The sequence below is a fragment of the Lepidochelys kempii genome, chromosome 2, assembly GCF_965140265.1.
Source record: "Lepidochelys kempii isolate rLepKem1 chromosome 2, rLepKem1.hap2, whole genome shotgun sequence".
Lineage (NCBI taxonomy): Eukaryota > Metazoa > Chordata > Testudines > Cheloniidae > Lepidochelys > Lepidochelys kempii.
In genome coordinates, this window is record NC_133257.1 from 219,850,993 (window position 1) to 219,975,283 (window position 124,291).

The window sequence follows — 124,291 nt, forward strand, 5'->3', positions numbered from 1 at the left end:
AAATTTGGTAGGAGAATAAAATGTAATCCCAAACTAAAGTCATGTGTGCTAGGAGGGAACTTTTGTCACTAAGTTATAAGCCTCTAAAAACAGGGGTTTGTAGTGGAAAGGTTATAGAGCCTTACACTTACAGCATTCTACAGTTAGTCTAAACAGAATAGCCATTCAACTAACAGAGGAGATGACTGAATGTGTTCAGAAGTCACAAATGAACTAATACAAAGTCAAACAAATTATTATTTATTTTACATCAGTATTTAGAAGCCCCAACCAAGATTGGGGCCCCTGTGGGCTAGGCCCTGAAGTAACACACAGTATAAGAAAGTCTTTTCCCCAAAGAGTTTGCAATCTAAAGACAATATAGATAAAGGAAATAGCCACATTTTTCAGATGGGGTCCTGAGGCATGGCAAGATGAGACTAAGGGTGAGTTCCTCACCTCTACTTTGACCCCTTTAAACCAGATAAAAGGGCCAGAGTGACATAAAAGGACCTTAAAACCTCCAGGTTCCAGGTGATGAAGGATTGCCCTGGTGCTGACCCTGTGGAAGAAAGCCATAAATCTGCCTTCCAAGGATTTCTTCACAAGCCCTGGCATAAGGGGTATGCTGGGATGGGACTGAGGGCAGGAGGGACATGTTGGGGGTGGGTCTGCAGCACATATCACTGTGGAAATCCCAAGGCGGTGCCATGGACTGGAGTGCTGCCTGGAGAGGCTACCATAATATAGACAGGCTCCCCAGGTTGACCAAATAATTCCAGGGGCCTTTCCAACTGCCATAGCAGCCCAAGATTGGAAATGAAAAACTTCATCATCCAGGCAGATTTCAGATGCAGCTCCAGTTAGTCCTCGGCTGGAATACGGGGTTTAGTTGTGGTATTCGCATGTTCCAAAGGGGTGTTGGAAAAGCTTCAAGGATGGTTCAGGGTCTGAAAGCCACCCTAGCCCCTCCCACCTGGGCTCCCCGTTCTTGCTTCTAAAGACGAAACATAGAATTTCACCCGAAGTGATTTGCTCAAGATTGGCTGTGCCAGATCTGACTTCCAATCTCCTGAATCCCCAGCTCAGTGCCGTAGACAACAAGAGTTCACTTCCTTCTCTACATAATAGCTTGATTGCTTTTATATGGGTACTAACTGAAAGATATTGACACCTCTAAGAATTTGGCAATTGGACTGACTGCTTCAAAGTGTATGTTTTTCTTACAGGATTGAGGGAATACAGAATACGCTGATTCTGAGATGCACTTTTAATAAAACCTGAACCATTCTAGGATGTGAATGTAGTTTAAAACGATTTCTCATAAACTGCTAGTGAAGTGTGCAGTGCTGGACCCTGGTACTTCAGCTCTCGGAGAAGAGTAAGGGTATGTCTTCGCTACCCGCCGGATAGGGAAGTCGACTGGAGAGCATCTCCCATAGATGCAGCGTAGTGAAGACACCAGGATAAGTCAACCTAAACTACATCGACTCCAGCTACGTTATTCACATAGCTGGAGTAGTATAACTTACATCAACTTACCCCTGAAGTGAAGAAAAGCCATAATTGGTCTAGCTGAGTCTCAAGGCCTTTGAGTGGAATAAGGTCTGCTGAATCTTGGAACTAGAGAACTCCCATAGGCTTTTGTATTTCTTTGTGTAGCAGAAATAGCACAACGTTGCCTAATGACCCTTTGGTTCTATGTGTAGTTAATGTGTACTTTCCCTCTCTTGAAATAGCTCTGGAGAGACAACACCCTGTGTGTGGAGACAGTAGGTGTGGAATTCTCAAAGGCATCTGAAGGATTTTAATGACGAATTTTCAATAGAAATTAATGGAATTTTGTGCATCCTAATTCCGTGGCTTTGGAAATCCCACACTCAGTATTTATTCTCTCCCATTTATGGGCCATTGGAGTGAGAGGTGTGATCTCAGTGACATCACCCTGTACCAACATACTACACCACCACCTGTAACAACATCTGTACCAGTGTTCTTCAGCATAGTCACCTCCATCCAACATCTCTCCATAAAGCACCACTGCCAGGAACACAAGGCCTCTAGGCCTCCAGACTTCATCAAGTAGGGCACAACGCCACATCCCCAGGAGGCTTTAACCCATGTGTAGAAGATGCAATTGTGAAGTGCTGTAGGAACTTCAGGTACTGAGACAGGAGTATCATGCACAGGCCAAAGAGGAGCTGGCATTCACCAGAGAATTGATCAACTAGATCAAATGAGAGCAGACCACTAGAATGGGCTGGCTATTTCCCTGCATGCTCCAAAAGAGACCCTGAGTAGCATGGCCGATTCCCTGAGGGATTTGGAAGTTTCCTTAGTGGAGTCAGGTAACTGATTGCCCAGCACCTGGATATAGGTAAATGCATATGGCAAGGTACCTACATTTAAGTTCACCTTTCTCCTATCTCTTTTTGCCTCCGTCTGCCCACCATCACACCAAGATCCAGGGCCCTTCTTCCTTCTGTTAGCCAATTTATATGTTATACATATTGCATATTATATCAATATGTATTGCACCTCACATTAACATTATATACATTCTATTTTATGTGAATGTTATAACTTACCATAGCTTTGTGCTATTAGGTTCACTCTTGCTCACTTACATCAAGAGATATATATCCTGCAAGGCCAAACATATCATTTGGCACTAATGAATATAAATCCCAATAAAATCAAGATACATATGTGTTCTACCCAGGTACATGGTAGGGGCTGCCTTCATGGCCCAGCTAATTTGGAATGTTGTGTTCAAAACAAGAGCTAAGAGGGGTACGCCATGGCACCACAAAAATAAGGAAATCGGGGAGTTTTAGTCTTGGGTGATGGATAGCGTGCTCTTAACTTGTAAATTGGTTTTGCTATAAATAGATCTAGTTTGGGGGTCATACTTTGGGAGTACACCTTCTCTGTAAGGTAAACTGAACAGTGGTGCGAGAAACTGCTTCCCAGAAGGATTGGTGTCATATTGACTCTTTCCTGTACTGTACTGTTACTGATCTTTATCAAATAAATGGCTGTTTGGTTATTTGTCTCAAACATATTTCATAATGAGCCACAAGTGTGACCAATCAATTGGCTTTACTATTAATCAACAATTCTCACCTGATGCCTCCATATCCCCTACCTGTGCCGGTGCTGCTCCACCTTCTTTGACCACCCTCAGTGATCACTGAAAGGCCACCTCTTGGCACCCAAGTAAAAAACTCCAGAGTGAGCCACAGAGTTCATTTTTAAGAAACACGTCCAATCCTCCATAGTGTCCCCTCCCCAAAAAGCACTCTCCCCACTCCACCCTTGCTTCATATTCCCCCCCAGAATGGCACATATACAACCTACCCTAGCACTGGAGCTCCCATATCCAAGAAGGGATGGGGTCCATGATCATTTGTTTCCTAGCCCCACCCTCCCCCAAGACTAGGACCTAGGAATCTCATAGGGAATTTGAAAAAAGGAGTAAAAGAAGGAACCAATCATGCCCCCAGTCAAGGGTCTCCCTCACATCCAGATTGAAGAGCCTCTCTCTTCTTACAGCTGTGCTAGGTACTAAAAGATGAGGGGGGAGGCCAGGGACTCTTATCTCATGTTCACACCTCCAAGGGGTTCTCAATCCTCTCCCCCAACCCACTAGCTATTTGAATACCTACAGTACAAATAACCCCTAACTACATTCTGTGCTTCACCTCCAGATTTGGCATATTTTTTTAAAAAAAGCCAAATGAGCTTTCATAGGTGCAAATGAAACTAGAGGGTAACACAGACACAAGGGTTTAGCTTTGAAATTGGAAGTCTCATACTGCATTTAAGCATTTTGCCAAGAAGGCACAGGTGCCTACAACATGTTCAGCTGAAAATGTGATTGCAGTGCGTGTGATGACAATTCTGCATTTGCCCCTAAGGATGAGTAAGTGCACTTGGTAAAATATTACCAGTGTCTTTAGAGACATTTATGTAGTTGAGCAACAGACCCATGCATAAAGTATCCTCAAGGACTACATTAAAATAATGATGTGGTGGTGATTCAATAAGGGGCTGTGAGGCATGATTGCTCTGACCCATATTTTCAAAGCCTTGGACTTGGATAACTCCGATTTCTTTTATGTCCATTTTTTAGATCCAGTAGGTGTTATCTGTGTTTATCTCTAACTCAGAAAAGCAAGGAACAGGTCTTCTTGCTATAGGGTTTTCTTGGATGTCTGTACTGCTCTCTCAGCCTCTTCATTTGGGTAATGTGGGCTGCTAGTAATATGATCAAAATCACATCTCATTTGGAATTACTTTGAATTCCATTGCAGTGAATTGTGGCTGTTGTCTTGTCACTAGTTGTCCTGGCACACTGAAATAAGCAAAAAAACCCACTTCAATTTCTCTATAACACAGCAACAAGTTATATCTTTCAAGTACACTATTTCTGTATACCTGGAAAAATAGTCCACCATGACCAGGTACTGATGCTGGCCTCTGAATTTACATAATCTGTAACTAGTCTCTTCCAAGTCCGTCTGGTAGATTTGATATTAAAGGTTCGTTGTTGATCCATTAGTTATGCAATGTCCATATGCAGATACTTTCTTTATGTCCTTGCTAATGCCTAGTGACTAGATGACTGGTGCCTGCTGACAGTGGGGGGGCTCAACCTCTGAACAGCTCAAGTTACGCCCCACAACTCTCCCGTCAGCCTCCCCATTCCGAAAAACAGCATGCCCCACCCCCAAGGAAGGCAGCAGCCACTCCATGCAGCTCCCAGCTGTTCCTCCGCTCCTGCCTCTGCCTCTCCCTGCCTGCTGCAGCTCACTGGCTCAGCTGCTCCCTAGGGAGGGGGCCCGGCCACACCATGTGACCCCGCATTTCCTCCCACATGACACCTCAGACACCACACTGATTGGTTGGCCTGTTCACAGCATTTAGTCCTTGATGTCCTTCATGGGTGAGGTTTAGGATTTTTCTCATTTCAGTGGGAATTACAATGCAATTGCCTATAATCACGAGTCTGTTTGACTCACTTATTTGTCCATGTACTGCAAAATAGTCTCTTGTCACTTCCTTAGTGTCCTTTGGATATTAGGGCCAGCTGGCCATAGTGTAACTTACACAACTCCTTGAAGTTGTGTATCTGTCAAGGTTACTTTATGTAGCTGGTGTAGTCAGTTTTCTGACACTGGTTTGTATGCATCCACATACAACTTTATGCCATCTTTGAGCTCATGGGTAGTTTGCGTGAGATGCTGGGCTCCATGACAGAGTGTCTGCTACGGCCAGATTTTTCCCAGGAACATATTGAGCAATTGGGTTAAATCACATTAACCTTATCAGTAGACACTGGCATCTCAGCAGTACTTGATCCAGGTGTTCTCTGTTTTCAATGTAAAAGAATCCAATATACCACAGATATCTGTAAAACTTTTCATATATCCATGTGCTTTCCAGGCACTCCTTTTCAATCTGTGCATATCATTTTTCTGCTTCTGTGAGTGTGAGAGCACAAAATGCAACTAGCTTCTACTCAGAGCCATGTTTGTTGCAATAATACACAACTTAGGCCATAGCCACTTGCATCTGCAGTGATCATTGTGGGTTTGTTCGGATCATAAGACATGAGAACTGGAGCTGTTGAGATAATTTATTTTACCTTTTTGAAGGTAATTTCTTGATTTGGCCCCCAGAGCCAAGGTATGGTGGACTTTACCAGTTCATTCACTAGTTTGGTCACTGTAGAAAGGTATCAACCAAAGTAATCTACTGTCCCCCAGTGTGCATCTCAGTTCTGGTACATTCAATTCTCAAACTGCTTTTACTTTCTCAAGGGCAAGACTGATTCCAGCTCTGGTTATTGTCTGTCCCATAAACTTTTCCTTGTTTAGCTTCAGTTTAGATTGACTGATTAAGCTTCTTTGCAGTGTTGTTGTAGCTGTGTTGGTCCCAGGACAAGGTGGGTGAGGTAATATTTTTTAATTGGACCAACTTATGTTGATGAGAGAAGCAAGCTTTTAAGCTTGCACAGAGCTCTTCTTCATCTTAGAATGTTGTTGAGGGTTTTGCTGTGGTCTTCCATTGAAGACTTATATCAAAATACCATCCTTGAAGACTACAACTCCATTTGTGTTTGTTAACAGTTCTGCCATCTTTCTTTGGAAAATTTCAGATGCACTATTTATCCCAAAAGGTAATCTTCTAAAGCAAAGGTGGGCAAACTACAGCCTGCCCGCGGGACCGTCCTGCCCGGCCCTTGAGCTCCCGGCTGGGGAGGCTAGCCATGCCACCAGTGCTCTGGAACCGGGGGGTTTGGATAGGGTGTGGGAGTCCCAGGGGCCTGTCAGGGGATGGGGGTGTGAATAGGGGTTGGGTCAGTCAGTGGACAGGAAGCGGGGGGTTTGGATAGGGGGTGGGATCCTGGGGGCTCAGTTAGAGGTTGGAGGTCCTGGGAAGGGGTGGTCAGGGGACAAGGAGCAGGGGGGTTGGATGAGTCAGGAGTTCTGAGGGGGGCAATCAGGGGGCAGGAAGTGGGAGGGGGCGGATAGGGAGCGGGGGCCAGGCTGTTTGGGGCAGCACAACCTTCCCTACCTGGCCCTCAATACAGTTTTGGAACACCGATGTGGCCCTCTGGCCAAAAAGTTTGCCCACCCCTGTTCTAAAGCAAAAATCTCCCAAAGCGATAAATGTAGGTTGTTTAGAACTTTCTTGGGCTAAAGGAATCTACCAGAATCCACTTAAGGTAACCAGATTGGAGAATACTGTAATTCCTTTCAAACTGGGGAGGAAGTCATCCAGTGTTGGGAGGATATATTTTTGTCTCACAAGAAAGAGAGTCATTAAGTCTTTTAAGATTCACACGTTGGTAGTTTTCCATTTTTCTTTTTAATTGATACCATTGGGGCACACCATGTTGTTGGCTCAGATTTTCTTGATTATGCCAATCCATTGTTTCCATTTTATGACGTAACAGGAAAATAATCTTGCAAGGTATATGTACATTATATGGTTCAGCATTGTTTCTAACAGTTATTCATACTGGTTCTTCTCTCAAAAGGCCAATATCACCTAATCCTCCATCAAGTTCTTCCACCTTTCTCACTAGGTCAGTCATGGCTGCCACACTTCAGCTGAGAAGGTTGTTCGGCTTTGATCACCTATACTCTGAATGCAGAGCTTTTGTCTTTGTAAGTTGTTTCAGTGGTGATCTAGCCCATGCAGTTCAGAATACCTCCAGGGAAGTCAGGACTATGGGTCAGGTGACTTCAGCTCTGGAAGGGGTTGAAGGTGGTTGTAAGTCCCCTTCAGAAATGATGGTCACATCTGCTCCTGAGTCTATTTTAAAGGTAATAGTCTTTCAATGAATATTCAGTTTCACTGTCCAGGCAGGCTCTGTGTCATTACACATGATAAATCCCAGAAAGAATGTCTCTTGATTGTCTGTCTATAATATTAGTCAATTCCCTGACCCGCTTGGTACAGCAAACAGCTGCAAACTGTCCATATTTTGTACATTTATACACCTTGCACTGTTAGCAGGACATACAACTATTGGGCTATACATTTTTCCATCTTGTATACTTAGTTTGAAAGGCTATTTAGTCTGCCTGAAATTTCCTCATTAGCCTCAGGGCTTTTATGGTAATGACTTTTAGAATTCATGCTGTATCTGTTTACCACTTCTAAACTAGCTTCAGGTTTTTCAAGTTTTTCCTGCCTTTTGTTCTGCTGTTTGTCTAATTCAGATTGCTTTGCTACCTGTATAGCTCTGGGTAGATTTAAGTCGGTCTTTGATTGTAGTTGCTGTGACAGGTTCTTGTCTGTTAACCCAGTAACCAGCCTGTCTCTGATATTTTCATGTTTTGCAGTTCCAAAAATCAATTTTCAGCCAAGCTCTTATAAAAGATTCAACATATTTTTTCTTGGTTCCTGAATTCTCTGAAAATATGCTCTCCCATAAACCACATTTCCTGAGTTTTCATCAAATATAGCCAAAACTCTTTCATAGACATCTTTGTCGGCCTTCAGTAAGGTAAAAGATTTACAGATACGCTATGCCTGCTTACCCATAGCATAAAATAAAGATGATACCTGAATATCTCCAGGTTTCAGAGTAACAGCCGTGTTAGTCTGTATTCGCAAAAAGAAAAGGAGTACTTGTGGCACCTTAGAGACTAACCAATTTATTAGAGCATAAGCTTTCGTGAGCTACAGCTCACTTCATCAGATGCATATCGTGGAAACTGCAGCAGACTTAATATATACACAGAGAATATGAAACAATACCTCCTCCCACCCCACTGTCCTGCTGGTAATAGCTTATCTAAAGTGATCATCAGGTGGGCCATTTCCAGCACAAATCCAGGTTTTCTCACCCTCCACCCCCCCCCCACAAATTCACTCTCCTGCTGGTGATAGCCCATCCAAAGTGACAACTCTTTACACAATGTGCATGACAATCAAGTTGGGCTATTTCCTGCACAAATCCAGGTTTTCTCACATCCCCCCCACTCCCATACACACACAAACTCACTCTCCTGCTGGTAATAGCTCATCCAAACTGACCACTCTTCAAGTTTAAATCCAAGTTAAACCAGAACATCTGGGGGGGGTAGGAAAAAACAAGAGGAAACAGGCTACCTTGCATAATGACTTAGCCACTCCCAGTCTCTATTTAAGCCTAAATTAATAGTATCCAATTTGCAAATGAATTCCAATTCAGCAGTTTCTCGCTGGAGTCTGGATTTGAAGTTTTTTTGTTTTAAGATAGCGACCTTCATGTCTGTGATTGCGTGACCAGAGAGATTGAAGTGTTCTCCGACTGGTTTATGAATGTTATAATTCTTGACATCTGATTTGTGTCCATTTATTCTTTTACGTATCTTAAAACAAAAAAACTTCAAATCCAGACTCCAGCGAGAAACTGCTGAATTGGAATTCATTTGCAAATTGGATACTATTAATTTAGGCTTAAATAGAGACTGGGAGTGGCTAAGTCATTATGCAAGGTAGCCTGTTTCCTCTTGTTTTTTCCTACCCCCCCCCCCCAGATGTTCTGGTTTAACTTGGATTTAAACTTGAAGAGTGGTCAGTTTGGATGAGCTATTACCAGCAGGAGAGTGAGTTTGTGTGTGTATGGGGGTGGGGGGGGATGTGAGAAAACCTGGATTTGTGCAGGAAATAGCCCAACTTGATTGTCATGCACATTGTGTAAAGAGTTGTCACTTTGGATGGGCTATCACCAGCAGGAGAGTGAATTTGTGGGGGGGGGGGGGGTGGAGGGTGAGAAAACCTGGATTTGTGCTGGAAATGGCCCACCTGATGATCACTTTAGATAAGCTATTACCAGCAGGACAGTGGGGTGGGAGGAGGTATTGTTTCATATTCTCTGTGTATATATTAAGTCTGCTGCAGTTTCCACGATATGCATCTGATGAAGTGAGCTGTAGCTCACGAAAGCTTATGCTCTAATAAATTGGTTAGTCTCTAAGGTGCCACAAGTACTCCTTTTCTTTTTGTGAATATCTCCAGTTTCCTGATGGAGTCTTGTAGAAATGAAAAATGTTGCTTCCAGTCCAACCATTCTGAAGGACCATTAAAGCTGAAGTGCTCTGGGGCATTGAAGAGTGGCATGTTGATGAGCTCAATCCTGCACTGTTTATCTTCATTTCTATTCTCCTCTGGCACTAGTTTGCTTCTGACACCACATCATGTACACCTTGTACATGGTGGGGTACCCCCCTCGCCCACCTCGCATCTGTCTTGTCTGTTTAAATTGAAGCTTCTTCTGGGATTGTCTGCTACTCTGTTTGTGCAGTGCCTAGTAGAATGGGGCTCCAACTCTTGGTTGGTCCTTGGGTACTACCATAATAAACATGGTTGATAACTAAGGCTATGATTTAGTCACAGAGGTCATGGAAGTCATGGAATCCGTGACTTCCAAAGCTCTCCGTGACTTCAGCCCTCACAGCTGGGAGCTGCAGGGTCCTGCAGCCTCCCACAAAAGCAGGGAGCTGTGAGGTACCCCTGCCACCTGAGGCAGTGGGCCCCCAAGCTCCCAGCATTGCCCAGCCCCTTCCCATTTTATCATGGATATTTTTAGTAAAAGTCAGGGACAGGTCACCAGCTTCTGTGAATTTTTCTTTATTGCCCATGACCTGTCCCTGACTTTCACTAAAAATATCCAAGACAAAACCTTAGCCTTATTGATAACACACAGTTGCTTGTATAAAACCCACATTTGCACCCACATCAGGTAGTCCATTTGGCATGCACAGTTATCCAACAAATAGATGTGTTCTTGATGCGCAAGTTTGTGAATACGAGATTTGGGGAGGAGGGGGGGATAACTGAAGGTCTGAGTTTTGACCTCTTGTTCCTAAGGATCTTTGTATGATATATGGAAATGAACTGTGATCCCTTCAAAAGAGCCTTGTATACACATAAGAGAGAGAAAAGAAACAGAAGACAATGCTAGAAAAGTAAAATTCCCTTGCAGTGTTTAGGACAAATTTAAAAGGCCATATCTTAAAGAATGAAATTCAATTTATACTCCATATATAGAGTTGTGATTAACAAAATAGCCACCAGATGCCACTATTGCTTTATACAAATAGCATTTCTCTGGTTTTGAGACAAGTTCCTTGAAAATGTGTATGATCTGGTTATTAATATTGGCAATCATTTTCTTACAAGGAACTTGTGGAAGTATTGTTAACTGCTACAAAAGCAGGTTATATATAGAAGTATTAATTCAGGTTTCAATGTTTAAATATCTGTTACCATAGCAACTGCCACATGAAACAGACCATAACTAGCTGAATGAGGAGCTTGGAAGAAATTATTGATCAGAAAATTCAATTACAGTGTCAGTACTTATAGGCAACAACTGAACCTCAGCCTGGACCAATCCACACAAGTGGTCCATTTCCTGGACACTACTGTGCTAATAAGTGATGGTCACACAAACACCACCCTATACCGAAAACCTACTGACCACTATACTTACCTACATGCCTCCAGCTTCCATCCAGGACACACCACACGATCTATTGTCTACAGCCAAGCTCTAAGATACAATCACATTTGCTCCAATCCCTCAGATAGAGACAGACACCTACAAGATCTCTATCAAGCGTTCTTAGTACTACAATACCCACCTGCTGAAGTGAAAAAAACAGATTGACAAAGCCAGGAGAGTACCCAGAAGTCACCTACTACAGGACAGGTCCAACAAAAAAATAACAGAACGCCACTAGCCATCACCTTCAGCCCCCAACTAAAACCTCTCCAGCGCATCATCAAAGATCTACAACCTATCCTGAAAGACGATCCCTTACTCTCACAGGCCTTGGGAGACAGACCAGTCCTCGCTTATGGACAGCCCCCCAACCTGAAGCAAATACTCACCAGCAACCACACACCACACAACAAAAACACTAACCCAGGAACCTATCCTTGCAACAAAGCCCATTGCCAACTCTGTCCACATGTCTATTCAAGGGACACCATCATAGGACCTAATCACATCAGCCATGCCATCAGGGGCTCGTTCGCCTGCACATCCACCAATGTGATATATGCCATCATGTGCCAGCAATGCCCCTCTGCCATGTACATTGGCCAAACTGGACAGTCTCTATGCAAAAGAATAAATGGACACAAATCTGACATCAGGCATCATAACATTCAAAAACCAGTAGGAGAACACTTCAACCTCTCTGGTCACTCAGTAACAGACTTAAAGGTGGCAATTTTGCAACAGAAAAACTTGAAAAACAGACTCCAAGGAGAAACTGCTGAAACTTGAATTGATTTGCAAACTAGATACCATTAACTCAGGATTGAATAGAGACTGGGAGTGGCTGGGTCATTACACTAATTGAATCTATTTCCCCATGTTAAGCATCCTCACACGTTGTGTCAACTGTCTGAAATGGGCCATCTTGATTATCACTACAAAAGTTTTTTTCTCCTGCTGATAATAGCTCATCTTAATTAATTAGCCTCTTAGAGTTGGTCTGGCAACTTCTACCTTTTCATATTTTCTGTATGTATATATATCCTCTTACATGTGTGTATATATATCTTTATATCCTTCATCTATTCTATGCATCTGATGAAGTGGACTGTAGCCCACGAAAGCTTGTGCTCAAATAAATTTGTTAGTCTCTAAGGTGCCACTCCTGTTCTTTTTGCGGATACAGACTAACATGGCTGCTACTCTGAAACTGAACAGCAATTCCTATGAGTTGGGGGGGTCACTTATTAAGAGGTCTATATTACTTAATATGGGAAGCACTTCCCTATGATAATCATTACGGTTTCATCAGTGTTTCTATTATGAACTTCTACTGTCAGGGAGTTCACTTGGAAACCAGTTTTCTTCCCCCTATTCCATCAGATTCCCACTTGGGAACAGAGTAGATAGTTAGTTCTTTATACTCAAATGGTAGAACATGCCCAAAAGAAATAATTTAAAAGATATTACAGCAAACAAAACAAATGTTTACTGGATTAAGCAAAACTTGCTGATGGCAGACCATGTGGGAAGGGGCATGTAAGGTAATGTGTCCCCACAGATGTGCTACTTGGCTTGTATTGAGTATGCTCACATGGACTGAGCATGCTTCAGCAGTGTTACTGAGCTGGCTGCTCTCACTCTCCCTCCCCCCCCACCAGCCACCCACACCCAGCAGGCATAGGTCATATCTGCAACAATCAGTCCATAATATGATCTATGACCATTCGTAGGCAACTAAGAATCACATTTTCAATAATGTCTCAGATTGGCCACCACTTTTGCCTACACAAAATGCTCCACACAAAGGGCCAGATTTTATTTTCCTGTACACCTGAATAAACCCTGAATAAAACCACAGATATCCGTGGAGTTACTCTGGATTTTCACCAGTGAAACTGACTGCAGAATCTAGCCCAAATGATATTCTGCAGACACAAAAGAGGCAGCAACACACCTAACTGAAAGAGTGCCTACACAAACACACTAATTGCACATGCAATGTTGTGAAGTCAAAACAGAATGGAATCTTTTGAAAATGTAACCCGACATTTTGAAAAGGGTCTAATACTCTTCACATGAATATTTAGTGTTACACAGTTGCATCAGGGGTGTGGTGAAATCATTTTTTCTGCATGTATGAGATCTCAGATCTCCACAGTAGTAACCTGGATTATTAAATACAGAACATAACCCTGCTCTATCTCAATATTCACAGAGTATTTTTTAATGTTTTTATTTATTTTGCTAAATGATACATTAAATATACCTTCTGAAAATACTTATTTGTAAATACAAAACAATATTTATATTAAAGATTCAGTTTTAGTAAGTCACTGAACCATACTTTTGTTGCTATTGGACTGACTCCACTGATCTATCCAGACACACTGAATTGCTCCAAAATACCCAATCTAAACTTCTCTAATACATCACAAGTCACTTGACCACAACACTCAAGGCTATAAGCTTTTTTAGACTCTCTGACCATAATGAACAAAGGATCCTAGCTAGATAAAACTGTAATGCACTATTCATGTCAAAGGTGTAATATAATCTTTCTGCATCCAGCTTAGAGTGTGTCTACACAGCAAAGAAAACCCCACGGCTGGCCTGCCAGCCGACTCAGGCTCATGGAGTCCTAGAGCCTGGGCTCCAGCCTAAGCCTGGAAGTATACACTGCAATGAAACAGCCCCACAGCCCGAGCCCTGTGAGCCCAAGTCATCTGGCACAGACCAGTTATGGGTTTTTCTTTGCTGTGCAGACATACCCTAAGATGTTTCTCTTAGAGCTGCCACAACTCCTATACACTCTCAACATAGTCTTCTGTATCATGTGATACTTCCAGAGAGGGCAGAAACAATGCACTCCCAGGACAGGGCAGTAGGAGGCTGCAACTAGGGAGTTTTGTTGCCTCATTGCTGTACAAGGTTCTGGGGGGTTATCTTGCCACTGGTCTGCTTGTCAGTAAGATATTACATCTTTTATCTACTGATCGGATATAACTTCCTCCTTGTGGGACTGAATCTGCTCCCCCTGAAGTCAATGAGAGTTTTCCATTTACTTCAATGGGAACAGGAGCAGACACTATGAGCTCTGTGGCTTTAAGCCCCTTTTTGGTTGTTTGCATCCCGAAAAGTGCTTCTAGGGAACAGTCCATGAATACAGGGATGTGACTGTGGATGGCTCCTGAGTCGCTATGCACAAAGGAAAGGGAAGAGTCCTCGCAGCCTCTCCATTAGCGGACCTGTGCAAAGGCCAGACATAAGTTTTCAACCTTCTTCATCTGAGACCCCACAAATCACCTATTTTTCTTGTGAAAACTGCATATCCCAGAATCCTTTGTATTCTATATCTCAGAATCCTTTACTCTGCTTCAACCAAAAAACTAAAATGTCATTTCTTTAATACTATTGCCCATTGGCCTAAGTGGCTAGCCAATATTCAGGGCCTTGCCAGGTTGCCTTCATTGGGAGGAGAAATTGGTTATAGGAGTCAGGTGTTTCTTTGGTACAATCCTATTTATTTACAAAGGATGAACATAAAGTCCTAGTTCTCTGAACACAGTAGGCACAAACAGTAGCTGGGACTTTCCCTGCTCACAGGTTTTAAGTCTGTCTTTCTATCCAGCACTCTGAGCAAAAGAAGCTCTCTTGGCTTATTCCCAGGGCCACACTCTCATTGCTGGTCTTGCTGTATGCTCCCTTTCTCATTCATTTCACGTGCACTCACAGACAGCTGTAACCAACTCCTACATATTCACACCAGCTCCAGGGAAACCCCTTGGGCCATATGGCTCAGTTAGGTTTGCCAGACTGGTCCATGCCTTCAGCTATGGCTTTGGTGGCTTCAACTATCTTAATACAGGGGCATTTAATTACTCCTTCCTTAATAAAGGGGCATTTAATTACTCAGACTTTCACATTGTGCATGTCAGTCTGATAGTTTCACACTTAAATATATATCAGTGTTTTTTTCATTTCTGTGTTCCCAGTGAAAAATGCACTTTCATCAGTGGCTTATCCTCGTGCTACCTAATTATTGCAGTTCTTTGCATTTGGAAGATTTTCTGTGAAACTAAGGCTAAAAACTTCTTTAAAATTGAAAACAGCTGAATTCTGTTCTTATTTACTCTGATGCAGAGTCAGGAGACTCCAAATTTAAAGAACCAAGGCCTTACCATGTGAGAGACAACGTGGTCTCTAGAGAAAAGACCACTGCACTGGAACTCAGGAGACCTATCTTCAGTGTGACCTCGTAAGTCACTTAATCTCTCTGTACCTCTTTTCTCCCTCACATCCTTTGTCTGTCTTGTCTATTTAGATTGTAAGGAGTTTGGATCAGTGACTGTCTTATCTGTTTGTACATTGTGCCTAGCACAATGGGGACCCAGTATTGGTTGGGGCTTCTAGGTACTATAATTAATACTAATTATTAATACACAGTCTGTAGTAAATGTCATGACTTGCTGCAAATAGATTTACAATCCAACCACTGCTCTATACTATATTGATCTCTTAAATTTAGTTCTTTGGTAATACTGCTTCAGATCTTTGATGAAGTACTGGTAAACTTTGTCCATGATTTCTTTTTCATTTCACTCTAATGATGGAAGGAATAACATGGAACCAATTTATAATTTTTTCACAAAACTGCCTCATTTTTAAGGGGATAATCCATATAAAGAGAATTATAACTTGCACATTCCACTGAAGCAGTTAAATATTTCCATTCTAATTTACTATAAACAGAGTTTACACCAAATCCAGTGCTGCTGAAGTCAAAGGAAGCTGGCTTCAAGGGCACTAACATTTAACCATATAAACAGGTTCCATTTTCTATAGTAAATTCTGAGCATGATATAAGAACCAACAGAATAGAACAGGAGTGTGAGGGGGCTCAGGGCCCCGCACCCCGGCGGTGGCTCACATGCCCAGGAGCCGCAGAGCCCGAGCCTGGCGAGGTTAGCCGGGAGGTGCACGGGGGCCGGCACATAAATGCATATTTAGCGTTCTTCAATAACTTGATATCCCATCACATTGCATTTTTGGCTTTTTGTGTTTTGTGTTTGAAAAGCAGATTTGTGTTCACCATTGAACATCCTGGTTACATTCCAGAACAATGGCACAGAATTCAGAAGAAGCCCTGCCTAGATTATAGCTTATCATGCAAGATGGGAATAGTCTTCAGATTTCAGATTAAAAAAAGACCAATTACATGGCTGAGGAGTAAATATAAAGTATTTTAATGTGTTTATACAAAGTGAGTTTGTTTATACTTGGACCATCACATCTCTTAAAAAGTCTTGTTTTACTAACTTTAATATTGTTAAAAATTCACAAAGAAAGAAAATGATTTTGAAAGTTGAGTATGGAAAAACAACCATGTTTTGTTTTGCCCTTTTCTGCCTTTTGAGGTACAGTTACTCAAATATTTGCACAGCATATTTTGAAAGTCAAATGAAAAACAATGAACTCATATCAACTAAGCCACCAAGTAGTTAGGTTTCCAGAGGATGGGGAGAGAGAAATACATTTTTTTATCTAAGAGATAAAGAGCCTAGATTTTCATGAAAGTTGCTGGAAGTTAGATGAGCAATTAACTGAGTGGGATTTGTCAACTGCAAAGTTGATTCTTGGTAGGCTATGCCAAGTGACTTTATTAATTAATTTGGATTTCATTCTAAAAGAAACATCCCACAGCCATATGCACCACTGACAACCTGCCCAGTTGTTTGCCTATGTACCTGTTATATCTTGTCTTTAGACTGTAAACACCTGGGGACTATCATTTACTATGTATCAGTTTAGTTCCTAGCACAATGGGGCCCCAACTTGGTTGATGCCTCTGGCAATATAAATCTTTAATATTCATATTTTTAAAACACAAGTGCCATAGGAATTGTAATACATAACTCCATCCAGAGTGGCAGCATTACTCCAGCCCCCATGCTCCAGGCACTGAAGCGTGTGAGTAACTTTAAATGTAGCAGGACTACTCACACGATTGAAGTTATGCAAGTGCTTCAGTGCTGTATTGTCTAATCATCAGTTAGTAGATGCAATGGCATTTGAAGTGCTCTTGAACCATAAACTGACAGATTCGTGTTGTCCTGCACCGTAGGACACATAGGACATGATTGCAAGTAGTCCTGCTTAAGGGACTCACTCTGGGTACCCTGGGTGCACAAATTCCCTCAAAAGGTGCTGGTCATGTTCCCCTTACACCTGTCTCCGCATTGGTTGCAAATATGGTAGATTAGAATGAGACCTTCAGGAGAGGCATATTATCCTATACCTGGATACTGCGGGTTTCTTCCACCTTCCTCTGAATCAGCTGGTTTCAGCCACTTTTGGATACAGGTTATTGGACTAGACTAGACCAGTGTTTCCCACACTGCAGCGTGTGCCTGCCTAAGAGGGTGTGGAGAAACATTTGGGGGGGGCACACAGTGGGGTTGGGGCCAATCCCCATGTCGGGGGGTGGGGACGGGAAGGAAATGCCACACTTCCAGCTGTGCTCTGCCCCCAGACCAGCTCCGCTCCCAGCCTCGCTCCTCCCCCAACCCTGTTCAGCTCTCAGTCCTGCTCTGCCTGCAGGCCCTGCTCTGCCCTCAGTCCCTCTCCACCCCTACACTGTCTCTGCCTCTAGCCCCAGTTCCTCCCCTATCTCCTGCTCTACCTTCAGCCTCAAGCTCCACTGCTGAGGAAGTCTTGACAGTAATGGAGGTGGGTCGTGGACAGATTCCATTAACAGTAAGCAGGGTAAGACTGGAAAAGTTTGAGCCTCACTGGATTAGACTGAGCTTGGGTTTGATCCTACATGGCAATTCCTATACCAGAGACACAGCTGCTATGGAAACAAGCAGCAATCCAACCCCCGTAAAACTGATTAGTTAGTTACAACATGATTCCAGTCTCAATAACATTCACTTCTCACAAACAGAATTTAAAAATCATTTCACTGTGTTCTCCTTCCATGTTCGGTGTAGTCATTCATTCCAGCTCCTTATCTCTAAGGTGCCTTTAATGGATCTTTCAGACACTAAAAATAACAACATTAGCTCATTGGCATATTTCTGGTCAATGAGTTGAATAATGCAAACCTTATAAAAATGTATATTTGCATCCCTTTCAGATCAGCTGCATAATACAACCCAATGGACATAAGGGTGTTGACCTAATTTAATTATTTTCAGTAGAATGGAGTTGGAAATTATCAGGTCTTATAATGAATACCATCCAGGGGAGAAAAATGGCTATACATTTATTGTCTTAATTGAAAACACCTAAAATGATGAGATGCTTGTACTCATAGATAATGTTGTGTTCTGTGTTAATGCAGAATAAGGCTAGCCAGATATGTTTTCAAAGAGGCCGTATACAATGAGTGTTAATCATTCCTTTAAGCATATTACAACATCCTTCCCAGGGAAAGGGTTAGAGTATGATATCTTTATGGTCGTATCAGAATGGCCTAACTGTTTCTTGCAAAGCTAATATAGAATGGAAGGGTAGATGAGAAAGTAACATATAACTGCTACAAGAATAGGCCCATAATAATATGCTGGCATTGAAACAGTATTCAGAGAACTACAACAACTTGCAGTTAAATAATCCAGCATTGGGGATTATTTATCAGCATTGGGGAACAAGGATTATTCATGCATGGCAGCAAATTCCCTCCCATATAACAGTCCAAAGAGGGCCAGGAGGACTTCTTTCAGAGCCTATCAATTCTGTCCCTAGCTCAGAATCAGGGGTTAATGTGAAGTTCTCCTTTCCCACCCCAATCACCCCCATAGATTCATAAATTTTTAAGGTTTCAGAGTAACAGCCATGTTAGTCTGTATTCTCAAAAAGAAAAGGAGTACTTGTGGGACCTTAGAGACTAACCAATTTATTAGAGCATAAGCTTTCGTGAGCCACAGCTCACTTCGTCGGATGCATCCTGAAGTGAGCTGTGGCTCACGAAAGCTTATGCTCAAATAAATTGGTTAGTCTGTAAGGTGCCACAAGTACTCCTTTTCTTTTTATAAATTTTTAAGGGCAGCATGGATGATTGTGATCATGTAGTCTGACCTTCTATATAACACAGGCCACAGGACTTTCCCACATTAATTCCTGCTTGAACTAGAGCAGGGATCAGCAACTTTTGGCACGTGGCCCATCAGGGAAATCCGCTGGCAGGCCAGGCCGGTTTGTTTACCTGCAGCATCCGCAGGTTTGGCCGATTGCAGCTCCCACTGGCCACGGTTCGCCGTTCCAGGCCACTGGGGGCTGCAGGAAGCAGCGGCCAGCACATCCCTCGGCCTGCACCATTTCCTGCAACCCCCATTGGTCTGATGGGCCATGTGCCAAATCCCTGAACTAGAGCATATCTAGAACTAGATATGAACTAGAACTCTGAACTAGAGCATATCTCTTAGAAAAGCAAAACGTATTTTCCTTTTTCACTAGTCTCCACATAGGAAACCCAGAAACTAAAGATATGCCTCTCTTTCTCTGGTATCCTTGGAAAAAATTTGGCCTCAGTTATACCTGAGTCTGAGAAAATCCATTCACTTCAGTGGTGTTACTCCACTGTATTGCTGTAAGGAAAGGCAGAATTTGGCTCAAAATGTACATGGAGTTACCGGCACAGATCCCTTGAGGACTGAGTTGAGTATACTTTGTGTGGCACCAGATTGTCCCTGAATTCTGACTTAGGCACCCTGGGACAGGGTGAATCTGCAGTGTCCTCTACCGGGGCTGATATACTGAATAATCTACTATTTAGGGTGAAATCTTGGCCCAACTGAAGTCAAGGGCAAAACTCCCATTTTCTGCAGTGGGGCCAGGATTTCACCTTTGCTGTGCCTTTTGGGGAGCCCTTCTGTATTAAGTCTGACAACATCCAAATGCAACAGCCATTTTGGGATTAAGTCAAGGGTTGGTGTTCCTGTTCATCTCTGTCATGCCATGCAGTCCCAGGTAATGTCCAGAGGTTTTCATCACTTCACTGAGTGACAGCTCTCGCTCTCTGTCTCTCTCTCTCTCTCTCTCTCTCTCCTACTGAAGCACGTTTTTCTAATGAAATCTTGTTCTAGAATAGAAAAAATAACATTTCCTGTGTAATTTCAGCCCTGCAGGGGTATCAATGTATGTACCTTTTATATACTGCATCTGAGGGCCTTGTATATTATGCAGTATATCAGCCCTCAATTCTGTGACCAAGGACCCATAGTGTATGTGGCAGAGCTGCACTAAATTCTATGTCAAGGGAGGAATAATTTGGCAATTTAATTGATTGAAAACTCATTTGGTAACCCTCAGGTTTGTTGAAATAATTCTAAATATGCACCACAAGGTGAAAATCTAATAATGCATATTATTTGTGTTCATTATAGTGCAAGACTGTGCTGCTGTCCTCTGTAAGTCCTTGTTCGGGATCACAGATTATGAGGCAGTGTACAATGATGCTTTGTTCTGCATTGGCAGAGGACAGAAGTCTATTCTTCTTCAAGCCATCTTTGGTATTTGTCCACAAGTAATTTTTAAAAATAGTCATATTTAGTGCTTATGTGCATTTTTCGTCTAGAGATCTCAAAAATGCTTTACAAAGATAAGTAAAGAACTTATTAAAGGGGATAGTGATGTCTTTGAGCCACCCTATTGTTTATGACCATATAACTTCATACAAAGAATTTTATCTAGAGAAAACTCTCCTATCCTGCCCAGTATACCACCTGAATGTTTGGTTCCATGTAGCCCTTCCTGCTCAGTGAGAGAAATGCAATTTTTGTGGTTTCACACAGGCCTGAAAAAAGCCTGCCTCTGAACATCTTGCTTGGTTAGTTTAAGCTTCTTTTTCATACTTTTTAGAGTTTAATTACTTTTGGTTTCAAAGAGTTCATCAGGAAAGCAACATTACATTGACCCTACCAAGACAATTTCACCCCTGGTGCAATTCCATTGAAATTCAAGGATTGAATTTAGTCTATTGGACTTGTAGTACTACTGGACAGATATAAATGAAGTGAGTAAAGGGTTCAGCAAAAGCCCATTGAAGTCAATGGGTGTCTTTCCATTGACCATGTGACCTTGTATATCAGTCTCTTAAAATTCTTAAAAGTGACAATTTAATGGCTCAACACCTTTTGTTCAGCATCTTTACATAGTAACAAGCTACAGGAATCCAGTTGGCAGGATTCTACATGGTGAAGAATAATACTAATCATGAATCCTACAATCTGTCATACTGAATATGAATCAAGATGTGTAGTAAAAAGGAGTTCTGAAACAACACTAGCTGATTTCTGATCAGTAAATTGTAGCTTTAGTTGTTTGTTTATACCAACAGCTAACATAATTTTACTTTGGAGAGTAGCTGTTACCGAAGGCTCTAAATTGTGACTTGAGACTACACTCCTGTCATAACCATAAGGGTAGCCTAAAATTCCTCCTACTTAAGAAGCTCAAATAACCTGATTGGCACCTGACCAAAGAAACCAATGGGGACAAAAGATACTTTCAAATCTGCGGGGGGGGGAGGGCGCGCTTTGTTTTGGGTTCTTTATTTCTGTGTTCGTTCGCTCTTGGGACTAAGAGGGACCGGACATCAATCCATGTCCTCCAAACCATTCTGAACCAGTCTCTCATATTACAGAAATTGTAAGTACAGCCGGGTAAGGCGTATTAGTTTATCTTTGTTTTCTCAACTTGTGAATTTTCCCTTTGCTGGAGGGAGGTTTATCCCTGTTTTGTTGTAACTTTGAAACTAAGGCTAGAGGGGATTCCTCTTTGTTTTGTGCATCTTTTGTTACCCTTCCAACCTGATTTTACAAAGGGGATTTTTACCTTTTCTTTTTTTTTAAATAAAACTCTTCTTTTAAGAACTGATTGATTTGTTTTCAGAAGTCCAAAGATCCAAGGATTTGGGTCTGTGTTCACTTTGTAACCAATTGGTTAGGATATTATTCTCAAGCCTCCTCAGGAAAGGGGGTGTAAGGGCTTGGGGGGGATATTTTGGGAGAACAGGAACTCCAAGTGTTCCTTTCCCTGATTCTTTGTGTAAATCACTTGGTGGTGGCAGTGTTCTGTTCAAGGACAAGGTGGAGTTTGTGCCTTGGGAAAGTTTTTAACCTAAGTTGATAAAAATAAGCTTAGGGGGTCTTTCATGTGGGTCCCCACATCTGTACCCCAGAGTTCAGAGTGGGAGTGAGGGGGGGAGAATAAGAATCCCCCTTGGACCACAAGGGTCCAGGCATGTAGGAGTACGTGTGCTCTCACTTATTCCCTGCTCAGAGCAAGTGGGCAGGGAGTCGACAAGATGGAGAATGAAATGGGGGAGCCTTGGACACATTCCCCCAGTGCAGCGAGAGTCATAATTTGCTGCTGGTTTAGGCTAGAAGGAATCAGGCAGGTAAGTTATGCCTCAGAAGGGTGTCTTAAAAGCACAGTGCCTTCCAGGTCTGTTTTTGGGGTGGTGCAGATTACACATCATCCTTTGCTCAAGGCTGTGCTGAAAGGCATAATCTGTCCCCAAATATTTTATTTTCTGCCATTCAGTTGGATTATTTCTACAGCTGTGCAAGAAATAAATTAAACTTGTGGGAGTATGATATAGTTCACATCTGCAAATTCAAAACAATTTAAATCAAATTCTACAAAATAGCTCTAGCTATATCTATATATACTGCAAGCTTATTTTTATTTTGATGGGGATTTAATGAAGGAATTAGAAATGTCTCCAAACAGGAAGTGATAGTGGAAATGTTGACAGACCTTTCACTGCAGTAGCCTATTGTGATATACTAAAATGATACATATCACTGAGAAGATCATGAGAAACCAACAAAAGTTAGCAGGCTACATCTGTAAAAGGATAGGTTGATCCTACATATTTGGAAAACAAAACAACAAAAAATAAACCAACAAAAAGGCAAACTAGTATACTTCCAAAAACTGATGTGGATATTTAGAATCAGCTTTACAAAAGTGTGTGTGAGGGTTGAGAAAGTTAGTTATTTTCAGACAGTGAATTAAGAGGCTGAATCTGAAGGTAAAAAGTTTTAATGCCTATGTCATAGTTCAGGGCATCTGCACCTGTATTTCCCCTCCATGGTCCAGCAAGGGCATCTACTCTAGGCTCCTAGCTCCCCAGCCATCACCTCTCTTGGGCAAAGACCTGCATCTCTCTTCTTCCTAGCCAAGGTTTTTCCAGACTTCAGAGTCCCATGCACACACTATGAGCACCCCAGCAAGACAGACTGCTCAAGCAGGCCTGCTTTGCTTTCTCCTCAAAGGCTATAAACAGCGTAATTGTCCACAGCGATAAGTTACCACACAGCTTTTGGTGGTCGTACTTCTTTGGAGGTGTTACAACCTGAGTGGATTTGCTTCATTCCCTCCCACTGGTCTTAGTTCCTAAAGGCCTGTGGTCACCTTCTCCCATGAACTGCATACAATCCCTGGCCCACAATGATACAGAAATTTAATACAGTAAGATCTCCCAAAGATATTGTGGAAATTGCCATATCTGTCACAGCATAATCTTAATTAATTTTGAGCTCTCTTCAGCAGGAGTGATTTGAAACACATTAGGCCAAGAGAACTGAACTGGAATAAAGAATAAAGATATAATTTTAGATGAATGTGCAGGAAACACAAGTCTCATGTAACTATGTGCACTAAATCCATATGTAAGAGAAGAAAAGATCAGCATGAATAGGGAATAATGAATCTGTGTTAGAGTACAGCATGTCTTCTGTGCCAAATGATCCATGTTGTATCTAAAAGAGAAGAACAAAAGAAAAAAAAAACACTGTTGAACGGGAGATGGAAAATTATTCTGAAGAACAAGTACTTTCTCTGCTTAAAAGAAAACTCCAACCATTTTTCTCAGTACAGCTCAATAATGTTCCCAGGGTAAGAAGCAAAGCTTTCCAGGAACAAACTGTGAAATGGATTTGAAAATAAAATTTTCAACACAATTAATATTAAAGCTTACTATGAAAAAAAACTCCCTCTCACCTAAATCAACAAGTGCTGTTACTCCAGCATATAAGGGTATGGCAGCTCAACAGAATATCAATTCCAGTGTTGCAATTCAATACCCCCCTAATTCTTTCTCATGACTAGTAAGAAGAGAAAGAAGGAAAAAGAATTCTCTACAAGTGGAGAATTAATAGCACATATACACTATTTTTTTAACACCCTCAGGTCACTGTCCTATTGAAGGTCCTATGGAAAACAATGATCCTAAGCATGCAGTCATTGGGTCATATCCTCAGCTCCAGTCATGCTATGCTTGGTACCTGAACTGATCCATTGGACCTGGTGTAATTTAAAGCAATCTCAGATCTGTTCTCAAGTCTGCCAGTTTCATCATGCTCCTGTTGTATCCTCCAGAAATTGCTGAAATGCAGCAGAATTGTTCATGCCCAAATTCTGATCTTAACATGCTCCCTATGTTGCAGAGGACTGGGGAGGCATGACATACAAAAGGCAGCTGCCACCAACAGTAGGTTCAAGAGATTTTAAAAGTAGTTGTCATTTATTTTCAAGTATGTCTTACCCATTTTGTCATGGTCTTTTTACTTTAGAAGTTCTTCATTGAACAAAATAGATGGACATTTCTGGAAAATAAAATGACCACCTCTTGTTCTGCTAACAACAGAGCAATAGCTTACAGCTAGAAAATACAGCTGAAAAATATTTGCTTGGTGTCATTTGAAGAAATAAACCAAAAATGGTTAAGACCAATCTAAGGTGAAGAATCACCTCAGGAATCACACAACTGGTGCAAATTATGGAGATGGTACATAGATGAAATACCTTTATATTAAGACTTGGACATTAAACTGGCAATGGACCGGTCATGAGTAAAGAGCGAATCTACCTGGTAAGTTATTACTTTACTTTGGTTGAAATTACTGCCTCCGTGAGTTAGGTGAGCTAGATTTATCCCTTGATCTATTTAATGTAAGTCTAACACACAATATTATTCAGTGGATACAAGTATTTATAAATACAAACAGAGGGTTAGCTCCTGAGGTGTGGTTGAACCTCCCACAGTGCAGGTCAGGGAAGGTTGCTCTTTTTATTCTGTTGCAGCCTCTGTTCAACTCTGGTTCTACTGTGCCAAGTTAGAGAAGCCCAAACAAATGGCCCCAAAGAGCTGAAACCATAGCTAAGTACTGGTACACCATAACTGCATTTCAGCCACACTCCCTTTCCTCAAGCCATTCCCACTTTTTCCGGCTACATCAGCAACAAGAATGAGGAGTAGAATAAAAGCCCCTATGGAAGCTCTGTGCCACTGGAGATCAGATTTACTTCAGTGTGATCCTCCTTGGGCCAGATAAGACAGTTTTAGGGTCAGTTTGCCCCAGCAATATAGTACAATATAGCTGCCCAGCACTGGAGAATCTGATTTAAAATATTCAGCTCCTCCAGATTACTCAATGGGACCTATCAGCTACCATGTTCAGTAAAGATCCCTAATATTATCAGAAAGAATCCTTTTGTCACACATGGTGATATTTTGCCATGTTTTGTGCTGGCCTGCTTTCACTCTATATGCAAGTAGGTGCTACACTACTTTATAAAATGGAGATACTAACATATTTTGGACCAACAATTATTTTAAATGCTGCTGAACCAGGAGTTTTAGGCTGTTCAGAAATGGAAACCTGGGATGTCAAGCCATGGCATTGCCTGATAAATAAAAATGTCCATCTATTACGACAAATACCTTCAACTGATGGACATGAAGTGTCTTTTATTATACAAGAATCTTTTATGGTAGATGAGTAAAATATCAATCTTATGTTATTGCTTGCAATAGTTAGTGTTTGTCAAGATTTAAAATGTTTGCTTTCTGACATGTTAAAATTATTCCAACACTTTAGAGAATGTGCTGTTGCTTACCCTTCACCAACACAACAGCTGCTAGAAATTGTACAAAATACATTTTTCATCTTATTATCATATGAAATGTCTCCAGGAATCTTTAAAAAATGAGATGATTCATATTCTTAATGGGTGAAGTTCTTTTAATAATTAATACATTTGTTTCAAGTTTGCAGTTTTTGAACAGAATAATTCTCATGAACATATTAAAGAAAACACCCAGAAGCTTCAGCCTTTACTCTTAATTCTTTACTACTGACTTCCAGGGTGCTGTATTTATTTTTAACATTTTCAGTGTAATAATACAATACAAACCGAACCAATAAGATACAATTAGTTGATACTTCCCGTCACTAAAAAGGTTTAGGAGTGTTGTTTATTGACTACATTTTATAATACTTCTGTAAACTGTTATCATTTTATGACTCCCATTCTCATCTCACAGTGTCAAGTGTAGCTCAAGAAAGCTTATGCTCAAATAAATTTGTTAGTCTCTAAGGTGCCACAAGTACTTCTTTTCTTTTTAGTGTCAAGTGTGTCTCTTATTTTAATAATTAAACAAGAGCTAGCACCTATAGCCAACTCAAGCAGGTGAGTATAAAGAAAAGATGGTCTTATGGTTAAGACACTGGTATGGGACTCAGGAAATCTTGGTTCACTTCCTGACTCTACCACAGACTGCTTGCATGACCTTAGACCAGTGGTTCCCAAACTTGTTCCGCTGCTTGTGCAGGGAAAGCCCCTGCTGGGCCGGGCTGGGCCGGTGTGTTTACCTGTCGCATCCGCAGGTTCGGCCGATCGCGGTTCCTGCTGGCCGCAGTTCGCTGCTCCAGGCCAGTGGGACCTGCTGGAAGCAGTGTGGGCTGAGGGATGTTCATATACCATTTCACATACCATTGATACTAAGTGCACAAGTGAATAATTATAATATATTATATGATACTATCATTGGAAAGTTAAATTAAAATGAAAACTGTTAATAATTTCTTTGAATTATTTGCAACTAGATGCCCTAGGCCTGCAGTCAGAAGCCCACAGATGGACCCTTGTGCTCACACATGTTTCATAAGCTACAGAACTTATTGAAATTCAGAATTTCCAGTTTGACATGTAGAAATTTTCCGTGAACCAAAAAGTTCCATTTCAGAAATACTAGCACATTATTTCCAAAATTAAATATGCTCCCTGGAATGGGGGAGGGAGCAGATAAGTGAAATTGATGTGTTTCTTGTCAGTTTCAGAACAGCTATTGAACAATGGACTGTGAAACTGACAAGAATCTTGTCAATTTCATTTAGCAGCTCCTAAGACTTCCAGGGTCTCTGGCTCTGGGGTAGCCCCAGCATGCAAACTGCCCTCAGCTAGGGACCGCAGTACTTCCAGACTCCCATGCCAGCTGACTCCCTCAGTTTCCCAACTCTTAGGGCAGTTGGCTCACTAGGGAAGGCTGGGGAGTCTGGAAGTCCTGGGGATCCCAATCCTGAGACAGCATTCATGATGGGAATGCCCTGGAGCCACAGACACTGAAAGCATTGGGGTCCTGGTCCCAGGGCAGTCCACATGGTGGGGCTGTTCCAGAGCCATGGAAGCTCAGATTCACCAGCAGCCTGCCTGGCTGGTTGGCCTGAAACCTACCTGTGGTTTATCAGAAGTTCATCTAAACAGACATGCTTCCACAAAACATATTGGGTTCAATAGATTGGCATTCTTGGCTGAAACAGGGTTTCATTTGAAAATTCCCAGCCAGCTCCATTTCACAATGGGTGATGCAACAGGCGGAAAGAGTTGTAAGACAGATGTTTATTAAGCATGGGTGAGTGGCCACTGAGGCTTTGCTGTTTGAGCAACTGCAGCCTGATCCTGCCTTGAATGCCTGAGGCCTTGGTGTCACACCAAATTAAGCCCTACCTGAAACCTGATGCTCTTTCTCCAATTCCACTCATTATCCTATTACTTTCCCATTTTATAAACACTTTTAACAACAAATAATTAACTAACCTGCACTCTCACAAAAAACCCATAGGTTACTAGCATTTAGCTGAGCTGGAGACATGTCTTTACCATGAAGAGAAAAGGAGTACCTGTGGCACCTTAGAGACTCACAAATTTATTTGAGCATAAGCTTTCGTGAGCTAGAGCTCACTTCATCAGCTGCATTCAGTGGAAAATATAGTGGGGAGACTTATATACATTCATGTTCTCTATGTATATAGATCTCCCCACTGTATTTTCCACTGAATGCATCCGATGAAGTGAGCTGTAGCTCACGAAAGCTTATGCTCAAATAAATTTTTTAGTCTCTAAGGTGCCACAAGTACTCCTTTTCTTTTTTGCGAATACAGACTAACACAGCTGCTACTCTGAAACCTGTCTTTACCATGGACTCAAGTAGGCACATAGTCCCTGAAATAATGTGGTTTCTTCAACAGGTGACCAGACTTGGACTGCACCACATCCTCCTCTCTCTATTTCCAAATCTGGCAACCTGTCTATCTCTAGAGTCTCTTCCAACCCTGCAGGGTTGGCCTTTAGTGTCCATAATGCTGTTACACAGAGATCTATTCCACACTGAGTCCCACTGGTTGAATAGGGCCGTTGCACAAACTATCTATAAACCACTTTACACAGCTAAATAATTCAATTAGAGTGCAAATTACTGAATAACAGCAGAGGGAAATAGAAATTAAGCCTTACAAGCTGCAGGTAAAAGAAATTTTTGATGAGAGATTTGAAAATAGATGGAGAGTTGATAAGATATTTAGATACAGCAAAGCTGTTCCAAACAGCTGAAGTTGCTCTCACACCAAGAGACAAGTCTACACTACAAAATTAAGTCAACCTAAATCACATCAACATACAGCCACCTGAGTAATTGAAATGGTCTTACACATCCACACTATGCTCCTTGTGTCGGTGGTGCACGTCCTCACCAGGAGCGCTTGCATTTATTTAACTGCTGGTGTGGGGCATTGTGGGAAGGTTTCTGAAAGGCAGCAACAGTCAATATAAGCAACACAGCATCTACACTGACACTCTGTCAACCTAACTACATCAGCTTAAGCACTACATCTCTCGCTGAGGTGGAGTTATTAAATCAGTAGTGGGCAAGTTACATTGGTGGGAGCTACATTTTAGTGTAGAGGCTTACAGAGGTAGGGCGATGTAAGCTATCTTACATCAACCTAACTCCGTAGTGTAGACCAGGCACAAGAATGGTGTGAAGGGACAAACAGGAGTCCAGCAGGGAAGGCAGAAAAGAGTGACAGCATCCATAAGGTTGGCTGGAGCAAGTCTAAGCAGAGTCACCCCAAAAAGCCAACCAAACAAAAAAAAATCAAACAAAAACACACTGTGACATTGGTAGACCAGGTGCTAGCTCTTGCCAAGGCTGTAGGCATCAGCTGGGCACTGACAAACTCATGGCTGGAACCCAGACCAGCTCAATTATATGTTAAGTATTGTTCAAGATAGCTGTTAGACTTGTAAAGATGTGTTTAGTGTTTAGACTCTATAAAATACTTGTAAGTTGCTGCATGCATTAATCTTACTTTTAATGTCTGTATCCCTTGTTATAAGGTAATATGTAAGTTTTGCTTTATAACTGTAAAAATGGCTGCTCTGAATTTGTGAACTCAGGCAGGAGGAGCAGTTCACCCACACATCAAAAACTATCAAAACTAAGTGGGCCATTTGAAACATCACAATACAAAGACTGGGTTAATGGCCCTCTCTCACCCATGAAGCTGCTACATACAAGGAAGCTCGTCCCATCAGCTTGAATCCTGGAAGGAGGAAATAAAGATCACTGAAATAAAATTCTTCATCTCTTTGCTGTTTGGACTCTCACAGGGCTGGAGCTAGGAAACAAAAGCAAAGATCCCCATGGTCAACCTGGTTTAGCTCTAAAAAACATTCAGTGTTAATACATTACTACAACTCCATCACCGTTTGGAACCATAGACGTAACTCATTTGTGTAAATATGTTGCCTGCTTTAACCTGTAAGTAACTCTCTCATTTCTTTTTCCTAGTTAATAAATCCTTAGTTAGTTTATTATAGGATTGGCCTCAACTGTTGTCTTTGGTGTGAGATCTTAGGTACAAACTGACCCTGGGGTAAGTCTCTTGGGACTGGAAGCAACCTGCATCTTTTGTGATCTTAGGTGTATAGCAACTAGGTATCACTCAGTCCAGCTTGCCTGGGTGGAAAGATAGACTGGAGTGCCCAAGGGGACTTCTGTGACTCCATGGTAAGACTGTTATAGTGCTCCAAGGGTTCACATTTGTTACTGGGTTGGTGAAATCTAATTATAGAACATACCACCAGTTTGGGGTGTCTGCCTTGCTTTTTGATAGTTTGCCCTGTAGTTGGCACTCACAGTTCTGACAGTGACATACCCATCCACACCAAACCCAAGAATTGGAGTGTTAAGCAGGAACTGAAATAGTTACTGGGGTGATCTGGGAAGCAATGTTCTGTACTTGCTGGAATCAGGAGAACTGAAGCTTGTGGAAGCCATGGACAAGGGAGTTACAAAGGTCAAGGTGAGAGGAAATTAAAGGCATGTATGGGGATGTGCAGTGGGAGTTCCAACAACATGAGACATTTTCAGTGTGCTGGTGGACAGATTTACAAACACTCTAAATGGAAAAGGAGAAGGAAAGATCAGCTTCAAGAATGATACCACAATTGCAGGCAGTGGGGGATGGGAGAACTTTGGTTTAATTTCCATGATATCTGAATGCTATGAATCTCGTAAATGGTTATTTCACAAAGCAAACCACTTAAAAAGAAAGAAAAAAAATCTAAATATGCACAAAGGTCTGAGTCAAATAATGTATAAAAGGAAAAGTGTTCATTCTTCTTGCTTGCTCTGACAAACATTGCCGGGGGCTTCAAAGATAATTGGGCTTAAACTAAACTGTGCCACATTCCTGAGGGGATTGCCTTTTCCTGCTTGAATTTCCATTTTGTTATTAAAGATAAATGTAACATCCTTTAGTAGGGAGACTAAATAAGGATCTGTTTAAATAATACACAAATGATACATTGGGATATAATATACAGTTTGAGAAAATATTGAAACAGTGACAGAGAAAGTGTCTCCCTTTGTGGATTTTTCTCTTATATATAGTAAAAAAAATACTTGAATGTGACCTAATTGTGTCAATATGCGATCTGTGTTCTCTCCATCCTTTAACAGACAGTGAGCTAAGGTAGGGTATGGCACCAAGCTCACTTGCAGGACAGATCTTGAGGGAGGGAAGAGAATGTTACGAGTCCACCCCTTCTGAAAACTTCAGGTTTGTAGAAAGGAGGGCTTTGAAAGCCCTGTTGCTCCCCACCCTGCACCTCAAAGACAGAAGTGCGATGAGGAGGGAGGCCACTGGTTCTGATGTCGTTGATTAAGAAATCAGTTACACTACAACCACACTTCATATTTATTGAAACTTTGAGGTACCGCAGTTGTTATACCATCTAGGACATTTCAGTTTGCATTGAGGTATTGAGTTCCGGAAGAAAGTAAATGTGGTGAATTTAGATGTTTTAAAGAAAATCCGTAAACCAATTGATTGGAAACATCCAAACTTGGTAGTAAAAACCCCAAGTCCATGAGAATATGCCTAGAACAAACAGATCTTTGTAAAACTATAAAGGAACAGTACTTTCAGTGCCCAATTGTGAAGGAAATTAGGAACTGAGCTGCTGGAACTAAATACTTCAGTGTTTTCCATACATCTGGCAGACTTTGGTAGACAGTCTTGGGTGAGCACAGTACTAGGTACATTATATATGACACACCATTTGGCAGATACTGTTTCCTGTGGCTACATTTTTTATCTCTGCTACACTAAAAATATTCCAGAGGAGATCGGAGAGATGCTATAATGGACCGATAGTACTTTATTAATAATATCCTCATCTGGAGATACTATACATGAAACATGATTTTAGACTAAGAAACAGTAAGAAAAAAGGGGTTAAAATTTAATTTTAAAAGTGTCATATAACAATATTAAAGGGAAAATAACTGAGAAAGACATTATGTTAAAGCTACCAAAGAAGATGCTGTAACCCACATACTTTATGCTGTAGCATTTGATTTTTAAGTCCAAAAATAAGTAGAGAAGCAGGTGAAGAAGAAACATGTATTTGTGTCTCTGCACAAGTGTGGTCACTTGGCATGAATCTAGGAGACTCAACCTTAATTTTTACAGTAACACCTCCATTATTTGTCGGACCATTTTAGGCCCTGAACCTGCTTGACTCATATTGCAGGATTTGGGCTTTAGCATCTTGGAAATGGTTGTGGGACCAACTACCTGTTATCACCCCATGGCACTCCTAACTAAAAGTGATAGGTTGGGGTTTTGTTGTTGCTGCTGTTTGTTTGTTTGTGGGCTTTATCCCACAATGCCTCCCACACCCAGGCCTTGGCAGGATCAGAGCAGACAAGCCAGCTCTCACAAATTTATTGCGAGAGATGTGATTTCCAAGTAAAATTAAGCCTCACTCATGATCTCGTGATAGATCTCTCAAAGCTCAGGATTATTTTTATCAGCTCCGGCTGTCAGCCACAGGCAGCTGCTTCCCTGCCAGCCTGGGAACTGGAGTGTTACCCCAGAATTTGACAGTCCTGCGTGTACCCCAGAATGTGACAGTACTGCAGTCAGCAATTTTGTGTGTTGAGCCACTGCCAGCTGAAAACCAAAATCACATAGCTAGGAAAATCTTTAGGCCCTGAGAGGCAAGGCCAAATAATGGCATATTTCCAGTTTTGCTATCAGAATGGGAGGATGGAATAAGAAGTGACTGTATTGTGAGAGGTTTCAGAGTAGCAGCCGTGTTCGTCTGTATCCGCAAAAAGAAAAGGAGTACTTGTGGCACCTTAGAGACTAACAAATTTATTTGAGCACAAGCTTTCGTGCCACGAGTCTCTAAGGTGCCACGAGTACTCCTTTTCTTTTTGTATTGTGAGAATAGAAGGAGTGTTTGGATGGCCGACCTTGGTCTTGAGCGCCTCTGAAACATTTGATCTGTAAGTTTTATTATTGTTATGACTAGAAATGTTTTGATGATAAGAGATAACGAGTAGTTTTGCTGGAAGTAGGAGAATTACTGACCCATCAGGGATTACTATGGTGACCCTCTAGGAGTCACTATAGGTTATGTGCTTTGAAGTTAGCTATAAAAGAGTAGGTGAAATAATTTGCTTTGGAGCAGTCTGAGGAAGTTTTCTTTGGGCATGGATCTGGCATCTAAGGTCTCCAGCAGTCAGAGGGGAGGGGGGTCTTCCCCCCCCCCAAAAAAAATCTGGCCACTGATCCCTTTAAACCATTTCTTAACTCTCTATAAATATAAATGTTTTGAAATGCTCTAAACCTACAAAAGACTCTAGCTTGTGCCAATGATATGTCAGATGGATAAGCTGTGCCCCCATTAATTTATTCCTGGCACTGCCTGGAGAGAAACAGTTAAGTTACCACTGTTTTGGGTTCTGAAAACCCTGGGTAACAGGAGAGGGGACCCCACAGCAGCCCCCCCCCCAAGCCCAAGGAGGGTGAAGAACCCTAAGAGGAACAGAGATGAGGCTAGGAGGCCTGGACTATGGCCTGGGGCGGCAGGGGAGCTGAAGTGAAGAGGGTGGGGGCTGAAGTGAGGGGGGGGGGCTGGTGGGATGCAGGGGCTGTATTGATGGTGAGTTCTGAGCAGATGGGGTGAGTGCTGAGAGGATGAACTGAGGATGGTGGGGGTCAATGGGGTAGAGAGGCTGAACTGAGGGGGGCTGAATTGAGGGTGATTGAGTGGGGACACAACTGATGAGGATCTGGAGGACAGGATTAATTACTGAGTGGAGCAGATGTGGAGGTGAGAGCTCCTGGAGCAGGGGCCAAAATGACCTTATCCAGTACCTGTGGGAGAACGGGAAACACTAATTGTCACATGTACACACCCTGAGGATGGGCAGAGGGAGTTCAAAACCCCAGAGACTGACCTAAAAAACACAATATAATCTTTGTAAAAAATCTCATGATTTTTGAGGCTAGTTTTATGATTTTGGGGCGTCCGACTCATGATATTTGATCTGACACTGGCAATATTGCCAGAGGCATGAAGACTCCTGGGGGCTGCTCCAACGCTCCGGCTGGAAGTCAATGGCCGGGCTCTCACTTGGCTTTCATGGGAGCTGGATCCAGCCCCTGCTGCCCATTCCTGCCTCCCCGCCCTGTACCCACTAAAGGTCGCCCTGCCCCCCCAGCACCCAGAGGCTTCCTGATTCCGTTTCTGTGGCGTGCGGGAGGAGGCGCCGGGGGGGGGGGGACGACTGGAGGGAGGAGAGAATTTCACGGGTTGCCTCCAGCACGGGGCAGACAAAGGGGCGGGGGTGAGGGGCGAGTCTCAGCCTGGCGCGGACAATCCAAGGAAGCTGCCAGGCACGGGACTGGGGACAATCGGGCCCGCGCGCCCCGGGTTCGCGCCCGGGTGCCGGAGCCGGGGGGCGGGGAGCAGGATGTAGGTGACGGAGGCTCCGCCCCGCTCGGGGCCGGGCTCCCCGGCGGAGGAGCCTGCGTTCGGCATTGTGACGCTGGCGGGGCTGGAACACCTGGGGCGGCGGCAGCTCAGCAGGCCCCGGCGCGGGCTGTGGGGGGCGCCCCGGCGAGGAGGGGCCGCGCGGGGAGCGGGGCGCGCAGAGCCCTCTGCATCCCCGGGCAAGGTGAGCGCCTCCGGGGAGGCCCGGCACGGGGGAACAGCGGCTTGCCGGTGCTGGGCCTGGCTGGAAGAGCAGGTTTCTCCTCTGGCAGCTGGGGCCGGGGCCGAGGCACCTAAGGGCCGGGCAGGGCAGGGCAGGGCAGGGCTGCGGGGTGGGCATGCCGGGCAGGTGCCACGTCTCCCTCGGGTGGGAGCCCTCGCTTGCTGGGGGACGTGGGGCGCTGATGCTCCGCAGGTGCGGGGGTTGTAGAGCCAGATGTGGCTGAGGCTGGATTGTGACTCCTAATGGGCTTTGCCTGTGCAAAATTTCCAGGTTACAAAATGGCACCTGCCCCCTCCATTCCCCCCGCCTCATGCCATTCGGGTACATCACTGGGTTCATATACAGTTTATCCATGTCTAGCTGGCTCCATGCCCTCCAGCCACTGGCCTGGTGGAAAATGGGCAGACATGGCAACAGGGGGAAATGTCCAGGTAAAACTATTAAAAATCCTTCTCTGCGTTGCCACCGACCCCACAGATTAAAAAGGAAAGACATTTAAAGATCAAACGAACTTTTTACTGTTTTTTTCCGTTTGTTCACTGTTTGCATTTTTCTGAGCTTGGATGAAAAAAATGAAAATGCAGTGGCTGTTTTTCCCTGGGTTGTTAGTGGGTTTCTCTTTTTTTTTTCTATTGTGCATATTACTCTGGGGTGCAGACCAGGTAGTGAAATAGCTACAGCCCAACAAAACTGGTTCCACTGGGATTTTAAAAAGCATGAAAATATTTCTAATGAACCGTTAGTATTGTAAAAAGCTTAGTTTTACAAATCATAGATTTGTCTGCTGTGTCCTTTAAATTAGCATGTGAACAGCATGCATATAGTACGTTGGTGTGGTTTTTTTAAAGCCCAAGATTTAGGTTTATTGTAAATTGATAGGGTCCCTTCAATGAGCATGTGGGCTGCATGCTATTGAACTCATTGATATACTGACACAATATACATTTACATAAATACCTGTAAGTGTATTTATATATGTAAATGAAATGTTTTCTGTTCTGAACTATCTCATTTAGTGCTAAAAGTCTCAGTCTCTCATTCTGATTCAGCAGAGATTATGGTTCTGTTTGGCTTCAATGGATTATGACCTGATTTATGTCTGTGAAACTGAAATCAGGATCTGGCCTTTAGTTTCCATAATATTTTTATCTCCTACGGTTCTCTGGATATATTGGAAAGGGGAAGGCTGAAACTTTAGTAGCTGAAATGCCTTGTTGATATGTCATCTTTGGTAGTCATGTGCAGCCCCTGTTGTTCTGTTTCCCCTTGTTTTCCTCTGTTGTCTTCTCCCATGTCTTGGTTTCTTGGTGGGTGTGTTAAAAGTGTGAAGCTGTATGTACATATATTATGGGCTGAAAAGGCCCAGGTACCAAGTTTTTTTTCCTCCAGGGCAGGCTTCTCTGAAATGAGCTTAGTTCCCCTGTTCTGCCTTCAGGGGCAGTCAGCTGTTGGTATCAGGTGAAAGCTACGTCTCCCACAGCTGTTTGGTCACTTTCTCACAACATCAGGCCAAGCAAACTGTTTGTTGGATTCTTGTATCCTTAACTCAGAACTTGTGTAATGCCAGCCTTTCCCCCAGTGTTTCCTATTGGTAGCATGGTGAGGGCTCTTGTATAGGCAAGGCACTGGCAACTCCACTGTTTTTTACCACTTTGTTGTCTAGACTATGGCCTTGTATACTGAATTTCCCTGTGTAGGCATTAATATGTGAATTTTAACAGATATAGTTACACCATCATAACCCATCGTGTGGACACTTGTATCCTAGTATGATTGCCTTTTTTCAATTTTAACTAATGGCATTGAGGAAAAGGTTTAAACTAAACCAAAGAAAGCCACTGTTAACTGTATTGGCATAGCAAGTACAAATTTTCCAGGTAGAGAAGCCATACGTGAAAGCAATATGATGGTTAAAATGCTGCCAATGCCGTGTCTACGTTAGAGCTGCACAAGTTTTCTATTACTGCACTATTGGGTGATGGCTTTTCATGAAACTTATATACTGCACTGGTGCTCAACATGGGGACTGCACCCTCCACTGGGGATGGTCTAGGGAGGTCATTTATGGCTAGATGGGAGGAAGACTGGGTCCAGAAACTATTTTGAAATAGGGTCATGTTATGGAAAAGAGTACAAACTATTGGTCTCGTGTAGACTCTGAACCCAATGTAGACTCCAGTCTGCTGAAGTCAATGGGAGTTTTGCTTGAGTAAAGACTGTGGGGTGAGGATCGATATTTTAAAGCTAACTATATTGCACTGCCATCTATCTATACATTACATGTGCTTCACAGTCCCCACCCTGAACTGTTCTGTTGAATTCCCAAGTAAACTTCCAAAAAAGTTTGAATAATAGCACATACTTTTTACCCTCTAACCTAGTGTTGAAAGCTGTTGTTTAAGTTGGCAGAAAAACTTATTAATCTGTCAGTCAGTCTTCAAAACAAAAAGTCAGGAAATGGCATCAAAGTGTCATTTATATTTTCTTAAATGCCTCGTCCTCCAACAACAGAGCAGTAAAGCAGCTGGTTATTCAAAATGTTTTGCCACTGTTTAATCTGTGTAGTATTTTCAAGGTTACACTGTGCAGAATTATGCAAAAGTATTATAAATAAGGAAAAACTGGAAGCCAAGAACATTGGAAACCTTCTTACTTTTTGTACACTGTCGAGTAATTGTGATTTCACAATTGTTTTGTGGCTGTTACTAGCTGTGGTAAAGTGAGTCTTTTATGCAATTAGTTACTGTAGATCTTGGGAATTATCCGTTACAGGTCATTATAAGAACATTCAAGTCACTCTTGCCCATACCTTCAGTAGAGATGACTCCTGCAGTGGAGTTAATTACAGTGGTGTTTAATTGAAAACTATAGTACAAAGGTTGACTCTCAAGCACAACCAGTCTGTGTTGGTCAGGGGTGTTGACTCCAAGGTGTAACAGGATAACTGTATATTGCTATTGCTGTGCAAGGTAAAATCATATGGTTAATCAAATCTCATGGATCAGAGTGCAAGCTGACCAGCTGAAGGGGTTCTGAGAGGAGTATTCCCCCCCCCCCCCCGCCGCCCCATTTACAGCAATAGCATTATGCATCTTTCTTCATGGACGAGTGGGGGTAGGGATTTAATTTCGATATGTTGAGTAGTAAGCACTGCTGGAAATAGGATATCTGATCAGTTGAGCCTTGATCTGATCTATTCTAGCAACATCTATCTTTTTTTTTTTTTTTTTTGACATACCAGATAATGGAAGAGACTTGCCAATTCAGTTTGTGTATCAGCTCACTTTCTAATAGACGATGTTCTAGAAAAGTAAAAACTTCATTATATAAAATATTATTCTAGTATGGTTAAAGCTGAGATATGTTTGCCAAAACTATTTTGATGGTCTAAACAAAGGCAGGTGCTCTGCACAAAGAAAATCCCACAATAATATTTGATTAATTTCTAATTTATTCTAGTTGGCATAGATTTTGTGTTGTTTAATTTTAGAGTGCTAAAATGTATTACTAAAGAATGTTACATAGCCATTTCAGAGAAATTAAAGAGGTTCTTAAATATACTTAATTGAAGGACTGAGCTTTGTTCCCAGTTCTGCCATAGACGTGCAGAATGAAGTTGGACAAGCCACAGAATTTTTTGTTCTCAGTATACCTACCCATCTCTAAAATGGCTACTTACCTACCTCCATCCCAGGGTCATGTTAGGCTTTCATGTATATTTTAGAAGTGTTTTGAGCTCTTCAGATGAAAGGTGCTGTAAAAGGGCAAAGGGATATTATGAACTGGGTTTTTGTGCAGGGACTATTTCACTTGCAGTGATGGCAATGTTAATATCATTTTAGACAGAAATATCAATTTAATGTGTTGTATTAACCTATTTGTATGGTGTACATTATGTTCTGTGAAAGTTAATTATTACCTAGAAAGGACAATTGTTTAAACATGATTCTGTTGCCAATGGAATATGCCTGCACTTACGTTTGAAATACTTTGTTACACTAGAGAGTGTGGTGCCTACATTAACACCCTTATCAGCGTTACTGAGATAAACCACTGTTTTCAGGGGTGTGTAATTCTGCTGTAAAAATGTTCCATGCCTTGGAACATGGAATTTTAGGTTTGGGGGGAAAAAAAGACAATACTTTAAAATGTTTAAATTGAAACTTGTGAGTAAAAAAAAGACTTAAGAATTCTGAAGCACTCTTTTTCAATCTTATAATTGTTATTGTAACACAATTTATCAGGCATGCAGCACATGGTAAAGCATAATCAGATTTGGCATTTGTGGGGAGAACACTGGAGTACCCGAGAGATTGCATCAGTACAACCTTGGTTACAATCATTTGTATTTAAAGAAGAATTCTGACACTTGAAGTGGACCTTGCAGTTGTGCAGGGACCAAAAATGTCTGTATGAAAACTGAAAAATAGAGATCACTTTGACTTCTTCTTCCAGACGTAATGTAGTAGTAATATGCAGTTGGGCTGACATTTACCACAGAGAAACACATAGCGTTAAGTGTGAATTAAAATTTATTGGGATAGGAAGGGGGAGGGTGGCACCAAGCAGTAGCAATGGTAGATGGTATATCCTAAAGGATAGAGGGTCCACAGAGGAAATAGGCTCCTGGTTACTACATTCATAAGTGCTTGTTTACACAAGGAAATTGATTAGAATAAGCTGTTCTTCAGTAAGTATTCTGGACTAGTTCCCTGTGTGCGCGCACTATCCTGGATTAAAAGGCACATCATTCCTCAGTAAATAGTGCACTTTCAATTATTCAAACAGGAATTAATTCAAAGAAGTTCTATGGCCTGTGTAATGCAGGAAGTCAGATTAGGAATCACAGGGATTCCTTCTAGCTTTATGAGCTATACATCTATGAATTCTGGAATGAGGTGACTTTTATAGCTTATTCGACAATAGCAATTACAATCAATTTCCCTGTGTATACAAGCCTTTACTGAGGATTTAAAACTTAATGAAAGAGGGACTGATGCTTTTAGTAAAACAAAAGATAGTCCTCAAGCACTTACATTGTTAATGTTGTAAGTCATGTTAGTGAATACTAAACCCAATAGTAAGAATATGCAGATCAGGCTTGTAGACAGTGCCATAAAATGCCAGTGAGTAAACTAAAATGATCCTTATTTCTTCAAATTCCCTAGAGTCCAAGTTTTGAATTACATGTTCTCACCAATCTAATGTATGTTTGGTCATTTGCACTTATCACTGTGATATTTGTCCTTCCCACAACTCAAGTATCCCAGGAAAAGAAGACAGGAGCACAGTATTAGAGCTTCTCTAAAATTGCTTAGTCACAAAATGGATGAGATCAGCCTTTTACTACTTCAGAGACAAAAGGGGAAAACTTTAATAACAAAACTAGATGTGACAGATAATCAATTCAAAGTTGTAGAAAATCAACCAGAAAAATTTGGGAGGGTGGGGTGGAGGGGAATTTGAGATATATGAAATTTTGCCACTTGTGCATCAAAAGCCTGAGGTGGGGGGGAACTAGAAATGGTGGGAAATTTATATGCAAAATAATAAATATATATCCCAATAATACCTAGCGTGGAAGAGGGAAGTGGTCCCAGTGGGCTTCCTGGGGAGGTTCTTGTCCCCAGTACTGGGTATGGATGGGGAGAAAATTCCCATAATGTATAGAGCAGTTCTACAGAATCTCCATGAGACCCCTCTATTCGGAGATTGTGGTATTTCTAAGACATAACAGAATAAGATGTATTTGTAAAAACAGCCAGGGGAGAAAAAGGGGTTCTGTTTTGGAGAGGAGAGACTGTTCTTTCCAGATCCTAGCTCCTGAGCTCATTTCCCTCCTGTAGCTTTTCTTGTAATGAAGCAACATTTTTTTTTTTTTTAAGGAAGCAGTTGTACTCTCGTTTCCTGCAAAGCTGAGGGTAAACTGTAAGAATATGGAGTTTAGTTACGCGTCTCTGTTTTATGATTAAGCATAGACCGAAGGTGGTCATAAGAGAAAGAAAAGGAGCCAATTTCAGCAGTTAGGCACTAATCCTTTATACGCTTGCACGCTTAAAGATAAGCACATGGATGAGTTGTCTCATTAACTTGAACTTTTTGCTTGCTTAAAGCTGAGCATGGGTGTGTATGCAAGGTCAGGGCCTTAGGTACTACTATGATAGGTACTGTAGGAAAGCCCAAGAGAGAACACTGAAATGCTCGTTTGCATATACATATAACAGCTAAGCATTCTAGATCAGTCCTAGCTGATTTTTTTTATAATGGTGTTATTCGTATATTGTTTATGAGGAATAATTTCTCTTGTATAGAATCTTTCCTTAAATTAAATTCTGTATGAAGTATATATGGAAAATGTTGTGCTGCCTTGAACATTTGGTAAACCTTTTAAGACGACATTATTCCATTTTTTTTTTATAGCAGTAACAACGCTATCTGCTGTTGTGGCTATTCTTTAGATGTTATTGCCTGCAAAATATAGTCTCTCCCTTAGTAGTCTCCCTCTGAGAGATGATATAATACAGTATCCCTCATGAAAGTTAAAGTTGGCAGGCTAAACAATTCAAGACTATCCTGACATGTCGGATATCCAAAGTAAATTGAATGGGTTATTTATTTATTGTTTTCCTTTCCCAATAATGAACAAAATGTGTAATGCTAAAGGGAAAAATACTTTGCATGACAATAGAAGTCTTACAGCAATGTTTTTATATAGGGTGTAAAAGTATTGTTTAAGATCCCAAATCATTAGGAGGTGTGGAGATTTAAAAATTTAGTTTTCAGTCCTCCAAGATGATCCACACTGGCTTCAGTGGGCTCTGCATGGGCTTATGGTTCTTCCCACAGGGATCAGATTGCAGGATTGGGACGTTGTATTTTGAAACAGTCATTCATTCTGTACGTACAGTGCAAGTTGAGCTCATGGTTCTGTTTTTCCTCTTACAGTGGTGGATTTACATCACTAATACAAGCCAAACAGGCAGCTCTGTGTTCCTTACACTGCTTGGGGAAAATAACAAAATATAACCAACAAGACATGTCAGTTATCCCCTGACCATGCAAGTTCATGGGCAGACTTGACGGGAATGCACTCTGTCCTTTCTACATCCCCACCACCCCCACTTGCAGTGAGGATCCTCTTGACTGCAGAAGCCATGGTTACTTGATTTTTATGGAAACATGCTTTCAGGGAATTGTGGAGGGGAATGCCAGGGGCACAGAGCTGGTGCAGAGGCACAGGACCTCCACGTAGACAGCCCTGGTTTCCCAATGGAACAATCAGGGACAAATCTCCATGAGAGGAACCTTCAGAGATTTCCTCCCCTTTAGCTCTTCCTGCAGGAGAGGAGTCCATAATTCTTATGTTTCTTAAAAATAGAACTTGCTTAAAGCTAGCATTTTATTACTCGTACTACAGTGCTTCTTGTTTTGTTACAAAATACTGTACTTGCAAGATTCTCACTGTTTCTACTTAGAACAGGTACAATTAATTTCCCTTTGCTGTGCAGCTGGCTAAAAATTTGACTAGATAATTGTTTATTTAAAATGCAGATAAGGAAGGACTAAAGTGATATGATAATTGGTTTAAAGTGCTAATGAGGAAGGAGTTTAGTGGGAGTGGAAGATCCTTAGTGCTTGCAGGGTCGTATCAGATCAGGAACCATGAGTGTATGATAAACCAAGAGGCTGGTGCCAGAAGTCAGGTATTACCAGGCGTGTGAATTCATCTTCTGTTTTCACACAATACCTTAAGATAAAGGTAGGGTTTGCTGGATTGTTCTCCACGTTTCATGCTGTCCACATATGTTGTTTCTAGAGACTTCCCAAGAGAATATGTCATTTGATCTATTAATCTTAGTTCTTTTTATATCACTGTAATGTGTCCCCTTTGAATAACTAAATGTATGTGCAAGTTGACATCCATAGTGGCTTCATAGGATTTTCTTCCCATTACCATTTCCTGATTCTAGGAATGTCTGCCTGTGTGGATTGTGTATTTTAAAACACTTCGATTGCAGATGGGCCTTGCAGTGAATTGTAAAAGTATAGTGAGACTTTCTTAATCAGATTCCCTCTAGTAATTCATTATGCAGATGAGCCCTTCAACCAAGAACTCTTTATCTCCAGCTCCCATGCACTCTTGGTTTTGTTAGCTGCATTGTACCAAAGGAGGATAACTGACTTGGTGGGTCGTGGATGAAGACGTAGCCTCTGCTGTAGCTGGGTCCTGAACTCTTGCTCGCTTTGAAGACCATGACCAAGGTCTTTAATTGGCATTAGAAGTGAAATGGGACCAAGTGAAGGGTGTATAATGCAGGAGTGATGGGTTCGTGGTGGTTCATTCCTCCATGAAGTTGGGCTGCCCTGTTCTGCAGAAGCTGGAGCCTCTTTGCTACTTCCACTGGGTAGTACAAATGCAGTGAATTGTGACCTCTCCAGGAGATGATTAATTCATGGATCATTTTTCCCAGTTCCTTAGAATCATAGAATATCAGGGTTGGAAGGGACCTCAAGAGGTCATCTAGTCCAGCCCCCTGCTCAAAGCAGGACCGATCCCCAATTAAATCATCCCAGCCAGGGCTTTGTTAAGCCTGACCTGAAAAGGAGGAGGGAATTCTGATGATCTGAAAGGAACAAAATAACTCCATTCACAAGGATCCATCTTTCACTCCGAAACTTTATTTATTTGTTTTTAAACCCTGCAGCACGTGTTTCCGATCAGTTTTATTCTGAACTCCTTCCTGGGGACCCACTGCCCTAAGGGCCAAACACAGCCCCACCCTCCTCAGTTGTGGAGGCCTCCTGTGTTGCAGCACTGCGGGTGCTGGTGAATGCTGGAAGCAGAAGATCTACTTGTGCGGGATAGGTGGGCTGGTGAGGTACACCTTTGCTTGGATCCTCCTGTACAACCCCTGCAGAACCGGGCTGTGTAAAGGCCCCCCTGTAGGTTACTTGCAGCCATTGATTGGAATAATTTCTGCAGAATAGCTCCATACCTACAACACAAATGGGGATAGGAATTAGAATGGGGGGTGGACGTTTCATTTTTTCCTAGGTACATATCCACTTTACTTAGCCAGATGCTGGGGTCTGGATTTTCCCCTTACTGCACACAAATAACTTCTTAAATATGCACTTTGCTTAATTTGTAAAGCAGAATTATGTCCTGCTTGATGTCACAATGCAGGATTGTTGGATGTCAACAATCAGTTGACATCAGTTGATGTCAACAATGCAGGATAGTTGGATGATGCAGAGAAGCCAGCAATATTTTTTTTCTTATTAATGATGTTCAGATATTAACATACTTTTCTGAAAGTTGAGATGAACTTGATTTATTTGGTGTAGCATAATATAATTAATGAGGCTAGAAAAGAAGTGTGTCTAGGGATTGTAGTGTAAATAGTTCTCTGAAAACATCCACTCAATGTGCAGCAGAAGTCAAAAAAGCGAACAGAATGTTGGGAATCATTAAGAAAGGGATAGATAATAAGACAGAAAAATATCATATTGGCTCTATATAAATCCGTGGTATACTCACATATTGAACACTGTGTGCAGATGTGGACTCCCCATCTCATAAAAGATATATTGGAAAAGTTTCAGAACAGGGCAACAAAATTATTAGGGGTATGGACAGCTTCTTTATGAGGTGAGATTAATAAAATTGGGACTTTTCAGTTTGGACAAGAGATGATTAAGGGGGGATATGATAGAGGTCTATAAAATCATGACTGGTGTGAAGAAAGTAAGTAAGGAAGTGTTATTTACTCCTCATAATACAAGAACTAGGGGGTACCAAATGAAATTAATAGGCAGCAGGTTTAAAACAAACAAAAGGAAGTATTTCTTCACACAACGCACAGTCAACCTGTGGAACTCTTTGCCTGAGGATGTTGTGAAGGCCAAGACTATAACAGGGTTCAAAAAAGAACTAGATAAATTCATGGAGGATAGGTCCATCAGTGGCTGTTAGCCAGGATGGGCAGGAATGGCGTCCCTAGCCTCTGTTTGCCAGAAGCTGAGAATGAGTGACAGGGGATGGATCACTCGATGATTACCTGTTCTATTAATTCCCTCTGAAGCACCTGGTATTGGCCACTGTTGGAAGACAGGGTACTGGGCTAGATGGAACATTGTTCTGACTCAGTATGGCCATTTCTATGTTCTTATGTTATGTCTCAATATAATTGTAAATGGGGAATCATCATTGAATGGGTTCGCTTCTTGTGCGTCCTGCAGGAATCTGTTCTGGTCCTATCTATGCTATCTAACATTTTTATCAATGACCTGGAAGAAAACAAAGCCACCCCTGCAAAGTTTGCAGATGACTCAAAATTGGGTAAGTGGTAAATAATGAAGAGGACAGGTCCCTGATGCAAAGCAATCTGAGTTGGTTGGTAAACTGGATGGAATCAAACAATGTGTTTCAGTATGGCCAAATGAAAAGTCAGAGATCTAGAACAAACAATCCAGACCATCCTTACAGGATGGGGAACTCTCTCCAGGGAAGCAGTGACTTGGAAAAAGACTTCGCTGATTATCCACCATAACCCCCAAGTCTGAGCTCCCAGCACGGTGGTGTGGCTAAAAGGGCTAATGCGCCCTCTTGGACACTCAAATTGATACTCGTGGGGTTTCATCAACAGGGTTGGAACCTTTTGATCCACCACACAGACCTCTGCCACTTGAGCTAACACAATAACTGATAGCAGTAGTAGGTTGCCATCCTTTATTTGGATGAGCATTCAAGGGGGATGAGAGACACTTTGCAAGTGGGTTTCACAGATATTTGCTGATAGCAGAAGTATGGTGCGACTCCAGAAACTTGGGCTCCATTTCAACCTTTGGAGGAGTTTGTGTTCTAGTGGGCACCAACTCTTTTTGCCCAGTCCCCACCAACCTGTCCTTGTCCCAGTCCTGTCTCTTTCTCACCCTTGGCTCTTTGTCCCCGTCCCAATAGCCACTCCTCAAGCTACTGATTCCAGTCTCCTTGACCAGCAAGTCCTAGTCTTCCCCACCGGGCTTGCTGTCAGAGCCTCAATCTCCCCACAACCAGGCCCAGTCTCTTTGACCAGCCAGTTCTGTTTTCCTCCTCCCAGCTCCTTGTCTAATCTCTCTCTCTCTCCCTCCCCACTAGCTCCAAGTCTTAGTCTCCTTTCCTGGGCTCCTCATCCAATCTGTCTGCCCTCACCGACTCCTTGTCTCAGTCTCTTCACCCAGCCAGTCCCAGTCTCCCCCTTTCCTCCAGCTCCTTGTCCAATCTGTGTCTCCCTCCCCCACTGCCCCGCTAGTCAACTGGTTCCCATTCCCAGGCTTTCAGCCCTTCCCAGGCAGTTTCTCTCTCTTCCCTTCCCCTTCGGTTCCCAGTTTCGCAAAACTCCTGTTGTCAGCCTACTCCTTGACCTCAGAACCAGTTTTTGTCCCCTCTATATTTGGATCAAATGGCTTTTTCTTCAACACTGCCTGGTTCCTAGCAAGGGGGTCACTGAGAGCACAGAGGAGATAGACTCTCTACTCTTGCTTCTGGTGCCTAATCCCAACCCAACCCAACCCAGAGCAGTCATTACAGAGGAAGTCTGGCTTCACTCTTGTATAACTGAGCTGGAGGGAGCATGCTCAGTCACTCTATGGGGATCGTGTGTGCATAGTCTAGTTACACATAGGAGTTATGAGAGGCTTGACAATGCTCAGTGGGGATGGAATCTCAGATTTTAGCTGCTAAATCCAAGTAGACTCTATTCAGCATGTGCCTGTTTTTTCAAAGGCTCATAACTTGGCCAAATTTGGGCAGATTTTAACAGGGATGGCAAAAGGCACATGACCCACACATGCCACCTCCTGCAATATTTCAAATCCCTGCTCTAAAATATAGAGGTGCTAGAGTATTTAAAAAAAAATCACCAGAATTCTTTAACGTGGGTAAAACAGTGTGTTTTTCACTACCCACTTTCTGGGAAACTGAACTAGCTGAACTGTTTTGACTGAAATTTTTCAGAAATGTTCAGCCTGAGGCAGACCCTGGTACGTAAAACTTCAGCCTGAATGGTAAAAGCTTGGCAAATTACAGGCCCACTGAAAACAGTGTCTTTTAATGGGAAGAGTCAGGTATTCAGATGAATAGGTTGTGCTACTAGCATGGTCTATAACATATACATAGGACGGATTACAAGGATTTTAGAGGACAAGATTAGAATTCCAAAATGACCTGGACAAATTAAAGAATTTGGTCTGAAATCAACAAGATGAAATTCAATAAAGACTCATGCAAAGTAATTCAGATAGGAAGGAAAAATCAAATGTACAACTACAAAATTAGGTGGTCGTACTGGACTAGGTGATAGTGCTGCTGAAAAGGATCCGGGTATTACAGTGGATTGACAACAATGTGATGCCGTTGCAAAAAAGACTAATGTCATTCTGATGTGTATTAACAGGAGCGTGGTATATAAGGCACAAGAGTTAATTGTTCCACTTTACTCAGCACTGTGAGGCCTCAGATGGAGTACGGGGTCCAATTCTGGCACCATGATTTAGGAAAGATGTGGAGAAATTGGAAAGAGTCCAAAGAGAAAAGGGACAAAAAATGCTAAAAAGCTTTAAAAAAAAAATAACCCTGAACTACGAGGAAAGGATTAAAAAAACTGAGCATCTCTAGTCTTGAGAAAAGAAGACTGGGCAGAACCTGATAAGTCTGGAAATGTGTTAAGTAGGATGTAAAAAGTTAACCGGTAAGCATTAGTCTTACCAGTTAACCTGCCTTAACCATCACCACCGGGCCCGCCGGCCGGTCAGAGCAGCCCGAGTGGCCCTGCGCTGGCCAGAGCAGCCCCAGCCCCAGCCGTGCTGGCCAGCGGGCTCAGCCCCAGCCACTTAATCGGTTAACCGTTTAAACAGCATACTGTATTTTTAATCATTTAAATAGATAACTTTTTAAACGGTATTTACATCCCTAGTGTTAAGCGCTATTATAAAGAGGGTAATGATCGATTGTTCTGCATGGCCATTGAAGGAAGGACAAGAAGTAATGGGTTGACTCTGCATCAATGGAAATTTAGGTTAGATATTAGGAAAAACTTTCTAACTATAGGGGTAGCTAAGCTCTGGAATAGGCTTCCAAGGGAGGTTGTGGAATCCCCATCACTGGAGGTTTTTAAGAACAAGTTAGACAAGCACCTGTCACGGATGGTCTAGGTTTTCTTGGTCCTGCCTCCAGTGCAGGAGTCTGGACTTGGTGACTTCTCAAGGTTCCTTTCATTTTACATTTTTATCATTCTATGTGATCCCCATTGATTTGAATGAGAGTTCCATGTGTGTATGAGTGCAGCATTTGGTCAGTAACTTGTGAAATATTTTGGGATAATATGGAAAGAGGGGTGCTGTGCTAAACATAATACTTAACATGTATATATGGCTGGATATCTACTTTAAGATCTTATTTCAGTTTTATTTTAAATTCAATTTAAGTGGTCATATTTATTTTTTTTAGTTCTAAGTGTCTGAAGAAAATAAAGAAACATGGATAGCCATAAATAGTAAGTAATTTTATATTTTTAACCTGTCTCACTAATAAAATTAGAAGACACATGCTGAAGTGTTGCTGTCAATAATTACCATGCTTTTTATATGTTGTCATTCAATCTTTGACATAAAATCCCCAGTAAGGACAGATTGGGGGAAAAAAACTGACTGTCAGGTGATCAAGGAATGGAAAAACAAATGAGTGGACTAGATGAAAAACAAATATGTTAGTTATTAATCTTCTGTTTTATAAACAGAGTTGGATTTATCCACATCATTTAACTTTATAACTAAAGTAGATACTTCTTTAGTTATAATTTTTGTTAGGTTTTGTTAAATGATTGTAAAATTTAAACATATGTTCATGATTATTCACTGTATAATAACCCAGGTTGACAATTTACAGTACTGAATAAAGTTGTTCGCAAAAACTGTGTCTTGTAGTACAGAGGCTTTTTCTGTTCAGCTATCCTATCTTCAGAATATACGGGCAACACCTAATTCCTCATAAGGTACACTTTAAAAATTATGTTCAAATCTCATGTATAAACGGGAGTAATTTTTTTTTCTCAAAGTTCAATTTAAAAATGTAGTTTTTCCATTGTATTTAAGAAATTGATAAAGGGTTATATTCCCCTGATTTCTTCAAAATTTGGCTATTATCTAAGAATTCTCTAAAACCATAACTCTTATTAAATCAATTTTCCTTTTTGTTATATGACATTTGTAGCCCAACTGTGCACCCATTGAATTCCCTTTGACCTCAAAGGAAGTAGGAATGTAAGCTGAAACACTGGGGTCTTGATCCTATGTTGTGATCTGCTCAGGTACTGCCTCACTGATTTTAGTGAGGCACAATGGTCTGCCTGTTCTGACCACAGTGCTGGTCTGAGACTTGAGGTATCGCAAAACATGAATTATAAACTTTCATTTCCCATTTAGTCCTTTTAATAAAATATATGTTTTGAAAATGTTTGTTTTTATGAATGTGTGGGTGTGTTTTATTTAATTTTACATTTTTCCTTGAAGTGATTTTGAAATCATTTCTATTTTGAATAATTTTAAGGGACATTGTCATTTTTGTTACAAATAAAACCTGACTTACTTTGAGAATTAAGACCCTGGTTCTCCAAAGAGATCTGTTTGGCAAATTCTTATCTTCATGTAGATCTGCATGATGGGGATTTTTTGGATCCTCAGTTTAAAAATACTTTAATTGATATTTGCTGCATCATAAAATATACTACACCTTTTGCCTGACTTAATGTGCTATCCCTTGTCAATACGTATGCAATTAGTTTACAAAGAGTTGCACATGAAATTGGATTTGGCATGTTTTTGCATATATTGGGTAATTTGTGTTGCAGCAAAAAAGTAATTGATAACCTTATTTTTACTTTGGGATCTGCAATCAAATCGTACAAGTCAGTGTTTAGGTTGAATAAGATGTTTGAATTTCTCGATTGTAAATATTTTTGTGACAGACAAAAAAAGTGCTCTGTGTTGTATACGTTTTAAAAATGATTAAATCAAATAATATAGTGATGTCATACAATTAAATTTCCTAGTGAATATAAACCCTATGTAACTATGAATCGTGTAGGGGCATAACTGAGCCTACATATTTTATTTTTTTTCACAAGGATTCAATCTCTTTAAATTCTTCTAGAATAACAATTTGACATCATTTTAATATTAGCAAACTCATTGCTTTAAAACATTTGCAAAATTAATGCAGTTTTTCAGTTATTTATGGATTAGGGATTCCATTTTCACAGAAGTTAATAATTAACTGTTCATCAGACATATCAGTGTTATATTGAGATGCTAAATTTTCTGTGCTTCCTATTGGTTAAAGGAATTGTAGGAGGATGCAATTGCTCTTTCAGCTACAACTTCAGTAAGTTTACAAAAGAGATGCAGAATCATCCCCCGAAGGAAAATAATCTGGGAAAAGTGTACATGTTGCACACAATCAAGCATCATCCATTTTTCCTGCTTCTAGACTTTGTACTGTATAGAATTGGAGTGTCAGACTTTGTTTTGTTCTTGGCAGATTGAGCAGGATGGGGTGCTATTACTTGTTCTTCTACAGATTGCCCCATCCCTCTCTGCAACTCACTCTGTTTAGATACAAGATTGACCTACAGGGTGAAATCCTGGACCTATTGAAGACAATGGCAGTTTTCTACTGCAGCCCTTGAGTGGGGCCAGGATTTCACCTTAAATATCTCCCGATATATGAATCAAAAAACCATTACAGAACAAGTAAATAAAAACACAAACTGAGACATTATCATACAGTAAATCCTCACTTAAAGTTGTCCCGGTTAACATTGTTTTGTTATTAGGTTGCTGATCTATTAGAGAACATACTTGTTTAAAGTCGCGCAAAGGTCCTTTATAAAGTTGTTTGGCTTGCTCCGCCTGCCCGGTGCTCCTGCCGGGGAGTGGGGTCGGGGCTCAGGGTTTGTCCTGTTCTGCCCACCTGGTGCTCCTGCCGGGGAGCAGGCAAGCCCCCGATCCCGCTCCCCAGCAGGAGCACTGGGTGGGTGGAAAGGGGGCAAGCCCCCACACCTTGACCCCGGTAAACCCCTCTCAACCAAGCTTCACAATCATCATTGGTGAGTACCGTATTACATTGTTTGTTTAAAATTATTTAAAACTTACATTGTATATGTATATGTCTTTTGTCTGGTGAAAAAAATTTCCCTGAAACCTAAACCCCCGCTATTTACATTAATTGTTATGGGGAAATTGGATTCACTTAACATCGTTTCACTTAAAGTTGCATTTTTCGGGAACATAACTACAGTGTTAATTGGGGAGTTACTGTATCTGCGATAAATCACTCTATAATATTGGAAGATTCTTCACTACTAAATGTTGATGATTGGCAACACTACCAATTTACCGCATTCAAATTGGAAGTGGTTTAAATGCTTCCAGAATAAGACTGGAAATATTCATGATTATATTGTCATGCTAATATTTCTTTCAGCTAAAAGGGATTAGAGAATTTGCTGCATATTTGGTAGTGATGAGCATTAATGGTAACTTCAGGTAGGATTTGAACATTGCAAAGTGCAGGAATGTTCAAGTCCTAGGGTTTTTATTCAAACCCACCTTTATTTCATAACCACAAGTATTTGTTCATAATTAGTAGTTTTATATAGTTTCACAGATAAAGAACATATATATCGTTTTTCCTCTTGATACTCCTTAAAAATCTAATAAAATGTTTGAAATTTTTTTTAAAAGCCTCATTCTTTTTATTTAATCAAGCATTGTAATTTTGTTTCTTAAATGTTTCAGCAGTTATTCCAGGGAATTTTATGACCAGTATGCTCAAAGCCAGGAAAAATCTGTGGTCAATAAAATGCAGCAGAAATACTGGAAAACAAAACAAACCCTTATTAAAGTCACAGGAAAGAAGGAAGATGAACATGTTGTGGCTTCAGATGCAGACCTGGATGCAAAACTAGAGGTTTGTAATGAATTTACAATAGACATTAATGATTTAAATCTCTTTGAAAATCTGATAATGTGATTGAGCCTATGTGTTTGTATGTACATATGTATGTGTACCATACTTTGTATAATCTCATGTGCAGGGTGTGTGGGAGACGGCGGTGGGAGTACTGCACTCTTGGATATCCACTACAGTTAAATATGTGGTGTGTTGTTTGGTTGTTTTTTTTTTTAAAAAAACTCAACAAACCAGCCAACCTCACCTCAGCAGTATTTTGCTTACCAATTAACATTTTATAGTTCTCACGATGCAAAACAGCAGAGCATTGGAAAAGTGTTCAAATGTTGCTGCTGAATTAGCAGAATATTAAAAGAAAAGCTGTTTGAGGGCCCTATAAAATATCATCATTATGGTGGTGGTAAAAATTCTCAGCAATGGAATGGTGAAGTTAAACAAATAACTTTTTGCCTGCTCTCAAAATATTGGGATGAAATTCTGGTCCCCACTGAAGTCAATGGGAGTTTTTCTGTTGGTTTAGTGGGGCCAGGTTTTACTCTAAGGTTGCTAAAACTTGGAAAATTATTTTAATTTGGATAAATTCTTTATTCAAGCTGTTGTGTAGTGCTTATGCCACAGAATGCCTGTACGTAGAATGATCATAGTCTGCCAAGTCTTTTGAATGCTGGTTGAAAATTACTATATAAATATAAGATATTTACTGGCTTTTCACAATTCATTTTTTCCCCTCTAAAACTATATTTATTTTAAGACAGGACAAATATTAGGCCCGAAACCCTTGATAATGTGTCTTTCTACTGTAACATATCAGGATACAAATTGCCCTCCAAATTGGACTGTCCTTTACAATTACTCCTGGAGGAATTCTGCACCACTGTGCTCATGCAGAATTCATGTCCCATGCAGATTTCTTTGCTTCCCTGCAGAAAAATGACTTTCTGATGGGGAAGCAAAGGGAAGCCACAAAAGCGGTCATTCGCCCCTCCCCAGCAGCACTGGCACATCATTTTGGGCATTCAGAGCAGCTGGCAGAGAGGTAAATCATTGCGGGACAGGGGCGAGGCTGAGGACACCCTGGCTGGTGGTTCCTACCCTGTGCTGGGCTCAGCTGCTAGTCCTTGTTGGACTGGGGGTGTGGGAGGACAATACTTCCTCTTCCCCTGCAAGGAGCAACCAGGTCATGGTCAGACCCACCCCCTGAAACCCCTCCAGCTGCAGAATGCTCAACACCTCCCCCCTTTGCTCCAGTTGCTCCTCAGCCGTGGGGAGAGGGGTCACTGTGTGGGGAGCTGCTCCCCCTTCTGCCCAACCCCCATGCATCCAGACCCTACCCCCACCCCGCCAAGCCTCAGCCCCTGCATCCAGAGACCCCCTGCACCCAGACCCTACCCCCACCCCGCCAAGCCTCAGCCCCTGCATCCAGAGACCCCCTGCACCCAGACCCCACCCCCTCTCCAAGCCCCACCCCTGCTGCATTTGTACCCCCACCCCTGGACCCAGACCACCTCCTGCTGAGTCCCCTGCACTTGAACCCCAGCCCCAACCAGACCCCCTCCTCACCAAGCCCCACTTCTCCAGGACCTGGACCCCACAACTGAGCCCCCACACCCAGACCCCCCTGCTGAGCCCCAGCCATCTTCACCTGGACCCCCCTGCAAAGTCCCATTGCCTTGGCACTTGGTACTCCCACAAGGAGCCCCTGTGTACCCAGATACCCCATTAAGCCACCCATTCCCACATTGCCCCAAACAGAACCCTCTCACCCCTCACTAAGCCCCTGCCAGGCTGAGCCTGCCTGTGTACACCTGTTGCACCTGGCACAGAGGGGAAGGGCGCTCAGGTGTTTCTGCGGCAGGCCCGGCCCTTGCACTGTGTCAGGGTCAGGCGCCTCACTCTGAGTCTATGTCCTGAGGGAGGTAGGGGCTGCAGGGTGATCTCCCACTGCCATACTGAAGCCTACACATTTATTTATTGACAAATAAAATTTGCAGGCTTTTTATTTTTTGGCTCAGAATTCCCTGTCCAGTATACTATGCCTTGCTGCTATAGCCTCCAGTCTGGACTGCTCACCTACGCTCTCCAGCATGTACGTCACTGCCAGCTATTTTCTCTGTGTGTGCTGTAACCAACCAGTCACACGCACCGTGGCTCCTACCAGTCTTGATTATACTGCAGGATGGCACCAACACACTCCCAGTCTTAGATTTTCCCCCAGCGATGTATGTCTTGTACTACCCAGCCTTCTCCTGGACAATACGAATTTATATAAAGCCTGTTATTTCTTTAATAGAAATAACATGCACACAACTTGCCATTCCAAATGGATTTTCCCAGACACTTCAGTTTAAACACACTGGATTAGGTAAAACAATAAAGCAAGTTTATTAACTACAAAGAGAGGGATTTTAAGTGTGTGGAAGTAATGAGGCATAAAAGTCTAAAGTGATTACCAGACAATAAAGTTAAAACGCTACTGGTGCCTAACTTAAACTATATCGGATTCAAGGAAATTTTCTCACCATATGCTTTCAGCAGTCTTATTGACCAAACCCTCTAGGTCAGCACCCCTACTCCCAGAATCTAAGGAAGGCTTCCTTTGTTGCTTCAGGTGTAGAGAATTCCATGGACAGGGGGAGAGAGAGAGAGACTGGGCCCATTCTGGTGTTTCTCTCCTTTTTATAGTTTCAGTCCCTCTCTTGAAAAACATTTCCAACTGAGATTCAGGAGACGCAGAGCCTTGTGGAAGGATATTCCTTGCTGTTTTTTTTTTCCATCTGCTTGAACTTCTTTTGTCTCCCCTTCCTGCTTGATGACTCTGTTTACTGCTTAAATGTATAGTAGGCCACACTGAAGTTTTGATTAAGTATGATGAATTGTGTGCTGAGTGTCTCTTACAATATATTTATATAGTGCCTAGCATAGTGGGGCCCAGATCTCAGTTGGGTCTGAAGGTGCTCTCATAATAGAAATAATAATAATAATAATTGAAGCTAGGAAATTTTATGTCTCTAATGTGTGATTACACTGGAACAGTAACAAAACTGATCAGGTTGAACATCCTTTGCAAAGGGATCTGCAGGGATAGATCCTTATGCCAGTAGAGAGTCCCACTGAAGTCCATAAGTTTCCACCACCCATGGACTACTTTGCAAGACAGGGGCCTTATACTGAAAAGCTAGTAGGCATTGTGTTATCTCATATACTCCAATTAAGATACTTTATGTGTCTGTGTGTACATATACTTTTTTCTTCCAAAATAGAGTTTTATACAACTTCATGGCTAGTGCATAGATTTAAAAATGTCAATAGAGAAACATAAGAAATAAACATGTTCTTGGTGAACTGTCACTTTATTTTGCAAAAACAAAGAATTGTTTTGTTCTGTTTTTTTCTTATATTTCCTTTGTATGTTGTTGATCTGTTTATAGTTTCCGTAAACAATTCGAACCTACGACAAGGTTATCGAAGGAAAATCTTACACTCAAGCATGAGAGGGTATTAGAAGCAACACATTTAAAAAGGAAATAATGATTTTTTTAAATTTAAAAGTAATGCAGATTTGTTTTAGAACAAATACTTTTTTTTGTTTAGAATGTTTCTTGTATGTTTTATAATTAGCTTGTTTTATGTTTAATTTCAGCTGTTCCACTCGATTCAGAGAACATGTATGGAGTTGCTTAAAGCAATTGAACTCTATCAAAAAAGAATTTGTTGTAAGTATAACTAACTACAGTAAAGCAGGGAGGTGAGTCTGCAATATGGAAGTAACTAATGTGTGACAAAATGAAGATAATGATAAATGAAAATTATGTGTGACAAAACTAATGTGTGACAAAATGAAGATGGGATAAATGCTACTCTCTTCATCCTAGTTAAATCTGAAGCTAACCTTCCATTATAAACCCTGTTTTGATACTAACCTCCTAATTTGGCCAAACTTCCTCAATTCTCCTGAAATTGTACATGTGTGATACTAGGCCAGGATAGACAGGAGTACCTACGGCAGACAGGAGAGCGTTCAAGAATCAAGCCCTAACTACTTGACTTACCCAAATTCAGAAGTGGCTTATTTTAGAAACTCCAAATTGCTTTTAATCTGATTTTCTTGGTGAGGATTGTGTCTTTTGAGGGATGGATGTGAATTTAGTATGCATTAGGAGCAATGGAGGTCTTAACACAACACAGCCATGACACAGAATTGATAGTCAAACTGACCCTGACATGTGGATAGCCACGATGAGTGGCAGATCAGAGAACCACATGTTGGGGAGGCTGCGTTATGGTCTGAGGTAGAAAATAAAGTAATGGGGCACTAGTCAGTGAGAGATCCACGCTGATGGGGGTGGCTGGTTCTATTCTGTTGAGTGTTGTAGGTACTTTCCCACCCCCCAAGAAAAGAGTCTCTGAAAAGTCTCAAGATGTAGAGGAAAAATGCAGTTACACAATAGTTTAATATATCTGAGTTAGTGTTCCATGGTAGCAGTGATGACCCAAGTAAAGTCTTTTGTGTGAAGATTATATAGGGAGAAACATACTCGATTAGATGCAGTGTGGGCATAGAGTGGATTTGGCTAACAAGGGGCCCTTGCTGTAGGGTGACCAGATAGCAAGCGTAAAAAATCGGGACGGGGGTGGGAGGTAATAGGTGCCTATATAAGAAAATGCCCCCAAAATCGGGACTGTCCCTGTAAAATCAGGACATCTGGTCACCCTACCTTGCTGACATCTAGAAATATAACTTGTAGAACAATATTTCAATTACAATAATGACTATGTCTCTCTTCCTTCACATGTCACTTGTTTTAGTCTGCATGACCTGACATGCAGATGGCCAAGAGAATGGCAGATAGGGAGCTATGTGTGGAGAGTTCTAATCTGGGGGGGGGGCAGGCAAAAGTGATTGCTGCAGGGGACAGCTGATCTGGAGGAGGTCCATGAGGTGAAAGTGGCTGTGAACTTCTGGCATGGTTTAAGGCCACAACCAAATTCAGTTTACTTACTTCCACTCCATAAGTATCCGGTATTCTACCATGTAACATTCCCACTTCCAATCCCCCAGAAAATACACCAGAAAAGTCTTTTAAACTATGCAGCTTTTGAAATACTAGTAGAATCATACAGTAAGCAGACCATCCAGCAATTAACTTAAAAAGAAAATCACATTTTTTCTAAGAATTAAATCCCCAACTAAATAATACAATAATAGAAAAGGGGAGAGAGATTTTAAGGGACCAGATCATCAGCTGGTGTAAATCAACATTGGCTTCAATAGAGCTATGCTGTTTTATATCAACTTAAGATCTGGCTCCATGAACTTAAAAAAAAAAAAAAAAAAAAAAAAACACCTACCAAGGGAAATAATATTGTCAGGCCACAGTAGGCTCCTTCATATGATCTGACCAAGATAATATCTTTATTCAAGCAATAAATAGCACATTCGCTTGTTGCCTTTCAGCCAGAGATCATTTTGCGGTTCTTATTACGGTACACCAAACTCACTGACAAGTGTGTTCAAGTAAATCTGAGCTTTCGTTTCATAAATGCAGGAACTGCATGAAGGTTAATTAGAAAAACCATTTTTTGTGCTGTGCTGCTTGGATCGGAAGTGACTTGTTACCCTATTTTTGCTGTTGACATTTTTAAACAGTTTAAAATTCTGTTACATTGCATATATATGACTGATCATTCCTTTTTCATTAGTTTTGTCTCAGGAAGAAAATGAATTGGGGAAATTTCTTCGATCACAGGGTTCTCAGGATAAAACCAGAGCAGGAAAAATGATGCAGGCCACAGGAAAGGCCCTCTGTTTTTCTTCTCAGCAAAGGTATGTCAGCTTCAGTAATTGTTACTCCACGGCTTCGTTCATGTTGGACCAAATTTTGTGCTCTGACATTTTTTCAGTGTCCTCAATGACTGGCTTGAAATACTCCATTTTGAGCTGAACAGTGTGGCTGCTTGGCTCAAAATGAAGCATCACATGCTGAACATTGGGAGCTTGATATGTTCATCTTAGATTTGAATTTGACTGTTGGCACAGCTAGTAACAGCCACAGGTGGGATCTTCAAAAGCATATAAGTCTCTTAGGAACACAAATCCTACTGACTGTGCTCCTGAGTAGTCTAGATGTTTTTGAAAATCCCTCTCTTTAGCTAATTATCTGACACACATCCAATTATGCAAACTCTTGCATGTGGCAAACTATGTTCTTTTAGAATGCCAGTAAATGTGCCTTAACCCCTCACCAAAGCCCCAGTTCCCCATAAGTAATCCTGTATCATATGAAAACTTTTTTATATTTATAAATATTCAGAGCCAGAATCAACATTTTTATCTTTTTTTAAGCCAACATAAAGAGAGAGCCACATATGTCCTTCCCTTGCTCAGTCTGCCAGTTCTCCCCTCCACCTCTGTGACCCACCCTCCTCCTAACAAGTCAGTACTGCAAGTTATTGTGTCATCAGCCTCTGGCCACCTCAGTAACGGAAGATCAACCAGACGTAGCAGCTCCCTGGATGTGCCAGCCCTACACTAACTAGACATTCCCCTATGCTAAGAAAATCCGCAGGTAGCTACTTAAAGCAGATTTTAAAGCTGGTTTACGCCACTAATAGGCTGTTGAATGTATCTCCGTGAGGCTGCTGCTGGCTACAGGCAGGGGAAAGCAGCAGCTAGAGGTCGGAAGGGCAAGTTAGTAGTGGGTAGGATTTTTTGAGAGCCTGTTTAAGGGGAGGATGTGGGAATGAGTGGAGGAGCTGTTATCCCCAACTGCCTCTCCATAATGCTGGGTCTGAGAGTATGGCAGAACATGCCTTAAAACTTCATAAAAATAAACAGAATTATTCAAATTCCTTTGAAAATTCAGATAAATTATCTGCTTGACTGATGACTTCAGTGTTACCTGCTCATATCAAGGTTACATTCTTAACTCTACCATTAACCTAAAATGCAGTTTAACGTTACAGTCCTGGTACATCTGTGGTATGTGGCTAGTAACAGGTGCTTTATCACAGGTTTTGTGACTGTTAAATGTAGTTCCCATTTGCTAATTTCACTCGTCTGAACCTTTTAATTGACACACATACACTAATAAATTTTGCAGTTAATCAAAAATACACTGAAAAAGGTTTCTCTGTTACTGATTTGAGAAGCTGAAAGTAATTGTGAAAATCATGACACCTGTGCAGAAAACATGCACAACATAGACGTAAAGAGATCCTCTTCACTTATGACCCCAAATGAGTCTTTAGACCCTCTCACATGTTGTAGTCATTTCAGTGAATTTCTTTTAGACTGACATGTCCATTGCGTACTTTTTAGAAATGGCTCCAGGATGTGTATATTTGTTTGATTGCTATTTTAAAAAAAGCAACAACTATTATCTTTATGGATCAGTCCAAAATATATGTTTTGGGTTTTTTTGTTTTTTTTTTAAAAAAAGGTTGGCATTACGTACTCCTTTGTGCAGACTATACCAAGAAGTGGAGACTTTTAGATATAGGGCTATATCAGATACATGGCTGACCGTAAACCGAATGGAACAGTATCGGACTGAATACCGAGGAGCGCTACTGTGGATGAAAGATATCTCTCAAGAATTGGATCCAGATCTTTACAAGCAGATGGAGAAGTTTAGGAAGGTATGATGTTTTTTGTGGTTTGCTGGAGGGGGAAGCATGATAAATGGTAGTGAAGCATGATTTTGATTCCTGTGAGGAAGACATTCAACAGCACTGAGGATGCAATTAATCATAACTGATCTTTTCCGTGTGACACAATACCCATTAATTTGATATGGAATATTATATCTTTCACAGATGATAAGGCTAAGGGGGAGAGAAAGTGGCAAGAAATCACAGTTCTTAACTCCCTGGTTCTGATTAGAATACATTTTTGTATTTTATATAATATATATTTTTAAATGCTTTACTGAGGGAAACAACTGAATGATTAAGAGAAGGAGATATGTCTGCGCTCAACAGTGGTAGAGAAGATTGATGATGCTACTAGAAAGTATGAAAATTCTGTATAGACTAATAGAAATGCCATAATATTTGTTGCTGAGTTGAACTGTTTGGGCTTGGTTAAAGGCCAAGATTTTCAAAAGTGACTAGTGATGTTCTTTAGGTGTCTTATTTTTTTTCAGTACTCAATTCGGGACACCTTAAAGAGGGTTGCTTTTTCAGAAAGGGCTCAGCACTCAACCTTCAAAAATCAGGCCCTTTCAAGGTATTTTAAGTTTGGCACTCGAAAACTAAGGTACTCAATCACTATTCACTCTCGAAAAGCTTAGCCCAAAGCTATCACACCTCAAGGTAGCAATGTAGGAGTTACTTAGACTATGTCTGTGCTACAGAGCTTATGTCAGCATTGCTGAACCTAGTGTAGGCTCAGGCCCAGATTTTTAAAGGTATTTAGACATTGATTGCTCTGCTCAGCGTTTCAAAAGGGATTCAGGCCCTGAGGAGCTTAAATCCCATTAACAGCACTGTGTGCAGCAGCAGCTAAATACCTTTAAAAATCTGGGCCTTAGTGTATGCAGATAGAAGTTCTTCTGCCAGTGTAGAAACACTACCTTTCAGAACGATGTTAGCTATGCCAACAAAAGCACTCTTCTGTTGGCATAGCCGCATCTACAATGGAGGTTTTGTTGACATAATTATGTCAGTCAGGGATTTTTTTTCTTTTTCACACCGCTGACCAACATAGCTATGACAATATAAGTTTTAAGTGTAGACCATACTGATCTCCTTTGGGTCAATTCATTCTTAGGAGGCCTTTACAGTCGTAGCTATAGGACTGGTGGCTGTTCTCCCTATAGAATGTAGAGCTAGTAGTTTTCTTGCTGTTATGAATCTGGATTTGAGTGAGGGGGCAGAATTCTGGATCGCAGGCAAAGACCTACACTCTGAATAAATTCATTTATAATGTAAACAGAAATGGCATAATAACAGAAATGGCAAAATATTGTAGGTCATTGGCTTGAGATCTAGAAGTTACTTTGGTACATATCTGCTCCAAAGAAAGTTGTGTGAAAGAGAACTTGCTCTCCTTGAAGCCTTAAACTAATTGTCTGTCTCTTTTAACTGGAAATATTTTGAGATGAAGTAAATGTTTTCATATGATCATAACACACAATATATTGTTTATTTTCCAGGGAAGGGGTTAAAACTTGAATCAAACACTGATAGGAAAGAATTAGCAGGTTTAGTTCATATTAATATTGTGAATGCAAGCTGTGACAATAGCAGTGAGGATGGGAGGGATAAAATTTCCAAATCTTGACATAATTTTTCTTTAATGCGGATATGCCTGCAAATCTCAGGGCACCCGACTTGTATTTTATTATGTCTGGTGCAGGGGTGAAAGTAACTTAAAGGACTTACCAGTACACCGGAGTCCTTAGCAGGGGGGTAGGGCCTGAACCAGAAGGGGCAGGACCTCACTCTAAGAGGTGGGGCCTTTAAATCCCCGGGCCCTTTAAATCAAGATTTAAAGGGCCCAGGGCTGCGGTAGCGGTGGCTGGAAGCCCCGGGCCCTTTAAATCACTGCCGGAGCTACCAGCTGCGGAGGTGGCCGGGAGCCGCGGGGTGCAGGGGCAATTTAAAGTGCCCGGGGCTCCCAGCCGCTGTGGCTACCCCGGGGCTCTGATGGTGATTTAAAAGGCCCGGGGCTCCGGCTACCACAGCAGAGCCCCAGGACCTTTAAATCGCTGATGGAGCTCCGGGGGCTCATGGCTGCCACCACTACCCCTGGACTCTGGGGCAGATTTAAAGAACCCGGGGCTCCGCTGTGGTACCGGCGGCTTGGAGCCCTTGGCCCTTCGGCTGCTGCTACCGCAGCGGAGCCCTGGACCCTTTAAATCATCTCCGGAGCCCTGGGCCTCCAGCAGCTCAGCTCCAGCGGCGATTTAAAAGGCCTGTGGCTCCCCGCAGCAGCCAGAGCCCCAGGCCCTTTAAATCGCCACCGGAGCCCCTGGGCTCCGGCAACAGGGCTCTAGCGGCAATTTAAAGGGCCCGGGGCTCCGGCCGCTGTTGGGAGCCCCAGGCCCTTTCAATCGCCGGCCTGGGGAAGCCGGTCTGGTACGGCGCACTGGCTCTTGCCAGTACGCCATACTGGACCGTACTGGTTTACTTTCACCTCCACCCTAGTGGGAAACTTTTATAATGGCAGGTTCTTGCAGGCTAAATGATCAGTCTGGTTCCGGCCTTGGCTAATTTCTTATGTGTAACGTTTGATGGAGTGGAAATGCACTATAAAAGGATTGTTTGAATAAAGAACTGAAAAGTAGTATTGATAATGGTCATTCAAACTGATTTATGCTTTTCTTGGGAAACAAGCGATGTGGAAGATCTACACTGTAAAATAGAGAGAGTAGTTAAGATAATGAGGGTTTTTATAGGAAGCTTGTTAAAATCTTGTCCATGAAATGTAAGTGTTCTCGGGATGCTATGCCTCAAAGTTGGCAATGAAGACTTCTAAAAGTTGCAATGAATGTTTTATCTTAGATCTTTTAGGAGCTTTTGCTTCTTGTTTACAATAATGCCTCTGGGAGCCATGTATTTTGAAATGTGTAATTCTGTAAGCAGTTTTGTCTGTTACAGTTACATCAAGTTGGTTTATTTCTTTAACTGTTTACCAAAGTACTGTTGCTTTGCTGCAGAGGAGAAGGTTAAAAACTTTATTAGGCTGAAATCTTTAATTTCTCCCTGTCGCTCCCATCCCCAGCTATTATTTAATATTAAACTTTTCAGACCACATTGGAATGCCAAGTACAAAAATCTCTACATTTGACAGCCAACAAAATATATGTATCCTATTTTTGAATAAAGTGTTTGATATTGACTACCCCTATAGTTCCTTCTCACACTGAACAACTGCTGTGTCAGACTGGTCATTGTGTATTCAAAGGTTGTTGTCTCCTCTAACATTGGGGGACACTTTGGATTGCTTTATGCCTAAAGATTTTTGTAGACCGGTTTTATCTAACAAGTTATGGTGGTGCTCATGCTACTCCATGGACAGTTTAAGTAGGGTTCAGATACTGTAGTTCTCAACAGTAGAAATAGCTGAGTTGTTTGTTCTCCTCTTGCTTGCAAATCTAAATTGTGCCATAATGTGGCAGTGTTCGACTGTGTTTTTTTAGATGAAGTTGGGATTTATATAATTACAACTGAGAAATCGTGGTAGTTTTGTGTTCAGTAAAAGACCTTGTGCACTTCGGAAAAACAAAATCTGTAAATATAATGCCGACTTAGAGGAAAAATAAAGTATTTGCTTTGGGTGCTGCATATTCAATGTTGCAAGTAGTTAGTGAGGTTGAGTCCAAATCCCTGGAGGGTTATTTTAAAAATGTTTTTAAAAGTGCTATTCAGACTTTTGATTGCAAAGAGACTACAGTATTTATTTTAATAGTAGTCTTTTTTTTTAAGCTTTTTAAGTAAACATTTGTGATTTTAATTTCTCATAGTTAATGTGTGAAGAAATCCACCTTTGGCAGTATTTATATCACTTGGTCATATGAATGTTTGTTGGAATATATATCCTTTCCTAATGATATTCTAAATATAATACATATACCATTGTAAATCTGGTGGCTTTTTTTTTCAGAGACTAAAGTAAATTCATATAGACGAGTTTCTGATTTCCTTCCTCAAAAAAAGCAGGATTTACCCACTAAAAGACCAGCAGTCCAAACGGTATTGTTAGAGTTGATAACATGGGAGTTAAACCACTAGCATTTTTTGTAGCTCTCTTTCAAAACAGCAGAGGTACTTGGGGCACACGTTTACCGTTGCTGTAGGCAGGGGCACCATGGTGCGTGAGCATGCTGAACCCTACAAAGTCTCCGCACTCGTGTGGTTGAGTGTGGCTTTCCATTGGTAACATGAAATATGACCTTTTTTATTGTTTGTTTGTAAGGCAATTGCATTCCTTATTGTGTAAAACCAGAGAAGGAGTAAGTCATTCTCTTCTTCCCTGCACACTTCAACAAATCTTTGACCTTTTTTCAATTAATAGATTACATGGGCACACTAAGGTGGCTCTACGTGTAATGTAACCAGCTACCTGGTGTTCCATCTTACACTAAGAAGACTCAAAGTTATCTGCTCTTGGCTTTGTTACTTCATGCTGACCTTTATGTGATTATAAGGGAAATCTTATGTGTCACAGGGCTGGATGTACATTGTGCATCTATTTACATACCAAATTACTCTTTTCTGTATCTCTTTTCTTCCTCTTCCATTGTTATTCTCCACCCCACCTCCCCTCATTCCTGGGATTTGGACTGCACCATTCCAGAGTAGTGGGCTTTTCAAAGTTGCCAGATTGGGACCTCTCAGTGAAGCTGAGCGACCATCAACTAGAGTTGTAAGGTTCAAGGGGGTTGGCCCATTATCTCATCTTTCCCCTTCAGCTTGAGGCACATGCTTTCCCTAGCAGCTTGAGGCCCAATTAAACAAGCATGAGAAAAGATAAATTTAAGGTGGAAGAAGTGGTGCAGGGACTCAGTCAGCAGTGCAGCTTTGTAGTCTTCCCTTATGGGATTCTTCTGCCTGGAGTGCATTGCAAGTCCTGCACTTGTGTGGTGCTCAGATGCTATGGGGATAGGTACCATTATAAGAGCCTAGAACCCTAGATAGCTCTATCCAACCGGAGGGAGAAGAAGCTGGGTTGTGAAGGTGAGGATGCATATAGGCTTGGGTTTTGGGCCCAGTGGAAACTGATGTCTTGTCTATGAATGGGTCAGAATCTCCTCAAACAGGAACCAGAAAACAGTAGGAGACACACCCTTCCTATATATCCTAGATCTTAGGCCTCTAAGATCTCCAGAGTTGTCATGGAGTCACCTGGGCGATGCTCTGGAACTACTCCGAATGAAGCCAGCCAGGACTCTGGGGGAGCATGCCTTCTCCCTTTGAGCATACTGTCTCCAGGGCAAGAAGCTCACACACTGAAGCAGCCCCCGCAAAAGTCACACACCCTTATTCCCACCACCTAGACATTGGTGCAATACACAGGGAAACTGGGACACAAACAGCCTTTGTGCAAAACAGTAAGCCTCACATCCGCTTACATACAACATAACAACGGGAAATCCCCACTACATCACACATGTTTTTGTATTTGATTAGGATACTCATTCTTACATGCAAGGAGGCCCTGGAGTGTATTGGACATTAAGCCATGAATACCAGATTCTCTAATTGATAAAGGAGAAAGATACTTTATTGACCTAAAAATAAAAATGTGAGTCCTAGGGGGGGCCCCCAGGAATATTTTGAATACCAGGTACAGTTTCACTCATTTTAGAACATTGCAGATCAAAGAATTCATGCTAAGATAACAAAACCATGCTGCTGCTTATGTGGACTTCTGCAGTAGCATAACTGGCCAGGGACAAGTTCTGTATTGTGTTTCAAAATGGAACCCAGACACACCTCCAAAGCCACTTCCCCACAAACCCAGTCATAAATTTCCATTGGTCAGAGACACAAACAGGTAAGCAAGAAACATTCATAAAAACAACCATGTACTTTTTGAGTTTTCCACTTTAAAAAAATGTATTGTTTATCATGTTGGTCCTCATTTCACTGTTTCATTCCTTCTACAGGTACCTTCATCTTGTCTCTCTGCTTTCTTTTTCCTGTATCCCTCAGTTTCTTATATTCTTTCCTTCTTTCCTCCTCCCTTCAAGTCCTCCTTTTCACATTCCCAAACATCAGATCCCACTTACCCCTCCATTCTCTTGGTGCTCCCTCTCAAACTCTTCCTTCCTCTGTTTCCCTCTCCACCTGATCCTTAATGCTCTCTGAGTGAGGGGGACAGCATCACCTTTTCCCCAACACCTTTGCTATCTTTTCTTGTCCTGTTGGGTTCTGGGAAGTGGATGAGCACAAGACCGCCCACAGCCAAAGTCCCTGCCCACAGCCTAAGAGGAGGAGCCACTGAACCTGGGACTCGCTGTCTTGTGGCTTGTTTCCTCTTTCTCATGGGTAAGGGTTTCTCAGCATTTGAAGGGGTGTGGAGGAGCCTGCAGTAACCACACCACAGGGTCTTTTATGTAGAGGGATCTGAGCTTCTACTGTCAGCTTCCATATGATGCCACTTTATGACTTGAGGAAAGCAGAGGTGCTCGGTCCAGTGTATCTGTGGTCTGATTGTATCATGCAGAACTGGGGAAGTACCAAAGGACCAGGATGGGAAGAAAACCAAATATGATACCAATCTTTGAAATAAGAGCAGTCTTTGAAATTGCTGTATTGTAAACCTAATTTTGTTCCCTGATAAAAATGAGAAGAAAATCTGTAAGCATTTAGAGGATAACAGAATGAAGAATACTAAACAATAAAGGTTTATAAATAACATATCTTGGAAGAGCAATATTTATAATCAAATTACTAAATTAGTAGAAAAAGGAATTGCATTAAATGTAATAAATCTGGGCTTTAGTAAAGTATTGGCTTGATACAGTGCCTTGTGAAGTCTTACTGAAAAAAGATGAATTCAAATTGGCTAGGATAGCAAGCACTCTCAGGAGTTTTGAAAACTGACTGAAGGACCATAAACAAAGTTATAAGTAATCATGGAAAATAAAGATAGAAGATACCTATTAGATCAAATAAACTATTTCTGCCAAGGCAAGATTGTGCTTTTATAACGAATTTTCCTAGTATTTTGTCCAGTGTGATAAAAAGAATTAAATTGAGGATGATGCTCACTGAGGTGCTACACGGGTGGATATTTCCCTTGTTTTATTCACAGCTTTGAGGGATCCAGAAAAGGGAGCACTAATGTTAATTACATTTGCAAATCATGTTCGATTGGGAGGTGTTTTGACTTTCTGTGCAGCAAAGTGTGCTGAATCTGTTAAAGAAAACTGTGCCGGCATAGGCCTGTTGAATGGGCAATACACTTTCAGCTGCCATAATTGCTAACAATGCTGTGTGTGGATGTTAACCATGATATTAATTGGTTACCAGCCCTGGTAAAAGCTGCAATGTAGACAGCATCTAGCTGCGTTTGGTATTAGTTGAAGTTTCCAAGTGGTCTTCCAGTCTTAGGCTGTGTCTACCCTTAAAATGCTACAGCACAAGCACCACACACTGCGGCTTGCTCAACTCTCTGATTTAGCAAGGCCCATCAGGACGTGCCAGGGCGAGTATCTCCCAGGGACATGGATTAAGAGTATAAAATAAGGGCCAGTGGCATCATGAGGCCACCTCTGTCTTCCCCAACTTATGCTGAAGGCAACAAGAACTCTGTGAAGACAAAGACTTAAATGAGATCGGTCCCAAGCTGAGAAAGAAATTCAGCCTGTGTATTAGGCTTCCTTGTTTTGGTTTTCACCAAGAAGGTTGGTGGAGATTGGATGTCTAACATAGTGAATGCCAGTGAAAATGAGGTAGGATCAGAGTCTAAAATAGGGAAAGAACAAGTTAAAAATTACTTAGACAAGTTAGATGACTTCAAATCACCAGGGCCTGATGAAATGCATCCTAGAATACTCCAGGAGTTGACTGAGGAAATATCTGAACCATTAGCAATTATCTTTGAAAAGTCATGGCAGAGAGAGACATTCCAGAAGACTGGAAAAGGGCAAATATAGTGCCCATCTGTAAAAAGGGAAATAAATACAACTTGGGGAATTACAGACGAGTCAGCTTAACTTCTGTACCCAGAAAGATTAATGGAGCAAATAATCAGTCAATTTGCAAACACCTAAAAGATAAAAAAGTGATAAATAACAGTCATCATGGATTTGTCAAGAACAAATTGTGTCAAACCAACCTGATAGCTTTCTTTGACAGGGTAACAAGCCTTGTGGATGGGGGGGAAGCAGTAAGTATGGTATATCTTGACTTTAGTAAGGCTTTGGATACTGTCTCACATGACCTTCTCACAAACAAACTAGGGAAATACAACCTAGATGGAGCTACTGTAAGGTGGGTATATAACTGGTTGGAAAGTTGTTCCCAGAGAGAAGTTATCAGTCGTTCACAGTCATGCTGGAAGGGCATAATGAGTGGGGTGCAAGCTGGGAGGGGTTGCAAGTGCTTTGGAGGATAGGATTAAAATTCAAAATGATCTGGGCAAACTGGAGAAATGGTCTGACCCCAGAGCCCGCACCCCCAGCCACAGTTCTCCCCGTCCCTCCATGCACCCCAACCCCCTGCCCCAGCTCAGAGCCCTCTCCCTCACCCTGAACTCCTCATTTCTGGCCCCACCCCAGAGCCTGCACCCCCAGCCAGAGCCCTCACCCTTAGCCCCAATTTTGTGAGCATTCATGGCTCACCATACAATTTCCATACCCCCTATGTGGCCCTCAGGCCAAAAGGTTTGCCCACCCCTGGCTTAATCCAATATAGAGGAACTAGAGGCTTGTCTGCACAGTGTGGCAAAGCCTGCCAGAGGGGTGTGGTTTGTAAAGCACGCTAACTGCCCCATGTAGACCCTGCTGGTGTGCTCTAAAAGGTACCTGGTTTGCTTTAACATAGTTCTGTTAGACACTAAGTGCCTTTTAGAGTGCATCAGCGGGTCTACATGAGGAAATTAGCATGCAGCATGTTAGAGCACTTTCAGATCACACCCTTCAAGTACACTTTGCCAACATTCTGTAGACAATCTGTTAGAGTATTGTAGTTTGGAGGTGACAAAGGTATGGGAGTTCACGAATGAGAAGCCAGCCAAAGATTGAAAGAAGATGAGTGCTACCTGGGAACACTGAAATAGAGCAGGCTGTGGTCGTGGTAGATCGCAGAGATAGGAGTTCTCAAAGTGATATAATGTCAAACAGTGCTATTTTTGTTATTGTTTGATTGCATGTGTAACAGACATCATATGACAGACTATGGAGATAATTCACCTGTCTCTACCACTCCTCGTTCAAAAAGCTCTTTAAAAGAATAAGCAGGCTGTTTGCAAACTTGGATTACAATAAGATTAACATTGGGTACTGACACGGATGTGGCCAAGCATATGTCAGGTTTCATGCTGGTAGGATGTGATGCTAAGAATAATATCTCTTTTTGATGTGGGATTTGAAATCCTACAATATACATTGTTGCAGTTGGAGTTGTTTAATGTATGAGCCTGTTTATGTGAAATGTTTGTCTGGCGATCAGCGTTGGAACGTGCACCAGGTTTTTTGTTGTTGTTTTTGAAGTCATTTTGTCAACACTCATCTTCATTCTCCATTGTGGTGGTGGGTTTTTCTACTGGCAGATGGAGTTTCAGTACAGACAGGGTCTTCTATGGTCAGCGTATATTGTAAAAAGAAAAGGAGTACTTGTGGCACCTTAGAGACTAACCAATTTATTTGAGCATAAGCTTTCGTGAGCTACAGCTCACTTCATCCTCACGAAAGCTTATGCTCAAATAAATTGGTTAGTCTCTAAGGTGCCACAAGTACTCCTTTTCTTTTTGCGAATACAGACTAACACTGCTGTTACTCTGAAAAGTGTATATTGTGACATTTTTCCAAGTCTTCCTCCGAAGTCCAATCCAGTGTCATTAAATGGACAGACCCAGACATGACTGAATTTTAGAAGATATGCTCATCTTGACAGTATGACTTTAAATGTTCCTAGTGACACGCACATTTATATTCTGTAGAAATTTAAATTACTGTAGCCGGACTATTGCAACATGTATTTGTAAAACCATTCCAGATAGCATGATAAAATCAATAGATACCTGCAGCCATTTAATATATATTAAATGGCATGAAGGACTACATCATTGCTGTTAGTAGGTTAAAAGCAAAATAACAATATATGATAGAGATGCCCTTTGAAAGCATAATAAAAGGGTGCTATTAAAAATAGAAGCAAGCTTCTTGGAAGATTACATCAGTTTTAAGATGTATTGCTTGCAAACTATAGTAGCTTCCACAGATTGAAGCATGCCCTTGAGAGATTCCTTGTCGTCTGTTCAATTATTTTTAAGAAGTTAAAGTCTGAAATGAGATTGGGGAAATGGCTGTAAAATTAAATAAAAGGCTTCGAAATTGCTACAGATATGAAATATTTTTGAATGACCTCGAATTACTAGCTGAGACATGAAAAAGTAGATTAAGTTTAGCTGTTTACTTAACATTAATATAAATTTGAGATCATATAAGGGCATGCGGACAAAAGATTTTAATGATGGCCATCCATTAAATAGCTTCAGATAACTATGCACAACTTTTTCTGTTTCACCATGACACAGCAAAGGAATCTAAAAACACATTAGAAATTGCCTTAAACCAACAGAATATATAGAGTCCCATTTTAATTTACTTTTTTGTTTTGATTATGCTTTGCTTTATTTTAAAGCCACAATATCAAGTAATTTAGATGCCAAATTTACATTTTTATGCTTTTTCTCATGTAAATCTAGTAATCTTAGAAATGTCATCACGAGATTTTTAAAAGTGCAATGAAAACACTTGGGGGGGGGAGGGGGAATTACCTGGCTGTATTTGCATCCCAAAGGGAAAACCAGAAGGTGAAACCAGGAAAAAAATGCCTTGTTTATTTCCATTGTCCACACCAAGGCTTGGATCCTGCAAATCGATCTCGGTGGGTGAACACCGAGACCTGTGTGGATCATCCTGCAAGATCAGGGCCAAAGTGAGGCACAAAAAGTAAACAAAGAAGAGAAGTTATGGAAGTAAATTAGATTTGAAAACTCCTTCAGTTTTAATAATCTGAGGAGGTTAGTAGTACAGCCAAAATATCTTTTAAAAATATAATGGATTTTTGTAAATGAATTACAGATGGGTCTGAACTGTGAAAATTCTGCAGGAGAGAAGAGTAAGCAGGAAGGGGAGTACAGCTGCTGGGAGAATGTTGTTTACATAAGAGGACCGAGATTTTCTGTGGCAACCACTGCCCCGAAATTTTCTCTTATCCCTTCCTACAGTGCCTGGGCACATCCATAATGTGGTCCATCTGCTTCACTTTGTAAATGCTTTGCTGTACAGTCATATAATATAGCTTTGGTATAATTTAATTACAAAAATATGGTATACTTTGATCTGTCTTCCTCATTGCGTGAGACTGTTAAAACCTAAACTGAATTAACATTGAAATATATACTGTACTGACGAGAGAAATGATAATGTGATCTAACATGCCATTTTCCATGTTTGAATCTTATGTTTTCCCTTGGCTCTGATGTACCTGTGCAGATTCCAGTTGTCACTTACAGATTTTTCTTCTGGGGTGGAAGAGAAAAGAGTTTTTACAGCTCTGCAGTAAGATGTATAAAGAACCTTCCTGAGACTGCACATATCCTGAAAACTGTTTTATAATTAAGTTATTTTGAAGGAAATGGAAATATAATTATTGGTTCATTAAACAATAACCAGGAAACTCTAAGCCATCATTTTTTTTTACTATTAAATATCAGCATTGGTCAGGGTTAAATTATATATTTCAGATCTTTATCACTGAGATGGGTTATGGGGAGGTACAGTGGTAAGGCTGACATGCAAGAGACATAACATTACATGTGAATTTTGATTATTAATGAATAACCTCTCATATTTTTTTCTAAAAAGATTGCAGTCAACAGCTGAATTGTAGGTGCTTCTTTTTGAAGCTTACCTGTGTCCAAACTCTCTTCTGCATAAATATTGTAGCTAATGTGGCTTTCTGCTAGGGAGCCTCTGGATCCTGGGAGACTTATCACCTCACGATATGCAATATTCAATCACAACTTGGTCATCGTGGTGACCTTTGTAAAAGTTGTTCCAGTGGAGTGCAGGGGTCAGAAACCAAGCTGCTGGAAGCATATCTAATTTATGGCAGCTCCTGGGCTGCTTTGTGGGCAACAGCGCTACCCAGAATCTCTGCAGTACTATGTGCTGTAGCCTTAACTGATACATCCCTTTTGCCCCCAGCCCTGGAATGTCTCCTACATCAGGGCTTTCAGGGGGTCTTTGGAAAACAGGTTTATGGTATTGTGCCTTGTAGAGGTTGTCCTCCCTTAGCGGGAACCAGGGCTTCCAGAGCACTTTTATACCATTCCTGCCCCTTTACTCATCTTAAGGATTGTCCCATAGCCTGTAAAAATTTAATTTGAGTGTAAAGGTATTTAAAATTATTATTCTTTTCCCTAGACTTCAAATGTAAGATTGCATTTTGAAAGTTTAAATTTTTTAAAAAAAAAATCAAGACACTGATTTTTGTATGGTCCAGGTGCTTACCCTTAAAATAGAATTTATACAACAGGATCAATAAGAGGTCCCCATATATCAAAGCACTTATCAATATCATTGTATTATATTTTGTTATCATGCATACATAGACATACATATTCAGTTTTAAATTTTCTTAGAGACTGTCAATTTGGATTAACAAAATTCAGAGTGGTCGATTTTTCTTAAGCATAGCATGTGTATTTTGCAAAAACATACATCTTTTGCAAAATCACTAAATAAAAAGAGCAGAATATACTGCAAGTTATTTTTGTTCGTAAAATTTGACATTGTTTTCTCTGTCGATTTTTTTCAAATCAGTGATAACTCTGTGTGGTGTTTTGAATCATCCAGGCCAGATTTTTAAATAAAAAGGTCAGACAAGGTTTGAGTACAAAAATGTGCCCACGTATGGGGTTTAGATGACTACCGATCCAAGCATGCAGTTGTGGTAATCGCTGCACCAATATAGACCTGCAGATGTGTGCTCATTTTTGTGCTCTGATCTTGAGCTCTTCATATAAAATCTTGCTCACAACATTCAGATAATGCTAGTTGAGTATTTTCCTCTTATTTGCAAGGTAATGGTCTCATCTTGCTGAGAACAGTAGAAGAATGACTTGCTGAAAGTTTTGCTTCCTATGACAGTGGTCGAAGTTCATCGCTATTGTGTCAACGTTTTTTGCATGCTACAATAGCACATATGTGGAACTTGACTAATACTGAAACTTGTTTTTACCAGAAGAGTTTTCTGAGGTGTACATCTAGGGTTCTTAGAGCGGAAAGATTTGACATTCTGGTAACAAAGATAGAAACAAAATATATTAGTTGACTTTTCTTCATCTAGATAATCATTTAATGATTGCTTGCTTGGCATATTAATCCAATCTATAAAAAAGTGAATAAATTCCTGATGGAAACCTTTAAATTAAAACTGCTTGAGGAAAATATTGCTCGTGTTCTTTGATAACCAACCAAGAGAACACACAATTACACTGTATTGTATTTTAACCTTTCAATGACAAAACTAATTACATGCAAAGTTTTATCAGCGGAATGTAGGGTGACCAGATGTCCCGATTTTATAGGGACAGTCTGATCTTGGGGTCTTTCTTATATAGGCTCCTGTTACCCCCACCCCATCCCAATTTTTCACATTTGCTGTCTGGTCACCCTAGCGGAATGATATACATCCTTAAAGCATTGCCTGTGACATGGTTAACAAGAACTCAGTGTGGCTAATAACTGTTAAATATATTTGAATGTCTGAGTGCTAAAAGAATTAGAACAAAAATGTTTAAGAGGATGTGTGTGTGCGATATACTGTTATGTGCTGGGTGCAACCGTGTTATGGTTGAATAAAACCCCCACGGAGATTAGTAGGTGCAAACTCATTTCTAAGTTAACATAACTGTAAACATAAACCCTCACCTAAGACAAAAGGAATATGTGAATCCATTCAGGAGCTTTGGCTGACTATTTTAGATAGGTCTGGGTGGGAAGAGAGGCAGCTGTGAAACCCTGGCAGCTGACCCTAGAGGAAACCTGGGAAGATATTTTTTCGTCATTGGTGCGGACTGAAAAGGGTGGTCTTGGTATCGTGAGCAAAATAATCAGTTTCCTGCTATTTGATTCCTTCTGTATTCAGAGACAGAGAACTTTATGCATTCTTTGTAAATAAACACGACTGCATTAAAGAAATACCTGACTACCATTAATTTCTACTCCCAACTGGAACACTTACAGGGCCCCAAACTTTGACTAGCCACTTGGATCAAAAATACAATACCCACATTCAATTGTGGGTATGAACAAGCTATCCAAGGGTTGCCACATTGTAAAAGAGACGGACTCTTTAGGTGTCTTGTGAGAGGTAGGCACAGTCTAGAATAGGGCTGCATACTGTTTGGGGCTGATTGTTGACTGAGTGGTAGGGAGGAGGGGGGCAAGGAGTTGGTAGCTGTTATGTAAAGAGCACAAGAATAGATATGAGACCTGGAGCAGGACTGTGCCAAGAAGTCTCTGGATATTTTCAGCCAAAGCAGTGTGTAGTCCTTTTTTACTAGCCTTATATATAGCTATGCAAAAACTTCCTGTGAAGATGAGTTTTTAAACTGATTAAGTTAAACTATTGCAAAACCCTGTGTGAACGCTCTTATTTTGGTTTAAGAATGGCTTATCAATTTATCTTAAGTATATCCCTTATCAGCTTATGCTTAAACCCACATAAGCCATTCTTAAGCTTAACTAAGAGTCTCTACATAGGTTTTTGCATCAATTAATTTAAAATCAGACTTAAAAACTGATTTAAACTGCTGCAGTTTGTTTTTTTATAGATCAGCCTTATGAGTCCACCAAATATCTTCCACGGTTCCATTTCTTTAGAGTGTAACTTGCAATTCCTTGTGGCTATGTGGACAATGTGTACCTTTTGCTTCACCAAGTCTCATACATATGGTTTTATGGTATGAGATCTTTGCCTTTATTCAGAATGATTTTTGATTTTGTTTCCAAAGGCTAAAGAGTAATAACCCATGTAAGTTCCAACTTCTTAAAAGATGTCATGTTCACTATATTATAAACAGTGAATTGTGGCTGGAATTATGAAAAGTGTCCAGAATATGTATTTGAGAGTTTTTGCTACATATTCTTAATTGTTGGTGGAGTGATTGGGGTCATGCCTTGGAATTACGATCTAGTGTTCTTTCTGTAGGTGGTATGAAATGTGTGATTGAAGGCTTCTGTTGTCCAGTTCTGGGCTGGATAATTCATTGAAACTCAGTCCAGAAATACATCTTCCATTCGCCTATAGAGCATTTTTATTCCTGTTCAGCTGTACCTTACTAATAGGCGTATGTGAGTATGCATCATACTAGGAGCAGCAGTGACCTCTAGATTTGAGGTTGCATAACCGTTTCCTTTCTAAATCCCTACCCTCCATTGCACAGACCTTTCTGAAACTTTCACCTTTGAAGGTCAAATTTTCAGTGTTAGTCTGTGCATGGGGATGATATTTATTAGCTTGAGAAAATGGTTCATCCTTTTTTATGTTTGTGGAGAGTGAATAATTATTATTTTTCTATTTATAAAAAAAAGTGTCTCTCTCTTCTTGGATCAGCACAAGGTAGAACACTGAAATTTAGAATGGAGAAGACCATCATTTTCAATAATTGCTTTTAACTGTTGCAGTGAAGTTTCATTTGAATTTGACAGATGTGTGCTCTTGGGAAATTTGTTTGCTGTGCACTTGCCATACATTCTGCACAGCATTTTGGCTAAGCTCATAAAGGGTGTACTTAAGGAAGACTGCATTGCACATATTAGTATGTGGCTAACTTATTTGCATAGCGGAAAGCGTACTGAAAGTGCAAAGGACTAGTAAGAAGAGGACTGCTGTACAATTTGTAGGTTCATTTGAGCCAAACCAGAGATCGAAGGGAACCCAGGTCTTTAACTCGAGTGAGTTATTTGGAATCTGAAAGTTATGGGAAATTGAAACCAAGAGTTAGAATGACTATAATAGGGCACAATCAGCTTGCCCTAGAATACAGCTGTGACAAATAAGATTGTTCTTTACACACATCCGTACTGAACAATAGCAAGGTTATAAGCTATTGCTTTTTGACAAGGAATTTTGCCACTTCTGAGGATTTTATACTTATGCAAAATACATTTACAGATACATTTCATTTTCTTCTGAATAGTAGGTCAAGTTAACTGTTTAAGGTATTGGGAAACTTTAAGGATCATTATGAAACACTTTGTTTTGTAAATGTATATAAAAGAAATCTATTCAACAAAAGTGCTGGAATCTCCAAAGACCTGGTATGCTTGTAGCTCCTGTCTTGTAACTGGATCTACATGGGTGTACTGCACCCATGGAGAGGCCCCTTGAATTCAGTGGGGCTGTGTGTTTGTGTGGGTGGGCGCGCGCACGCGCAGAGTTCTGTTATCTGTGTCTTGCAAGTCATTTTTGTAAAAAATTACAAAAAATTGAAGACATAAGCAATAATTAGGACTCTAATGGGAACTATTGCAAGAATGATGTAGTATTGATAATCAGGATGGGTAGATAACTTGGGCAAGGATTTAATTTGCTGAGGAATTAAATTGGCAAGGAGGAAAGTGTTGGTTTTTGTGAATAGAAAATTCTTAAGAGGGCTCCAGTGAGAAACCTCATTCGCTGAACACCATAAAATGTTTTAGCCTGTGTTCTAACACCTTAAAGTTGATGGACCTGCTCTGATTTAAAATGCCCGCACTAGCAGCTGGTCTACTCTTGCAGACCCACTTTTTAAGCAGGGTACCTCTTTCCTTTTTAAAAACTAGCTGTAAGTATTGTTTGACATGTAAGTATCTTTCCAGTACAGCTATGTAGCCAATGAACCTGTTCATCTGGCTTTTGAGCATCCTAGGTAAAAGTTTCATTCTTCAATCTACCTTGTTGGGACTTCTACAATAAGAGAGAAAGTACACCTCCTCTGTAAGGGGACAGGAAAGGAAAAGGTGTGCAACACGGCAGAAAGTGGAGGCAGGTGAGGGAGCATAAGAAAGGCCGTACTGGCTCAGACCAAAGGTCCATCTAGCCCAGTATCCTGTCTTCTGACTGTGGCCAATATCAGGTGCCCCAGAAGGAATGAACAGAACAGGTAATTATCAAGTGAGCTTCTGGCAAGAATGCGACATGGAAGGGGGGGACAATAACTAAGTGGAGAGAGAGAGAGAAAGAGATGTTGTATTAATTTTTCAGAGATTGAGAAGATACAGGAAAAAGAGAATAAAAATAAAAATGGAGGGGGAAAATAAAAGTATAGAGCAAGAGAAGACAAAAGCAGCTTTTAGGTTACTGAACTTTATTCCTCCCTATACTTCACTGTGTTCTTCAAGAAGATGTTCCCCATTAATATGAGAGTGACAGATGGTTCTAGTCAGACAGTTCAATTTGTTGCTTTGAGTTGGGTATGTAATTCGATTAACAGGACTCATTTTTTAAAAATGTGCAGCAGGTAACTTTTCTCCCTCTTCCATTTCAAGCCCTGAATACTTAAACCTTACAGATTAGTATTAGTGCAGTGCTCTTCTGTGTGAACCTGATCCTCTTTCATAAAACTGAGGAAGTCTGTGAATACTGCAGAAAATAGTTTGATCTCCAAGGGCAGGAACTCTCTAGTTGTATAGCAACATGTGTGGTCATCCCATGCCTTTGGAGGGATGTTTGCAGCACTGCCTCTTTGAAGAATTAGATGTGGACATGGATTCTCTGTAAGGTTTTGACAGCCCTTTTTCCTATACCTCAACCACTGTACTCAATAGACTTGCATTTGGGAGTAAGAAATGTTGTGCACAATCATCTCTGTGTGGGTTTTTCAAATTCATGATAACTCTGAGATAGGCGTTTCTGAAAAATTCTTTTTTAAATAGAGAGGTCAGATATCCATGCACAGAACTTTGCCCACATTGTCACTTTAGATATCTATCCATCCAAGCACACAAGTGTGGTCATCACATGCTCCAATGTAGATCTGCAGATGTGTGCTCATCTTTGTTCTGAAACCTTGGACTCTTAATGAATAAATTTGATCCACAACATTCAAATAAAGCTTTCATTGAGTTCAATATTTTCCTATTATTTGCAATGTATATGTTCTGCTTAAAAATTACAGGTTTAATCCATGGAAGCTTTGACGCTTCCCAATATGACTGTTTTCAGTTGCTTATAACTTTACCAAATGTTAACTGTCTGAGCTGAAATTTGCCATTCTGGGTGTCTGCCTCAGGTGGATTGTTTTTATTTTATTTTATTATATTTTTGAAACAGAAGATGATTGCACAGAATTTCAGAAACACAAATAATTTACAATGTATATTCAGTGATTTTGCAAAAGTTCATTTTTTATAGAATAAATACACCAAACTTAAGAAAAATTCACCATTTTGTATTTTGTTTATGCATGCTGAAAGTCTAGGAAAATTTAAAATTGTATATATGTCAGTGTATGCATGATGTGTGTGTCAGATATAACCTAATACAGTAATATTTCTAAATGTTTTGATATATAAGGATCTCTTGTTCCTTGTTTGCACTTGAATGAGTTTGTATAAATGCAGTTATATAAATCCTATTTGTAAGGGTAAGTAGCTGAACCGTACAAAATCTCAACTTTGCAACAATTTTTTTTTTTGAGCTTTCAGAACAAAACTATCAAAATTTTAAATATCTGTTCACAGTCAGCTCTACCACTTGATTTAATGCAGGAACTGGTAACAATAATAGGCTGTTGTCTTCTGGGGCTGTGGTCAAGACCCTTACCCCTGCTGCAATATTTTTGTTTGTTTTTTGATTTGAAGGTTTATGAATTTGGGCAGATCAGCAAAGGCACATCCCTGACGCCTTGGCCCCAAGCCAAATTTCAAGTCCATGCTTAAACCATGGTGTGCTACAGATTGTCGATGAAACAGTTGTAAGGATTTTTTTTTAACGTGAGCAGTGCAACATATTTTCCCTTAATCTCATTTATGAATTAGGGTGGTGCAGTGAAGGAGGCTGTTGTATGTACGATCCCTGCCTCATTTGTTGCTGAATTTGGAAGGTGTGCGGTGATTGAGGCTGGGGATTGCAGGAAGAAGAATGGTGATTACTTGGTTAAGGGAGTTTAATGCCATCCCAGAGAACTGGATTCTATTGCCATCTCTGGTATGACATTCCTATGTGATGCTGGGCAAGTCACCTAAGTCAAACTTTCCAGAGATGATCACTAATTGTATGTTCCTCGTTTTCTGGGTGCCAGCTGACACATACCTGGAACCAGATTTGCAGACGTTTTGAATGCTCACAACTGCAACTGAAGTTGGTTGGAGTTGTGCTTTGAACATACAAAGTGCTACAAAAATGCGAAGTACTTTTGAAAATAAGGGCCCTATCTGTTTCAAGTTGGGCACCCCAAATTAGTGGGCACTTCTGACAATTTTGGCTATAATTTTTCTGTGCCTTAGACCTCCTGTGGTAAAATGGGGTTATAAAACCCTTCCTCTCACATGAGTGCTGTGGAGATAAATTTGTTAATATTTATGAAGTGCGCAAATGTTATGGTGAGAGCACCCTAGAAATGCCCATGAGGAAATCAATAATTTTGTATGCAATGCAGAATTTGGATGGTGTCCATTAAATAAGGCGTAGGGCATTGTGTTGAATGAGGAGGATAAAGAGAAATATTGAATAACTAAATACCCATTCACTGAATTAGGCAAGAGTCCTGTGGGGGGGGGGGGGGAAGTGATCATTTAATTAATGACAGTATCATAATTCATACACAGAAGGGTGCGGAGAGGTGAATTAAAGTTCCATGGGCAACGTTAATGGCATTTCTTAACTTTTGAGTTATGGATTTTGCAGCCATAAAATTACATTGATTTTTTTTTTTAAAACAAAAACCACGGTGTTAAAAGAATGTAAAAGAGATGACGCTAACTTGTACCTGGAGCGTTAGATCCAGAACTGCAGCTTCTGAAATTCTGTTAATGGTTATGTGCCACAGCCACCACGCCAACATGCAGGGCGTGTATAGAGGAAGGGACAATCCCTCATTCCCCTCCAGGCTTGCGTGTCTTCTCTTCTCATGGCCAAAAAGACCCGATTGGTGGTGTATTTTATGCTGCTCTTTGTTCCTTCCCAGGGTTTTACAACCCGTCTTCACCTGGGTCCTACAGAGAGATACACAGTAGAACTTGTCTTTTTAAATTCCTTTATTTGCAGATCACACTGCAGCTGCTTCCTACATTCACTGCTCCATAGTTTGGCTAGCCAGTTAGAACTGCTTGTGCTGGACCATGAGGATCAGTTCCTTCTTCCAGGGAAAGGAGCCTCTACAGGGCAAGGTCCATAGCTGTTCCCTTGTACACAGAAGACCCATAGAAGTAAGCAGACCAACTAATTGGCTAAAATCTTGTAGTTTACCAATGGTTTTCTCCAAGATCTGCTTCCTCCTCGGCAGATCTTAAGAGTGAAATAGGCCATTGAGCTCTCCATGCTTCCCTCTTTAAAGAACAAATAATAAGAGAGTGCTCCCCAATCAATCACCTTTAAAGATCCTGCCACCTCTACCATAAAAGAACCCGGTTAGTAGCTTTGGAGGTTTTGTGGAGCAATGAAACTAGGACAAAGAGCTGTGGTCATTGGAGAAAGGACAGTAGACTTGAAAAGATAGGCGTGCCTGAGCAAGCGACAAGGGTAAACTATTTTCAGCTGCCCTCAGCATAGTAGTCAAACTCCTGAATGTTTATATGAATTGAATCCTGTAACCTCCTGAGTTTTGTCTAATGCTAACTTGTATATGTTATATAATGTTAAATAGCCCTCTTTATTAATACAAGCAAACTTCAAATTCAGTAGTCTGTTTAAAAAAAAAAATCAGTGGAAAAATGTATTTTGCCTCTTCTACTTCAGCACTAATTAAATGACTGATAAGTAATTAATTTCTTATTGCTAACAGCAACAGACTATATTCCTGAGCATAGGGAGGTCCAGTAGAATGAATTTTATATATATTATATATCTGTTCTGTTAATACAGAGGAATATGTTAATCCTTCCATTGCTACTTTGATAGGTTCATTAAAAATCTTTTCAAAGCGATAAAATATGAAATGTGTGAAAGGGAATTTGAAGGGAAACCAAAAATGTTAGAGTAGTGGAGGTATATCACAGACAAGCCATTCCTTTTCTGATTTCACGGTGTGATGTATGTCTGGCAGATCTAGGCTAATTGCCTTTTACTACTCAATTTTTGTGCAACCCATCATTGAAAATAGGTTTGAGCAATTGTATGTTGGATGAGAAGGAGAACAGGCGGGCTACCACTAATGCTGTATCCTTGCTGGAGTCAGAGAATTGCTCACATCTGCAGATAGTCTGTGGTTATGAAATAAACTGTTATGATCACCACTTAATCATAATTATACTGAAGTTACATCTCTTCTGAGCCAAGAATCTCAAGCTAGTAAAATTTTACAAGCAGAATGTTGAAAAGCTTAGCACAAGATTCTATATAAACTTGACATGAGGAGCAAATTTATTTTTCCCTGTAAACAAAATCCACAAAGATGTTGACACAACATGGCATGTGTCCATGATGTTAAGAGTTTCGTACTGGCAGGTCTGTACAAAGTCTAAAAAAAATATGTAATCATCTTCTCCCAGGACTTAAAAAATAAGCAGCATCTGAACTCAAAAAACACTCAATGACATCTTTGCTTCCAATATTCTATTACCATTTTAAAAATGCTAGCACAGCACTTTGTAATTTAACATAAAGTTCCTTCCTTGCCCCAAATATCTTAACAATATAATTAAACAAGATATAGGAGGAGGGATTGCTAGAAGAGGTGGGTTTGAAGGAGGAACTTGAAGGAGGGAAGACACAAGAAGGTACCTAGCCAAGAGGACAGGAAGCCTGTTCCAGGTGTTGGTACAATGTGGTACAAGGCAAAAGCTTTTTGGATGAAAGGATTAGGAAGGCTGTTAGGAAAGGAGAAGACTGAAGGAGAAAATGAGAACAAATGGGGGGGGGGGGAGGGGAGTTCTGTAGGGCATTATAAGTGAAGATGAGGCACCTGTCTGAATTAGAAAAAGATAGTAAGATGGTGGAGGTATCAAGCAGGAGGAGGATGTGATTGGAGTTGTATGAGAGGAAGATGGCTTTGGTGACTGGCAGTATTTTGAATAGCCTGGAGGAAAGAGTGAGAGGCCAGAAGGAAGAGGTTACAGTAATTAATGGGGGAGAGAATTCAGGAGCGGACAGAATTTTAGTAGTGGGGACAGTGAAGAAAGGGCAAAGTTTGGAGAGATTAGTGTCATGGTCCGGTATGTTGAGAGTGCTGAAGAAAGCGGAGGAAATTCACCATTTTCCCCTCCAGATAATGGATGCTAGATACAGCTCTGAGATAGGAGATGTGGGGTTGCTATCCCAATTTTTGGGAAGGAACATAGAGCTCATATCATACTGCTCAGCAGAGAGCGTGCCTCAGTTGTAGGCAGCTGGAAGGGAGCCTGCAACACCAAGCTAATACAATTAAGGCGATCCAGACAACATCCCACTTCTCATGTTGTTGTCCTTGGAGAGAGTGCAAGAAACAACCGCAAAAATTATTTGAGGGCTACGGAAAATGACTTCTAGTGAGAGACTTATAAAGCTCAGTCTACTTAAATGAAAGCTGAGATAATCTTGCTCTTTATCAGTTTCCCAGTAGTTGCTAGTAGGGGTGGGAAGGGAATGTCTTTACGCTTCATGGACCCCAAAGACTCATGTCATCACAAGTCCATTCTTCTCATCTCCTTTAATATCTTTACCTATTGTACACTGTGAAGTATTTCAGGCACACTTTGGAGGGACGTGTTCTATTAAAAAATACCAGAGTTGTGTACTACTGATTAAAAATAAAACAAGCAGATCTACAAATACTTGTGTGAAGTTCTTCAAGATTATGGTGGTTCTATCTACATTTTAATAAGAGCCTAATTGAAAGTCCATTGAAGTCTATGGGAGTCTTTCCATTGGCTTGAATGGGCTTTGAATCAGGCACTAAGTGACCAAAAAAAATATTCTGTGGTGGTACAAATTGTCATAGCTCATTTAATGTGAATGAAGTTACAACAATTTAAACTAGCGTAAAATCTGCCCCAATAGGCTTAATCTGCCATTGATTTTTAGGCAGAACTCAAAAGTGGTGATTCCTGGATTTCAGAAGTCTGTTACCTATAAACACTTGGATCTTTTTAGTAAAGTATTTTTTAAAACAGACAAATATACAAATAAAGTATGTAATAACTTTATTTATTTCACTTCGCATAGTATCCTTAAACTAAATACTATTTTAAAAGATGAATAAGAAATATTAATGCATTAATTTAAAAAAAAAGAAATGTGTGTATTTTAAAACTTAACCCAACACAAACACATTCATGTTTCTCTACTGGTTTTTCTACTTTGCTATCCAGGTGGATAGGGTTTTTAAAGACCTACGTACTAATGGATTTCAAGTACAGAGCTCTTTCACCCACCCTTAAAAGCATTTCAAGTTGTTCTGTTCCATTTTGGTAAATTACACTATAATTATAAAAATACATGTTTTAGATTCTGAGATATGTACCCTTAAAAAGAGATCAAGTTCCTTTATATATTGCTTCCTAACAAGTCAGGGCTCTTCATTTTAATTTTAATTTATCATTTATGTATTGCCAAAGGACAACATGGCTTTTACTTCTGTCTGTAAAGCTCTAGTAACATATGATCAGTTTTCAAGTGAAAAAATAATTTGAAACCCTCTTATTCTCTAGCACCTTATGTACTGTAGAAGAGAGAGAGATTGATGGAACAAAAACAAGAAGCTTTCTTTTGTTGCTGGTAATATGGTCCTCAGAAACTGTATTATACTATCTTTTATGTGCTAGTTCAGGACTATTCATTCTCATGTCAGAACGTAATGTCCACATGAAATTTAATCCACACATCCCTTCCTGGCATGGTGCGCACACACACATTCTTATGTTTTTGGCTTCTCTATTACCATTCAGATGGGGGAAGAAGATGTTATGACCTTTCCCATGAAAACTAGTGCGCACAATGTGCAAAAAAACTGGAGTGTTAAGTAGATTTAGGGCCCGAGTTGTGCCTGCATTGAAGTTGGGGTGAGTTTTACAATAGTAAATTCTTTATTAAGATGTATTATACCTTACTAAAAAACTACTAGCTACCATTTTGCATACACAGTAACACTGCCGTGGTTTGAAGTTCCTCGGCATTTATATTAGACAGGTAATTAAGGGGGTTATGTCTATGGTGTTTCAGTTTGATGTAGGCCCAATCCTTCAAATGTTTATGCATAAATTTAAATTACTAATCCTTGGGGCAGAACTGTAATTTAGTAATGTTTAGTGCCTAGGACATAGGGACCCAACCTGGTTGAGGCCTTCAGTAACTACCATAATATAAATGTTAAATAGTAGTAATACCAAGTATTACTGTTGAAATTCAATGGGAATAGTCAAATATTAAAATTAAAAATGTGAATTACTGTCACAGGCTATTGTTTTTACACATGAATTAGAATTAAGTTTCATTTATGCCTCTCATTTTGATGATAAAGGTGGATGGAAAATCTTTTTCTTGAATAAATAATGTCATTTGTGCGAAGGAAACGAACTACAAGACTGAATTTAACCTCATACCAGCTGAAATACAATGAGATAGTGGTAACATCTAAAATTGGAGCCAGTGCAAATGACAGAGTTCAGAACATATAGTTGTTGGGGAGTAGGGGGGTTAAAATGATAGCATAACTTTTTACAGGTTTGTTTTCTTTAAAACTACTCAGTCACAGTATACGGTATAAGCATAGTTAGGTATATATCAAAAGCATGGGAATTTAATTTATGAACACAGTAGGCAATCAGTTGAAAAAATTCTTGATTTCAATTATGTTAAGAGAAATACAGCACTCAGGCCAGCAAGGAGAGAAACTTTTCCCAATCATTGGTTCAGGAGCAGTTAAGATTTCAGACCTGGTTGTCTGACAGGTAAGTGTGATTGTTCCAATTTCCAAGGTCTCATCTGGTTCTCCAGTAAATCAAACTGAAATGCTGTTGCTGCTCTAATGATTAAAATTAAATAGCCCTTCTTTACATTCTGCTCATTCTGTTACGGATCGTGTGACATTGTTTCTCAGTTTTCTATAATTTATTGTGTGTCTGACACCCTTGCTTTATCTGGTAGTTTTAGTTTTATCGCTGCTTTAATACAAATTAAAATGCTACCACCTCCCACAAGAACGTGGATTGATTGAGTAGGGAAATGTGTTAATTCAAATTCAAATAAAAAAATCTAATATTTAAGACCGATGATCATATCAGTATAAAGTAGTGCATTCCAAATCTGTATTTTCTAGGTTTAAGTGCAAGACTGTTAGAAGTAATACGTACATTCACTGCAGTAATATATCTGAATGTTGGGACTAGAAAATGATTTTTTGTTCAATGCTTGGCACGTTAGTAACTAAAAGACAAGGCAGTCAGAAGCCTTACAGGTGGTGGTGGTGGTGACATTGCAGGATTTGCTTGTATAGCAACCAGTTCTAATCTATGCTATGAAACTAAGCAACTACTGAGCACCGCATGCTAGGTAGTTACCTCTTTCACTGGGAAATGTTCAAGGCATATTTGGATTAGTGTAATTCACTTACGTAGTCAATAGAATCCTTTGACCCCTGTCAGAAATCTTAAAAATCTCATCATGGCCACAATCTTCAATACATTCATGTGCTGAACTTTCAAGACATGACCAATGTTAAACATATGTGTAAGAGTTTGCAGGTTCAGGGCCATGATGAGCTGCTGTCATCAAAGACATGGTGTATAGAGTAATCACAGGAGAGGGAGATGATTAGTGTGTATTACATGAGCCCTTTGTTTGAGAAGAGAACGCACCGTTCTGTCAGTGCCTAATAAATTATGAGGTATTAAGTAGATTAGGGTTGTCAAACTTCATTGCACTGAGACCCCCTTCTGACAACAAAAATTACTACATGACCCCAGGAGGAGTGGCCAAAGCCTGAACCTATCTGAGCACCACTGCCCCGGGCGTGGGGCGGCCCAAAACCGAAGCCCAAGTTCTGCTGCCCTGCGTGGGGGGCCTGAGCTACGCAGCCCAGGGCTGAAGCCGAAGTCCAAGCCCCACCGCCCAGGGCTGATGCCCTTGGGCTTCAGTCCCACGCAGTGGGGCTCAGGCTTCGGCTTCAGATGGTGGGGCTCAGGCTTTGGCCCCGGGCCCCAGCAAGTCTAATGCCAGCCATGGTGACCCCATTGAAACAGGGTCGCGACCCACTTTGGGGTCCCAATCCACAGTTTGAGAACCGCTGAAGTAGATTATTATTATTAAGTGTTACTTTTAATATTAATTCCTAAAGCCACAAATATTCTTAAAAGATGTTTAATGTAATTTGGATTGTAAATGCATGTATAGACATACAAAAATAGGCAAAGACTCAAGCTGTTGTACTAGTCTGCATTCTCTCCTGAATATCCTATACTGCTGTTGCAGAAAAAGAAGTCCTATTACTGACCAAACCTCCGGTAACTCAAAATACTAGATGAAATCAACTATTTAATAATTCTCGGTGGTGTCTTGTCTTCCTTGTTTGGCAGGAAAAGTGTATGGCATTTGGTAACACAGCAGTACATTAAGTATTTTAATAATCAGTATTGACACACAAAACATATGGTCTTGAATTACACATTGGGTCAAGTGGATCAAGTATTAGTCATCTCTGTTTTCTCTTTTGGAAGCTAAAAGATTTATAATCATAGATTCAGTTAGGATATAGGTATATAGTTTGACATGTACTGTGTTACATAGAATCTTTAGAGGATGTATCCTGAGACAGGCTCCCAGGTTACAGAGAACATACATATACCACTAAAAGGAAAAAAGCACATTTTCTGTGGTAATTTTCTAACCAGTTGGAAAGTATTATTTTTAATAAATTGGAAACCTCACATACGTCCTAATTCCAGTCTGTTATATAAAACCCTTGTGCAGATTTACAATTTTGGAAGTTAATAATTATGCATGCTGTCAGCAGGAATTATTCCTGTGATCTGCCTTGTGTGTGACAGAATATTAAGAAATGAACATTCTTTGCACACTTGGGATATCACTATGCAAGGTAATAGTGGCATTCATTGTTTTCTTGCAAAACACTGCGTCACAGCATATGGACTAGAGACCAGATTCTGATCTCAGTTGCACCAGTGTAAATCTAGAGTAACTCCATACTCGTGTAACCCCATTGACATCAATGGAGCTGTTCTGGATATACAAGAGCGTAACTGAAACCAGAATTTGGTCCTAAGTCTCCAGTATATTTCCCAGAACCCCAGCACCTTTCCCATTCAAGTACCTTCGTATAGCATTTCTTGGTAGCAAAAGCTATAGATAATCTGTTTAGACTTCCTTCTTTCACAAACTTAACAACTTTTTCCAAAATTCTTCTTTTAAGGTTGCATTTTTAAGTGCTTGTTCTCAGTTGCGCGCGCGCGCTCTCTCTCTCTCTCTGTGGTGGGGGAGGGAAAGTGGGAGAGTGAGTTTCAAATTTTTTGTATTAAGTTATGTGATGGTAGGGGAAAATGTATTTGTGTTATATTTAAGATTTTTTAAAAGAAATTTTTGCACACACAAGCTTCAGTAGCCGAGCCTTAAAACTGGCCTTTTGAAGTAGCTTATCTTCACTGTTCATGAGTTTCGAGACTAATTCGGAATAAAATAATGTACATTGGAACAAGTGGTATGAAGTTTCCTCCAAATACAGGGCTGTAATACTATTTGTGGTAATATGGAATAAGTTAATACATAATATCAATGTTCATTATGTGGGTGTGATTTTGTTTTTTAATTAATTTATTTCATTTTTTTTTTTTTTTGCTTGCCATTTCACTGTGGAGTTCTTTTGTTGGGTAAACTTTTTGATTTGTAACTATGGTGGTATACAGGCAAATCAACAGAGAGGTACGTGTGTGCGATATTTCTCCATTTTCTTAAAAAAAATCCAAGGAATTGCATACAAAGATTTCCATCGATGTAATACTAAGGCAGTCTTGCAGAACTGTCATGAAAATGAAACTCCCTGGTCAGAGGCGCAGTTCTTCCGGCAGCCATGGGCACCAGCGACTGCCCAGCCCCTGGGCACCGGGAACCCCCAGTCTCCAGGAGGGTACAAGGTTTGAGCCAGGCTTTTAGCACTTCCTGGGGGAGCAGAGATGCAGGAGGGTGGGATCTGGGGCTCCTAGAACTACCTGGCCCCTGCTGGGTATGGTGCTCTTCAGCCTGATCACCTCTCTGCATGAGAGCTCAGGGCTGGGTATGAAGCAGGGAGAGTTTGGAGTTGTGTGCAGGGCAATGTAGGGGAAAGAGCAGGGTGTGGGCAGGGATAGCTTGTTGCTGGGTGCAGGACGATGTCGGAGGAAGAACTCAGGGCTTGTGTGGGGCAGCGGGAAGAGACTGTAGAGCTGGCTGCAGGATGGAGATAATGGGTCTGTGTGTAGAGGTAGTGGGGGAGGAGAGGAAGAGTATGTGGGAGGGAGAGCTTGGGGCTGGGTGCAGGGCAGAGGAGGGAAAACTCTGGGCTCCCCTCCTCAGGGAAAATTCTGGTTGCGCCCCAACCCTATTCACAAAACATCCGCATCAGCCTTTTACTCTGTTAGCTGCTGCTACTGCTAAGAGAACCAGTATTTTACTGGCCTTCAAAACAAAAAAGTACTTGTTTAATAGACAACATTGTGTGCTAATTCTGGAGAATGGGTAAGCAAAGGTTAATGTGAGCAGAAAACACAGTCCTGTGAAATTCTATATGCCTGTTTACCTAGGATCAGAAGGTTCTGACGTGTTTATTAAAAGTATAAAAAGAACCTACCTACCTATTATAAAGAAAGCTTTGAATAGAGAACTTTTTAAATAGAATTAAACTGTTAAATTGTAACTTCTACCATAGTCAGATGTGACCAACAGTAGCCAGATGACTGTATATAGTTTCATTCACATTGATCATAAAGAGCTTTATGCATATTACAGCACATTTTTGACTGTGTCTGAAAGAGATGCATACACATATAACTACATATATGTTTAACTGCTAGACACACAATAAATATTCTGGTTATCATGCATAATAGGGTGCATTCAGTTCCATATAAGTTGATCATCGTTAAAGCTTTTGAATTGTATTCCTACAAGTTGTTGTAAAAATAAGGACACTGTATATTGAACACATAAATAATAAATATTTCACATGCATTTTATGTAGTGTGTGTCAATATTAAAACATAACATCTTCAGTGAATGAATAGTAACTAAAAAGGACAAGAGAAAAATAAGACCATATGCTATCATGAATCAATCTACTTAATTCTCATTTCACTGGGAGTTTTGTGCAACATTCGATAGCATGATGAGGGCCTTATATAGGTTTTTAACTAGTCCTGTTATGTTTACCTAATTTTCTGAAAAGATTATATAAGTTTGCTGCACTGTTTTTCAGGGTTTTTTGTTTTTTTTTATATAAGCTACGAGGCTGGGTAGATGGAGGCAGAAAAAGTTTAAATCATTAAAAACCAGCTGCTCCAAACTCCCTCATCTCCTGTTTGTGATACGTGACTCTTTGTATTTGAAGGTTCAAGCACAAGTACGTCATGCAAAACTAAATTTTGACAAATTGAAGACTGATGTGTGTCAGAAAGTGGATCTTCTTGGAGCGAGTAGATGTAACCTCCTGTCTCATGTTTTAACAACATATCAGGTATTCAAAGAACACTTTGACCTCAAAGGAAAGATTCCCTGTAAGCTGTAAAACCATGTTTTTCATATAGCGGTAATGTGACAATATGCTGATAAGTATAAGAATATCTAAATCGCTTGAGGGAATGAAAGTTTGCACTAAATACTGATTGTTAGACTAATATTGTATTGAAATATTACTTTCTTTATAGACAACGCTGCTTCATTTCTGGGAAAAAACCTCACACACCATGGCAGCTATCCATGAAAGTTTCAAAGGTTATCAGCCATATGAATTCACTATGTTAAAGGTAAGGACCATACAAGTGTATTCTTTTATGTATCCATTGTTCAGCCAGGAGAGTGATTTGGTAATAAATGAAAGAAAAGCAGTACACCTTTTTATTTGCATATTCATCTCTAGGGGTTTGTCATGGATTGCCAAGCAGTAGTCATGGTGTGCTTAAACACAAATACATGGTGTTCATCAAATATCCTGGCATTTCCTTTTGATAAATGCATATTGGCCAGCATATGGCCCCATATCAACAAAACATCCCTATTCAGGATGGCATTTAAGCACTTGTTTAAAGTTTAAGCACGTGCTCAAGCATTGTCTTAAATAGTGATGTGCCCCAAGTGCTGAATCAGGGCCAAAAAGAATAGTAGACAAACAGGACAAACTGTAGGTTTTACTTTGTCCTCCACAATCCCACAAATTTTATGGCCACCATTTTTCTTTTTGCACTTATTTTTTAAGAACGGTTTTTAAAAACATCTTCTCATGTTAAAAAGAACTGCATCTAAGTACATCTAAGAACCGTCTGCATCTAAGTACCCACAAGGTGATTTTGGATGCTCAAGCTCTTTTTTTCCCTTCTCCTTTACTTTGTTACAAATTCTGTGGTGAAATTTCAGGAGTGCAGTAGAACCTCTGAATCTGCCACACTTGGAACGTAGGGCTGGACTCCATTCTCAATGCCTATCTTCATGATCTCTTCTGTGCCACCGTAAAAATCACTGATCGCTTTAGTGAATTTGAGGATTCACTAAAGAAATAGAATTTTTTTTTAAAAATGTCAACTGTTCAGTTAAAATTAGAGTAGCCTCTTGCCCAGTAGTCATTACACAGCAAAGAAGGCATGTAACTGCCTGATCCCATTTGCACCAAATAAATAGGGATGGGAAGAAGATGGAAGTATTTTAATCCAGGAGGGATTTGGGGAAGTGATAGGAGAGCTGCAACAAACAGGAAAGTCAAGAATGAATGACTTGTGACAATATGATATTGATTGAGACAACTTAGCTCTAAAACAATTTCAGGTCAGGTCCTCAATCATTTGTGTGAATGCGTGTCTGTGTCACACGCAGAATAACCAGTTGGTCCACATTTCACTAGTCAGTCCTTGCAGCTGCACTATAGGCCTCAGAGGGGGGAGAGTCTTGAGGTTAGAACTTTTATGGAGAGTTACCTCACAACCCCGAAGAGCCTATAGGGATTTGTGGTTGCCAATCCTCCAGGATTGTCCTGGAGTCTCCAGGAATTAAAGATTAATCTTTAAATAAAATTATGTCACGTGATGAAGCCTCCTGGAACACGTCCAACCAAAATTGGCAACTCTAGGTCTGATGGTGCAACGGGTCAAAAAAATCTGATTTGCTAACCTACACTGACTAACAAACAGCAAAAATAAATCAAGGGCCCATTCCTGAGCCTGATTAAAGCATCATAATGCTATCTTAATTAGCCAGAGGAGGAATCCATCTTCTAGGAGCAGTCCTCAGATACCATAAAGCTACTACAGTGACTCCACCCCACCTCTTTCAGCTCCCAGTGCAGAAGACTGGGATCATGGTCAGGATAGCCCTATGTGATAAAACAATAAGCAGCTAGTCATATATAATAGCCTTGAGGCTGCTACAAGTTGCATACAGGATCAAGTTGATCCCCAGTTAGTCCCAGGATCGGGCAGGGCATAAAGCCACTGTTTCCCCCTCACTCAACTGCCTCAAGTGCAACTCAGGCATATCCCAGATTTGGGGGCAAAGTCTCAAATTTGGATCCCCTATTTGGTAGCATGATCACTAGAGTACTAGGGCAGGCTGTGCCTGACCACACTGCCCTGAAGGTAGTTTACTAGCTGTCTTTTTTTATGCTTTGAAGCAAACAAATATATTTGTGTTGAATACTGTGACATTTTTTTCTGTTGGTATTGTAGTATTTGCACTTCTAACGTAGTCTAAGGAGGTGAGATTCCTCTGCACGTATTATAAATAACTAGCCAAATATTGTTCAGATCTCAATATATGGGACACGTTTTAGATGTCGTGCTGAGAGAGAACTTGGGCAGCCAACATGCTTATTTCCATGCATAAAAGATCCATGTGGTGGAAGATGGTAGATAGGCAACGCTATTCTGATTTTACTCCTCTTGTGTGATAGATTTGATTATAATCTAAATTAAAATTGGATTTGGTCTCAGTAATTTAAAGAAGTGTGAACTAGATTGTGTGTGTGTGTGTGAGAGATGAAGTCTCGTAAAACAAACTACAGCCATAAAAATGAATGTGAATATTCTACAGTACAGCATATATAGCTCTTCCCTCATAATGAGAATCCTTATAATTTGTAATGCTGGCATCCCATGTTGAGGAAATATGGCTCCTTGTTTTTTGCCATGACATTTTACCATGCTGAGAACATCATGCTGATCGCTGTTCTGGGATTTTCAGCATAGAACTACATGAAGGGTTAGTGGAAATGTTTAAGAAAATAACTAAATATTTGGGATAGAAGATTAGGCTAGTTGTCTTTTAATATCCGCAATTTCTTCCTTTTGGTAGTTATTACAATGACCACATTCCATGGTACACCAAAGTTTTTATTTAAAAAAAAAATTAATAAATTGTGATTTTTTACTTTAAACAATCTGTGTTACTAAACTAATTTTACAATTGTGGGTAATGAATAGATTTTAATTTAAATCTGTAGGTCATCATATTTCATTTATTCATTTCAAGTACATGAATATTACTGAATAGTAACAGTCTAGCTTTTTTTGGAAAGCTGAGTGAATGGATGATAGATTCATACCACCATAATTTCAATAGATGGCTTCATGTTATGGCTATAGGGGACTTATCTTTCATACAAAGAATATTTCCAATATTTAAGTTTTTTCCTGTGTGCTTATATATTTTTCATGTGCATGTGTAATGTTAATATATTTAAATTTTATATTATGTTACAAATATACATACAATACATGTGTATATAACTGTTTCACAACAAAATGTTGTGTGCACTCGCATGTGTGTTGTGACACAGTTAAGGTTACTGTATGGCCAAATTAAAGCACAGGTACTATAGGCCCTAGTGGCTATATATATATATATATATATATATATATATATATATATATATATATATATATATAGCTAAGTCCTCCGCTCCTGGAGTCATGTGATTACATCAGAATCCAAGGGTTTTTTTTTTAATTTTTAGCCTTCATGGCTGTGAAGATAGGCTTGAAAATATGAACTGAGTGTAACCAATGTACCAATATCTGCCTGAGTCTGCAGAAAGCCTGAATCAGTAGCTCCGAGATGAGTGAACTGCCCTGTGCATCTTGATGGGGCGTTAACCTCAAGACCCACTGTTCTTGATGGTCATCACCGCAGAAAAGGACTGTGTGTAGCAGAAGCTGCTAATGGATCAAATTTTGTCCATCTGCTAAAGAAATGCAACTTCTCTGAGAAGATGTATCCATCAGCAGCTGCACAATAAAACTTCTCTGTCAGTAACAACACATGAAACTTTCTCCATTGTAAAATTAAATCTGACAGATAAGTGTAGCTGCTGATGGAGAGACTGTGTATGTAAGACAGAAACTTTATCCAATAAAGACTGCTTCTGTCAGCTATTAATTTGATTTATAAATTTTGGAATAATGCTAAACATGACCCTAAATCCTGTTGTGTTGTTTGAAATCTACACATTGCACCAGGTCTACTCAAGATTAATCTCTGTGCCAATTTTTGTGTAGAAAAACAATGATCCTTTAAAAAAACACAAATTGATACTGACAAATTTAAGCTACAGTTATATTTTGTGAAATTAAACTGAACAAGTGCTAATTAGTTTTTATTCCCTTTGAATTTTCTAACAGTGTGTGCAATTTTGAGTTTGAAAGGCCACTTACCTGTAGAAAGAACGAGGAATTTATACCCTGTAAACCAGTTTCCAAACACACGCTGTGGAATTATGATCAAGAACCTTCACAATTTAAAATATATATAAGTATGGAGAATCACTGTAATTCTTAAATCTGGTGCTTGTTACTCAGCCATCAAGTCACTTTTCTCATTTTGAAGCCCTGTCCTGAAAACACATGTTGCTTAGCTTTTGTCACACAAGTAGTCCCATAGACTTTAATGGGACTACTTGCATAAGTTAAATTAAGCATAAATATTTGTAGGATCAGGGCCTTACTTTAGGACATTATTTGAAAACAAACATTGTTTTCTTAAATGTCATATTTTAGTTAAATATAGGCTGTCATTGAAAAATTAGCAATATTAATGTGAAATGCAAATACAATGGTAATTACTATTTATGTTTGGAAGTTTTAAATTAATATATTAATGAGTATGCATGTATTAGGTTTACCTCAGCAAAGAGCCTCTTAAATGCCTGTTGGGATTGTTTCTGGAAAGAAAACATTGTCTTTGGAGACGCTTGCCAAGCTCTGTTAATGAAAAACAACCCATTTGTTTTCTTTGCCTCAGGGTATATTCTGAAAGTAGTGTAATTGTGTGTTTGCAGCTATATTTCCTACGATTCTTAGTTTTATGCTTGATAAAAGATTCTTATTAATGTCCATGCATCCTGACGTGGAGAGATCTGTTTGCTACAGTATTATTCAAGGGAATGGGCTGACTGAGTGTGTAGAACGTTAAGGTTGCACTAACATGAACAATTTTACTCTATAACAAATGTGTCAGAATACACATCAGTTGCTTCTTTTCGTGAATGAAGCTCATTTCTATATCCTTTAATTGTTTCCTTCTTGCTGTAGTTACTTTAATATTTCATTAATTCCTGTTTGTAATTTTTGGTAGTATAATTCCTAACTTCCTGAATTGCTCACAGGCGTCTGGAAGTAGAGTGGGTCCTGAACTGGGGAATCAGGAGACCTGGATTCCAAGCTCTGCCACGAACTCACATAACTTCTCTGTGTATCAGTTTGTCTATCTGTAAAGTGGGGATGATGCTACTGACTGACTACTTAGAGCTCTTTGAGATCTCTGGCTGAAAAAGCACTGTATAGGGATTATTATATTCGGCTGTCTTTTTCTTATGTATGTCGTAGAATATCAGGGTTGAAAGGGACCTCAGGAGGTCATCTAGTCCAACCCACTGCTCAAAGCAGGACCAATCCCCAACTAAATCATCCCAGCCAGGGCTTTGTCAAGCCTGACCTTAAAAACTTCTAAGGAAGGAGATTCCACCACCTCCCTAGGTAACATATTCCAGTGTTTCACCACCCCCCTAGTGAAAAAGTTTTTCCTAATATCCAACCTAAACCTCCCCCACTGCAACTTGAGACCATTACTCCTCGTTCTGTCATCTGCTACCACTGAGAACAGTCTAGATCCATCCTCTTTGGAACCCCCTTTCAGGTAGTTGAAAGCAGCTATCAAATCCCCCCTCATTCTTCTCTTCTGAAGACTAAACAATCCCAGTTCCCTCAGCCTCTCCTGATAAGTCATGTGTTCCAGTCCCCTAATCATTTTTGTTGCCCTCCGCTGGACGTTTTCCATTTTTTTCACATCCTTCTTGTAGTGTGGGGCCCACAACTGGACACAGCACTCCAGATGAGGCCTCACCAATGTCGAATAGAGGGGAACAATCACGTCCCTCGATCTGCTGGCAATGCCCCTACTTATACATCCCAAAATGCCATTGGCCTTCTTGGCAACTTCTCGTGCACTATAACACCTAAGTCCTTTTCTGCAGAACTGCTACCGAGCCATTCAGTCCCTAGTCTGTAGCGGTGCATGGGATTCTTCCGTCCTAAGTGCAGGACTCTGCACTTGTCCTTGTTGAACCTCATCAGATTTCTTTTGGCCCAACCCTCTAATTTGTCTAGGTCCCTCTGTATCCTATCCCTCCCCTCCAGCGTATCTACCTCTCCTCCCAGTTTAGTGTCATCTGCAGACTTGCTGAGGGTGCAATCCACACCAGCCTCCAGATCATTAATGAAGATATTGAACAAAAATGGACCCAGGATCAACCCTTGGGGCACTCCACTTGATACCGGCTGCCAACTAGACATGGAGCATTGATCACTACCTGTTGAGCCTGACAATCTAGCCAGCTTTCTATCCACCTTATAGTCCATTCATCGAGCCCATATTTCTTTAACTTGCCTGCAAGAAAACTGTGGGAGACCATGTCAAAAGCTTTGCTAAAATCAAGGAATAACCCGTCCACTGCTTTCCGCTCATCCACAGAGCCAGTTATCTTGTCATAGAAGGCAATTAGATTAGTCAGGCATGACTTTCCCTTGGTGAATCCATGCTGACTGTTCCTGATCACTTTCCTCTCCTCTAAGTGCTTTAGAATTGATTCCTTGAGGACCTGCTCCATGATTTTTCCAGGGACTGAGGTGAGGCTGACTGGCCTGTAGTTCCCCAGATCCTCCTCCTTCCCCTTTTTAAAGATGGGCACTACATTAGCCTTTTTCCAGTTGTCCGGTACCTCCCCCCATCACCATGAGTTTTCAAAGATAATGGCCAATGGCTCTGCAGTCACAGCCGCCAACTCTTTCAGCACTCTCAGATGCAGCGCATCCGGCCCCATAGACGTGTGCTCGTCCAGCTTTTCTAAATAGTCCCGAACCACTTCTTTCTTCACAGAGGGCTGGTCACCTCCTCCCCATGCTGTGCTGCCCAGTGCAATAGTCTGGGAGCGGACCCTATTTGTGAAGACAGGGGCAAAAAAAGCATTGAGTAGATTAGCTTTTTCCACATGGTCTGTCACTAGGTTGCCTCCCTCATTCAGTAAAGGGCCCACACTTTCCTTGACTTTCTTCTTGTTGCTAACATACCTGAAAAAACCCTTCTTGTGACTCTTAACATCTCATGTAGCTGCAACTCCAGGTGTGATTTGGCCTTCCTGCTTTCACTCCTGCATGCCCGAGCAATATTTTTATACTCTTCCCTGGTCATTTGTCCAATCTTCCACTTCTTGTAAGCTTCTTTTTTGTGTTTAAGATCAGCAAGGATTTCACTGTTAAGCCAAGCTGGTCGCCTGCCATATTTACTATTCTTTCTACACATTGGGATGGTTTGTCCCTGTAACCTCAATAAGGATTCTTTAAAACACAGCCAGCTCTCCTGGACTCCTTTCCCCCTTATGTTATTCTCCCAGGGGATCCTGCCGATCAGTTCCCTGAGGGAGTCAAAGTCTGCTTTTCTGAAGTCCAGGGTCCGTATTCTGCTGCTCTCCTTTCTTCCAGGGTCCATATTCTGCTGCTCTCCTTTCTTCCAGGGTCCGTATTCTGCTGCTCTCCTTCTTCCCTGTGTCAGGATCCTGAACTCGACCATCTCATGGTCACTGCCGCCCAGGTTCCCATCCACTTTTGCTTCCCCTGCTAATTCTTCCCAGTTTGTGAGCAGCAGGTCAAGAAGAGCTCTGCCCCTAGTTGGTTCCTCCAGCACTTGCACCAGGAAATTGTCCCCTACATTTTCCAAAAACTTCCTGGATTGTCTGTGCACCACTGTATTGCTCTCCCAGCAGATAGGGTGATTGAAGTCTCCCATGAGAACCAGGGCCTGCGATCTATTAACTTCCATGAGTTGCCGGAAGAAAGCCTCGTCCACCTCATCCCCCTGATCCGGTGATCTATAGCGGACTCCCACCACGACATCACCCTTGTTGCTCACACTTCTAAACTTAATCCAGAGACTCTCAGATTTTTCTGCAATTTCATACTGGAGCTCTGAGCAGTCATACTGCTCTCTTACATACAATGCAACTCCCTCACCTTTTCTGCCCTGCCTGTCCTTCCTGATCAGTTTATAACCATCCATGACAGTACTCCAGTCATATGAGTTATACCACCAAGTCTCTGTTGTTCCAATGACATCATAATTCCTTAACTGTGCCAGGACTTCCAGTTCTCCCTGCTTGTTTTCCAGGCTTCTTGCATTTGTATATAGGCACTTGAGATAACTCGCTGATCGTCCTTCTTTCTCAGTGTGAGAATCCCTCCTGATTCTTATTTACTATCCCACATTTTACTCTGTGTTTAATTTATAATGAAAGAGGAGCCAGGGCTCAAGCAATTTTTTTACATTTATAACTGATGCAGCAAGCCCACAGGCGCCGCCGTGGTGATGAACTGCCAGGTCCAGAGGTGATTAAGCTCTGATTTTACTCACTAGGTGGGATGGTGGGAATGGTGGTCCGAGCATATCATTTTACCCTCATGGGGCACTTCCTTCTTTACATTCATCTGCACTAGGAACTTTTGTAGCCATTTTTCAGCACTGGTGTCATCAATCAGCTATAGTAAAAGCAGGTTGCAGACCTTTTTACCACTTTGCCATTGAAACCGTGTTGAGTTAGCGAACACAGAGGTAAAAATGCCTGTACCCTGGCTTTGGTAAAGCTTACACCTTTTATAACACTGGTGTTGAAAAGTGTATAACAATTTCCTAGTGAGAAGGTCTTTATTTTGGACAGTAGGACTGGGAGGGTATCCATATACTTTCCCTGGCCCTCTGCCAGTTTGACAGCTGTCCCTCACACTGAGCGGGGAAAAGAAATAAGGCTGCGTGGATATATAGCTAATTCTCATTCAGCTGCTGACATAAAGCCATTCAATTTTTTTTTTTTTAATTTCTTGGGGAAAAAGAAGGAAACCACAGTGGGACAAAAGCTCCTTTCATGGTCTAGCAACAGATATCCCATAATTGTCTCATTGGCTGGGTCTTCATTGTGGAATTATAGGAAATGATTGGCGTCTGAGCATCGGGGTTTATCTAGGTCAGGTGTGAGCAGCCACACTGCAAAGCCAGACTTGAGTGACTGTGTCATCACTGGTGCTGTGCTAACTAGTGTGTGTACCTAGGGTATGTGGGGGCAGATCCTGTGGTTTTTTGTGCCGTAGTAAGATGATCTGGTCTATGATTCTTTCCTGGTGAATTGAGAGAGAACTTGTCTGTCCTTCTGCACACGTGGGAGGAATTGTGGGAAGGCACTGAAGGACTATCAGCACTAGAGTGGTTTAGCCTATGTACTCACTGCAAAGTGGGCACTTACCAGCTGAGGGGTTAGCCTACAACCCCAAACAAGCCAGCAGATGTGAACAGTAAGCACCACCAGACTCAGCTGAGATGATTTTGTGTGCAGTCAGGAGCTGGGTTAGAAGCAACACCTGAGTAAGAGTCACTTCCTACACATTTGGTTAAGGCTACAAACATTAGTTCTTTACCCTAGGGATTGTTAAACCCATGTAACCAGTATTAAACTGGCATAAAAGAGTCCACACACAAAAACTGTACAAATTTAACTTTTTATTTTAACATTTAAATTAAATTGGTGCAATTTCTGTGTGAAGACAAGTTCTAAGGAATGTAGTGTGTACAGGGTTACACAAAGTATATTCCTGATTTTACACTGGAGGGGTATAAATGAGGCAAGCAAGAAGATTCTGTTAATACTCTGAGACTCGAGTTTCAGATACAGGCATACCAGTCCCAGCAGGAGCACCGCACATTCATCTAGTCAAAGCATATGATCCTATGCAAATTGCTTATTCTGAACCAAATAACTTTGGTTTAGTGTGCGCAGCTTCAGTGACTTCAGTGCTTATTATACTGTCTGTAAGGTAAGAAACAACATGACACACAGAATGCCAATCACTATTGTTTCTATACTTGTTCACAATTGCAATCACAAACTGTGAATTTACATTCAGTAAACCAGACTGTTAACCGTTGTTTTCTTAACTAAATTTATTTTTGTATTAAAATATTTGCTAAATTCTCTAGCCCTTTTGTCTCTTTCATAAAAAAATAAGTGCTTTTAGTGGGGAGAGAGAAAGGGGAAAATACTGAAGTATTTGCTAGCAGAGTTCAAGACAATATTTCCTAAACACAAATGTAATTAAACTTGGATATTGCATTAAAATATGGCTACCATTTTTAAAAAAATTGTTGTGCAGCATAATTTCCCTTTTAATTGTGGACTTTCAGTGCTATATTTATTTTCCCAATAGAGGAAATAGTAACTTCCATTATTATTATTCTGTTACTTTTTGCAGACACTTGTGAGCACCATTTCTGTTTGGCATTTCCCATTGTGTGCTGATCCTGGAACCATGAAAATGTATTTCCTGAAACAGTCTGAGCAACGATGGAAAATGTTAGCTTAGTATTAGAGCTTCTAAGAGGAAAACACCTATTTAAAATTTATGTATATAATTTTCCCAGGGAATACTGAGGATTTTTCTTTCCACCTTTGAATCATTAAAGGGAGCATGGGTGCTAATCTGGTATTGCAGTTACCATGTTATGGTAACCGCAAACTTTTTGGAAATCAAAACAGTTAAAAAATCATAGTGCAAGTTTTATTTATTACATTCCAATAAAAGTTAAAATGAAGGACTGAATGGTTCAGGGAAACGGTATTGGAATATGGAGGGTGAGAGAGAGACGGTCAGGGAAAGGGGCCCTAAAAGCCCCATGTCTGGTTGGCAGAGGATTTCTCTTCTGAGAGCACTGCAGAAGACAAATATAAGGCTGCCTCCTGAAGACCCCACAAAAGCCCTGGCACAGTGCATATGGAGGAGGGTGGGCCTGAGAGAAAGAAGGGCATGTCAGGGACAGGGCCATACCACACTGCACTGCAGAGGTTCCCGACAGTGCTGTGGCCCATGCGGCAAACTGAGGAGGCTGCTGTAACTTAGACAAGTCCTCAGGGCCTGTCAGGGGCTCCTCAGCCTTTGGAGGAGCGGAGGATCAGTAGGACGCAAAGGTGATGTACAGCCACCTTTGCCCTCTCCCCATCGCGTTCTGTGCTGTGCCTCTGAGATGTATCTCACGAAAGCCTTTAGTCTCTTGGAACCTAGTCCTGTGCCTATTTAAGTCAATGGAAAAACTCCCTCAGACTTCAATGGTGTAAGAGCTGGTCTTTGGTCAGTGGGTTGAATGCAACCCAGTCATTACCATCTGTTGTATGGTATCTGTGAAATACAAGAGTGATTTCATTCTAGGTGCCAGAGGACAAGTCTCCATTTCCAAAATCCACAAAGCCCCTCGTAAATGGTGCTGATTAATGCCCTTTTTGGCAATATAAGCAAAGGGGTCCCGGACTGAACTGGAAGAGGGAGTAATCCCACGAGGTTCCATTTGCAACACAGCATGAGAAGCTTGCACTACTGCTGCATGTGTTTTTTCTATTCTTTAAACATCTCGAGTCTCCAATGCTTTTAATCCAGCACTAAATTAACGTAAGCTACTTTATAGAAAAATAAACTTGGGATAAAGAAAACAAAAACCTTGCAAGATGTAGCTTTATGGCAAGCACATTAACTTGGTTCCTAAAACACCAAAGGTAAAATAAGTACAACTGGCTGCCTTCAAATAAACATGGACCAAAATTATATAAACAGGAGCTAGAAACACCCCCGCTAGTGAATAATCTGTTCAGATCAGCAGGAGAGCAGTAAAAAGAAACTAAACTAGATAAGTGGGAATGTTTTCCACATGGCAGATCAGCTGGTGACTCTAACTTTCCTTTGTGATCCTGTGGGGAACTTGGAGCAAGAGCTTTCCCTGGTTCTACTATTCCGGTGATGTATGCTAGCATTTTATTAAGACTCTGGACACAAGTTATAGCGGTTCTCTACTCAGTGTGCTTCTCACAAAGTGTGTTCTCTCTTAGCAAAAAATAAATAAATTATCCTGAATATCAGCAAGGCTTACAGTAAAGTGAACACTTTAAAGTGAAGTTGTCAGAAAAGGGACACTAAAAGTGGCATTTACTTACCCAACAGATCTTCTTTTGTGGGTATTCCAAATCATGATAGCTGCTCCATTTGTTTTTTTTGTTATATTCACATAATGTGTTTGGCACAGCGCAAGATACAAATATAAATCCTGATCCTGCAAGACACGCTTACATCTGCACAGAGCTCTGTTGAATTCAGTGCAGTTCTGCACAGGCACAAAGATGCACTCTCACAGGTCCAAGTTTATGATCTGGGCCCAAATCTACAAAGGGACTTAGGTATTGCAATGCTCAGCATTGTAATCTCTGACTTTTAGGACTGTTGCCAGCTGAGTGGAGCGGCTGCCTGTCCTGGTGCAGCCGTGCCACCAGCCACCGGCACTCCAGGGAGCCAGGGGGGAGGCGATTGGATAGAGGGCAGGGCTGTGTGGATAGGGGTAGGGGCAGTCAGAGTGTGAGGAATGGGGGGGTTGATGGTTGAATGGGGGCAGGGGTCCTTGGGGGGCAGTCAGGAAGGAAAAGAGGGGTTGGATGGGGCGGCAGGGGGCAGTCGGGTGGGTGTTCCAGGGGCGGTCAGGGGACAGGGAGCGGGGTGGGGGGGTTGATTGGGGCAGGAGTCCGGGGGGGGGCATCAGGGGCGAGAAGTTGGGGGCATCAGGTAGGCAGCAAGGGTCAGGCCATGCCTGGCTGTTTGGGGAGGCACAGCCTCCCCTAACCAGCCCTCCATACAATTTCCGAAACCTGATGCAGCCCTCAGGCCAAAAAGTTTGCCCACCCCTGGGTTAGAGAGATGCCTAAAAATGGGGTCCACAAAAGGCAGCACACTATGTGAGGAGCCACCTAAACTAGCTGATAGCAGATAACAAGGAGAGGGATGTATCCTAAACCCCACTGATTTTTAGGGAGTTAGGCACCTAAGTCCTGACTGGGGGGAGCTGCCTATCTCTGCTTGGGATCCACAGCTGGGAACCCTGTCCTGGAAGGGAAGTGCCTAAGCTGTTTCTTGCAAGAATGGTGATGGCACACACCTGTCTCCACACACAATGGCCTTAGGATGGGGCAAGAAAGAAATTTCCCTTGTGGCCAATGACTGGAGCACTCACCTGAGATGCGGGAGACCCTCTTTCTTGATGAGGAGAAGGGGTTTGAGCATAGGTTTCTCTCCTCTCAGGTGAGTGCCTGAACCACTTGGGTATGGAGTTACTCTCTCTGGCCCAATGCATATTTAATGATTAAATTATTTATATATGTGGAGTAGTTTCCACAAGAGAGAATGAGGCAGACCCACATCAGAACATCCCAATATGTTTAATGATCACGTATGTAATTCACGTATGTCACTGATTTGTGTATTTTTGTCTGCATGCCCAAATTTGGGACCGAGGAGATAAACATGAAACTCCCAGATGCTGTTACTTAAGACATTTATTTTTCAGTGCACGACAGTGCTTTCAACTCACAAAATTTCCACTTTAGCAGCCTCACAAAATCTGCTTCAATTATAAAATAAACACCAAATAGGTTTTGATGAAGTACAGTAACTGGAGGTCATATAGTACAAGAGTTTATCACTGAGGACACAGGTGTGGCCTCTTATAGTCTTTGCACATGAGCTAAGTTGTCAGGGTACTGTAAATAGCTGTGCCAGAGAGAGGAGATGAAGAAGCAGTGTGAAGAAAAACAAATGGGTTCATTTTATTTTTTTATTCTAGCTCATCTTCACACACACACAAAAACCCAGTGTGTGGGCTGCGACTGGAACAGATTTTTCTTAAATACGTGTTGGAAACAGAATATGAGTTTAGCAACAGCCAAGAGGCCTCCTTCAGAAATGAATGGTCAATAAAGGAAGTGGTTGCTTCTTTTCATGTTGTTTGTACTGTAGCTCTGCTTTAGTGAATAATCTCTAACATTTTTTTACTTGCAGAAATTTTCTCTCTCTGATTCAGACTAGGCTCCAGTAGCATGAAAGTATTTTCTTGTCTTATGTGGACTCAGCTGGGCCAGTTTAATGTTACGTGAAATAATATCATTTCCCTGACTGTCTACCCTTTTCTTTTTCATTTATGTGTTGATCATGATCTAGAGCTTACAAGATCCTGTAAATAAATTAACTGAGAGAGCTGAAAAGGAGGAGGATTTGCAGACTGCAAGCACCAAATCAGTGGAGGATCAGGAGAGTCAGTAAGTCACATCTCAGAACAATGTAGTTTTTTCATCCATGCTGTGCTTTCCAATTTATCTTTGGGTTTGTCTGTTTTTTTAAAGGTTATTGTGCGGAGCCTGTCACGCTTATAAGTGTAAATACAGGCTCACTTTATTTGAACACTAGAGATTTGGACAAATAGAGATGAAAGTGGAGGAATTAATGTAATACTTTAGTGTATATTGGAGAACTCCAGCCAAGCACAAAAGTTTTGTCGTAAACTAAAAGTGAGCAATGTAAAACAAGTACAATTATGCCGTTGAATTAACTGCTTTTTGGTTTACTCTTTCTATTTAATAAAGGGGGGAAATGCAGAAAACTGAAAAATAAAGAGAAACAGTGAACAACTTAATTCAAGAGAAATGATAATATTGCACTCCATCCTTTGTCCCTTTCATACCCTCTTCCTTGCACCTGGGAACAGGAGCTGAATTCTTGCTTGCTTTAAGCACTGATTAGTTTTTATGATGTATACAGCATTGCCTACTAATCCAGTACAGCAGCAGGTACTTTGTAAAGAGAACATCTAAGTGAGCTGATTCTGTTGTTACTTGAGTTACCTGTGGCTCTGAGGTGAGAGGGATATATGAATTGGATGTATGTTAATCTTCGGAGCGGCTGATCAAAGAATGGGAGAACCGGAGGATGAGATGTGATCCCTCTCCTATGGACACATCAGGATTCAGTTGTGAGGGCATATAGTGATGTAATCCTGGTGCCACCTGTTGTTTTGACCATCCAAATAAAGTACCTACGTAAGGATCGGATGTCAAAAAATTAAGAACGATTTGATTGCTAGTTACTGGGTTTTGTTTGGCTGGTTTTTAGAAATCTTTTGGAAAGACTGTTGCATTTGTAAACAAATAAAAGAATCTGAAGACATTACCCACTAGCTAACAGGTTTTAAGTGAGTCCTATTTGGGTGTTAAACAGGTTAGAAAGGACACAGCCAAGTGACCTTGTGCAGATGTCTTTTTTCACAGCACTATTGTGAATCCATTGCTTGTAATGAGACACTAGTAAAGAATCACGGAAAAAAAATTCTCCTTAAACTGAAGAAGGAACTTCTAGAATAAGGAAAAGAGTATTAGGAATGAGCTAGTTAGTACGTAGTCCTATCTTGAGTGCAGGGGACTGGACTAGATGACCTCTCGAGGTCCCTTCCAGTCATACTTCTATGATTATTCTCTGAAGCTTCCCCAGTCCCCCTATTGCCTGAATTCCTGCTACAGTTTAAAAACAAAAGCAAAACAGTACACCTATCCTGAGTGCTTGAATCGTGGTTCATGCAAGAGGTCTGCTTTGATACTAGAGATAGTATTGTAGATCTTGCCAGAAAATACATTAGCTGTCATGTAATAGGCACACTTGCTTGTGTCATGGCTTTTTTCAACCCTCTGTAACAGAGAAGAAAGAACAGTTTCCCTCTGTCATTTTCTTCCTTAAAACAAAAATATTAATAACTATTTCTAAGGCTTTAGAAAAAATAAGTATAAATCCCCATCAAATCACTAAAGCCTTTTAAAATATATTTTAAATATCTGACTTTGCAGGGTTGGAATTGAACTCACTAGCTTGCTTAATGAACTTACATTACTCTCATCAGGTCATTTATTCTTCTGGTATTCAACTATGAGATCATTGGTTTAAGTCAATAAGACAACCCCTTGGCCTTTCTGCATTTGACAGCTGTTGAATTTTACTTATGTTGTGAACACAAGTTAAATTAGCACGGCTGGGGTTTTTTGTTTTGTTTTTAAATAATCTTAGGGCTCGTCTACACACACAAATTGTACTGCTTTTACTATACCGGTATAGTTAAAGCAATGCAACCCCCACTACTGTGGATGCAGTTATATTAGGCATATATAGATAGCTATATAGATAACTGCATCCATTTGTTAAAATATACCACTAATCAAAATGGTTATAATAAAAATTGTGTGTAGACCAGACCTTATGTTGTCTGTTCAGACCATCAGCACTGTTGATTCATTCTTTCCAAATCTATGCTAACACTGACATGGATGTAACTTGACGAGTCAGTGGACTTGCACTAGGAGTGAATCTGGCCCATACTATTTAATTGCTGCCATAGACCCAAAGGGCAGAATGCAAAATGTTTTCGTGGGGGATGGTTATAGCTCCTTAGTGTTAAGTGGGCAAAACTAATCTGGATGCACAGAATCCGGTTGTATATTGTCCATAACAGATTTTTAGGTAGATAAAAATGGGACTTAAGCCACTTGACAGTTTCTCTTCAACCCACTTTAATCTTTAATAAATTTTGCAGACAAAATATTAGAAGGCAACAACTTTACTTGGGAAGTAAAGGGATTAATGTAAATTACTGTTTTATTGCTATTGATGTAATGTTATTGTGGTACAACTGAAAAAGGAAAGGTATCCAAAGTTCTACCTTTTACAAGATATGACACTAAAACATAGAAGTGTGCTCTTAATTTTTTTCACTCTCCAATTTAAGGTTGATTTCATTAGATGAGGAAAACCACAGCAAGGAACCAACCTATTCAGGTATTATTTTATATCTTAATCTTTCTCAGTTGTGTTGATCTATGTAATGTATGTATTACTTTCCTCAAGCTATTTCATAGAGATTCATAGAATTAAGCCCAGAAGGGACCATTACATCATCTAGTCTGAACTCCTGCGTGTCACAGGTTATTAAATTTCATCCAGTTGCTCCTGTTGTGAGACCAATAACTTGTGTCTGCCTTTCTGGAAGACGTGTTTTAGACATCCAGTCTTGATCTGAAGAGATGGAGAATCCATTACTTTCCTTGCTAGTTGGCTGCAGTGGTTTATCACCCTCACTGTTAAAATTTTGTGCCTTATCTCTAATTTGAATTTCTCTGGATTCAGCTTCCAGACATAGGTTCTTGTTATATAGTTTTCCACTAAACTAAAGAGCCCTTTTAATATCCAGCATTTTTTCCTTTTGGGGGTACTGATTCACTTTCCTGGTACACTGAAAAGTGACTTGATTTCAATCTTCTGTTTGACAAACTAAACAGACTGAAGTCTAAGTCTCTCAATATAAGATATTTTCTTCACCCCTTGAATTTGCTGGCTCTTTTCTGCACTCTCTCCAATTTTTCAACATCCTTTTAAAAATGTGGAAACCAGAACTATGCACAGTATTCCAGTATTAGTCTTACCAATGCCAAGGATTACGTTAGTCCTTTTTGCCTCAGCCTGGCACTTGCAGCTCATGTTGAGTTGCTTGTCCGTTATGACCGTAAATCCTTTTCCGAGTCACTACTTTCCCAGGATACAGTCCCCATTCTATAGGTATGGCCTGCATTCCTTGTTCCTACCTGTATAATCTTCCATTTGGCTGTATTAAAATGCATTTTGTTTCAATAGGCCCAAGTAAAAGGTGATCCAGGTAACTCAGCATCACTGCTCTGTCCTCATACCTTTCTGCATATTTTTGTCATTTACAGATTTTATCAACAGTTGTATTATAGTTACTTCCAAATCATTGATGAAAATGTTGAATAGGTTCTAGTATAGTATTGATCCTGTGGAGTCCCAATAGAAATGCCTCCCATTCAGTGATGATTCCCCGTTGGCAACTGCTTTTTTGAGATCTGTCAGTTAGCCATTTTTTAATCCGTTTAACCTGAGCTTTATTGGTATTGTATGGTGCTCATTTAATCAGAATGTTGTGCGGTACTAAATCTAAACACCTTAGAAAAGTCAAAGTATATTACCGCCATGCAGTTCCCTTTATCAATCAAACTTGTAATCTCATCAAAGAATTAAATCAGCTTTGTTCAAGAAGAACTATTTGCCATAAAACCGTGTTGACTGACAATTTAATTATATTTCTCAAAAACAACAAGGAGTCTGGGTTTTTTACCCACGAAAGCTTATGCCCAATAAATCTGCTAGTCTTTAAGGTGTCACCGGACTCCTTGTTGTTTTTGTGGATACAGACTAACACGGCTACCCCCTGATAATTATATTTCTGTCCTTTTAATTCTTTATCAATTAAATTCCATATGAGCTTTTCCATTATTTTGTCTGGATTTGACGACCAGCTAACCAGAAACCAGCCCATGCGATCCTTCTTCCTTTTTTTTAATATTGGCACATTAGCAAACTTCCATTCCTTTGGAATTTCCCTGGTATTACAAGATGTATTAAAATTTAATATCCGTGGGCCAGAGATCTTCTCATCCAACTCTTTTGGGTGCAAGTGACCTAGGCCTGTTGATTTTAAAATGTTTATCCCTGGTAGATGTAGTTTACTCAGGCCCAGATCTTCAGAGGTATTCAGGCACCTAACTCCTATTGAAATCAAGTCACCATTGGTGTCAGTGGGAGTTAGGCACCTGAATATCTTTGAGGATCTGGGCCTAAGTTTCTGATGGACCAGAAAGTACTTCATCATCTTCATATGACACAAGTACGCAATCCTGCTTCTTTCCAAATACCAAACAGAAATATTTATTGAACACTTTTGCCTTTTCTCTTCATTATTACCAGTTTTACCATCCTCGTCTGGCTATTCCCATTGCTAGGATTTTTATTCCTGATCTACTTAGCCTCCTTTTTATTGTCCTTAGCCCTGCAGGCATGGATTTTTTCTGTGATGTCTCTAGCTTCTGCTATCAATTTTCATAAGTTCTCATTTATAACGAGTGCTATCTAAGTCCCTTTATTCCATTTGTCATATTGCTTTTTAAAATCTCTAATTGCTGCTTTCACTTTGCCACTGGTCCCAGATGGGCTTTTAGCCAAAGTTGACATTGTTTAATTGTGGCTTTTTGGCCATCTATTAGCTCTTCCTTAAGCACTCCCATTTTCATTCAGATTTTTTCTGTTTAAGTTTTTCCTCCAATAAATTTTCTTAGGCAATCACCAACTTCCAGTACAGTTACTGATTAATCTTTATCCTTCATTATGAGATCCAAAAGAACGTTACCTCATGTTGGGTGCAATACCTTTTGTGTTACAATAATTATACAAATTTTCTAAACTGTTTTACATGCTGGAGGTCCCATGCAGCCAGCAGTATCTCCACATTGAAGTCCCCCATAATATTTTTTCTTTTTCACACCTTACGGACAGGTGTTTAAGGAGTAACTGCTCCTCCTCTTTCCCTCAAGGCCACACCCCCTTGCCAAGCCAGAAACTGGAGTTGGGCCACCCAGGGAGCCTGAGCTGCTTTGGAGAGCCCCAGACCCTACACCTGCCCTGGGCAGAGGGCCGGCGGGCCTGGGAGCAGCCCCTGGCCCATGTTCATACCCTCCTGGTGACTTTTTACTGTTTATTTTATCAATTTGTTCCAAAACCTCCTCTATTGACACCTCAATCTGGGATAGTTCCTCAGATTTTTCAGGTAAAAAGAATGTGTGGGAATCTCCCTCACATCCTCTTCAGTGAAGATCAATGCCAAGAATTCATTTAGCTTCTCCCCAAGAACCTTGTCTTCCCTGAGTGCTTCCTTAGCACCTTGATCATCCAGTGGCCCCACCGATTGTTTGGAAGGCTTCCTGCTTCTGATGTACTTCAAAAATTTTTTTGCTTTTAGTTTTTGTGTCTTTTGATAGTTGCTCTTTAAATTTGTTTTTGGCCTTCCTAATTATACTTTTACACTTGACTTGCTAGAGTTTATGCTCTTTTCTATTTTCCTCAGTAGGATTTGACTTGCAATTTTTAAAGGATGTCTTTTTGCTTCTAACAGCCTCTTTTAGTCTGCTATTTAGCCATGGTGGCATTTTTTTGGTCCTCTGACTGTTTTTTCTTGGGGGCGGGGAGGGGGTATATACAGTATTTAGTTTGAACCTCTATTGTGGTGTTTTTACATAGCTTTCATGCAGCTTGCAGGCATTTCACTCTTCTGACTGTTCCTTTTAATTTCCGTTTGTTGCTTCCTCATTTTTGTGAAATTCCCCTTTTTGAAGTTAAATGCTAGTTCTTCTTTAGTATTTCCCCCTCTCTTAGGGTGTTAAATTTAATTACATTATGGTCACTATTACCAAGTGGTTCAGCTACATTAATCTCTTGGATCAGATCCTGTGCTCCGCTTAGGGTAAAATCAAGAATTGTTTCTCCCCTCTTGGGTTCTAGAACTAGCTGTTCCGAGGATCAGTCATTAATGGTGTCTAGAAATTTTATCTCTGCATCTCATCTTGAGGTTACATGTACCCAGTTAATGTGGGGATAGTTGAAATCCCCCATTATTATTGTCATTTCTATTTTTGTAGCCTCTCTGTATCTCTCTGGGCATTCAAAATCATCACCACCATACTGGTCAGGTGATGGATAGTATATACCTACCGCTGAACTTGGTTTGACTTGCTTCATGTGTTTGGTTACAGCTGAAGATAGGAAGGACATTCTTTCTACCTTAGGAGAAAGCTTTGACCATAAAGATAATTCAGGTAACCTAGACTGAAACGGCTTTACTTTACAATTTATAACTATTGATTACATAAGGAGTCAATGAATGACTAATAATTTTTTGTGCTTTGCTTTTTAACCACTAGGTGCCATAGATGATTTATTAGACCTGAAACCTGAAGAAAGTGGTATGTGAAATTCATGCATATCTATTTTATCAGTTTTCCAAAAGCAAAACACCAGAAGTATTTTTAATCTTATCTTTTTCTAAATGAGATCATCCACCTACAGTACTTAAATAGTGTTAAAGAACTTCAACTCTGCATACATAATTTGTGGGCACTAAATCTGATATTGAAATAAAAAGTAAACCCTATTGAATACAATAGGATTTACAGTACTTCAATTTATTTGCCAAAAAATATAATTGTCTTTCTGGCAAAGGACGTAATTCATATTTATTTCAGTGGGGCTAATGTTATGCACGTTACAGTGTCATTCCCGTCCTTCCCATAATGTTTAATAGCCCTGTCTTTTATTCTTCTTTGCTTTTTATGCCCACCTGGTCATTATAGTTGGTACTGACTCTACAGCTGCTATAATTTGTTTTGGAAATATGGCAGATATCAGTACCAGAAACAACTGATTTGAGCACCTTTAAAAACTGAAAAGAACTCTTGAGTTCTCTGACCCTCCTTGTTGATTAAAACAGATATGCTGTTCTCATTCATACACGGGAGAACCATCTATAATATATACCCTCTACTTGTATCCTCTGCTGCTTAGACTAGTGTCAGCACTAAGGAATGAGCAGTGTTCACTGTTCTTTCCCAACTGTGCTGTTTTAGCCTTTTTCTCCTACCCCCGCTTCTGTTTAAGAAGGTCCCAACTAATCACAATGACACCCTTTATGTACCGTACTATCTTATGAAAATGCAATAACACTTGGTGCAATGGTTTCATTTGCTCCTAATTTACTTATCTCAGAAGACCACACAGACTTTTGTGACTCAAAAACACTATGTAGCTGAGTCAGATAGATTGGTGAATATATTTTAGGCTATCTGAGGAAGAGCCTATGAAGTATAGAATTCCAAATGGGAAGGAGTGGATACAGATAGCTTCACTTTAGTTAAGACAATGGAACTGTCTGGGGGAAAAAAAGTTTTTCAACCAAACCTTAGTTTTTGCCAAAAATGTTAACAAAATATGTTGCAAATTTGTTTTGAATTTGCTGAATTGTTTTTGTAAAAAAAAAAAAATTGACATTTTTGAAATGAAGATTTTTTTGATTCAAAATGAAGTCATTTTGAAAGTTCTGTTTTATGCTTCAAAAATTTTAAGAAGCTCAAAATCAAAACAAAGCCATTCATTTCAAGTTGAACAAAATGTTGCATTTTGGGTCTAAATGAATTTTATTATTTTTGGGGTTTGTGGAAAAATTCAAAAAAATTCATTTTCAGGTCAATCCAAAAGTAATTTTTGGAATTGTCAGAAAACTGAAAAAAATAGTTATTTGCACAACTCTGTTTCTAAAGTGCTGATGGAAATATTATCCAGGGCCATGGAGATGCAGACATAGTGATGATTCCTCAGTCACATGTGTACTAGAGAGCCCCAGAATCTCCATGTATAAACGCTTAAACATGATGAGTTTTTGTTTTGAGGCTTAATATTGTGTCCCTCTTGTGCCTGGTAGTGGCCTTTTTCTCTCTTTCCTTTTTCCATCACTTCCACCATCTTCTATGTCGAACATTCCTACTGGAGTCACAGGTAAGGCCTGGTCTATGTACAGGTTTTGAACCAATGTAACAATTTCTGAAAGAGTTAGATCTGTACAGTCCTTAGCATGGTGGCGGTTATGCTGGTATAAAGGTGCTTATGGTGGTATACCTTATTCCTCTAATTTTATGAAAATAATATCTACTGGTATAAACACCTTGATACCTGTACAACTGCATCCATGTGAGGGGGGATTTTACCACTTTAACTCTACCGGTATAGTTAAAGTGGCACAATTTTTGTGTGTACACACAAGTCCTAATTCGCCTTCTGTGTTGTTGAGCCCTCATGTTGCACATTATTCTTCTCTCTCCTTTTTTTTTTTTTAAATACCCTACAGAATGAAGCATGGTTCCAAAGGACACATACATGTTACGTGTATTCAAACAGACAAAAATGGAATGTGATCACAAGATTTTTTTTAATGTGGTGGTTAAACATTTTCAGGGCTAAGAGCTGTGTGTGCAGGCAAGGAAAGGATATGGTGGGAAAATGCGCAGCGGAGAGGAAATGGTGGGTAGAAAGCAAAGGAGGAAAACAAAAAGTAAAACAAATACGGAAGTGTCGGAGGGGGGTATGAAGTAAGAAAATCCATAACTTGTGACCTAGTACAGCTACCACACTAGCATAGTCAGAAGAAATTGAGTTTTCAGATTTAAATCTTCATGTATAATTTCTTCACTAACTAGGTGTGAAACACATGAAAACTGCAAACTTAGCATGGTTTTGATCTGAGCTGTATCACTTGAAACCTTCTTCCTGTTGTGGTCAATTTAATCTGTGGTGAGGTGCAGTAATGGTATCACATTATCACTAGTAACAAACATTCTTAATACACGTTATCTTCTCCTGCTAGTCTTGAAACTTCATGAAAGTAAAACATTTCCTGCTGAAACACTAGAAGAATATGAGTGCTTAGATATCAGAGTGATAAATGCCTGAGAAATACTAGAGAGAGCACTGTTGTTACCATAGTCCTGAGTGCACTGTAAATATATGGTCCTGGTAGATGAACTTTGAAAAGTTTTGAAGGTATTAATGTTCTTAGCCACTCCTCTGAGATGAGGGAGGTGGGGTGAAAATCTCATGAGAATAGGTTTTCTTGTGATACTTCTGGTAATTTCTAATAGGAATCCCAGGAGAATAGGCTTTTTTGTGCTCTTTCCATTTTTGATCCTACCTAGGAAATGCAGAGCCATATAAAAATGTAAATTAAAAAGATGTTAAAATGTTTGGATTTTACCTTAATATGGGCTAAAAATTCAGGCTGGTTCTTATTTTAGAGGAGCTGGTTTCCTCGTTCCTCATATATAGGTGTTTATATTCTCCTATGTGATATTAACTCATGTCCCTTTAAAACTCAAGTTCTCCACTGTGGTCACTTCATTGTAAATCATTATGGTCATTAAAAAAAGAACATATTGAAGTAGGGAGTTACATTGCAATAAAATGTAGTGGCCATTTTCCCTCAAGAGATCCTGTTGTCCATTCTTATGATCTCTTATGCCAAAAACATTAAAAGCATCTGTAATCTCTACGGTTGTATGTAAGCAGAAGTGGAGGACAAAGAAAGATAACTAGTCATCTGAAGCTTTGCAAAATGAAGCTGCCTCTTGTGCTTTCACATGCCAGAGGTATACATAATGGAGGTAAAGTGTTCAGTTTCAGTACTGTGGTAGCATCAGACTTATAACCAACGCTAGGTAGAAGATGGAAACCACTGTTTTCATTATCAGAATACTCCCTCAATGTACCTGAAGTTCTAAACGTTTCTGGGTGAAGATGAAAGTAACATTTGTTGGTTAAATATAGAGATGGTTTCTTTCAGTTTGAGTACTGGGACAATATCGGATGTAAACTAGAGGGTTAATAGTTATGATCAGGAATTGTGTGTGCTGTGTATGTCTGTGTTGGGAGGGCGGGGGGGAGTAGACTTTTTAAAAACACTAACCTAGCAGCTTCTTTAACCACAGTTCCCTTGATATAGAATGGGAAACAGGTCAAGAGGATAACGAGGGTTAAGCACTGGGACTTTCAAAAGAACTCAGTGCTGTTCTTAAAATTAATGGGAGTTTTAACATTGACTTCAATGGGAGAAGAATTAGGCCAATGCTGAGTGTCTTTGAAAATCCCCCTTCAACATGTCTAGTATGCAGTTTTCTCAAATAGAGACCCCCCAGCAGATCCAGTCATTCACTGGTGGGTCAACAATCCAACTGAACAAATATTTGCTATATATTTGAATCTTACGCAGGCAGCCTTCTATTTGTGGCATGCAGCAATCTGATTTAATTTAAGGTCAAGTGAGTCTTTTTAGAGGTCACATATAACAGGGACCCAGACAGCAAGCAGAAAAGCAGCCTTCTAGAGTTTATTAAACCTTGGACTATACAGTGCTTTGTTTGTTGTGTAACCAGCAATTATGAACTTGTATTGCATTTTAAATGGAAAAAAGTCTCAGTGGAGGTAATTGTTTTCAGGTACCTATCAAAGAATAGCTTGCTGCATAAGCTGCAACCGAACTTGTCCACAGAAACTGGGTTTGGAAGTGGGAAACCATAGACATCCATACCGAGTTTTCAATCTGAATATTATTCAGCGTATTAAAACTGAATTGAAGTTTTCTGTATTCCACTTTGTTCTTCATTTGTTTCCCTGAAAGTTAATTCATCTCTAGTAATTTGTCTGGTTCCCCACGTTTTATTTAAAATCAGCTTTTAAAGACCATCTTGCAACCTCCCTGGAGCCTGAGTCTGGTAATAAGGATAATATGGTATTGCTGAATGAGATCCTCAATGCTTCCTCGTTGGATGAGGGGGAATTCAGCAGAGAGTGGACAGCTGTCTTTGGAGAAGACCCGCTCACTGAGCTCTCCACTGCCTCTTCAGGCGGAGACATGGAGAGTGCTCCCTCATCAGCGGCAGCACCCTCAGGCTTTCTTCCCTCACAGCTCTTAGACCAAAACATGAACGATTTACAGTCCTCTCTACATGGTGAGTGGGTGTCTTGCACTTACGTAAGTTTTTCAAGATTTGGGACCTTAGTCTTGCTCTACTTCAGTTCCCAATTTTTGTCCGTCTTGTCTATTTAGAGCAGTGGTTCTTAACCTTTACTGATTTAGAGTGTAAACTCTTATGGTATGTCTACACTGCAATAAAATGCCTGTGGCTGGCCCATGTCAACTGACTCCAGCTTGGGCTGTGGGGCTATAAAATTGCAGTGTAGACATTCAGGCTCAGGCTGGTGCCCGGCCTCTTGGAATGAATGTCTACACTGCAATTTTATAGCTTTGTGAGCGTGAGTCAGCTGACATGGGCCAGCCACCTTTGTTTTAGTGCAGTGTACCAATGATACCCTGAGGGCCAGAAATTGTCTCTTACTATATGTACATATAGTATCTCACACAGTGGGGCCTGATCTCAAATGGAGCCTCTTAATACTGAAGTACAAGTTGTTGTTTTTTCTAAAGGAGAAAGCAAGCCAGTTTTATTTATAAAAGTTCTTGGTTAACAAACAATAGCTCTCTCTAGGTTTTTATATTCCACTGCAGATGTAGCTATCTCGTTCAGCTGCCCTTTTTAAAGGGAACATTAGCTTTCCTCTTCCTATACTTTCAATCCCATTTACTTATCCATAATAATTAAAGGACTCTTATTAACATTATCTGTGTAGACCTATCATTCAGCTGGAGAAAAATGTACAACTTGCTGGTTCCATTTCTAAATTGAATTGTGGTAATTTTTTTTTTTTTTAACTTCCCACATTTGCAGGGGTGAAAAGGAAGCTGCTTGACTTCCTTACTGTCTCACTGATAATCTTTTTGTCTAGTCATGACATAAAGCCACTCTCAGTGAACTGCCAAACCAGAATAGACTCAAGGCCAACAAATGCTTTCAAATTTATAAATTGCACTTTTTTTTTTCCCCTCGGCAAAATTCCTCTCTCTAACTTGCTCTATAGTGGTAATGGGAATATACATGTACAGTACATGAGACTACTTCATAAAGATATGCTGGTAATCTCTTAAAGCAGTGCTTTTCAGATCCAGCATTTTGTCACAAAAAGCAGCAGTTTGTATTGAGGACTTTTTTTTACATTGGTTTACTTGCTGAACTGTCTGTTCTAGTCAAGCAAGAGCAAAGTCCAGTATCTCGTTCAGAGGCGTTCTGCTCCCCAAATCTTAGTGCAAGGACAAAAAGGAAAAACAACATGAGAGTTAAATACTGTTCTACAATATGTTCAGATTTGTGGTCTGCCAGTCTCATCAGTGTAAATCTCCCATCAGTTAATTCTTTGAGCCAAATACTGGTCTCACAGAAGTCAGTGGGAGAAAGTTTCCAGGCAAAATTCCCATTCGTTTCTGTGAAATTAGAATTTGGCCTTGTTTGCTTAACCGACTCAGCCTATCCTTTGCCAACTATTGGCATATGAATGGGGCTTCTGATTTCTGGTACTAACCAATAAACACTGATAAAACACCACTATGCCAAAGGTGGGGGGGAAATGTTTATCCAGGAAACTCCAGAAAAACACTGGAAATGTTTACTCAATTCATGTTGCCTTAATCCCTTTCCAAGTGCAGTTTGTTTATATAGGCCAGGGGTTCTCAAACTGTGGGTCGGGACCCCAAAGTGGGTCACAACCCCATTTTAATGGGGTCACCCAGGGTGGTGTTAGGCTTGCCAGTGCCTGAGGCCGAAGCCAATGCCCAAACCTCACCACCCAGGTTTGGTCCTGGGAAGGGGGACTAAGGTTACATGCCTCCTGCCCAAGGCAGAAACCCTTGGGCTTCAGATTTGGCCCCCCACCGGCCTGGGGCAGCAAGGCTGGGGTGTGGCTGGGCTTCAGTTCCCCCTCCTGGGTCATGTAGTAATTTTTTGTTGTCAGAAGGGGGTCATGGTGCAATGAAGTTTGAGAACTGCTGATACAGGCAGTGCCGCTGCTCCCTGGCTTGTATCATTATATCTTGCTGGGTAGTTTAAACCCACCTCAACTAGAGGGGCAGCAAATTCCTACATTTCTATTGGCCATTCATTAGACGGGGAGCATTGTGCGCATGTGTGGGATTTAAAACAATACTGTATTACAAATTGTGGGAGCAAGTTAAAAAATGCTTCACGGCACAAAAGCCCCAGAAGAATAAGTCCATGGTCATCAGGATTTCATTGTGGAAGACAGCGAAGGAAAGCAGCTACTAGTGTGCAAATATTGTAAAGTTATGATACATATTGTGTGTCAGAAAAAACTTCTACTAGAATTACCAGACATCTGCAGTCTAGAATACACACACAAACGTGAAAAACCCTCCATCCAAACCAGATACCTCTAGCGCTGCACCGGTTGTCCATTAATGAAACTGTGACAAGATTTAAAAGAAAAAGATGAGGAGGTGGATGTGGCACATGAATTTACAAGGGCTTTGGTGCAATCTAGTGTAAGCCTTTCCCAAGCAGATTGACTGATAGAATGATAAATAATAAAAGAAGCCTAACTTAGTGGTGTGTACGTTTAAACTTTTAATAGTGCAGGGTCACCTTTTAAGGAGGTAGCGGCCCACTGGTGAGGGGTCTGGGCACAATTGTCCAGTTTGCCTGTATGAATATAGACAATGCATCTCTGCCCTAGGCTTCCATCTCTTTTTCCTTCTTACTAGAGTTGGTGACAACCTGCTACAGTACATTGGCAGGGAAAGGACATAAAAGGCCCCTGCCACCTCTAATTTTATGTGATTCTGTGGGCATGTCTACACTTACTGACAGATCAATACTGCTGCAATCGATGCAGCGAGTGTTGATTTAGCAGGTCTGGTGAAGACACGCTAAATCAATGGGAGAGCATGCTCCCATCGATTTGTGTACTACACCTCCCCGAGAAGCATAAGGGAAGTTGACAGGAGATGCTCTCCCATCGACACAGCGCAGTGTAGCCACCACGGTAAGTGGATCTAACTACATCGATTTCAGTTACGTTATTCACGTAACTGAAGTTGCGTAAATTAGATCGATTTACCATGGTAGTGTAGACCAGGCCTATAAAACATGCCGACTCTTTATTTTAATAAAATGGCCTTGGCATTAATTATAAACAGAGGGGAACCGCTTTACCTACCAGTCAAATAGAAAGAGGACAGATCACCACAGTAATGGCAGTTGTCTACTGAAGCGAGCAAGACTCTAGGGTCTAGTGACTTTATCTTAAATGGCCTTTGGAACAGGTTCCAATGGCACCACAACCCAGTATCTGACAGGCATGGCAAAAGACAAGAAAGTAAATAGAGGGATGGAGGAAGAGGAAAGTGGAATGAAACTATGGGAGACCGAGAAGAGAAGGAAGGTGTGGGCTTGTAGAAAGAAGGGAGATGAGAACAAATGAGGATATTCTGAATGCTAACAATTGATACATATATATGGCACTTAAGATGTCATAGAATTAGGTGCCATTGATCACTAAAATTGGTGGTTGGATAAGTAAGTCCACATGCAGAAAAGACATTATGATTGGATTACTGGGGAAAGGATCTGGCTACATATATACACAGACATAGTACCACATATCCTGGTTAGACTTGTGGTAGCGTATACCCTATAACCAACTAGTCTTATGTTCTTATCATAAAAATGAAAGGACTGAAATAATGTGCACCCATTATAGCTACAAGTAGCACCTCGGATAACTGTAAATGAAATAATTTAGGGGGGAAAGTCCTATTTTCCCTTGTGCACATTTAACAGTGTAATATATAACCCTAGTGCTTGTGGTCCTGTCTTCCTCTCCTGGCTGAGCCCCGCAATTGCATCATCCACAGCTCTCTCACAGGAAAAAGAGGGTTGTTTTTTTTTCACTCTGTGGTAAAGACAGAGAGTTCTGGTGCTAAAGTTGGTGGGCTGTGTTCCCACTGTCGACTGTGGTGCCTGTGTGTATACGTTACAGCAGCACTTTGTGTGTAATCATTTTTGCTGTTTGCTTTGTGTAGTTAGTTTTTCCCTCACTGAAAAGAATTTTAAACCCAAGGAAGAGAAAAACCACCCGTATAAAATCTTTTTGAAAAGGAACCTAAAGAATAAAGTTCTGGGTATGCTATTTAAAGGTGCTTTAAAAGGACCTGGAATTTTTCAAAATTCATCATTTAAAAATAGCTTCAAGTTAAGTGTCCCTTTAAATACTTCGCTTTAGACAATAAAATGAAATGATGGTCCATGGAACTACACAAAAGCAACAGTAGAAGAAAAAAGTACAGCGTGGGTCAGATTTTAGCTAAATCATAGTCACATTTACCACAATTAAAATGTTAACAATCCTCCCTCCTACCCACCCGTCGTCCTGCCTGACTGGATTGTCTGCACTGGAGCTTCTGTGCACAGGAACTATTTCTGATTATTTTTTTTAAATGTCCTGGAAGGTGGTCTTGTTAGGAGGGAGGCAAGAAGAGTGCTCTTTTAGGCAGACTGGACATTTGGCTGTGCGATTAGAAAGCACACGATTGCCTTAGCCTGTCGGAACGTGCGACTAGTCAGCAGATACGCTCTTCTCAAGGACATTGCTCCTTTGCAGAAGTTAACTGCTAATCTCTATGGGAATGAGGGAGAATGTGAGCAGCAAGCAGTAACTGTAACTGGTAAAGGAGTGAGGCTGGGGTATGACTCCATCAACTGATATGAGTATTCTGCTGTAAAGTACCCAGGATGATACGAGTTCATTAAGTAATTACTGTTCATTGACACTAATGCAACTATGTTATTGATTTTTAGGCTGGGCAGCTAACAGAGTTAGCCCTCCATCTATACCACAGCCAGCACAGAAATCAAACAGCCTGAATGTGAACACCAACAAGATGCCTGCGAAAGGTGATATGTTCATTATAAGTGTTTTCCGTTACTCCAAGATGATTTGCATAATACATTTACCTTCAGGAATTGTATGTGCACGCTAATTAAATACTTTAATCACTGTTTATACTTTAGATAGTTGGTGTTGGAATATATATATATATATCTTTATTTGCTGGCACTAAGCCTGGCGAAATGTAATGAGCAGTCATTTAAGTTCCAGTGAAATAGCAGATGAAACACGGGGGTTTCTGCTTGGAAATCTGTGAGCCGGAGAGTTGCATCCACATGCACTCACTCTGAACTGAGCCTCATTTGTGCTGCAGTTCAGGAAAGACATTATGGCTGATATGGTAGAATAGAGTCCTAAGTGAACCTGCTGATTAAGAAGTTATTTCAGTGGCATGCCCCATGTTACAGTAATCTGTATGCTTTGAGGTGCCTGGAGCAACAAGTGAATTATATTGCAGAGTGCAACCCTGCATCCTTTACCAGGACAAACCTCCCATTGGCTTTGTTTGGGGTTTGCTGAAAGATTGGGCAAAGTAAATGTAAAGTGTTCGTCATAGAAATTTCTCCTAGAGGATGGATACAGGGAGATGGGGCGGGGGGGAATTATTTGTATCTTCAAATAATTAGGAAGTGCTCAGATATTTAAAATTGGGGGGCATATAAATACCTATATAGACTGATGTGCTACATGCATTTCTACAGAAATGGGTGGGTATTTAATTTTGTTGCAAGTAATATGTTGAAATGTAATTCATTACACTATTTCTAGAAGGAGATGTATTTTCTTCGTCAGTTTAACAATACTCATGGCATTCACTTTGGTTGATCTTCTGCATTAAATCAGCTATGTTTAAGAGCAGCAAGAATTCTGACATGGTATATTTCACTATTCCAGAACCTTCAAAGAATCCTAAAGACCTGACTGCTTGGTTCAGTCTTTTTGCTGACCTTGACCCGTTATCCAATCCTGATGCTGTTGGGAAAACAGATAAAGAACATGAATTGCTCAATGCATGAGCCTGCGGCCTATCGTAACTCTCACTCCTCCATTCATTAACACTATCTTTGGGTTTAGAAGACTACAACAAAATCAGTATGCTGTTGTGAAACTATAAAGTATGTGCCATTACAATAAAACTAAAGGGATTTAACCCCCTTTTATATAGGTACAATTATTTGATCTTGTTTTGTATAAAGAGTTTGCATTTATTTTCTATGTGGACTTACCAAGTGAGGTTAAAAATTAGGGCAGAATTCTAGCCATATTAGGATACCTGCTGAAACACTGTCATGGCCTGAGGTGTTGCAGAACTAATGCGAGAGTGAAATATAAATTATAAACCTATTTTTTTATAATGTTTCTTGTGCAAATCAAAAGATCGTGGAATGGGAGAGGCTGCATGAGTCAAATAATGATTGTATTTGCCACTACTATGTTACAATGTAAATTCAATCTGTTTTGTTAGTATCCGTAGTGAAAAATCCAAGCTGGGGCTAAATTATTGAAGGATTATATTTGGGTCTGTCAAGCTGCTGTATTCATGGTCTCTCTGATTTAAATTATTAGACAAACTGCACTACACAAGACCAAAAATATTACCCAGAGTGCATCCTTCCTGAGTTTTTCATTGCGCCAACAGGATTTGTACATGCAAAGCAGAAGTTGGGTGTCACTATTGCTTACACACGCCTTGAAAGCATTCAAGTTTTCTGTTAGGAGTAGTTTTCATCAAACTGATTTGATAAGCATGTGTTTCTTGAGCCTGTTGTGACACTAACTCTCCTTTAATAAAATGGTTTTGACAAAAAAGAAAAAAAGACATACTAAGGACCTTCTTTTTTTCAGCTGGAATGTTAGTGTCATTGTTGAGTGCAGGATGTGCCATTCATCTGACAATGAAATCTGACCAGCTTTCAAACAGCAGCTAATAATTCATCTCGTTGCCTCAGGCCACCACTTGCAGTAGGTTGGCAAGAGAACCCTGTACTCAGATTCTTCTGCAACTCATTGTCTCTTCTGCTTCTCCCCGCTCCTTTTAAACTCAAGGACGTTAAAGGAGTGTCAGCCTTCACTTTACCTTTGTAACTTGGGTAAATTTGCAAAACACACTGTGCAATGTTTGTTTTTCAGTCGATTTATACATTTGGGCCCTTTGTTTTAAAGGGACTTCTATCCCATTCCTTTCCTGTAGATGCAATTTTACACCAGCAATTAATTGCATCCACAATTAATTAATCCAAGTCTTCTTGCCTGCCTCATGATCAGTTAGACAACTGAGTCTATGAATCGGAGCCTTGAACTAATTGCTTGAAAACTAAATAAGAACACCACATCCAAGCTTCCCAGGGGCGTGGCAGCTTCCCAGTGCCCGAAGGAGAGACTGCCATGTACTGTAGAGTTGGAATAGTAGGAGAGTTGACTGGGAGATCTCAGTGGCTTTATGTCACCACAACTAGACCCATAAGAAATATAGCGGGAAACAGCTCTGTTCCTTTAGGGAGCTCTTTCATACATCTTTCGCTACTTCTTGGACTAAATGCCCCATCACTGCATGGCAACCTGACACTTAATCCTTGTCTCATACTATTGATCTCAGTTATGGTGGGTGTGATGGGTTCGGTCACAGAGACCCCCTTGGGACTGTCATCTGACGGGATGGAATTACCTCTGAGCCCGTTTTCCGCTGCCAGCTTGGGACTCCAGAACCCTGCCTTGTTGGGCCAGACACACTAGCCTGCTGCAACATAGACCCAGGTCTGGTCCACATCCCCAAAAGCTGCAGACTTTAACGAAAAACTGCTCAGCAAGTCACTTATCTCCAGCAGCCAGACACCCAGCTCCCAATGGGATCCAAACCCAAAATCAGTCCGTTTTACTCTGTATAAACCTTATACAGGGTAAACTCTGAAATTGTCCGCCCTCTATAACACTGATAGAGAAATGCACAGCTGTTTGCTCCCCCAGGTATCAATCACTTACTTTGGGTTAATCAATAAACAAAAGTGATTTTATTAAGTATAAAAAGTAGGATTTAAGTGGTTTCAAGTAGTAACAGACAGAACAAAGTAAGTTACCAAGCAAAATAAAACAAAACACGCAAGTCTAAGCCTAATACATTTAAGAAACTGAATACAGGTAAATCTCACCTTCAGAGATGTTCCAGTAAGCTTCTTTCTTAGTCCAGGCCCAATCCTTTCCCTGGTACAGTTCTTGTTAGTTCCAGCTCAGGTGATAACTAGGGGTTTTCTCATGACTGCAGCCCCCTTTGTTCTGTTCCACCCCCTTTTATAGCTTTGGCACAAGGCGGGAATCTTTTGTCTCTCTGGGTCCCCACCCCTCCTTCTAAATGAAAAAGCACCAAGTTTAAGATGGATTCCAATACCAGGTGACATGGTCAGATGTCCTGTCAGACAGATCCCAAGCCTCCATTCTTTCCAGCCTGACTCACAGGAAGGCTTGCAAGTAAACAGAGCCATTTACAACCAATTGTCTGGTCAATGGGAGCCATCAAGATTCTAAACCACCATTAATGGCCCACACTTTGCATAATTACAATAGAACCTCAGAGTTAACTTCATATTTCTAGTTTTAGATATGAGAATGATACATTCAGAAAAATAGGATGAACACACTCAGTAGATTATAAGCTTTGTAATGATACCTTACAAGAGATCTTTTGCGTAAAGCATATGCCAGTTACATTATATTCACACTCATTAGCATATTTTTATAAAGCACATGGAGTGCAAGGTCGCAGTGCGGGGCTGGGAGGAAGTTTGTCCATAAAAGCTGCAAAAGTGAAGCACAACAGGATGCAAAACCGCATTTTCAGCCTCACTTCTGAGCATCTGTGTTGTGAATTGAAGGCTTGGCTAAAGTGTCCTGAAGTGTAACTTTTGCTACCTCAATTTCCTTTAAAAAAAACAAATGAGCCTCTATAAAATCCATACATCCTAAGCCTGGAAACACTTTCAAAATTCAGAGTAACAGCCGTGTTAGTCTGTATTCGCAAAAAGAAAGGGAGTACTTGTGGCACCTTAGAGACTAACCAATTTATTTGAGCATAAGCTTTCATGAGCTACAGCTCACTTCATCGGATGCATACTGTGGAAAGTGTAGAAGATCTTTTTATACACACAAAGCATGAAAAAATACCTCTCCCCACCCCACTCTCAGGAGAGTGTAAAAAGATCTTCTACACTTTCCACAGTATGCATCCGATGAAGTGAGCTGTAGCTCACGAAAGCTTATGCTCAAATGAATTGGTTAGTCTCTAAGGTGCCACAAGTACTCCTTTTCTTTCTACTTTCAAAATTATATTCCTCCAACAATTGTAGCTGCTTAACTACAGAATTCCAAAATAATTTAAATGCACATACCCTATTATTTTTGTTACCCCAACCCCACTGCTCCAACCTTGCCTTGTTTATTCAGCTCCTCCAACTGTCGTCTTGATTTCTAGACTGTAAGTGTGGTGGGGCAGAAACTTTCATTTTGGTAGGTTTGTACAGCACAATATAAGTGGGTCCTTTGTAATTTTTGGGATGTATAAGTAGAGGCATTGCCAGCAGATCAAGGGACGTGATCATTCCCCTCTATTCGACATTGGTGAGGCCTCATCTGGAGTACTGTGTCCAGTTTTGGGCCCCACACTACAAAAAGGATGTGGAAAAATTGGAAAGAGTCCAGCGGAGGGCAACAAAAATGATTAGGGGAGTGGAACACATGAGTTATGAGGAGAGGCTGAGGGAACTGGGGATGTTTAGTCTACGGAAGAGAAGAATGAGGGGGGATTTGATAGCTGCTTTCAACTACCTGAAAGGGGGTTCCAAAGAGGATGGATCTAGACTGTTCTCAGTGGTAGCGGATGACAGAACAAGGAGTAATGGTCTCAAGTTGCAGTGGGGGAGGTT

General features: G+C 40.7%; 2 protein-coding genes across 5 annotated transcripts; both read left to right on the forward strand.

The window, feature by feature from the left end:
- Positions 1-34,298: 34,298 nt before the first annotated feature.
- ICA1 (islet cell autoantigen 1) lies at positions 34,299-121,171 on the forward strand. 4 transcript variants are annotated; one of them, XM_073333852.1, is made up of 16 exons: positions 34,299-34,601; positions 48,130-48,175; positions 48,606-48,673; positions 51,477-51,648; positions 55,292-55,364; positions 57,352-57,475; positions 59,091-59,289; positions 89,051-89,176; positions 89,367-89,465; positions 103,263-103,360; positions 105,868-105,917; positions 109,736-109,798; positions 109,904-109,945; positions 114,254-114,532; positions 119,288-119,383; positions 120,273-121,171. In XM_073333852.1, exons 4-16 carry the CDS (start codon positions 51,541-51,543, stop codon positions 120,392-120,394), a joined length of 1,479 nt encoding a protein of 492 aa, XP_073189953.1. In that variant the 5' UTR covers positions 34,299-34,601; positions 48,130-48,175; positions 48,606-48,673; positions 51,477-51,540; the 3' UTR covers positions 120,395-121,171. The 4 variants fall into 4 exon arrangements, with proteins under 4 accessions (XP_073189953.1, XP_073189954.1, XP_073189950.1 ...); XM_073333853.1 differs by having other exon boundaries at positions 51,480-51,648; XM_073333849.1 differs by lacking the exon at positions 48,606-48,673.
- Positions 38,166-48,114, forward strand: LOC140907586 (uncharacterized). Its single transcript, XM_073333854.1, has 2 exons — positions 38,166-43,514; positions 44,883-48,114. Exon 2 carries the CDS (start codon positions 45,450-45,452, stop codon positions 46,356-46,358), a length of 909 nt encoding a protein of 302 aa, XP_073189955.1. The 5' UTR covers positions 38,166-43,514; positions 44,883-45,449; the 3' UTR covers positions 46,359-48,114.
- Positions 121,172-124,291: the final 3,120 nt, after the last annotated feature.

Coding starts and splice junctions, on each gene's coding strand:
- ICA1 (XM_073333849.1), top strand. Junction 51,649..55,291: donor ACCTGGATGCAAAACTAGAG/GTTTGTAATGAA, acceptor GTTTAATTTCAG/CTGTTCCACTCGATTCAGAG. Junction 109,799..109,903: donor TGACCATAAAGATAATTCAG/GTAACCTAGACT, acceptor TTTAACCACTAG/GTGCCATAGATGATTTATTA.
- LOC140907586 (XM_073333854.1), top strand. CDS start 45,450: ATGGTGCGACTCCAGAAACTTGGGCTCCATTTCAACCTTTGGAGGAGT.